Genomic DNA, 109,640 nt, shown 5'->3' with positions numbered 1-109,640 from the left:
TCACAAACTAATATATGACACAAGGACATGTTAAAAGAATAATTTTCACAGTATTGTTGCTTAAAATTATGCCAATATACAATATAAAAACAGTAAGTCGTGTATTTGTAGAGATATTTGAAAAGATATATAAAAAAAAAAAGCTGTTCCCATTAGATTCTTAAGTAAAGTCACTTGGTGTCATGGTCTTACCAGCGTTAGGGATCCAGAGAAGAAAGAAAACCCAGAAGTGAATGTGATCTTTTTATTAACCCTGTCTGAGTCACGTGGTTGACACAGGAAAAGCCACACTCACACATTCACAGAAACTAACATGCAACAAAGTGTATGTCGTCACGTTGTCTGCACACACACTGCCAAGTTAAATCGAGGCAGGAACAGCAGTTGGGCCTGAAGTGAATCTGTCCATTTTATTAAAGTTAATTATATTTTGTAAAATATATGAATTCTTTTATATTTCTCAGATGTAATGTATTGTCAACATGAACTTGCTACTGCCGGTGGTTGAATGTCCAACCACTCCACACACTTTTGATCAGTGTGTCTAACACGGGGCTACATATTTCAGCGTGTTATGAATAAAGTTTCTTAGAAATGCTCGAAGTACCAGAACTTTAGAATTTAACTTCAACTTTAAGATGTGCACTTTTGAAGTGTACACACATACACATGCAAATTCAAAGCCTACGCCCAGAATGCACCACTGCTGCCAAGCATGAGCTCACCCCTTTTAAGGGCATACAGTAAGTTAAAAAGTGACACCTGCTTTTCAAAAAGAAGTCAGACACTAAAGCAGACGCATATTGATCCTACTGATAATTTATGTAGACGAGTACACGTTATCTCTAGATAAAATACTCTACCATGACAGTACTGAATACTTTGACTTGAAAGAGCAACATGAAAAAAGATCAAACGAAAGAATAAACTTATAGATTGGGTGAGCTTATTTTTTTAAGCTGGACCTGTTAAAACCTATGCTAACACAAGGTGCATGGTGTTTGCCATATATAGACTACAGGAAGAGCTTCAGATCTCATTTATATTTCTGAGAATTCATTTATGCCTGCATGTTTCTGACAAGGTGCAGGTGGGGGATGGTGGTGCATAGATCTTCCCTATCCCGGCAGCAAATGTGCAATATGCTTGCAACAACAGAAACTTCACAAATAGAGTAGAGACGGGCCTGTCCTCTGTTGTCACGACAACCCAAACCTCAGAGTCACACCAAATAAGAGGAAGTGGGGGATGGGTGGTGTGCACAAACCGAGAAAAGATGTCCTTATGAGAAAATGAAGAAGATAGTAATGTGACAGAAAACAGGTTGACAATGTAGACTGACAAAAAGTTAACTGTGCCGAAAGGATTCACATCCTAAAAGCCATGTTTTTCTGTCAGGCACTGCATGCATACACACATCACTTCATTCGATGTTTTCTAAGAAAATAAGGAATAAGCTTCTTCAGCAGGTGAAACTGTGAAACTGTGTATCCTGCCGATCACCTTAGCACTGCTGTATTACAGGCTGTGCTTACATCAGACATCTATTCCTGTACATCATGGGATTATATCCAAAGTGATCTCCTTGAGTACTTAGGGTGATATAGATAGCGTTATAGAGCCAAAAACAAGTGCAGCATCTAATGACAGCAGCAGGTATTATCCTCTCAGGTGAGTGCTTAGGAGGACTGATCTAATTATGTTTCACCTATGGTGATTGATCTCAGACAGGGACTCAGTCTTGGGCTGTATAATGGAAGATTCTATATACAATCAGTGTGATTAGAAGAATTACAGTAAGCTGTTTGAACAGTTATGTATTATCATAAACAGCAAATGAAAATGCAGAATGTGTATGTACTGTATGTTTGCATGTGTATGTACTGTTTGTATGTGCATGTACTGCATGTTTGTGTAGCACACCACAAAAAGCCACTCAAATGTCCATTTCTCATTAAATCATGACTAGGGGTTTGTTAGCAAGTCACAAAATAAGAGATGAAACTTCCCCTGCACTCCTATTTATGAACTTTTTAAATACACTATGTAAAGTATACAGCTGCGACCTGAACATCCAGTCGGACATGCTGGTGCTGCCACGTAGTGGATGCTAGTGGAAGTGACACTCACAAAATCCAATAACAGTCTGAAGTTGAGTAAAATTTCAAAATAAATCTATAGGTTAATTTTAGATCCCCATTAGCATCCAGTTTTTACTAAACAAAACAATATAAATAATTATTTGGTTTGATTTAAAATCACAATAATATAAAAAAGACAAAAACAACATATAAAAAGGTTGCTAGTGAAAAAACTACAATGAAATCAACAAAACAAACAAACAAAAAAAAACAAATCAAAATTCAAATAACTAAGAGAAAATTCTGCATAAGATTGATCAATTTTTTTGATTTCATGACTTTTTAAAGGAAAAATTTATTTTGAAATAGATAATCCTGCTAATCCAGTATCGTATCTTACATGTACCACAGTTTGAGTAACACATATGTCTGTGCTGTAGCCAGAGACCTTTGCTTTCTGTTTTATTCACTTTATCACCTACTTTGACTAGCTTCTATTTTCTCAGTTCTGCTAAACCCCATTACATGCCTAGTCTCAGTGTGTGTTTTCAATGTGACTGATCATTTGCTTGGTCATGTAGATACAGAAAAACTCACAATGAGTCAGTCAGCAAGGACTTTAGTAGCAGGACTCTTCAGTAATGACGAAAAAAATTCATCTGGCAAGAGCGTGTACCAACCATAGTAATACTATAGACCTCATGTAATATCGTGCTGCTGATTATGAAATGAATTCACTATGTAATTGAGGACGGCCAAATGCAATGAGTCTTATTCCTAGCTATCAAGCTAGCAGTAATGTTACAGAAAGAAACCTGCCTCCCACCACATATATACTTTACAAAGCAGCAAAACTTAGACTTGATTTACTTTATTAATGAATACTGTTGTACAGCTGAGATTAAACAATGTGTAGAACAGTGTACCAGGTTATCCTACATGGCACCATTACAATCAAATGTAGCGAAAGCAGTGATTAGTGGGTTTTGCTACATAAATGAAAGTCAAAATAGATCAATTACATCCATCTATTATAAATTATGTTGATATGTGATGCCAGCTGACATAACATGAGGAAGTTAGTTACATAATATACTTTCAAATATACAGTACCTTCTATTTCTTGCATTTGATAATAATTAATGGAAAAGAGTGTCTAATCATAAAAGCTGAGCACATGAAATAGAGAGTTCATCCGGTAGTGTGACTGAAGAGTGCACTGGACACCAGTCCTGCCAGGATGAGTAACCCAGGGCTAACCAGATCCACATGCCCTCTGGAGTGATACACCCTCCTCCCATTCAGAGGCTGCACTGGTCTGAAGGTTTTTGTCATTTCTCCTCCATTTGAATACCGAAGCTGTGAGAATGATGCCAGCTGTAACAAAGAATTCACAACAAACAGGTCACACTGTGTCCTGCATGCTAATAATACACATGATGGTAGAAGATGGTAGAACAACTGGACAAATATATTTTAATGCTGGCCCTAAATGGCTAAAAACGTTAATGAACTTAGGTTTAAATTAAAAAAAAAAAACAACAATTGTGAATACAACATTAGACAGTATCATCAACTTTTAAATTGATATGGCAAACTTGTTAGCCGGTATATTCACAGTAATACATATGTTATATTATACTTCATTTCTAGTTGTATTTCTGTAACACATATGGTCAGTCTTTTTTTTAGCTCAATTTTTGGTCTCTACCAACCCCTGAAAGAAACATCAGACTCTTTAGCTGCTAAATGGTTCGAGATGTGAACCTGCTGGTTATGCTGAGCAGGTACTAGAGTGTGGGTTTTACAGACTTTCTCTGAAAATATCTTGCCTGTTGCATTATAAGAGCGGCAAGAGTTAATTGAAACAGTAAAGTTTCTCTGTGAGTTTATCAGTACAAGCAACCTGTTTCACATTGTCATAATGTTTTCATGTAGTCATTTGAAACATTATTTCAAAATGCCAGTTGTAGCTGGATGCTAAGAAAACTGTCTCTGCAAAACTACAGCTGTCAGATACATTTGAGTAAAACTGGTGAGCACCACATCATAAGCATACTGTCCTTGTCTGGGTAGTTGAGTACTGTTTTGTAAAAAAAACAAACAAAAAAAAATATTGTAAAAAAAATAACTACCTGTTTCCTGCTGAGAAAAATTGTGTTTTCAAACAGAGTCCAGACAACAGCTTCAGAACAGTTGGGTGTGGTGAGGGAGCCATTGTAACGAAAGTACTTAGTCAAATTCTCCTGAGGAGGAATGAACATGTCCAGGGACACACTGCTCAGTGTGGTGCTGTTGGCTGGTTTTTAGAAAATATTAACATTAAGACAGAAAAGATAGAAAGAAATATGTTAATAGACAACCAATATGTTCAAGGTGACTATTTCATTGTTCTCATCCATTTGATTTCAAAGTGGAATTAACAATGTTTTATGACACTGTCTCATGTAAGTTCAGCCTAATGCTGTAGCATTTAGACATATAGATCATATAGACAATTTGGCTGCAAGTTAATGAATCACAATTATCTTTTCCCATGTCAGCAGATATGACTTACTGGGGTGTGTGACATTTTTCAGAGCATTTATAAGGGGATCAAATTTCTTATTTGCAGGTGTGGTTTCCTGGAATAAAAAAAAAATGTTCAGGCTCAAATTTACATTTGTATAAAACAGGCAGCTCTGTTCGAACAGATGCTGGTGTGTAACTCTACAGGGCTTTTCATCATCAGGCTGCTGGATGGAAATATGACAATGAAGGTTGTGGATGGCTAAATTGACCCTTTGTGTATACTGCATAGCGATAGAGTTAAGTTGAAGCAATAAAGTTTACTGAAAGATTTATGTTGCCATTCAAAAAACTTCAGCAATAGATTTGGTTTTAAAACCTTGTAAAGGTTTTATTGCTGGGTGTTTCTTCTGAGCTACAAAGGTTTCAAGAATGCCTTTAACAAAGCACTCATTCAGTTTTTCTCAGTTAAAGTTAATGATTAGCTGATAACTACAAAATCCACTGAATGCAATCTAAACCATCTATTTGTTTGCTTTTTAGAATATGACAAAAGTAAAGTCTAACTGAGAAAGTCACTATTTTATGCATCTTTTCTGCTCAAACCTTAATATTCAAAAGAAATACAGAACAACCGATACTCAGCTGGAAGAAAATATCGTTTTTGATTTTTTTTTTTCCCCCAAACATCTTTTAAGATTTGTTGTTTTGTTGTTGATTTGTTGTTTTGACTGGTTTTTTTTGAGATATTTAAATAAAATTACCTCAATGAAAAATCCAAGAACAGCCAACCCTATGGGGTCTTTTTTAGCCTGGGACAAAGAGGTGTATTCTTCTTTTATGTGAACTATATGCATCTGTAAAAAAAAAAAAAAAAGCTTATTTATGTTCTGTTTTGTTCTTTTTTTGTGTATTAGTAATCCATTTTGTATTTACAAACATTACGTGTGCCTCATCACATGTAGAAAAGATTGTTACATACTTTAATGCCTGTATTTCTTACCTCCATTGGGAATTGTTCTCCATCAATTGTGTGTTCAGACCCCAGTCCTCCTTCTTTTCCCCAGTGCATGTGAAGTTGAACTGCCTTGTATGGGACTTCCAGATTTCCTCCTTTGATCTTTATACTGGAGGGCAAATTCAGTTCAACTAGAAAAAGATTTATTTAGTGGTCATTTAAAAAACAACAACAAAGAAACAATGTCCATGGAAATGTCTCTGCTGATTGGTTATGGGCTTTATCCCACCGATTCTAGTTAAAAGCAGGACACTGAAAAAAGCGTAAAACTGTGACTCTGATCATGACCAGTTGATTTGCAACCATATTCAATATTTTTGCATATATTACTTTGCATCTCTCTCTCTTATGATCATTTTGCATAACTTTGTGGTTGTTTTGCATTGCATTTTTTGCATCTTGTTTTGCACATATAATATTGGCATGAGTATTAATATAGGATATCAGGGATTGTAACATCATTCTTTTGCATTATCATCCATTTTAGTGCTTCTTATGCCATGTAAGATCATAATCTCAGTGTTTTACAAATGGGATAATTGCCTTATGGCTATTTTATGACAATTTTGTTTTTAGTCTAGATGATGTAAATCACCTAGAAGTGCATTTATACCAGTTCTTCTTTTCAAAACTCCTGTTACCACAAAGACTCACCAGTGTGCCCATTGTTTATGAGCTGACCATGAAACATGTCTTTATAGCCAATGAACTGGAAAGGTGTGAGGCGCTCATCTGGTAACACTCTTCTCGTAACAATATTAATAGGAGACTGAGATCTGTTATTGCACTGCTGATAAACCTCTCCCCATACTTCTGGACCTGTGGAGGTAAGAGTTAATAAAAACAAGTATAGCAGTATATGTTGTCTCTTATTATTTAAACTGCAATCATCAGAGCTTGGCTTTAGATTTACCTAAGCAGGTGTCATTGCAGGTATTGTGTGGCTGGTAGCACCAACCTGGAACAGTGGGTTGTAAATAAGCCATGTAACAGACAGTAAGAAAACAACAAGGGCAAACACTAGAGAGAGCTATTAGTTATTTTTTTCACTATTAGATGAATAATATTTGATATCAGGTAACATGTTTATATACAAAACACCATCCAAAAAAATATATATATATATATCCATGTAGTGTACTTCTGTCATCTTTATCATTCATTTGTTTTTATTTCTAGGAGAACATACCTGACCCAAGGACAGTCTTCATGGAAGATGCAAACCAAAATAAAACAGGTACAAGCAGCATTGTAAATGTAGTCTGTCTGTAGGAGCCTGCTGCACTGAACGTTTTGGAAGCTGATGCCAGACACAGAGTTTAACCAGCCTGATATAAGACAGAACCTCCTTGCATTCCCGCCCACAATGGTTGCCTTTGGGTTTACGACTTACACATAATATATAACCACTTATATCAGAAGACTTTAATGATTTTTAGAAAACAGAGCCATTGGAAAATGACAGATTATGATTCAGCTACAATGAGTATAACAGTTGGTCTTATTTTCCACTACTATTGCTGTTTTTAAAAGTAAAACTGCTAGGTGGTGGATAGAAAGTACTTCTTGCTAATACTCCTGTACTTTTACTTCTGTAAAAATTCAGAATGTAGTTGTTATTTACTTGTAAGAGACTCATAGTGTGAAAATTTAAAGATTTATTTGTTAATACACATATAATTGATAGATTTCAACTACTTCTTTCTTTCAAAGGTCTTGTTATTGACTCTACTACTTGCACTCTGTTCTGTCTGTACTTTCATCACATTGCTCATGTCATTCTTCATGAAGAGAGGAGAGATTACTACTCAGCTTGGTTACCCATGAACTGTTCAATTGGTAACAGAAAGAAAAAAATCTCTTAATAGGCCATTAGTATTATACCCATATCAAACTTCTTCATCAATATTATTTTTGGTGGACTATAAATATGTAATTGTTCATGTTTAAAATCAAAATCATCTATATGGAACATTTTCAAATTCAGATAGAATAGAATATCTGTCATTGTACAACAAGATTGAATGCAGTTCCTATTTGTGCATAACAGACTAAAACACATAATCCATGTGCACAAGACATTGAGGCAACATTCTACTGATTTATCATATTGCACATAATAAATACTGAAGCAAAAGAGTTCAACTACGGCTCTGGGATAGAACCTGTCTTTGAGTCTGTTTGCACATGATTTTATTGTCCTGTAATGTCTGGACTCATTGCTTTTTTCATAAACACCAGCCTCTCCTCTCCCTCAAAACATGCCATTAACTTGTCATACTGACTGTAACATTTTATTTTCTGCATCATCCATCAATCAATATAGGCAAGTTTGTACCTGGGAGGAGGGGTATCCCAGCTGGGATTGGGTCCAGTTACCCCATGACCTTGGGTATTTCCAGATAAGCGGTAGATGATTGATAAATGACCATTTATCAAAAGCAGTATTCCTCCGTGAAATGTAATGGAGTAGAATTAAAAAGGGAAATGGAAATACTAGCAGAGAAGAATTAAGGCAAAACTGTGCAGCACTTGATCTAGCAGGTTTTTGCATACAGGAGGACCAAAACTTGACGGGCATTTCTTCAGGCTTTTTCCACTAGAGGTCACCAGCATTATAATAAATGCCTCTAGAATATTGATCTCACGGTGGACTGACACAACTGTTTGAGGCAAGCAGATGTGGCAGAACAGAAACTCAGTTTCTTTCTTTAAGCAAAAATCCTCTACCCTGCAGGATGTGCTACTCAAGTCCTACTCAAGAAAAGGTGCACAGGTATTATCAAGAAAATGTACTTGAAGTATCAAATGTAAAAGTATTTTAACTGGGACCACTGGGCATCATACTGAATGTGTTGTAACATAAATTCCTATGAGACAGTATTGCAATACACAGTCAAATTAAAGTAGAATTGTTGTGGTTTCTGGGAATTCAGACTTATCAGACAAAAACAAGCGACAAATTGATAAAGTCTCACCAAGATGCTGAGGCTGAATTTAAAAACTAAGTGTAAAACAGCCTCTGGTTAGTCTCTGATAATGTTATTTCTTTTGCATCACATATTGGTGTGTGGCTTCTCCAGACAGACATTTAAAAGAGTCTCACATGTTGTAAAGACAAAAAAACCCCGAAAACCCATAGGTTAAATGTGCCGGCAGCTTATTACAGTCCACGGTTTCGACCAACTGTTAATATGATGGGAGAAAAGGACAAAGGTGATGCTTAATTATTCAGTTATAATAATTGTTATTTATAATTATTAATATTATTTATAATAATTATAATTATTAACAGTTCTGTTGTATTTTCATGTATTTTGCTAAATCTTATTTCACATTTTTATTTTTTTTCTTTATGTTCAGGCACGTATCCTTTAGCCAATGGTAAGTTGACGTGGTATTGATGTTATGTGTGTTTTACTTTTGTTATCTGGTTTTTATGCTTCAGACCTTCAGAACAAAACAATCAAAGCTTCTCTATAATAAAGTTAAAGATTAATTGCATCTGTAGCTTATTGACTGTACTATCCCAAGACCACTGAATTACACTAGATTAAGAAAGAAAAGCAAAAAAAGCAAGGACTTAAAAAACATCATCCTGTGTATCACGCTTTCTTTTCACAATATCAACTTTAATACAACACAGGCAGAGAGAAAATGAGATTATGCCACAATTTGTTTCCAGATTATTTGAATATATTGATTTTTAGCCTATATCAGTGTCTCCCCACCATCTCCTTCTAGCAAGCCATGGATCGAAAGAGACAAGTTGTTATGGTGTAAGCATTATATTGTGTAGTTCAAACCATTTTGTCTTTTTGTTTGTTTGTTTTACATTTCTGTATGCATTTTGCATTTATTGTATTGATTTTGTGTCTGTCATTTCACATATATTCATATTTATTTTGTGTCTCTATGGTCATGTAGCACCTATCAATCTTGTTTCTCTTTTTGGTAATTGATAATATATTAGTACTTGTTTTGCACCTATAACCCTACCCCGTAACCCTGCAGAAGTGAATGTCTGGCTAGTAGGGACAACATCCTACTAAGGGGGGCAGTCAGCCATTTTGTCTACTCTGTTTTCAGTCCATTGGAAAGGCAGGATTTACTGGGGACTGCCAACCACCACCCACCTGCTTTTTTGATGGTAATGATCATTTGATCAGTGTTTTGGCATATGCAGTGGACATTGTAAAATAACCTATGCACCAGGATGCAGCTCCTAGCACCCAATTAGAAAATGGCATTCTCATTCTCACCAGCCAGAAAAAACAGACCATCATTAGTGGGCTCTTTATAGGGGCTGGGACAGGACAGTGGCCAGGGGTGGCACAGCACAGTCAGAGGCTTGTTTTTATTATACTAAATGTGTTTGAGCCCAATGTCTCTATACTAGAGCCTCTGGATGAAGTGTAATGACTGTTAACATTGTATTGTGGGAAATTAAAACAAGTAAAGGCAAAGGCAAATTTATTTGTATAGCACCTTTCATACACTACGCAATTCAAAGTGCTTTACAAGGCATACAATTACATTAAAAGCATTAAAAGCATTGAAAAGAGCATTTAAAAATAAAGACATTTAACATAAAATAAATTTAAATCAGTAGTGGTGTAAAAAATCACCACAGAATAATATTGACAAAATGCACAGAAATATAGATCTTAATGTCAAGTGAATTTAATTTTGACAAAGGGAAACAGCACATAAAAGAACTGCTTCATCGCTTCCAGTATCAAGTCAACAAACAACAACACAGAGCACTGGCATTTTTAGCTGAGGATAAAAACATGTCAACAAAGGGAGCCCAAATATCACACAGTCCATCTGATGCAGACTTCAGCACATCAGCAGTTCCTGCAATATATGAGGATGTGAACATAAAGGTGAAAGAAGCCATTAAATCAGCTGAAAGAACTGCACTAACTACAGACAGTTGAACTGCCAGTGGACAATAGTGAGTTATGTTCTTCAAACCTTCACAATGTTTGAATCACACACTTTTACACTCTAATCTACAAAATAAGGGAAATTTATGAATTGGAAAAAAAAAACATTTTAGAATAGTTTTAGTCAATTTACATACAGAAATAATAAACTGTGACATTATAGTATCTTTCATCTTTGCTGGGTTAGCTACATTCAGAGTGTATTAGAGGGAAACAAAAAGAGATATCAAGCTGAAAAAGGCACAAAACATGACTGGAGATGCAAAGCAACCTTGATCTTGTCTTTTGACAACTGCATTTTACCTATTTGAATTTCTTTATATTTCTTTACATAATGTCTGCATGTCCAGCTTCCTCCCATAGTCCAAAGGCATAGTTTGGTGGTTCTAAGTTGCCTGTAGGTGTTAATGTGAGTGTTTGTCTTTGTGTTAGTCTGTGACAGACTGATGATCTGTCCATGGTGTACCCCACCTCTCACCCACAGATTGGCTCCAGTTCCCCCATGACCTTGGGTATTTTATGATAAGCGAAACACACACATGACCCTGGGTGTCCCTTGTTAATTGTCCCTGATTATATGTATTGGATGACCTATCTTGTATCTTATTTCAGAAACAAATGCTGTGTATAGCAGAAGCACAACATCAATTTCCACACATTGCAGTCAATATAATCACTACAGGTTGGATTATCTCAATCAATAAAACCTCTTCTGTGTTGGTGAATATAATGGGTTATTGGATTTTTCACCTAATAGGGTTTCACAGAGTGTGTCCTCCTCTACACCACAGACTGTGTGTGGGCTTCTTTGTGCACTTTCTTTTTCAGTCTGATCAGAGCCACTTTCAGTTTTTCAAAGTGATCTCCACAGTAATAGGCTGAGGTCTAACAGCCATGTACTGTGTGGGGACTCACACAGCGAATACACTAGCGAGGAAGCACCAACAGCACCAATTACACTGGGTTGGGGAATGTTCACATTTTGCAGTAGAGCTTTGTTTTTCTGACTATTATTCAGTCAAGTGGAAAGTAATAACACATTTACTCAAGTATTGTGTGTTTTTATTACTTTACCAGATTTCAGCTATCATCTGTCCACTCTGGTTACTAAGTGCTAAATTGTGGATTTATTAAATAAAACATATGAGAAGAATTTTACCTAGCCTGGAAAAAACTGTGAAATAACATACGAAGAAAGTTCTCAGTAAACCCAGAGCTGCATACTATTCATCACTAACTGAAGTAGTAAGAATAACCTTTTTGAAAACATGCAGATTCATCTCATGTATTAAATCGTAATATGTGCAGATATAACATCTGAATTACATATTCTTGCATTACAAAATCTTATTCATGACAGTTACATTTAGGTAATCCTAACTCTTTTGCTTACAAATGAAATATACTTGCATTCCAATCTAGTATGCCTATTTTGGCCCTATGCCATTTCATTATAGAAAAGCATTGCAACAGATCTCAGAGGTAGCAAACAGCTGGAAAACACTTTCCATGCTGTCTGTGTTTAACTCTAAAGGTCCTTTTTTTGGAGACAAGGCGCATTTATGCAAAGCAGAGTTTTCATCGATGCAGTGTGTAGTTAGTCCTCCTCTCCGCTAGAGGCTGCCGGGCGCGCTGTGTCAGCGATTCATGGAAAAAACGGAGTTTTTTCTTCAACCGCACAAACTCTTTAAACGACATCGAATTAAAGTGGAGTAATGTATATACACGTACAAACGTGTATATTGTAACGTCTCTGTAAAAGGAAATTTCATTTTATTTTTCATGTTTCTAGTTTTCTGCCTCTCATTGGACTAAGGCGTGCCACGTGTTCAGGAAGTCACAAAAAAGCTAATTTTCGAAATTATTAGTTTATCGTAAAGACCGCAGCATAAATATTGCCTGATCCCTTCTACACTTTAAATACACATTGTTCCTCTTTTTGTGGTGACTTAAAAAAAAAAAATGTTGTTTAGGTCCCGAACCGTCAGTGAGACCGGCGGTGTCGAGAAAGGCTCGTTTGCCACCGAGAGTTTAGCGGCATCGCTTCTCGGCCTTTTGGCTAAGATCAAGTGTAGTATCTGTTCTTATCAGTTTAATATCTGATACGTCCCCTACCCGGGGACCATATATTAAATGGATTTTTGGAACAGGGAGATGGAATAGGAGCTTGCTTCGTCCACTCCACGTATCGACCTGGTATTGCAGTATTTCCAGGAACGGTACATCCCCAAATGATGTTCAAAGAAATTTCTTATTTCAATATATCTGTGGTGCTTTACGTTCTTTGTTCGGTGTTATTTTACTCTATTTTACTGTGAGCTGCGTCAAGTCTATCTCTACTTCCTCTAAGCACTCTACTGCATAATAAACCGTCTCGTCCTGAAAGGGACTGCTGTTTTTGTTTGTTTAAACTGCTTTGAAGAGCTGCTCATTCAGCTGCACCATTTGGGAGGATGCGGCTGTGTTGCTGAGTTATACTATGTACTATGCAGCCTGTAAAAAAAAAGGGGGGCGGGGGGCAGTAGTAGGAAAGTCCTCTGTCTGCTTCTTTGTCCAGTAAACAAAGAAACAGGAAGTGTCTGTAATGTGAGAAAACCATTGTGTGTTTTCATTCTTTTGTCACAAGTGTGGATCAAAGTAGCTCTGAGTGTAGCAGGATTTTAGCTTTGTCTCCTTTGAACAATTAATTGCAGATATACGGTATACCATTTAGTCTGTCAGTGGCTGAAATGGGTGTGGAAGAAATATAAAATAAACCTTTTTTTAATGATTTTGGTTTATATGAAATTTTCCAGCAACCCCCGTGATCACCCAGCTCAAAAACTTGATTCTGATTAATCTATATTGCTGGAAAATTTTATAAATTGTTGAATAATATATAATATTATTGGAACTAAAACTATAGCAGCTGTTTATTGATTCTTTGAGGCATTCCTCCAAACCAAACTGTCCATTACCTCTCACAAATCGAAAATAAATAGACATGCACATTTTTGATATTTAAGATGTTTATTGATGATTGGTTGTGTCCGGACTGCTAACGTGGCTAGCCGGCCTGATGACACTGACTGTACTGATAATGTTACAGGTCAAATTCTCCATAAAAGATTTCAGTGATAACACTCAGTTGTTACTGTCGTCAAAGTTGCATTTGGAAAGTTGCCAAATGACACATACTGTAATGAATTTACGAATAATCCTACTCTAATCAGGCTTGTTACTGTACCTCCACCAGGGTCCTCATTCTCACTCTGAACTACTTCCTGTTGATTCCCACCATTGTCTCTCACTCTCTCCCTGCTGAATTGTCACTATAATCTCATCTTCCTCATCACTATATGACACCCTTCAGTCTCATCAACTAGCAGTGCCACCTAGGGATGCAAGGATTATAGATTATGTTGGTACAATAATAGTTTGAGGAGTAATCACCGTTTCATGATTATCACAATTATTATGCATTCATTAATTTCACAACACTACTACTGTCTTAATGACATGGACACTCATTAGGTTTCAAAGTGTTATTTATGGCTGCCCTTTGAAACAAGCACCACAGTGACCAAATAATACAGCACAAAAGGCAGTTCTGAAGACAAAGGGGGGGTCCAACCCCATACTAGCAAGGTGTACCTTTATTTGTCCCCCCTTTTCAGGGGCCAAACATAGGCAGTACAAAGATGCAGACTATATGGAGACATTAAGTAGTGTTTCTATGTATGCAGTGTGGCAGAAATGCAACACTAAGATGCAATGTTTTAACTGGGACACAAAAAGTGACATGCATGTAGATTTATACGTGTATCTTTAGTTGCACCCAGAGACACTTCGGTTGTCGTCTGTGGTATTTTCATCACGTTTGTGTATTTGGCTGTTTTCTCTTTGCATCACTTTTATGTATTTGTTTATTTCAATGGTAAAGAACATTTTGACAGGAGGGAAACATTTTTGTCAGGGTTGGTGTTGGGGGGTTAGAAGTCGGACCAAATGAGTGCCCACTCTGGTACTTCGAAGCCGAAAATGAAACTTTATTCAAAAGCACAGGACTCAAAGAAAGCTAAAACATGAACACAGGAAACTAGAGGGACATAGGTATATAAGCAAAGGGTCAAGACAACACGAGTCAAGGGGACAAGACAGGAGGGTCAAGATCACACATATTCGGGGAACACGTCAGACTACAATGGAATGAATTCAGGGGGGCAAACGTCTGGGTCACACACACACACAAACAAGGGTCAAAGGTCTGGGGTCTCACACACCTCAGGGACACACCAGACTCCACACAAACAAGCACACAGACTAAAGGGACCAAGCAAGAGACACACGACAAAACTAAGACATGAACAAGGCAAACCTAAACAAGGGAGACAAAGCATGAACAAGAGGGACTAAACACAGGGACTTTCCGACGGCGGCGACTCCGACGCTGTCGTCGAGGTGGCAGGCCAAGTGGATGCTGTGGCGAGGGGGACTGTAGCAGTGGACGGACTGGATACTGTGGCGAGGGAGACTGCTGTAGCGAGGGAGACTGCTGCAGTGGACGGACGGGATGCTGGCGGCGGTTTCGGCGTCTGTGGCATGGTGTGGGCTGTAGATCCTGAGGTGTCTGGTAGTAAGGGCTTTCTAAAAGATGCCCTCCAAAATGCACAACAGGGACGTAGGAGGACGAGTCATCTGAGGAGTCGGCTGAAGAATATTCACTGTCGAGGGGATCCTCAAAAACAGACCCCACTGCGTATCGTGGGTCATGCGTCCGCACTTGGTCGGTGAACCAGGTGAGGATGTCGACCTGGTCAGAGGCTTGGGCATGATGCTGTGGTGTACATGGCGAGGTAGGAAAGGGACTGGTAAACATAGTTCCCACTCTCAAACAATCCGTGGCTGAGGCTAGGGGGGGTGACAAGAGCGAATGTTCTGTCTCTGGTTTTTGTCGAGAAGACATTGTCTCAAAAAAAAAAAAAAAAAAAAAAAAAAAATCCTGGGTTGTCTGTGGTGAAAGCAGGGGCAAGGCAATACAAAAAACTACTGACTACTGGGCAAGGTTTGTACCAGGGAGGTGGAAAAATGGGCGTGGTCCATTTGCTTCTTTTTTAGTATGGCCAGGTTATACTGTCAGGGTTGGTGCTGGGGGGTTAGAAGTCGGACCAAATGAGTGCCCACTCTGGTACTTCAAATTCGAAACTTTATTCAAAAACACAGGACTCAAAGGAAGCCAAAACATGAACACAGGAAACTAAAGGGACATAGGTATATAAGCAAAGGGTCAAGACAACACGAGTCAAGGGAACGAGACAGGAGGGTCAAGATCACACATATATTCGGGGAACACGTCAGAATACAAGGGAACAAATTTAGGGGGCAAACGTCTGGGTCACACACACACACACACCAGACTCCACACAAACAAGGGGAAACAAACACCAAGGAACGAAGGTCTGGGGTCTCACACACACCTCGGGGACACACCAGACTCCACACAGACAAACAAGGGTCAAAGGTCTGGGGTCACACACATCTTGGGGACGCACCAGACTCCACACAAACAAGCACACAGACTAAAGGGACCAAGCAAGAGACACACGACAAGAATAAAACATGAACAAGGCAAACCTAAACACTAGGGAGACAAAGCATGAACAAGAGGGACTAAACATGAACACCAGGGAGCTAAACAAGAAGACAAGACATGGTGAAAAACACATACAAACAGAGGCAGATAAACTTAACTTAAACCCAGGAGAACAAAAGGCAGTCCAAAATTAAAATCCAAAAATGGGGGAAAAGGCAAGGCAAGGCAGTTCCGAGCAGGAGGCAGTCGGCAGTGATCAGCAGAACAACCGCATGTGAGGCAAATGACCTGGCCAAGAACTGAGACTGAACAAAGCAATATGAAGAAACGAACACAAACGAGGGAGAGGTGAAAACAATCAGCTAATTGGGTCAAAGTAAAGAGGAACAAGACAGAACCAAACCAAATCCTAAAGGAACCTACAAAATAAAAGCATAAAACAGGAACTCAAAACACAGATCCTGACAGTTTTACTGTCACAGACTTCAAAAGAAGACCGGAAGTGTATCTTAGCAACAGTAACATTCTGCAAACTGCATTTGTTAAACCAATATTAAGGTCCCAGGCTCATTAGCTTTAATTAGCTTTATACCACATTTCCCTCCAGTGTTTACCAGCTGTTACACCTATAGACCCATGGGCATTCATATGCTACTATAACATACACTCTTTGTAAAGGCTCTCCACAGGTCCTTGGATGCTGGCTGCACAAATTCACTCCCATTACTCTCACCCAACTAGAAGGGCATTAACAAGGATGGGCACTGGCTTGCAGTTGTGTTTTGGTGCATGTTAATTGTGCCAACTGCGGGTTGAGATCAGCGCTCTGTGGAGGCCAGTCAAGATCTTCCAAACCAAACCACAAAAAATTTGTTTATGGACCTTGCTATGTGCATGGGGCTTTTATTTTGAATAAGTAAAAAAGCCTAAATCAGTACTGGCTCCTAAAACAAAGCTGTATTCTCTCTGTTTGTTTATGTAGTAAGTGATTCCTAACAAATACCAACCAACCTCCATTCCCTCTCAGTGTGGGAGCCAGTGCCAACATTTACTGTGCCAACCGGGTATGTACCTGCATCAAAACAACATGCATTAATGACACATACACATAAAAATACATTTCCAAATTATAACTTGTGTTTTTCTAAATGCAGGTACAGTATAATAAATGAAATATGTGAACATGAAATTGCTGTGGATGCTTGTAAGTTCTACTCTAGTGGGCTATCTGTGTGTACACTGTATAGTACAACTGTGTTCATAAATTTACATACTTTTGAGACAATGGCCAACAATTTGAGAAATGTTGGCCATTTTTCAGAAAACATAACTGAACATGCAGAATCTGTGTCTGACTTTTTAAAATCATAATGACAACTGCTTACCATTTTCCTTATAAAGAGTTGTTTTCTGCATGATCAAAATGGCCAGTATTTCTCAAATGGTGCCAGGCAAGGTTATGTAAATTAATGAGCACAACCATACTTAACAAAGTTGATTTGGACAGAATAAAAGAAGTTATAAGACGTTTTTATTACGTTTTATTTCTTACACATCTCAGTTGTGTATGTATAAGTGTTAGGACCTGGTAGGTGTGGACCCAAGAGCAGAGGAGAGGCAGTGCCAGGAGGTCGGAACAGGAACTTTTATTCTCCGCACAGGGAGGTTGCACACAGTGGTAACACAGATTATTAGCTATACGAAGGTTGGGTATCTAGGTGACTCGTTGGCGCTTCGGCTAGAAGGTCGTCGACCTCCAGTGAGACTGGGAAACTTCTGATGCCTGCCATCAGTCAGGCTGAGGCTTAAGTAGTCCTTGATGACGGGCTGGCAGACGGTTGGCTCCTCAGGCCTCAGGTGTTCCTGGTTGCCTAGATTACAGACACACCAGCACAGCCACACCCACACACACACGCATACCAGGGAAAACAGAGAGAACTAAACAGAAAACCAACCCAGACAGTGTCAGGCCTTAACAAGCTGGATCAAGCTGTAATACATACCCTATACAGCTGTAAAAAATAATATTTAGATTTAGTGCTTTTAATATTTAGATATTTAATAATTAACATCCCAAATGTCATAAATTTGTATATGAAATATAAAATTCTGACTGTCTTCTCTCTTCACTGTAAGAAACTTCTTGATCTCACATCCAGCTCCATTAGCTGCTGTGCCAAGTCAGCTTATTGTTGGATCCAAATGCCAAACTCCTTTGAGTACTTAGGTGTCTTACAAACAAAACTTGGACTTGAGCTGTAGCACGAAAGTCTGCATTGTTACATTGTTTTCTGTCAGGTTCCGGAAAATCAGAGGACCAGAGATGCCACACACTCTAGAATGCAGGTAACGAGTTTATTTTCAAAACAACAAGGGCTGGAGGCTTGAATGGAGACCGAGGAGCATAGCATGTAGATTCCGGGGAAGTCGGTCGTCGTGTGGCTTGCACCTAGGCCCACACCGGGTAAGTCCACGGGGAGTCGAGGTTGATGGAGGAAGAACCGGGGCTGGGTCCGCAGAGCAATATCTGGCGGTGCAGTGTAATCCTGGTCAGGGATCCGGGTAGCGGCAGAACACAAACATAGATTCCTTGGGCATAAAGAAAAACACCTCCAAAACAAAACTCAGGAAAAACGGTGGAGGGCAAAACATTCTAATCAATTCTTCATTAAAGTCTTTCAGGTCAACCCTACATAAATCAGTTCACTCAAGATCCACGCGCTGTTCCACAGAAACCGAAAAAGGGGTAATACTTCACAGATCGTCGCTGACGACCGGTCACGGGAAACACCAGGAGGAGTGGGACGGCGTGAGTCGATCCAAAGCTTAGGACCGGAACATAGCTCCTTAGTGCGGCGGTGAACGGCGAAGTTGGAGAGATGTCTCGGCGTAGTTCTTTGACTGGCGAAGCAGACAATCCCGCACCTGACCGTGGCGACCAGGGAGGATATATACGGGGAATCCTGAAAGAGAGACAGGTGAGAGGAGTAGGCTACTAATCACCGGAAGTTCGGAGAGACCAGACGCACGGGGAGAATTCCAAAACAAGAGACGGCTGGGAATCTATGTTCCCAGTCGTGACAGTACCCCCCCCTTAACGGCCGACCCCCGGCGGCCCCTAGGTTGATCAGGGTGTGAACGATGGAAATCTTCAATGAGTCTAGGGTCCAGGATGCGCCCCCCAGGTACCCAAGCACGCTCCTCCGGACCATAACCCTCCCAGTCCACCAGGTATTGAATGCCCCGGCCCCTGCGCCGGGACTGGAGGAGGCGACGGACCGAGTAGGCCGGCCCGCCGTCGATGAACCGGGGGGGTGGGGGGGGCACGGGGGGGGGCAGGAGGTTGCTGCTATGAACAGGTTTGACACGGGAGACATGAAACGTGGGGTGAATCCTCAGTGCTCTAGGCAGCTGCAGCCTAACTGCCGCCGGGTTTATTACTTTGGAAATGGGAAAAGGACCAATGAATCTAGGGGCCAACTTGGCATGTGATACCTTCAGCGGAACCTCTCGGGCTGACAACCAAACCTTCTGTCCCTCCTTGTAGAGAGGTGCCGGCCGCCGCCTTCTGTTCGCCTGTCGGCAATAGCTGGAGCCAGAGATCAGGAGAGCCCGCCTTGCCCTCCGCCAAGCCAGGTGGCATTGGCGAAAACTTGCGGTGGCCGGTCCAGGCCCCCCTCGGGGTAACGGCAAGTCGAACACAGAAGGCTGGAAACCATACACAATCTGAAAGGGAGAGAGTTTAGTGGAAGAGGACGGCAGAGAGTTATGGGCGAATTCCACCCATGCCAAGTTCTTTACCCAGGACCCTGGATCCTCGGCGCAAAGGATGCGCAGACCCTTCTCCAGTTCCTGGTTCAGTCTCTCGGCCTGCCCATTAGTCTGAGGGTGATAACCGGAAGATAAACTTAGGGTAATTCCCAAAAGGCGGCAGAACTCTCTCCAAGACCTTGCGATGAATTGTGGTCCTCGATCGGACACGATCTCTTGTGGAATCCCGTGCAGGCGTACGACATGGTCAACCAGGGCCTGCGCGGTTCGGAGAGCTGAGGGCAGTCTGGGTAGAGGAACAAAGTGCACCATCTTGGAGAATCAGTCAACGATGGTTAAAATGGTAGTATTACCTAGAGATGGGGGAAGACCGGTTACAAAGTCCATGGCAATGTGGGTCCACGGACGCCGGGGAATTGGAAGAGGTTGGAGGAGCCCCGAGGATGCCTGGTTGGATGCCTTGAAACGTGCACAGGTCGAACAGGCCAGAACATACTGATGGACGTCTCCCCGTAACCCAGGCCACCAGAAGCGTTGTCGTACGACCTGGAGAGTCCGTCTTACTCCGGGATGGACGTGGAGCCGGGACGCGTGGCAGACCTCCAATACTCTGGAACGCAGCTGGGGAGGAACAAAGAGGCAGTGAGAAGGACAACGGGCAGGAGAAGGGTTACCTGCGTTGGCCTGAGAGACCTCCTGTTCCAAGGGAAGACGTGCTGCTCCTAGTCTCGCTGAGGCCGGCAGGATGAACTCAGGCTCTACCTTCGAGTCAGACGGGGAGTGAAGACGAGACAGAGCGTCGGCCTTTGAATTCTTGGCCCCGGGGCGAAAGGACAGGGTGAAATGGAACCTGGAAAAAACCCCTGACCATCGGGCCTGGCGGGGGTTGAGGCGCTTGGCAGTCCGAAAATGCTCCAGGTTCTTATGATCGGTGAGGATAGTAAAGGGGTGCTTGGCTCCCTCCAGCCAATGCCTCCACTCCTCTAAAGCCAGTTTTACTGCAAGCAGCTCCCGGTCCCCGACGTCATAATTTCTCTCGGCCGGAGACAGCTTCTTAGAGAAAAAGGCGCAGGGGTGAGCTTTAGAATCAATGGGATCTACCTGGGAAATAACTGCCCCCACCCCCGTGTCCGAAGCGTCCACCTCCACCAGGAAGGGTAAATCAGGGTTTGGAAGGGTTAAGACTGGGGCAGAGGTGAAACGGGACTTCAGACTCGTAAAGGCCCTTTGGGCCTCGGGAGTCCAGAAGAAGGGAACCTTTACTGAGGTGAGTTGGTGGAGGGAGTGGGCCACAGAGCTATAGTTCCTAATGAACTTACGATAAAAATTGGCAAATCCTAAAAACCCTTGTAGTTGTTTGCGGGACTGGGGAACTGGCCATTCCCTGACTGCCCTCACCTTCTCAGGATCCATAGCGATACTACCCGGTTCTATAACGAAACCCAAGAAGGACGTCTTCTTGGAGTGGAACTCACACTTCTCCACCTTCACAAATAACTGATTCTGAAGAAGACGCTGAAGCACGGCCCGGACATGGTGAATATGTTCGGTCTCAGAACGGGAGAAAATGAGGATGTCGTCGAGATATACAAAGACGAACTTGTTAATCATATCTCCCAACACATCATTGACCAGGTTCTGAAATACCGCGGGGGCGTTGGTCAGCCCAAACGGCATAACCAGATACTCAAAATGGCCGTTAGGTGTGTTAAAGGCCGTCTTCCATTCGTCCCCCTCTCTGATTCTAACTAGGTGATAAGCATTTCGTAGATCTAACTTGGAAAAAATGCTTGCACCCTGAATGAGTTCAAAGGCGGAAGTGAGAAGAGGTAGGGGGTAGGAGTTCCTGACAGTAATGTTATTAAGGCCCCGATAGTCTATACAAGGGCGTAAACCTCCATCTCGCTTCTTTACAAAGAAAAACCCCGCCCCTGCAGGTGACCGTGAAGGACGAATTATGCCAGAGGCCAATGATTCCTGAATGTAGGTTTGCATGGCCTCTCGTTCCTGCCCAGATAAAGGGTATAACCGACCCTTTGGGGGAACTGAGTCAGGCAGCAACCGAATGGCACAGTCATAGTGGCGATGAGGTGGAAGGGAAGTGGCTCTCTCCTTATTAAAAACCTCCTGAAGGTCGTGGTACACAGGGGGAACTTGGGCCAGGTCGGGCTGGTATTGATTCTTGGGGGCTGAAATGGCGGGGTTAAGGGCGGTGCGGAGGCATGTAGCATGACAACTTGGGCTCCATTCCAGAATCTCTCCTGTGGACCAGTCAATCCGGGGATTATGAGCCTGTAACCAAGGGAGGCCTAGAACACTTGAGGACAAGAGGGAGTCAACGAGTAGAAAGGTGATGTACTCATGGTGATTTGCAATAGTTAAAAGAACAGGCTTAGTTCTGACCTTAACTTGATGGAGAGTCTGGTTGTTGAGAGCCTTGACCAGAAGAACCTGTTCCAGGGGCTCCGTGTCCAGCTGGAGTTCCTCTGCCACGGACCGAGAGATGAGATTGGTGTCTGAGCCGGAGTCAATGAGTATCGGAAGCTGTTTCCGATGTGGAGGAACCCCGAAAAGAGCCTTGGTAAGAGGGCGTGAGAGTAACAGTTCAGAGGACGACTGGCTCAGTAAGGACCCCACTCTCCTCACTGAGCCTGGTCTTTTACTGGACATCGGCGAAACTGATGTCCCGACCTGCCACAATAGAAGCAAAGACCCCGGACACGACGTCGGTCTCGTTCCGCCGGAGAAAGCCGGCCCCGACCAAGCTGCATCGGCTCCGGGTTTGGAGGTCGAGGCTGGTCCCTCGTAGGCTGGTAACTCGGGCGATGACTGCTGGGTAGAGGTCCGGACGGGTCCCGCTCCAACTGGCGTTCCAAGTACCGCTCCTCCAGACGAGTGGTAACATCGATCAAGCCCCTTAAATCCTTGGGGCGCGGTTGGTGAGCCAGATCGTCCTTAAGTCTAGCGTTGAGTCCCAAGTAGAAATGGTCATAAAGAGCGGCCGCATTCCAGGTGCTATCCTCTGCCAGGCGTCGAAATTGAACCACGTATTCAGCTAATGGTCTATCCCCCTGCAGGAGCCTGGTGAGGTGGCTCTGGGCCCCTACCTCAGGTCGGACGGGGTCGAAGATGCTGGAGAGTTGGTCGCCGAAGTCCTTTGCTGATCTACAATAATACTCTTGTCTCCTCCATGCAGATGTTCCCCACTGGGCTGCCTCCCCCTCTAGTAGGGAGATGATATAAATGACTTTAGAGTCCTCGGTGGGAAAAGCCGAAGGTTGGAGGGAAAAAACAAAGTCACATTTCGTGAGGAAGGAGCGGCTGCGACCCACCTCCCCGCTGTATGAAGTAGGTGGAGGAAGTCGTGGTTCAGAGACGACGGAGCTCCTGACTGTGGGAGGAGAGGCCGGTAATGGAGTGTTGGAAGCCTCGCGGGATGGGCAGGCGAGGATCACCTGTTGGAGTTGGCCGGAGATGCGTTCCATGGACTGGACGAGACTCAGGAATCGGGCTTCGTGAGACTGAAGGGCCGTCTCGATGCTGGCGCACCATGATGATGTGGTAGGCGTGGCTTGGTCCATTGTGGCGGGATTGTACTGTCAGGTTCCGGAAAATCAGAGGACCAGAGATGCCACACACTCTAGAATGCAGGTAACGAGTTTATTTTCAAAACAACAAGGGCTGGAGGCTTGAATGGAGACCGAGGAGCATAGCATGTAGATTCCGGGGAAGTCGGTCGTCGTGTGGCTTGCACCTAGGCCCACACCGGGTAAGTCCACGGGGAGTCGAGGTTGATGGAGGAAGAACCGGGGCTGGGTCCGCAGAGCAATATCTGGCGGTGCAGTGTAATCCTGGTCAGGGATCCGGGTAGCGGCAGAACACAAACATAGATTCCTTGGGCATAAAGAAAAACACCTCCAAAACAAAACTCAGGAAAAACGGTGGAGGGCAAAACATTCTAATCAATTCTTCATTAAAGTCTTTCAGGTCAACCCTACATAAATCAGTTCACTCAAGATCCACGCGCTGTTCCACAGAAACCGAAAAAGGGGTAATACTTCACAGATCGTCGCTGACGACCGGTCACGGGAAACACCAGGAGGAGTGGGACGGCGTGAGTCGATCCAAAGCTTAGGACCGGAACATAGCTCCTTAGTGCGGCGGTGAACGGCGAAGTTGGAGAGATGTCTCGGCGTAGTTCTTTGACTGGCGAAGCAGACAATCCCGCACCTGACCGTGGCGACCAGGGAGGATATATACGGGGAATCCTGAAAGAGAGACAGGTGAGAGGAGTAGGCTACTAATCACCGGAAGTTCGGAGAGACCAGACGCACGGGGAGAATTCCAAAACAAGAGACGGCTGGGAATCTATGTTCCCAGTCGTGACAGTTTTCACTGTTTGTGAGGCTTTAGGCTACAATCTGATGTTGTACAGTATATCTGCAAAACTTTTCCCAACATGCCAAATTTCATGTTACATTGGTTAGATGTGATAAATGTGTGCATTGACTGTTATTTAGATGCATTTTTCTGAGAATCTGTAAATCTGCAGGAGTTCCAGTAATGTGCAAGTGGGTACCATGTCTGAGTGAAGAATGTACTCTTGCTATAAACCACCACAGGGGGAGGCAAATATTAGACCACAGTCTTTTGTGTTTAAACCGGGTTAAGCAGGTTATGTGTTAAGCCTCTGAAATTTAGACTTCCAGTGATGATAAATATTTCAAAATACTGTTTGTCTTTGTCAGAGTGCATTTCATGTGTCAAATGTGATGGGCATTATTTGAATGTCTTGCTCTTTCAGATAAATTCCTCTTATGCGAGCATGTGAGAGTCAACTGCTCTGGAGGATTTCAGCCTCCACCCTGATTATTACAATCCTTGCTGGCGAGAGGTCAAAGTATAAAGGTGGACAATGTGACCCTCACTGGTCTCTTGGCAACGTTCCTGTGCATGCAAAGAAATAAGTAAAAGTTGGGTTAAGCAAGGTATGTGTTAAGCCTCTTAGATTTAGATGTCCAGTAATGATTAAATATTTCCTGCTGAGATGTGCAGCTCTGGAAGCATGAAAACCTATCTATGTATCTATATATCTATCTATCAGGGGAAACAGCTAGCTCAATAAAGTCCACCCATCAGCACCACTAAAGCTCATTACCTCATGCATCAGACCTAGTTTGTTTTATTTGTGTGAAAAGCAAAGTGTAAAATCAACATGTTTTGTGTGTTTTTTTTTTAACTTGCTGTTTTGGACTTCTTATTTAGCTTACAGGTATGAACTCATCTTACCCTTTGCAAAGAAACAAATAAATGTATTTTCTAAAATACATTTAATAATAATACCTGATACAGTTATAATTTCAAAAAAATTTATTACAGACATGCACAGTATTATAAAACATGATTCCCACATTACAGTCAAATATGATTTCTGTTTGGTCAGTGTCTGATTTAAATGTTGAAACAGAAAAGGTTATACTCTAAAGATTATACTCTCTCTTTAAATCTTTAAGTATTTAAGCCATCCTGAAGCAAGTGTATCTGATCAACAGGAACTATTTTAGTTGCCTTTTTTTTAACCCAACGTGCTGTTTGCACCACATGGCTTATTGTTGTCTAATAGACTGTGCTGCTTTCTTCCTCTTCTTCCTGGTGAATTGTGCTTTGGCTCTCTCAATAGATAACTGAATTGGGCTCATTGTGTGATTTGCTGAGGTGGTCATTTGCTGCCTTCCAGATCTCAGCAGACCGAGCTCCTCAGCAATAGCCACTTTGGATGGCGTGGTTGTGAATGTCGTAAGTGTTTGTTCAGTTTGTTCAATGTCAGAAACTCCACCACTGAGGGCTTTCTTTCCTGGTTTCCTGTGTTGTCTCATTGTCTGCCTGTGTGGTCTTGTTCTTACAGTAGTGGCAGCTGTTGTAAAAAGCCTCCATTCGCTTTGAGTTTCTGGTTTTCCTGTAAGCCTACTAACTGCAGGATTGTTCAGTGCACCTTTTGTGTCTAGTGTTGTGAGATTAGGAAGTGTATCATCAGAGATGTTCTGGATAGGTGGCTTTTCACTTGACACTGGCAAAACAGGTTTCCTCCTCCTGTGTCTCAGTGCTCTCTCTTTTGACCTTTGCCTTTTCAAAACACTAAAGGAAGAGTTCAGTGCTGCAATATGGACAGTCATGTTGCCCGCTTCAAAGTCTGACCTGTGAGAAACCTGACGCTCTGTAGTGGGAGATGATGGCACAGATGTCGCCCTGGTGAGAGGGATCAGATTGTCCTCAGAGGAATTTTTGTGGCTAACAGCCACAATGAGAGCAACTGAACTCATTTTCCTCCTTTTTTTCCTCGCCTTTCTGTCTTCTCTGTCCTTTGACCTGCTGCATTTGGCTCTGGAGATTACAGTGGGGGTGTTGGCAGCAGTGACATTAGGTTGCTCTACAGTGTCCCTCCTAAAGCTTTCTTGCACGGGCTCTGCCGATGGGTTGCTGGGAAAGATACTGGGGGCAGAACATAAATAGCCTGTTGTGTTTGTTGTAAGTGTTTCAGAGGAAGGAAGTGGAGTTTTTTTACTCTTCTTTTTCCTCCCCTTTCTTAGCCTTACTTTTTCTACTTTTTGTGGAATAGCAGTTGTCATACTTATTGAAAAGGTGTTTTTCTCCGTGAGTGCATCTGTGTCTGAGTCTGCAGGCCTCCTCTGGACTGTCGTGGGTGATGTAATGGAAACAGTCTCCTTATCTATCGCTGGTTCATCTTTCATGACTTCATTGTAGGGCTCTTCTTTTCCTCCATGCTCATATTCACCACCATCAACTCTGTTTCGGTTTCCACTGGACTGCTCATGTTTGCGTGACTCATTGATGAAGTTAGTCAGAGCAATGGCTTTTTCTGCTTTGCTGCCGGAGGGTGAAACGGCAGCTCCTTCCTCTATTTTAACACCTGCCTCTGCTTTCTGCTTTCTCTTTCTTCCCTTTCCTTTTCCATTTTCCTTTTTGGTGGTTTTCTTCTTCTTCCCAGCATTCTTCCTCTTCTTTTTCTCTGAGTTTTGTGTCTCATCTTTGCCAGAGTCAGCAGTGGAGCTTTGAGAGGTGGAGACAGTAGCGAGGACCTTGATGAAGTCCTCAGCAGCGGTGACGACATTTGTGAGCGAAGGCTCATCGGGGCCTGACACAGTAGATGGAGTTGTACTCTCTGCTTTCTCTTCATCCTCATTTTTCTTGGAATTCTTCTTCTTGGGAGGAGCTACAGTCAGCTCATCGATGACATCAATACCACCAAAGTCATACGGGACCGCCTCTTTCAGCACAGCAACAGGGAGCTTCTCATATCGTTTACACCTACAATAGGAGGGAAAGAATGAAGGGGAGGTTTTGTGTGGTGATTTCAGAGAGTAATACAGTTCAGTATGTTCCAAAGCTGCTTAAAGGTTTAATAGAATATGCCGATACTTACAGACCATACCAGTGCCGCTCTGCACACTGTTCCTCATAGACAAGCTCAAAGCAAGGCACACCGATAACGTTAAAGAAGGCCTGTCCAACCACCCTGGAAGATGTGTCATTGACTTTCCTCAGACAATCCTTTAACCTGCAGAGGGACAGAACAAGTTTCCTTTCATTTAGAAGGCTATTTAGGGAGATAGATTCTTCTGCAGAAACGCCTCGCTCAGTGTGAATAAACTATATTACACTTCAGGGATTTCTACTTACCTAGTATTTATTACCAGTAGTGGTGGTAAATGTACATGAATGGGCAAATCACTGATAACTGTCTTTTGTTAGAACTCACAAAGGTCATTGCCGACTTTGACATCATACCATCCAGCCATAGAGATTGCAGTGTCTCAGGGTCTGAAGATAGGCTTCTTGTAAACTGTTCTTGCTGGAATTTGTTTTCACAGAAGAGACTAGCTCTGACCTTGTCCTTTCTGCAGTACTTGGTATAATAGACTGGTAATGAAGCAGATTCAGTGATTCTCATGTGCTGAGTCTGTTTCTTTGACCCCAAACAAATTGACTCATTTCACTAACAGCAAAGCCCAAACCACACCAGTAAAAGCCTAAAGGAAAACAAAAATTTAACTACTACAAATATAAAATATCATTTGGTCCTGCTGGGTAGGCAGAAATATCTGTTTTTCAGTGTGGTTTGTTCACACTGAGGATCTGTCTCCGTGCTCTGCCGTTTAACTTGACTAATGAGTCATCTTTCAGAAAACAAAAGGCCTACATTTCTGTTGCGAACACACCCAGCTAGTGCCCACTTCAGTTGATTTCAATTGTATACATTTGCAGGGCGTCTACCAAACCATCATATTATTCCAAAATGATTAATGTTGCATTAAGATTAACCAGTTTATCCTGGCCATCATTCTTGTTCTTTATTGCAGCCTGTCGTGGTTCATTGACCTAATTACCATATGCTGCTCCTGCTTTCTGACAATATTTATTCCCTAGACCTTTTAATACACATCTGCCTTCATGTGTGTCAGAAGCCCAAGTTTCCAGCACAATGTGTTTTTCTAATGGAGAGCAATATATGTTCTGTGATCTCCAGTTAGTTCTGGTGTATTTTAAAAAATATTTTATACTAATAATGCGTTTACATTTTTGACCTAATTTTATGAGCTGTGTTTATTTGTCATGTTCTGATTTCTGTAATTAATTCCAGCGCAGTTCTTTATGTTGATGATGCTTTTTAAGTACAATGGCATCACTTTTATAAAACTAGAATAGATCGTTATGTTTTGATTGTTCCACCTGATGTCAGACTCTACATATGCACTTGATTTCTATCATTTCTTTTACACATAATGTGTACGCATTACGCATAATGGTGCGTATGTGCGTTTTTTCTTTTCAAAAAAGTGTCTTTAACACAGAACTTTTTCAGCATGTGCCAGATCGGAACAATGTTTCAAGTGGTTTGAGATGCAAGTAGAATAAGTATACATTTTTACTCACGCATTATCACAATCACAGTGACAGATGGGGTACCACTTGAAATTAGTGTAACCGTAGTTTGAGGAGAAGGCGTGGATAACATTAGGGCAGTGGTCATGGGTGCGGCAGCAGCTGTCAGTCTCTGCAAAGTTTCCTGAAAACACGAGGTCATAATTACTAAATCCGTTAAACAGTTGGCACACACTCACCTTAATTTGCATGAAAATATTGACTTACCCAGCTGGTCATAGTGATCAGCCATGTTACCGGCTCCACACCACAGGGTCCCAGGATAAGTGAAGCCTCTTTTGGACCTTTTTAAAGCCATGTGCTGCAGCGCAGCGTCATCTCTCTCGTTCTTTTTCACCCTGTCGCTGCGCCCCGACCTTTCTTTAAAGTCTCTGCACATCTCCTTGGCTTCATCCATGCGCGCAAAACGCGTGTCCAGTTGGGGCCCGGCTCTCTGTTCTTTCAGCCCTAACCTGCACTCATGCATGAACGATTTGACCTGCATCTTGTTCACCAAGACAGAACAGTTCACAAGCTTTCCGGGGTGACTGACCACGGAACGCACCACCTCGGCGCCATCTGACACCTGGTAAAGGAAATTTTCCTCCACCTTGGACAATTTTGCGCAAAAGGTGCCGTTAAGCATAGAGAACATCTCTTTGCCCTCTTTCTCTGCGTCCAGAGCGAGGCTCAGGAAGTCGCCTTTGACGAAGTTTCTGTCGAGATAAGACAGAAAGACAAAGAAGACGGACCACATCGTGCGGCGAGTGGTACTTTCAGCACCACATGAAAGGGAGACAGCTCCTCGCGGTTGTCCAGTGCACTGAGTAGCCCTCCCACTTTTAAACTCAAATTATAACGATAAATGGCATCGCTGGGAGGAGTCAGCCGAATTAACCTCAATAGCCGGGCAAGGTGTCTTTATCTGTGCCACAGAGCGCCGATACGCAGTGAGATCAGACCAGTGTAGCTTAATGCCTCCCTGAATTTAAACCCAGAACCAGGGAGGTGAGGGTTAACCTTTGAGTTTGTGGAGCATGAGCCTCCTGCACCTTTTACTGCAGAGAGAGATGACCTCAAGTTACCTCCCAACCCCCTTTGCTCCCACCCTCCCCAGAAAGTGGAGATTTACTTTGGGAACATGCATGGAGGAGGTTCGGTCTTGCTCCGCTTTCCATGGCAACAGGCATGGGGTGATCGTGCCAAACCAGGAGATTGGACATCTTTCAAATGCCACAAAACAGGCAGTGAATTGGTGATGACCTAAATCACGATGTGAGGACAAAACTCTTTGTCATTGTGGAATGTGGAGAAAGGTTGTCACTGTCGCACGCAGAGCGCACTGAAGGGTCCCGGCAGCTCACGACACAGACTAAAATCAATTGTGCTATCATGTGAAGCCAGATCTTATTTTTTCGATCATCATGTTAGAACGTGACAAAACAGCCTAAAGGCTTTAAGTGTAAAATAGATACTTTTCTAATTCATCACATTAAGTCCATGTCTGTCAGATTTCTTCTCTGTCATGGGGAGAAGATGCTGAAACACATATGAATCATATGTTCAGTCACATTTATCCAAAAGCCAAACACCTTCAGCGAGAACTGGCAGGTTCAGGGGAAGAAAGTGGGGAAATGAGTCCTATTTTCTTTTGTATTGTAAGTTTTAATGCATGATGATTTAATTACACGTCACACCAAACCCCTGAAACACTAGTGTGGAAGCAAGAAAGATGCATTTGGACTGTTTTATTTTTATTTAGCGGGATATCCTACTCGTTTTGTTAGTGAAATTACTCAATGTATTCACACTGAGCAGAATAACCTATATATGACACAAAAGCCTTCATTAGTCTAATTATTGTATCAGGAGCTGCAGTGAAGGCTGCACTTTATAATAATAATCGGGGAACATGTTAAATAATACCTGGCATTTCTGTGTCTATGTAAGATCAGTGCCTGCCTGTTCCAGGGGAACCGTCCTGGACAAATTCTCACTAAATTCCTATGTGAATCTGACGCACAGCGAAGTCAGCTGCAGCTGGGAAGAAGTGCCTGTTCCCCGAAGAAAAGAAAAGAAAAGAAAAGAAAAAAGCGTCTTAATGAGGCCAGTGTTTTGTCACATGGCTGGTCTTACTCTCTGGAGGCGGAGATCCGGCCTACTCAAGACACTGAAATCGGATTGTAGGAAGGCGGAGTGAAATGATGTAAAATCACCAGACGCAACATTCGACCAGATCTTGAAGGAAAAAAAAAAAAAAAAAAGAATGAAAGCAGTCAGTATAGGAGGAATTTGAGAGAAAAAAACGAGGTTAATGGCCCCGCTGGTCTCTGCACAGTGAAGCAGAAAAGTGACACTTGGTGAAATGTGTATTGAATTGATTCCTGCGGGCTAAGGATCGTTTTATTTGCTGTGATCCACACACACACACACACACACACACACACACACACACTGAACAGCGCCCCCTAGACGAGCTGAGTAGTCAGTATGACTCTGTGAGCTGGCTGCACTGTGCTGTTTACAGACAATTCTTTCCACCTCATCGACAGAAATGCCGTTTATCTATATGAGGCAACACTTATGTTATAAGCAAATATTTAACAAATAGCTTAGAACACACTGTAATATAGTTGCAAGGAGATATAAGCGTTTATCAATGCACTTGTTAACTGTAACTCCTGTTGATAATAAATGACAATATACTAAAATTAAGTTGTAATTACATCTGGTTTTATATAAGAAATCATACTTGTTGACAGAAATCATCCATTTCTAAACACATTCAGCTACATTATTGTGTGTTAAACATCTGCTAAATGTTGATGCACTATTTATAAACGTAGATAAATGTGACGTCAACAAGAATGAAGTGCAGATGTATAGCTGGTGAACATGGAGCATTTAGCACCAGCATTTCTAAGCTAAACAGAGGGTGAGTTTACATGACTCTAATGGCTCGAACACTAATGTTGCTCCGTAATTAAATGTTGTGTGTGTCAGTCCTGGTTGTCTTTACAGCATGTTTACATTGCCCCCATGTAGGCAAACACATTGTTACTGCAGGGTTAAGCATTTCTCCATAATACACATAATGTAAATCTAGTATGTGTGCAGAAGTGTGAAAAGAAAGTGTGTGAGCATCCCGGTGTAACATTGACTGCAAGTTCATCAGGTTTAAGATACATATTAATCCAAGCTGTGGGAAAGTGGAATTACTGTTGGCAGTAAGCTGAACACTCAGCCTTGAGCTCAGCTTGAACTCTGCTGTACAAAACCAGGATGAAATTTCAGATATGAGTTTATTAAATAAGAATAATAACCATTTTCTAGTCTGAGAAGTGGGAAATACACCGTGAGTACAGTAAGATAACGGACTGTGTTTCTCCTGCAGAGAACACGATCGCCTCTGGTGCTTATTTAGACACCGATCCTGTGGTCACTTTAAACACCAAAACGCAAAAGCCTGAGCAGCATTTAGAATAACAGCTCTAGGAATGGATGAGAAAAAAAAACAACATTTTAAAGGCTCTTGAGTCACACTTCATTCAGCCCGGGGTAGATACTCAGTCATCATTCAGTAACCTTGGATTAGTTTTTGGTGCACAGGCTGCACGTACAAAAAACAAAAAAAAAAAATCAGCTCACACATTCTTGAACATCTGTATCTTATCAGTTGAGAATTTGTTGACAGAAATCCAAACAGACTTATTTGGGATTTGTCATTTATTTGTAATAGTCTGAAGTCACCACCAACAAATTAACCATTAGCAGCAAAATTCTGGTCAGATCACAACAATATTTGTTATAGCCTGTGATGTTTAGGTTATCAGAAAATGTGTCTAAATATTTTATCAGGTAAGTCCGCAACACAGATTATTAAAAAGTCTTAACATTAAACATTTTTTCTTATAAATCCAAGCCTTATTCCAACCCTTTATTTCTGAACTTTGTTGTGTTTCTGTAGTTGCATTTGTAAGACTGCACAGTTGACACTGGTGCAAAGAGAAAAGTACATGAGCTAATGTACATGGAACTGGTATGGTTCTTTAATGGCAAAACTTCCACACATTCCCATGAATCAAGAAGGCGTGGATGCAGACAAAAAAAGAAACAGCTGCAGGGGGTACAAGTTCAGTATTATTAACAGCTCCCTGACACCCACCAGCTCCCCTCTGGAACCTGATACAGACGAATTCCTCATTCACAGTCCAGTTCATTCACCCTAGTTTCTCCTTCTAACAGCTCAGATCGCTGTTATATGTCAAATGGATGTCTTGGCTGCTCCTTCAGACAGGCATAAAGGATGGTATCTCTCTCTGATGACCCCCAACACAAAAGGACCGACGTTCCCCTGGCTCGACCCATCCAGGATCTACTGCAACCCTAAGGTATGATGGGAAAACTTTCCAGTTGCGCAGCAGGCTGTTGATCTTTTAAAGAACACTGAGTAAAACTAATTTCTAACTGCAGAAATATTCGTGTTTTGCATGTTTATCGTGCAAACTCGTGAGTTTGTGCATTTACTCTCTTGATTCAGGCTCTTGCAGACTGTGTTAAAGACCTTCTCATTCCATTTCATAATGACACCATTGATTTGGTTGGTGGGATCGATGCCATGGGATTCATTCTTGGTAAGAAAGAAAACAAATTTATTTGAAGAAGCAGAATTAGTAGTAGGTTATTCACACTTGTGCATCACGTTAGTTTTATTTTTAGAGGCAGTTACTTTTCTAGGAAATCTGATCCCTGTGGCTAGAATACCTAGTTTAGCTATTCTCACTCCTGCAAACCCTGCCACTCGGTTTAGGGCAAGACAAAGTGCAAAAAAAAGTTCTGTACTTTTTTGTTCATGTCAACACATGTTTTTGATATGTTTTTAAGGGGCATCTGTTGCCACAATTCTTGGAAAAGGTTTTCTGGCTTTCCGGAAAGCAGGACACCTGTGTGTAGATACTCAAAACCAAAACTATACAGACTACACAGGCAAAGAAAAGACTATGGAAGTAAGACTGGATGTGCTAAAACCAGGTCAGTTTCCTTGAGTGTATAGTTTCATTCAAACTTCTCTTGAGAGCATCAGTGTTTAACCACCTTGTAATGTTTGGACGTATCAGGTTCTAGAAAACTATGCTGGAATTGATAGAGGATTAAAAAAAGGACCACATTTTATTTTGGCTGTATTTTTTTTTGCTTTTTCTTTTTCCTTTGCATTAAAAGAGTTGCTTTAGTGTACATTGGAAAAGCTTCAGTGTCTTTATATTAAAAATGTGCACATTGAATATATCATATATATATATATATATGATATATATATATATATATATATATCATATATATATATATATATATATATATATATCATATATATATATATGTTTTTATGTATTAAATTATGTATGTATTATGTATGTATGTATGTATGTATGTATGTATGTATGTAAATTATGTATTAAATTATGTATTAAAACCCCACCAAAAAATCAGATAGGGCTTTCATTCATTCATCAGTGAATCTTTTGGTTATTTTCTTTAGTAAAAATGTCAGAAAATATCAAGAAATTTTCCATAATAAGCACAAGTTGATACTCTCACATTTAACCCACATGGCAAAATGCCAAAGATGTTCAGTTTATTGAATGCTGTCACATCTGAGACAATGGTACCAGAAAAAGTTTAACATTAAAATAATTACTGGGCAACTCTTAGTAAATCAAAGCCTCAAACAGAACAATACATGACCTATGTTATGCTGTGTCCCGTATGTTAATGTAGTCTCTGTGATACATCACCCCCTAGTGTTGGAAAAGGCAAATTACATCTAAATTTGTTTCCTACTAAAGAAATTGTAGGACATCTGTGCTCATAAATTTACAAACCCTGGCACATTTTCAGCATTGGCCATTTCTTGGAATTATAACTGAGCATGGAGAACCTGTGTCTGCCTTTTAAAACCATAATGACAACTGCAATTACTAAAGTTACTATCTGACCATTTTCCTTATAAAAATGTCTGTGTAATCATCTCTATCTTTTAAAAATGACCAGTCTTTTAAATTGTCAGAGGTGCCAGGAGTATGTGCATTTATGAGGACAACTGTATGTCATTTGTGAATCAAAGGCCCTGTAGATGTTGTTATAAGAGTCAGGTTTGTGTAATAGTAACTTTCACAACAAATCAGTTGGCCTTTTTATATAACAAACATTCAGTATTATCTTCAGTCCAGGTCATTATTTCCATATTTCACAATCCTCTTTCAAATCATTTTAGGAAACTATTATTACAGATATTTTTTTCCCTGGTTCTGATGTTTTTGTTGATTTTAGAGTTAGGAAAAGGCAATAGGTGGAGGATTTGATAAATCATTTGTAATTATTAGCTTCTTTCTCTTTTGTGTACAATCACATTTGTATGTCTGTCCAAGTATCAATGGTGGAAAGAAACTAAGTACATTTACTGAAGTACTGCACCTAAACAGTTTTTAGGTACTGTGCCTAACTTGGCATACATTTTTCTTCCACTACAGTTCGAAGGACAGCGTTTTACTTTTACATCTGTGCTTCAAAGGAATGATCAAGTATTTGGCAATAAAAGTTTTAAATCCACTGAAGGGCCCCAATCCCTAGACTGAGAACCACTAGACCCAACTACCCTTCTATTTGTTATCTCTCTTAACCTTGAAACTTCCAGGGTGGGCTGGAGCCAATCCCAGCTGACACTGGGTGAGAGGTGGGGTACACCCTGGACAGATCACTACTCTGTCACCAGAAGTGACTAAATTGCAGTAAATTGCTGCTTACACACTGATGCATTTATATTGACACTCTAATGATTTTACTATAGAGTTCCTCTACTGTGTGATAATAGTTCTGCACTTTTAGATTTTTGAATACAGGATTTTTATTTATAATGGAGTACAGTATTTTTACACTGTGATATTGGTGCTTTTATTTAAGGATCGAAATACTTCTTCTACCACTGTATCATTTTATGTAACTATGTATAATTTGTGTTGCTGGATTTGTATTTTGCACTTTATATAACAAGGTAATCGTTCTCTTTCTGAAATAAATATTTCTCTGATTTTACTTTTACTTAAAGTAAAACTTAAATTAAGTTATATTCATCATTTGTTATATCATCATTGCTTACAAATATAAGGGAGCTGGAGCGTTTTTTAAATTCTAGACTATGCAAACACTTAAAAGTGCAGTCTCTTCCTCTTACAGGTATGCAGGTGCTGTTGGTTGACCAATGGATAGAGACCGGAGGCACTATGAAGGCTGCTATCCAGCTGGTAGAGAGTCTGGGAGCCACTGTTGTCGGTCAGTCACCGTGTTTCTATTTGTATGCCATATATATTTATTTAAAGATGAACACTTAAATATAAAGCTCTCGCCATGTCTCCTGCAGGTGTAGCAGCAGTGGCCATTGAGAACACAGAGGGTGGAAAGTGGATAAAAGAAAATTACAAATTCTCGCACTGCATCCCCGAAGAACTGCAGAGCCAAGTCGATGAGAAATACTTCAGCTTCAAGTGATTCAGCAACTGAACAAATAAACCGGATTTCTTATAAGTTCAGTAACGAAGAACAGGAGGACAGTGCTTCTCTAAGACTGAGACAGACAGCTGTTTTCTCTGCAAAGATACTTTGTAGTTTTTTGTTTGATTTTTTTTAAAGGAAATTATTTTTTTTGTAACACAACATACCATGATTTTTAACAAAATTACTGTTCCTTCACTTTGTTTTGTTTTTTTTATAGTACCTACCATGAGACATTTTAAAGAAAATACATAATCAAACAGATGCCATCATTTCAGTTTTTGATATAAATCAAAATTCAGCCATTTATTTTTTTGTAAACAAAAAAACAAAAAGTACCTTCGAAGCATACACTAAATAATAACGTCTAAGGCTAAACTGAGATTACAGCAATGATTCTCAAACTGGACGCCCTATGTGGGGCCAGGAGATGATTAACAGGATTGGAAAGCTGAAAAAAACAAAAAAAAACAAAAAAAAGCATTAATGCAGCAAAAAGTGTTTACTTTTCAGAAATTCCTCAAATATTTGTTGTTTTCTTTGGAAAACAAGATGCATAACCTTGTTATCACTGAGCCTCTAAAATATCTCAAATAAAAGTGAGGAAAACATTCTGCTTAAATGGGTCTTAAATGGGTCTCAACTTGTGGGTCTCAACAAGCCAAAAAGGTTGGGAAAAACTTGTTTAAAATACTTTAAAAAGAGGCAAAGTATTAAGTAAAAACAGTCACATGAAACAAACAATAGATAAAGTAAACCAGAGTGTTATTTTGAGTAAAAACTTGATTATAAAACAAACTACAGCAGCCAAACTAAGGAGTTAATACAAGGTCTATAAGCATCGGCACATACACCATGTTAAAAATATGCACAGTGACTCTTTGGCATCTCGGCAGTACCAGGACAGTCATTTTTATGTAATTGCTGTAGCACTCTGTAACTCCAAACAAGTTAATCTGAGCAACACCACAAGAATCCATGTCCCCAGGAGGAAGATTCATTACAGGCCAGGAAAATCTGAACATGTCAGCAAGTCAAACTCCAGTTTCTTTCCTCCTGCTCAGACCACAGAACTCCTTCCCATGAGCTCAGCTGCAGTCTTTTTCCACTGGGGGAAAAAAAAAAAAAATTCTCAGTCTGTACCTTTGACTTTAAACTCCTGCCTCCATCCCTAGTGACAGCAGTTGGGCTGTTTCTTCTTTGACGTAGTGTACAGGTTGTTGGAAGTGCTGTTAATTCCTGAAACGAAATGAACGGCTTGTTGTTAACTACGTGACAAAACGCGATGGTTTTGATGATTACAGAGAGATTGTTCGGACACTCACTGATGACATCTCCGATTTGCCTCGAGCCACTTTTCTCCAACTCGGCAAGAACGTTGGTCTCAAATGCCAGTGACGCAACACGGAAGAAAAACTCTTTGACATTTTCTCCTGCAGCATGGGGGAGAAACAGATCACTGAAGGACTGTAGCAAATTTACTGGGGTGGTGATGGCGGCGCTCGGGTTTATTTACTGCCTTTAAATCCAAACGCTCACCTGTCAGCGATGAAACAGCCCAGTACTCTGCTCTGATCTCTTGTGCCAGTTTGAGGGCATCTTGTTCAATCCGAGAGTACTGAGCAGGAGACTGCCAATGGAAACCAAAGAGACTGGATTACTAATGCACTAATCTAATAATAGAACAATTATTTTTGCATTGAATTAATAATGAGTTTGGTCTATAAAATGCAAAGAACAGTAAAAATGCCCATTACGATTTCCTACAGTCCAGGTTGAGGCCTTCAAAGTGCATAGAAATGTGCAAACCCAAATGGATGAAAACTAATTATTACATCTCATAGTGCACTGCATATTCACACCATCTTTTTTAAAAATAGCACTGATGTAAAAAAGAGATCTTAGTTTCATCATCTATTAATGTGGCTTTTTTTGTTTTATATCATGATAAATTTAACATTCATGAGTTTTAGGCTGTTTGTCATACAAATGAGTAATAATTATACCATCTTCAGCTCTGGAAAATTCATAAATTATTGTTTTTGTGATTACAAAATCCACAATCCAAAACTGAGACTTCCGAAAGGCAGGAGAAAGGCAGCCCAAATAACCACTATGACCAAGTATGTTTCTTATTTTCCAGCACTGCTTAAATCAGTTAGCAACCTTTACGATCTCTATCGGAACGGCTTCGGTGTGTACTACGTTCCTGAGGTTTTAAACCAATTACATTTAACTCCAGCAACAACAGAAACATTCACAGGCATTGTCCACTTTAAAAGAGTAAAACCCGCACACTCAGATCCTTCTTTGTGCCAACAAGGAACAGCTGAACACTGGTGGGGTCATTCTCTTTCAAGGCGTCTTCAAGCCACTGCCTGAAAAAAAAAAAAAAAAAACACGTGAAACACAACTTTAAATTGCAGAGCTGAGACACGAAGAATCAAAACAGTTTTGCTCACAAGACAATTAAGCTTACCTTGCGTGGCCCAGAGAGGCAATATCATTTACATCAAACACGATAATCACAACTGGAGAAAAAGAAAATACCGCATCAGTGAACGTCCCCTAACAGTTTCAAGTGTGTTTTAGCAGTTTCACAACTGGATGCAGCTGTGACACAAGTTCCAGTAATTTAAACACAGCTTTTCTCCCCTTTGACATTTAGTTCTTTGTTAAACTGCAAACATATAAGTCTTTAGTACATTTCTTATTAGTTTGCTGCCCTAAAAATCAAACTAATCTCTCACCCTGGGCTCCTCTGTAGTATGTTGAGGCAATGCACTTAAACCTCTCTTGGCCTGCAGTGTCCCACCTGTATGGCAAAGAGTGACTGGTGAGTGATAGTACGTCAGGCTCAGTTTGTTTTCTTTGCTGTATGAAAAAGTACATCCTATAAACTTACAGCTGCAGGCTGAAAGGAACACCCAGCACTTCAAACCGCTCCATCTCAAAGTCGACACCGATCGTTGCCTTGTAGTTCTTATCAAAGGCGTCCTTGCAAAATCTAAAACAAAAAAACTGCCAAATCACTCAACAGTTCTAGATTGTACTGCGTGTGTGTTCAGCTTTACTTTAGTTTTTCTAATTTAAATGTTATCACTGTTTTTCCATCAAACAAAGGATATCAGGGTCTATAATACATACATAGACTTAAAGGTGCAAAGTGTAAAATTTGAAAGATTTAGCAGCAACTAGGGAGACAAGGAAGAGTACGGTGGCCGTCACCTTCAAAATAAAATATGGGAAGAGAAGGGAATGTGTTAAAATCTGAACAAACCTTGTTTCTTTTTATTTTGCATGAACTTTCCCTTTAAAAGGGAGGCATTTTGAGAACTATTCATACTTACACAATATTCAGACTGCTGCATTTATCTGAGATCAATTGTTTATTTTTTATGTGCATTTTAATAATAATCTGGATCCAGATGCAGAACTAGAATCTCTTTAATGATAAAATCACACACCCGTGATGCCTTGAAGGAAACACGGGAACTCTCAGTTGTTTTCTCTAAGTTATTTATTTCCTAGAAGTTTCCTAGAAGTTTACCTCACCCTGCTTTCACATACCAAGTGCCCATGCTTGAGCTTACCTATTAATCAGGCAGGTTTTCCCCACAGCCAGATCACCAACAACAATGACCTTGGAGATTTTAAATCTGCTGGAAAGAATAAAAGAAAAAGAAATAAATAACTGCCCCAACAATAAGGCCCAAGCTCCTGGTATCTGTACATACCCCACAGTGCCAGTACGCTGCTCCTGGCAGGCAGTCTTCACTTTATTGTTAAAATCATTTTCAGTGTGGAGAGCTGCCTCTTTCCTGAAATACTGCAGGAGAGGAAGAAGGCTCTGTGAGGCATTTCACAGATGTGGTAACAGCAGAAGCTATAATGGTGATTGTTTTTACCTGAGGGAGCTGAGCGATGATTCTGTCCCTGCGAACAGGAGGAAGAACGCTCATGGCTGAAACCCGGACAGACATGTAGGCTCAGGGGTAAATGATCTGGAAAGAGACAAGAGAACTTTCTTTAGAAAATCTGAGCGATTTTAAAACCCAACCATCAGGCCACTGGCTTATTCATGTTCGTTGATTCAAAAAGACCAGGACTTCAATCTGTGATTAATTTTGATGCCACTGTGGATTGTTTTTACAATCCATTTCATAATTGTCTAGTGTATAAAATGATGGAAAGAGTGAGAGAAGATGTTTCCAATAGGCCAAAAGATATTAAATACACACTGATAAGGAGATGAATCCATTATGAAACCCACAGCCTGGCAGTTTGTGCTTAATGGACTTTGTGATTTTGTCATTTCAGCTGCAGATAATAGGTCCATTTCTCCTGGGTGCTGTGTGTTACAGAGCTGGGCTGCAGCTCCATAGAAATACAGAGGCAGCCAGGCAGGCACAGACCCAAGTCAAACAGCACCGTAATGACGGTAAATATTTGTTGCCCACTGTGCGTAACTACATGGCCACATACAGAGACAGAGCAGACAATCAGCGTTGATCCACTTACTGTGCAGATCTGTTTTAATCCCACTGTTCTTCAAAGAAAAGAAGTCGCGTTTACTTGATTTGGTTTCAACCACAAAACTGAAATGACGTGACTTTGAAACTCCTTTTTATCTCCCAAACTGTTCGCGGAATATTCGTATGACTCGGTAAAGAAAACCCACTGCGCGTTACATACGCACGAGCCCCGATGAGTACTGTAAAAATACAACATGTATGGGCTGCCAAAAAAAAAAAAAAAAGGTGGAGATGTTACCTCAACGAGATGATCCGATCGCGTTTTCTTCCTCTGTCTTCTGCTGTTTGGGCTAGTTTTACTCCCACAGGTGCTCCTTACTGGGCTCCGGACCCATGGGTGCTCATTGTAAAGCGGTAAAGAGCTGGTTTACAGTGGACACAGCTGAAATCCTCGCCACGGAAGTTGAGGGGGAAGAGCGAACACCGGAGCCGCTGCACACTCAGCTCCCTGGATTTGTCTCTTTCCTCCCACATTTTCTCTGCTCGGGCCCCTGCTGGAGGAAATGACGAACTGTCGGAAATTATCGATCCATCATCATATCATCATCATCATCATCATCATCATCATCATCATCGTCCATAATGCATTATATTTACCATCAGCCTAATATTTGACGTACTTTTCACAATATACTGTACTAGTATAAATTATTTTCTACACTTCGTTGTTGTAGATTACCGGATCTTAAAAATATCTTCTGAAAAAATACGATATAGCTTCTTTCTTCCACACACCCTCACAGTTTTACTCTGTTTCTATATAGGATTTAATCAGTAATATAATCATGTTTGTCTGTAGCCTATGTCTTTGTTTACGCAATAAAAGCAAAGTGAAAAAGCTGAAGACTTTTTGCTTCCTGTCCCCTCAGTTAAATATATAACCTACAGAGGGCGCCAAAACATCTGTCCTGAACAATCAGCCTGCTGCACAAAATCAGCCTCTGATGGACATCAAACTGAATCGGAACACGTAATTTAGTAAAAAGCTGTATTTACTGACCGAAAAAGAGACTCTGGCAGCATGGTAGATGAGTGGTTAGCACTGTTGCCTCACAGCAAGAAGGTCGCAGGTTCGTATCCCGGCGAATACGAATGTGGAGTTTGTATGTTCTCCCTGTGCTTGCGTGGGTTTACTCCGGGTTCCGGGTTTACTCCGGTTTCCTCCCACAGTCCAAAAACATGTATGTCAGGTTGATTGGTGACTCTAAATTGCCCATAGGAGTGAGTGTGAGTGTGTGTGTGAGGTTGTTTGTCTTTGTGTGTCTATATGTGGCCCTGTGATGGACTGGTGACCTGTCCAGGGTGTACCCCTGCCTTTCACCCAAAGAGAGCTGGGATAGGCTCCAGCAGATCCCCGTGACCCTGAGCCAGGAAAAGCGGGTATAGAAAATGGATGGATGGATGGAAAAACAGAATCTTTTTATGCTATTCTGTTAATTATTGAATTGGTCAGAGTCTAAATGTTGTGACAAAATAAATGGTGAGTAAAACTCAGCTTACCAATGCTATTCCCTAAGTGAAAAATTAATGTGATGTGTAATTCATTTGTTAGAATTCAAAGATAATAATAGTCTGTTGTAAACATGAGGAATCAACATTTGGTGTTTCTAATTTTACTGCTGAATCTGCAAACACTAATAATGTCAACAGCCCTTTAATAGTATAATAAGACTAATACGTTGATACATTCGTGTCAAAATCCTGTTTTAAAACATCTTTGAATGACACTATTGAACTAGATTAAACTATCACTGTTAGACCCAAACAGTTTCCTGCCCCCTGCAGTTTGCAGCCTGTCAGCTGACTCCTGAGCTGGTTCTAAATTGTCTTGTTTATTCTCTTCACTGTTGCAGCTTGATTGTCACCCTCTCCTCTTCATCTCTCCATTCACTCTGAACATATACAAAGCCTGTTTACTGAAGACATAAATAACTGTTACACTTGCTCTGTGTTGATACAGTAGTTGTGGAGTAACAAATGTGGTGTGATCAGTTATCAGTAATCAGTTTTATAATTTGCTAACAATAAAAACATTGATGAATGTATACGTTAGTTGGATGTGGTACTGCAATACACACCTTCAACCCTGCGATTTGACATACTTTTTTATTCATGGTATCACTCAACAATCCAAAATACAAGGCTCCTAAAAAAACAGTTGAACACTTTAATACAAGATACATTTACATTATTGTGGTCATGGTCAGATGAATTTACTGTATGTTTGTCTCAAAAATCTCTCTACTGGGCCCGGTTTTTACAAAAACATTTACAGATATCGATCTACACTACATCAATACGTTTTTATCTAGCCATTACTTTCATCTCCACTTTGTTCTCAGTTTGGAAAGGCACTGTGGTAAAGGCACTGTAGCACTGGTCAGACACGTGTCAGCTCCGTAGATGTCTGTTTGGAATTTCTTGGCGTTGGCTGAAATAGAAATCTAAAAAGTACTGCTAGTTTTTAAATGATACTGTCAGCACAAATGGTTTTTAGCATGATTAGGAAATTAGTCTATAAAGTCCACCAAGGGTTGACTATGTGTACTTCAAATACCGTTCAAAATATATCAAAAAGGAATGCGCCAGTTGGAGGAAGAGGAGAAAGAGGAAACACATCTTTACAAGACGGTTCAATAGATTAAAAAACAGGATCTACTCTGTTAAAGTACTATTATTTTGCAAACAATCAAATAAGATACACACTGTGAGGATACTCTTCTATTACTTTACATTGGATCTATTTAATTGTGATGCAGTATCAATACTGATTGTGCTGCAACACTCATTATGAAAGTTTTATCATGGCACCCACATCCTAATGAGGAAAATGATCAGGCTTTTTGTTGGTAGGAAGATCCAGCATCAGCCCTACTGTCCCAAATACGAATGTGTTTAATATCATAAATCATCAATATCATAAATTGTCCTGCAGTCTTGAGCATTACTAGTGCAGCTGGTCCTTGACAACATTATGTACCAGTGCAGTAACCACCCAGCATCTCTTCAGCCACAAATGGCTTCATAGAGACAGATGAGAGGATGTGCTGTATATACAAATATTATTTCAATCGAAAAGATTAAAATCCTTCTCAGAAAATCCCAGCTGGTGGGTTTCTCAAATAACCAGGGAGAGAAAAATGCACAAGATTCAAACACTCTCTATATAAAAACACTGCTTCCCATGCAAATAGTAAAAATGCAACATACAGTATAGCTATGTTGTCAGCCAACAACATTACCAACTGTTAAATGCAATTCCACAATTTAAATATATATTTTTTGATGAATTATATAGTAGCTGGACATTTTGGGAAATACACAATCACTTTTTTTTTTTTTTTTTTGCAGAGTTATAGATTGCTCCCACTGTTGTATCTGTATCTGTAACTGTACAGTAATGCCACAATCATGTCATATCAGAGTTACTGAAATTGCCAGTTTCCCACTGATAAGCTGCATTCATATCAGCATCCAGGATGTCATTCAACTAGGGAAGTCAATTTTTCTCCTCCTCTTGTATAAAGTGAAACACTGAAATGTAATAGCTTCTGTGCTATACTGAAGTATGACATTTTAACCCTCACAAATCCAACTCTGCAGTAAAACATTAAAACTCTCACTCTACGTTATTACTGCTAAATGCAGTAATGGTAGTAAATTCAAACTTGGACAGAGGCTATTAATAGAGTTAGTGATTAGTGATTAATACAGAAGAACCTCTAAAGCTCACTAATAAATTCATTATACTGTATCTTGTAGGTTTAATGGTTTTCAAACCCAAAGGCTGATTATGTTTCTTTCAAACAGATCTAGACTCCTTGTCTTTATGCTCAACTAAGCTCAGATAATCTAGGCTGCTGACTGCCAGTTGTAGCCTTTATTGTATGGATAAGACAGTGGGTTCAATCTTTTCACTTAAATCACAGTACGAACTTTCCAAAATGTAGATTGCTTACACAATGCTGAAATTTTAATGTTAAATCATTAGTTCAACAGTTTGGGAGAGTTAAGTTAAAATACTGACACCAATTTTTACTATAATTTACCATAATAAAAGTGGTATCAATCCTTTCACCTGACTGAGGCCACAAAAGCTGTTACCTGACACTAAAAATCTATTTCAAATATACTAAAAAAACATAACATACAACACTTCAAGGGTTTAATTGCCAGAGTTCAACCCTGTATTTTGGCTTTAAATAAAGTTGTGTTTTACTGTGAAAAGCCTATGTTCTTATTTTCCAACATTTCTGGAAAGCAGCACCTAAACAAGGCTGCACCTGGCTCCACCAATATTTATTATATAGAGGGGGTTGTTATTTGGCAGTGAGACAACAGGGGAACCTGTCGTCACAAGGAATGGTACCATTTACGATTTGGAATAGACAAAATATGTAAACACTCACCCTAAATAAAAACCTAACATAGTTTCATACACCTTCAGTCAACGAGAAACTTTTTAGAATTGTTGTTATGCACCCCGTTCTGTCCGACATAGCTATTACTCCGGGGAAAGAAGTCGGCACGGAGCAGGCGGTAGAAATAAGTCAGGATCATAATATTCATCACCATCAGGGAGATGAGAAAGTATCCACCGTGGTCCAGCCAGGAGTAATTGTGGATGATGTACCAGGTGAGGTAGAACTGGGTGCTTAGACGAAACGTGATGTAGGTGAAGAGGTTGGCGAGTTTGTTGATGTGGTACACCGAGGACAACTGAGCACCCGCCAGCTTCAGCATCAGCCTTAGGTGCAAGGTGACACTGTTGACCTCCACAAAGAGAGCAATTACAGCCCCAGCTACATACAGCTGAGTGTAGAGGACATACAGGAAACACCAGATCACCTGAGAAGGAGATGGATACACATGAAGTGGTGGTGTTCACACAGCAAACATCTCCTGTTGTACTCTTTATTTGTTAGGAAAGGTGCATCTCTTCCCTGATCTGAGACTGACACTGCTAGGTTGTGCTATCACTCAGCTTGCAATGTGCCCCAGAAGCTACAGTACATACCTTACCACCAAGTGGCAGAAGCCCCCTGTGAACTCTACGACATTTATGGGCCGTAGTGGTGGTGATCACCAGTAGCAGCTTTCTACTGTGGTGACATCAAATTCTATTTAATTGTGATAAGGATCATAAGGCAGTATGAGCATATCCTTCTCTACACACTTTACTAGATATAAGGCAAGACAGGAGGGGTCTTAGTCAGATGTCTGTGGAGATTCTCAATTGTCCAGGTGAAGCCTGATGAAGCTACTTGGATAAATAGTGAAACGTTTTGACTTTGAAACTAGAAGTCCAGTTGCCAGGACTCAACCTCTAGATTAGGTGAACTATGTAAATCAGGTGAGAGTCATTAGACCCACACTCCTGAGTTGGTTTCACTTCACACCTGGCCTGAATAGGCTTGTTAGGTGAACTAAAGAAGTGAGCCCAGGTGAGGGATGTTAGGATCTAGTGGAGGACTCATGTGACCCCTCAGATTTGCCAATTAGTTGCAGAGTGTGTCCTCCCTGGAAGACATTTGATGTGCTCCAGGGAGGAACCTGTTCCTGGGAACAGATGAGGGGCAGCTGGGTTTTTCCACCTGAACATGTATGGATTCTCTAACTCCTCTCTCAAACCACCTATTTTCTCTGTCCAAAATATGTACATCACTGTCTTCAAATGAGTGTCCTGTGTCCTTTAAAAGGAGGTGCAGAGCTGACTGTGGCCCTGAGGAGCTGCTCCTCCTGGTCAACAAGGTGGAAATGGAGCATGATATTGTTTTTCTGCACTTGTAGTGAAAAACTAAAATAATCATTCTGAATAAAAGGATTTTCCATATTTGAGTACATACATTTGTAAATCTGCATACATATGTATATGTAAATCTTATTCACATTTATAGATTTGTGTTTTACACTGAAACGTGGACTGAGGTGGCATATATTAAATTATTAACTGGCAAATTAAGCTAATGTAGGTAAAATGTGGGAAGAGTTTAGAGCAGTGAAAAATGGCATCCACAATGTCTAAGTTACTCTGGTTGATCCACAAACCTCACGCAGTGGCAGTTTTCATGGTGACCATTTCCTAAAAATGGAAAATCAGTGTTCCAATGGAAACCTGCAAGCTCTGTGAATGATTCTCACTAACTGGAACACAGTTTTTGGCAGTACAGGTTGCTGCTGAGCTGTTTTATTTTTGTGAGCACTATAACTTACATTCCTCTGTACTGGGCTGCTGGTAGATATCTTGGACAAATAAAACCAAACCCACATCTATGGCTACATACCAGAAAAATTAAATGGGAAAATATGTTTTTTTGTTTATTTTGTTGTTTGTAATTTGGGTGAACAAACCTTTAAAGCAGTTAAAGAGAAAGATTTCAACCTGCAAGTGTTGGCCATTCAAGGACATCGAAAACAAGTGAAACACATTGTGTTCTGATCGATTTTGACTATTTTCTGCTTGTTATTGTTCTGCATACTTGCAGATGATCTCAATAACATTTAATCATGTCTTAAAGATTTCATAAGACATCTAGTTCAATACAGTTTAATGTAATGTGTCCACCACAAACACCCAAGGGACTTGGGTTTAATAAAGATGCAATAAAGATACAGTATATTGTCATAGTGTTGACCTCACAATTACTCAAAGGGAACACTGAATTAAACTGGATCTTGTAGGGATGAACACAGAACAAAACACATTTAAATAAGATGACAAGTCTGAAAGTGGATCTCACAATTATCCTTTGCTCAGTGGCACCATGTACTGCACTGAGCCCATTGCAGTCTGTGCAGACAATCTGCAATTATTTTCTTGTAAATTATTCCGTTGCTCTAAATACTTGATTAATAATTAAACACTGTCCAGTAAAAATCAACAACACCATATTCAACAAATCTCTAAGCCTTGAAACACAGGGAATTTAGCAGGGTGAGACTTGGGAAATATTTATGATGACATAACCAGATATATTACATTTTTTGTTTTTATTTCCCCTCTCTCTCCTTCACTTTCACGCTTTCAAACGCAGATGAAGCCGTTTACCTGTTCAGGCCACGCTGATATTAAACTTCCTTTTGCTGAGTTGATGAACTTAATATGGTGACTCCAATGTCAGAATAAGCAATGCAACCTCAAAAAACAAAAACAAAATCAGTCATGGGCACATTCTCTTACCAGTGCATGATGGAGCAAGAATTCCCATGATCCTCTTGCATGGCCTGTCATGATGATATCGCCTGCATCTTGCACAAAGTATCCTGAGTGAAAAGAAAGTCTCTGATCAGCTAAATATAAATTTTATTTGTACATTCCAGTGTTGATAATCAAGCTAGTATTAGGTAACCACTAATAAAATGTGTGCAGATTCTGTTACTGGTGTGCTGGGGAAATGTCATCAGTCAACCAGCTAATGCTGTCGTAGATGTCACATTAGCTCGTGTGATGTTAGATGCCCTGAAACATGTGACTGGACATAGTTGAGAAATCTGTGGCTTCCAACCACAACAAGTGTGTTGTTTTAATGGTTTGCCTCTCTCAACAAGCAGTTCTTTGTAAACAGTGGAAATTTCTGCTTTAGGAACCAAAACATGGATGAAATAAATAATATTGTAAAAATGAGAATTGTCAATATGTTATATGTATATTGTTATATGTATATGTATATTGTTACTGCAGTTTAATGTCATTGAAATATTATTCAGTTTGACAGTATCAGCAAATGTTTTGTTTATGCTATTTACTTGATAAAACTGTCACTACCAGCAGGATGTTTTATAGTGTTGCATCTATTGTACATTGCAATTTAAGATTTCCCTTGTCTCACTTGTTAATCAGATGGCTTCATTTAGCTGGAGGTATTCAAGAGTCCTTTTGTACCTCGGTATGAATGGCACGGCATGGCCAGTGAGACGCACAATCTGCCCCTATGTTAAAGAGCATGACCTCCAGGGTCTGGCGTGGTTGGCCTTCAGTTGAGCTACAGTAAATCTTAGGGCAGTTCTGCTCACAGTAACACAACGATCCGTGTAAGACCCAGTCACATACAGCTCAATCACACCACTGAGTCCTAATCAGTGGGATGCACTTCTGTATCTACAGGAGTGAGAGGAGCTGCCCAGTTGTCTGTTGTGAGAATCACATGAAAGGGGCTGGTCTTTGTTGCTTCTGCGAAAAGCAGCAACTAGAAAAGCAGCAATTTTACTCCCCCACAGCTAAGGAGGCTTCATGTTAATACAAGGACGGAAGTGAAAGGACCTCTCCCACATTTTTCTGTCAGCATTAAATTAGATTAGTCTATCGTTTGATAAAAATGTATCTGCATTTGATAATTGAATAATTCTTTCTGTAAATTTTAATGAAAAAAACACCCCAAAAATATTTTTTTCAGCTTTTTAATTATTAAGATGTTGTCTTAATAAACCTTCTTTGCCATACACAGAAGGTTTGGACTTTTAGTCAGACAAAACATTTCAGGGTGTCCCTTGGGTTTGTAAAATTAAAACAGCCCTTTTTAACAATTTTCTGTCATTTTATGAAGAAAAGATTAATCAATTAGTCAAGACATTGGTATATTAAATCATAATGAATATATATATATATATATATATATATATATATATATATATATATATATATATATATTTTGCAGCCCTAGGAAATCTCTCTATAGACTGCAGGCTGATCACATATATAGCCACTCATGCAGCCAATCATTCTGACTGATTTTTTTTTTTTTTTTTTTGAAACACATACAAATCTCTGTGAACTAAATCACAGTTTATAATCATTTAGAACCCAAAACTTGACATTGTAGTTGTCTTCATGAATGTTTTCTTCAATGTTCTTTTTCACAATGTGTTTACTTACCTGTCGAGACGCAGATGAGCAGGTAGGACAAGGGCGTGTGGTACGAGTAGATGTTGCTCAGTGTCTCTGGCCAAACCACCACACTGGAGAGGGACACATGTAATGAAGAGATGGGTCTGTATTCGCCTCACTCAGACATACATGGGCTCACTCCTGGAGAGAAAAGCCTGACTAAGCAGAGACATTAATATCAGGTATTATGTTGTTTTGTTTTGTTTTGTTTTTTTGCCCACTGACCAATAGATATCCCTCCTTTTAGCACAAACAGCACTAATAATGTCTTGAGATTAATAATCAGATTAACTTTATTTACAGTCCAGTTCCTCTTTATGTCTATGCATCCAATTATACCACTGTCTTGAATTGACACGCTTTTGTTTATCTTGAATTACATTGCATTAGCTTTATTATTATTCTTTGTCACTTCTTTTTGCTAATAGAAAAAAATGGGAACACCTCTGAAAGCAATTATTTTTCTTTGTGTTCCCTCCTTGTGTAAACTCACCGTGACATGTGTTAATAAATAACCCATAGTCCTTATTAGATATGTAAAACAGCATACTATTAGAAAATTTCTTTGGTGTTCCACCATTAACTCACGGTGTCACACAATACATTCAGCAATAGTGAGATTAAAGACAGTTTAAACACTTGCCCTTGAGTCACTAACGTAGTGCATGGAACACTCCCTACAAAAGATTGTTTCTCTTTATGGTTTCCTAACAGTCACTTCACCAACAGGTTTTTCCAGATGATAAACTGTTAACTTCAGTAAACTGGAAAGCTGGCTGTGAGACTGAAAAGATTTTAGATACCTCTGACTTCTAGATGAATTCAGCAGTACCAGCCGACAGCAATAAGAGCTTTGTGTGGCACATACTGTGGCATTCCCCCACCCCGACTTAAAAATGCCATTGTCTCCCCCGTCCCTCACCCTGTCTGAACATGCCCTTCTTCCCTGGCTGCCACAGACTGTCACTGCTGTGCACACACACACATACACACACACACACTGCTACACACAACACATTATGTGGACCGTGAATAGACAATAGTGACCTAATGTGTATGGATGGAAGGACGGGACGGACGGATGGATGGAGACTTACCATATCACGGCCCACGTCCCAGTCAGCAGGGAGTGCACCATTGACACAGAAAGGTTCCTCCACTTCCAGGAGCGGAGGTCATCCTGCTTCACTACCTTGGGCAAAGGCAGCCTTTGCAGGAGCCGGTGTGCGACCCTGAAAAACAGTGAGAACGCCAGCACTGATGGGCCTGGGTGTCTCTTCAGCACAGGAAGCAGGGCCTCCATCCTCTCTCCTCCCCACCTCCGCTCTCCCTCTGTATCTTGGCGCTCGTTCTTATCCTGTATACCTCCCTCTCTCGGTCCTACCACTCTGCTGGCTTTTTCTCCTGTCCTCTTTACCCCGTGATGGACGGATACGCTCGGTATGTGAATGAGAAATGTTCTCCAGGACTGAGCTCTGCAGAGAGAGAGAGAGAGAGGAGACGCCGCTGCAGCTGCAGGAGATGATCCTCTGGTTTTATTTATTTTATTAAATTTTTTCTGATCTTCTTCCCTCAGGGTCGATGTCCGACGGATATAGGCAGCCGTGTTCTTCTCACATTCTCAGCCTGAAGAGGAAGGCTTGGAGGCGACCCTGTAACAGCTCATTGCAGTGCGACGGTGTTTGTCTTCGCGTAGCGCCTTTTTTACGTTTCGATTCGCCGCTCTCAGCCCGCCTGTCTGTGCAGAATAAAGGGTTTAGTGGTGGGGAGGGAGCGGGGGTGGGTGGTGCTGTTGCTGCTCCCTTTACCCACAAAAACAAGGCGGGGCAGAGAGCTGCGATTATGTTATGCAAGGGACATTATCACAGAGCAGGGCTGCTGAGACGTGATTTTTGAGGTTAGTATGTTGAAAAAGACCCATGGAGCAGCTTCAAATAGCAGCTTCTTAATTATGGCTACCAGCGCCATCCTAAACGTGCGTCTTTACGCGTAAAGGCGTAAATAACAACAATGTTGATAACAAATGTATCTCTAATAGTTATTCCCAGCATCGCGTGTGTTTTTCGTTTTTCACTTAAAGGCTACAAAGGACTAAAATAATAAATATTTATCCAAAGTCCGCTGATAGTATTACGGTATCAATAACAAAATGTAACATAACATATGCAGTTCACTGAAGACAAACACCGATCCGTTTATGAGGTATGTGTTTGTTTTAGTTGTGACTGACAAGAAATAAGTAGGCTATCCCTTTAAGTCCCATGAGGCCTAAATGGTTTCAGTCTAATCGTGGGTTTGTATTAAGAATAAAAGTCTTGATTGGTTTTGTTAAGTTGGGTATGGAGGCCTGTGGTGTACCTCAAGGGTCACTCATTGGTCACCTTTAATTTTTCACTTGTGTGCTGTAAGCTGGGCCACTTCACAAATGTGGCATAAGTGGCAATGTTAATGCTGATGATACATAAATGTATTTAAACCGACCAGTTTCTGTACTTAGACTTTTGAGCTCTTTTTTTTTTTTTTTTTTTTTTTACATGCAAGAGTCCAGGGTACTACAAGAATTCCCCCTTTAGCAGATGACAGTGTTTAATTTAATAATTTTAAACTGTTGGTCTTGGTAGTCTATTTTTTTTTATCTTGTCTGACTTGGAAATCTTCTGCACATATCATCTCTTGCTATTGCCAGGATGTTAACTAAATAATACAATTTATTTAAGATCATGTCATACTCAGCTGATCAGATGCACTTCCCCAAGGTCATAATATTTTAGGAACTTCCCTAAAATATAGAGTATTATCATTAAGATCCTGGCTTCAGTACATTACACATATATGTAAATTGTTGTATAACTTTGTTATATTTGGGGCATAACAATATACATCTAGTATGTTAAATAGGAGACTTAACAGTAACTCCCTCTCTCCTTGGTCATAGCTCTTTCCATAAACACAGCATACCTCTCATTCCTCACAGCAGGCCCCTCTGCAGCCTGGTGGGGAAAAAAGGAAGTGATCTAAGAGTAAAATTCAAAAAGCCCTAAAGCCCTTAAGACACATTAACACCTGCACCACAGATGTGTGTGTGTGAAATTTGAATCCTTATACATCCTCACACATTTTTTTCATTTTATTAAATTTATGAATTTCTTCAGAAATTTCAGTGTTTATCCGAATCACATTTGTGGGTGTTTTGCTTAATTTTACTATTTAATTTCACAAAATATAAAAAAAATGCAAATAAAATACTTTACCTACTGGTATATCAAAATGGACAATGTATACGATAGATGTTTTGACCAAGAGGATTTTTTTTAGTACTTAAACAGTTGCAGTTATATGATTTATATTAATTTAAATTGTGGTTTCGGAGGGTAAATGTGATGCATTTGTGATGTGGGTTGTAACACATCTTACAGCCATCCCTTTACATACAACTAACACAACTTTTTTCATTGTAATTATTTTACAGAATGCCTAGGCAGTGGAAGAGAAAGACTGAGCGAGATGTGCCTGCCAATGTTTTAAAAATAGCATCTGATGAGGTCACAGGGAAGGGCAAGTCAGTCAGCACTGAGCACTGAGCAGATACTGCAAACCACTGCAGAGGCTGAGAGACCAGGAATCCAGTGATCTTCCCAGTGTAGGTTACCGGAGCAGCAACAAAGTTGTCTCTGAGATGCAGAGTTGGCAGTGTTGGAGACCTGTATTATGGACTGACTCCATGTGAGGTAAGCATATGACAGGTTAGCCACTAGAGACTAGAGTAGACTTGAACACTAGCATAGGTGTCAGACAAAAAAAAATGTTTGTGTCTTTGTACTCAGATTTTCTATTCCACTTTCAAGTTTGCATATTAACTGGTAACATGTAACATCGAACACCCACAAACATGGGATGAGAATCAGATGGCAGGATCTGACTGGTTTGCTTAGTTTAGACTGTCTAAGAGCAGTCCAGATGCAATCAGCCTTTTAAACAGGCCACAACTTTTTAACTGTACAAACGTGAAACGTTTCCTCATCAGCCTTGGACGGGTCATTGAGAGTTACAAATTTGATGAAAGCGACATATGGAATGTAAACGAAACTGGTGTAAGAACAATCCAGACAGCAGACTGTGTTGGTGCACGTCATAGGACCAGGAGGAAGAGGGAATCTGAAATATCCACTGATACAACAGTGAAACAAGCATTGAGGTAAGAAGAGCAGAGAAGAGGAACCAAAAATGTAAGATAGATTATCTCAGGAAAAAGTAAAGGAAGGCAAAAAAAAAAAAAAAAAAAAGGAGAGAAAGGCCACAAAGAAAATTTTGAAAGCCAACGCTGAGGATTCTGAGACCTCAGATGATGAAAACTTTTGTGCTGTCTGTATGGAGTCATTAGGCAACTCAAAGCCAAAAGAAGTATGGGTAAAATGTGCCCAGTGCAGTCTCTGGCCTCACCAAGCCTGCACTCCAGGGTTACCAGCACTTATTTTCACCATTGTGACTCTGATTAAGAACAGACACGTAATGACACACAAACACGCAATGCATTGTTTCTCATTTAGTGTTCTTTGCACAGGTGTATTGAAGTAGAGTGTTCATTAAGCATACATACTGTTAAGGAAGTTTGTTCTAGTAGACAAAGTTACACCCACAGACAAACATTCACATGCTCTCTCTCATTCTCATGCACACACTTTCCTGAGTCAAACAGAAAGTGGATTTGCGTTATGGTCAGTCAGAAAGAGACAGGCATTGACATTCTGGATTGTTTGTTGATTTCAATAAACCCCATTTTGAAGACAATCACATTGTGTGGCCTCTGTTTTTTCTTATTTTTTCTTTTTTTCTTACTTTTTTTTTCTTCTTTTGCCTACTGTTACAACTTACCCACCATATGTTATACCCTGGTAGTGGGGTAGGTTGTAAGAAAGGAACACCATGTATTTGACAGCAGCACCTGGTGTTTTAATGTATTTTCTCAGAAAATGCAATAATGTAAAGCCCTTTTTAGTTAATAATGAATATGTGTACTATTATCTTTGAGGTTGAGAAGTAATAACCTTTGCCCTAACCCTAACTAGTTATGTCTTACCCTAAACCTAAGCAGGTACAGTTTTTTCAGAAAGTATTCAGTATTTTTGTAGACTTTATTCCAATTGTTTTGCTTTCAGTTTTTGATTTTAATATAAATCTGCAAAAAAATATAAAAACAGCCTTTCACTTTGTAAATGCACAATGCAAAAGGTGAAGTTCTGAATACCTACTGAAACAACTGTACCACTGCCTACTCTTGAGACTTGGGATGTGTCATTCATTGTCACTAAACTCTGGCTCTTTTCTTACTTCCTGTTACTGCTCAACCTCTCCCCTGCTGTAAATAATTCTAAGCTGGTTGAAATCTTACGTTTCTCTGTGAGTTAGCTATTACAGTAAGATTGGTTTCCATTTCCATTTTCTCATCTTAAATTTGACCACAAATATCCACCTCTATTTTCAGAAATATACCACACAGATCACAGGCTGCAGTATAAAACCCTCACCGTCAGATGGCAGCAACACCTCAAGAACAAGCATTTCACATAAACAGATTCTGGGTTTCAGCTCAGTTCCTCATGTTTCTTTATCAAGCCATTAGGGGCATCTAAGATTTAATACCTACAGGAAGCACTACAGTTTTGAGGCTGCGATTTTTTAATTGTTGTGGAATATTCCCTGTGATGTATAATATGGTTTCCATAAGGTGATTCTCAATTACACTGCTCTCAGTAATTAATAAAAATGTAGTTAATTATATGAGATCAACTGAATGTGTGGGATCTTCCTGTTTGTATTGAGTGCATCAGGGTCAATCAAATGCTGCTTTTATCTTTCGCTAAAGTATGGAACTTGAAACAAGAAAGATGAACCATATAATTGATCTAATTATATCCTTTGAATGCAGGGCCTTCTATAACAAAACACCCTGCGGCTAGAAAGAGAAAGGTAATTTAATACCGTGGCTCATGTTTCCTGGTTGACTTGCCATGGTTAGTTTGTTGTGGTGTAAGAGAATGGGAGCTCTCATATAAAACCAACAATTCCTCAGAGGCTCTGTTTTCCAAAAAAAGATCTGACAGAAGGTGCAACGGTCCATTAAAAAGGTTTCATGCACTAGTAGCTGTTGTTGTGAACCCAGGTCACAGTGAACACAGCGCAAAGCGTTTGTTGAGTTCTTGAGTAGATGTCCTAGTGTCATGTGATCTTTATGCCCCATTCAGCCCCATATTTATCTTGTGGTTATTTTTCTTTCCCCTGAGGGCTTCAGTGGAGGCTCTGCCAGCAGCCAACAGAGACAAAATGCTGAGAGTAATTGATTTCCAGCAAGCACATTGTAAATAGCCAAACAAAAATAGGTCTGTCTTGGCCACTGAAGATTCATTTTTGGTCTTGGGCAGTAAAGTGACAATTTTCCACTGTAGATTTAAAAAAAAAAAGTGGATTTATAGTAAATTATACCTGTTTTTTTTCCTTATTTATTATTAAATAAAGTAATTGTGAAGTTTTTTTTTTCTTTTAAAGAAAAAAGAATTTCTGTCAATTAAAGGACATTTTATTATTAAGATTAAAAGCCATTTAGTTGGTTTCTTTATTTAGCACTTAGCAACTATTATTATAACTAACACAAGTCAACTATTTTAAGGTGATTTTACAAAAACCAAACCTTGTAAAATAACAGAAAAAAACATGGGTTATTTCATAAACAGTGAAAAACAGCATAAATACAGTAGGCCTACAGTTTTTTCACAGCAGCCATTTCGACTTGTCTTAGCAGAAGAAGAAGCGCAGTTGCAGGTAACATTAATCATTCAGCCCTCATTCATTTTATTATTTGCACCCATGCTTTTCATACCATCATGTCATTATATCAAAGAACAATGACAACGGTGAAACCATCACTATAATTAAACAACCTCTCCCACAACTTCCTGTGAAGCGTCTTGAGTAATCTCCAAAAGTTCAGGCACAGCTTCGTACCAGTTTCGCATCAATTTCACTATCCTCCACAGTACATTCCTGGACACTGACTAGCATGTCTAGCAACAGATCTACTGCTGACAGCAGACAGCAGCACAAGGCCAAATATGTCACTAAGCTGGTCTGAGATGTCCCATGTATATGACAAGGCTCTTTTAGGTATTCTCTGTTGAGATATTATATCCCTGAGACTGACAAACTATTGCTTGTGAAACCACCTACTCATCTGTTTTCCCACACACAAATCTTTATTTGAACAACTGCAAATTGTATGAATACATAAAATAAAAAATTGAAATTAAAAAATGAAAAAAAATGTACATCAGCACAACACAGAGCAGACTTTGTCACAGCACATCTATTATCCCCATCATTGCATAGAGGGGAAGAAGTGATTGTGCAGTCCGCTTTCCGTTCATCTCAGACATAGGAAAGTGCTTTATAATCACCCGGCGTCAGGATGTAAGATTGCACACTGAGGTTCAAGCTCAAAACGCTAATCATCTGTCTCACTGTTTCTCCTAACTGCCTCACTGTCTCCATTTCAGTTTTCACTGCCAGTGATTTGTTTCCTGTCAGACAGCATACAACTGAATCAAGGTAACAAAATGCAAGATCTCTCTTCCGTAGTTGTAACTTTTAACAGTCTGATAGAGTTTGACTGGCAGATTATGGCTACATGTACAGTATTTGAATTTTTTCTCATTTTTACAATTTCATTAACGACCAGAAAAATGATTTCAAAGGTTTAGTGAACATACGACCATTGTTTGCCTGAAGTTTGTAACTTTTATATTTTTGCCACAATATCTTTGCTATTTTTTTTTCAAAAGTGCCAAAACTGATTGCAAAGTTTTGTTAACCAAAGCGCCTACATTTCTGGAAACACATACAGATCCCTATAGAACAATTTAATACAAAGTCAGGGCTCTTGATGTCACCACACATCTTCTCTATGGATACCTTGAGCTAATGACACTAAGAAGAGGTTGTATATTTCCTGAATGCCAAATTAAATGAAGCTTAGTTTTTTTATAGAAGAGATTAGACTGAAAATGAATGGTTTATGAGTACTTTTGTTTGAAAAATTGCCTTATCTTCTCCCTTAAGGGACATTAAAGTACTTTAAAATTCAATTTAAAAATCTATTTGAACCCTGTTTCTTTTTTGGGATCCTGATGAATAAAAATCTACTAACTTTTTAATGAATAATCAAAAATATTTATTGGCAATATATTTTATGAACATTGTTTCATAAAGCATACATGCCTATTATACATTTATACTAGAATTCATATGTTATGGATATAACAGCAGGCTATTTCTGCTTTGGTAGGACGTGTAGCTTACTGTAGTAGAGAACAGAAAAAGTGTTTGCTTGCTACCGTTTCTTTTCTAAATCGCTTCCTATATTATTGATACATTTTATGTTTTTTTATTTTAATTATTTTAATTTATTTTTAATATTTAGCAATTTGTGTCGCCAGTGTATTCATCACTGTAACTCCTGAGCATCCTCATCGTGTTTGCCATGTGTGTCTACCTCTTGCACAGCAGTCGAGGGTCTCTTCGCCTTTTTGTCCTTCGCTGTTTGCTGTAGTTGTGGGGTTGCCTGGAGACGGCGGAAACGTTTACCAGCGGCGATGGAGAAGTATGAGAAAATTAAAGTTGTTGGAAGAGGAGCTTTCGGGTAAACTCTGGCTTTACTTAACTACCCTTTTTTGCTGGCATGTGTTATACACGTCTGTCTGTTGGGAATTACGGCGTTGTCAGGCGTGAACTACGAAAGACAGGACTCTGTAAGGCCTCGGTTTTCCCTCAAAACCGCAGCCAGTGTGTGCCACCCTCAGAGGAAGACTAGTCTGGAAAAGTGACGGAGCCTCCGGCACAGTGTATTATAAACTAGTTAAATACATGAGCAAGCTTTGCGCTAGTTTGTGTGACGTTAGGCATTTAACAAGTTTCAAAATGTAGTTATACACTTTAGCTAGGCTAGTAACATTAGTGAGGTTGGTGATAACTCAAATCCCTTGATGTATAAAGTAAAACATTTTATAACGTTAGCGTTAAACTAAAGTTTGTGTGCTCCCTTATAAGAAATAGCTCCCGGTTAATGTAACGTTACTAACAAAATGCTGTTGGCATTCAAATGATACAGTAACGTTAGCTAAATACAGATATAGCGGTCACCAATGCCAGTACCTTTTTTATGGTTAAAAAGTGAAGGGAGATGAATTGTACGTCAAAGATTTGGGCAGAGCACATGTTTAGAAGTGAAAGTAAATAAAGTAAATATAACCTCTGGCAAACAGACATTAAAACTTGTGCATGTGTGAATCTTTGGCCCAGAGGAATGTGAGTTTATGAGCATAGCTGTAGTTATATAAAGAAGATGGTAGCTCACTGGTTCATGTATTTTGGCCTATTTAGTGATGAAAAACTGAGCAGAAGTGAGTCACAAATTGCGTTCACAATCACAAAGTATGGTTCTGTACAACCATACTTTCACAACTGGTACTTCACTTGAGCATTTCCATTTTCACAAACAATGTATATATAATCTGCAACCTTTTAAAGGCTGATCTTGTACTTCAGGACCTGCATGTATGTATGTAACTTGCAAGTTAATAGTTTACATGGATAACATCCCTACTGACAGCACATAAAGTGCCATAATCTTTTTAAAGGCCCCACATGGCAGTTTGATGAAAACATTTAGGGTCTGTTTTAACAAGGTGTGTTTTGTCTCACATACACATTAAGTTAACATGTAGTACATAATGTAAATCTGTATTTTTTCTCAATTTGCTTTGGATTATTGTCTGACTGTTAATGTCTTGGCCTTCCAGAGGGGAAACATAAATTACCTGTTATCACAAATAATGAGCTGAAGCAAGGAAGTTATTATACCAGCAGTGAATTGATAAATTATGAACATATAGATATGACACGAAACATTTTTCAAAATATATGCTTTTACTTTTAATATTTTTAGCAGATTTTATCTAAAAAATATTTAATGAAGGACTTAAGTACTTTTACACTGGTGATTCACCATCACAAGCACAGAAAAGACAAGTGGAATATTCTACTGTTTTTTCTGTGCTTGTCAGTAACAGAACCAGTTATCACGTGACATTTGTCAATATAAACTTGCACAATTCATCCCACTATATTGTTTATGGAACAAAATCTAAATCTAATTTTCCATCTCCATACATCTCCATTTTCCTACTGTGTCAGGATTGTTCACCTGTGCCGCAGGCGCAGCGACGGGGCTTTTGTCATCTTGAAGGAGATTCCAGTGGAGCAGATGTCACGAGATGAACGCCTCGCAGCTCAGAACGAGTGTCAGGTGCTGAAGCTGCTCAACCATCCAAATATCATAGAATATTATGAGAACTTCCTGGAGGACAAGGCCCTTATGATTGCTATGGAATATGCACCAGGTAGGCTTATTGTAATATCTTATTACATGACCCGCTTTTGTTCATTGTATAACTCTTCACTTTTCCCATGTTTTTTTTGCTGCAGGGCTTCATACTAAGTTTAGTTCCCATGTAAGGCCTGGGAAGACTAAAAGATAACACCTAATATCAGTATGCATGGTGGTGTTTTAAAGGAATAATGTGATGAGGTAACATTTCTGTTACAGTACATAACTGTTACTGTTTGAGTGAATAAAGACATGAAAGATCAGGACTGTTAGCATTTCATCAGTTTAGAAATATTGTGTTGATATCTATGACTGTAAAGATCATATCACATTTCATGAACAATTTATGCAGAAAACCAGTAAATTGCAAACAATACCATTACTTCTTCTTGCAACTGTATTTTCATAGATAAATTGCTATTTTGTGGATCTTTGTTGACATTTCACTTGGCAAAAATTGCACCTATTGTAATCTTAAAGCCTGTTAAATTAGTTGCTTTGTGGCTTTCATGTTTCCATTTCACTGCCATTCACTCAATCCAGTAATTTGAATAAACCAAAAGCATTTTTATTATTTATTTTTCTTTTTTGTTTTCTTCTTGTAGGTGGGACCTTGGCTGAATATATACAGAAGCGCTGCAATTCTCTGCTGGATGAGGACACCATCCTTCACTTCTTTGTACAGATCTTACTTGCCTTGTATCATGTCCACAATAAACTCATCCTGCACAGAGACCTCAAGACACAGAATATTCTACTTGATAAGCACCAAATGATTGTCAAAATTGGTGACTTTGGCATCTCCAAAATCCTTGTTAGCAAGAGCAAAGCCTACACTGTGAGTTATTCCTCTGGCACTGTACATATCTTGATATGTTCAATTATAACATATGACAGCATAAATTAATGCCTCATGTTTTCACTTTGCAGGTGGTTGGGACTCCCTGCTACATTTCCCCAGAGCTGTGTGAAGGAAAGCCATATAACCAGAAGAGTGACATCTGGGCTCTGGGCTGTGTCCTCTATGAGCTTGCCAGTCTTAAGAGAGCATTCGAAGCCGCTGTACTGAATTCATTTTTAAAATAATCCCTTGCTTATGTGGATGTAATGATATCAATAATTTTTATTGTGTTATTGTTACTCTGTACATAAAAGATAGCTGAGTGTAGACAATGCAGCAATCATAACAACCACAAGAGCTACAGCTACAGGTTGTCTCATGATAAATGTGTGTGTATTTTATGCATTGTTTAGTATTTTGGGTAAAAGATTGGGATTTTTAGGCTCTAGCAGATCCCCGTGACCCTGGTTAGGAATAAGCGGGTATAGATGATGGATGGATGGATGGATGGATGGATGGATGGATGGATGGATTGGAATTTTTTCACATATTTATAGTGCATTTTGTAATTCTGTGATGCTCTTTAATGTTGCTTTCAGAATCTACCCGCTCTCGTTCTGAAGATTATGAGTGGCACATTTGCTCCAATTTCAGACCGGTACAGCCCAGAACTCAGACAGCTCATCCTCAACATGCTAAATCTGGATCCATCCAAACGACCTCAACTCAATGAAATAATGGCTCTCCCCATATGCATCAGGCCTCTGCTTAATCTTTACACGGACATAGGCAATGTCAAAATGCGCAGGTTCGACCTTAATGCATAAGTAATAAATAGACTTTTTTAAGAGAACTGTGCATTTAGGCTAAAATGTAGTTCTGTAGTTCATTTATATGCAAAACAAAAATCACCTCTGAAATGTTTCAGGATTGAAAAACCACTATCTACTGTGCAAAGCGGTCCTCAAGGTCGACCAGGAGGGAGAATTCCTACCAACAGGTCAAGAGGTGAGGCCCATTATACTATTTTTTGACACACGAACTAGCTGCAAAATTTATTACTTTAGTTTCACATTTGACTGTTATGTCTTGGGCTGAAACGGCAGGATCAGTTGGTATAGGATCAGGAAAGGTGCATTCCCTCCCCCTGTCTTCAGTGTATACGTGGGGTAGTGGCATCTCAGCGCCTCTCCGCCTGCCAATGCTCAACACTGAAGTGCTTCAGGTGTCTCTGGGCCGTACTCAAAAGATGGGAGTCACCAGGTCAGGACGTCTGATTACTTGGGAGGTCTGTGTAAACCTTTATGTTTTAACATATTTCAGTTAAAAATATGTTACAAAGCTGCTTTTTTAATTGTCTGCCATAATGCATTATGAAGGAATGATGACCCAAAAACCAGCCAAATATAGTTGACAGCTTTTATGTAAATGTACAATACCTGGCCACTTAAGTAGTTTTTTTTTTTTACATAGTAGTCATCAGTTGTTGACAGTGTCACATGTGAGGTGTTACTTAAACTAAATATCTGTTATTGAGGTCATAGTGGTGTTGTTGTAATGGACTGTGTTTTATTGAAATGTGTTTTTAATGTTCATCCCCTCTGATGGTTGCAAATCGGGTGGATAATGTGTTAGAAACACCTCTTAATATAATGCAGTCCAATTCAACAGCACTACAAGCTACAACCTCAATAATAAACACAGACAGCAATTGAATTATTACACATAACACAGCATTATTTTTTTTTTGTATTAGATCAGTCGTATTATATTGCCTTTGATTTTGCAAATATATCCAGTAAAGTGGCCATTGAGTGTATTTTTGTTAAAAAAGACAATACAGTACATCCTTTTTTTAGCCATGAGGTAGGGTGGCACCCATGTCTAGGGTGCCTAATAATAAAATAACTACTTAAAGGACCTCAACATCACAGATTGATGATATATAATGGTGGACAACTGGATTTTCATCTTAAAATTTGTAGTGACTTATGTTTTCCAGGGAACAGTTGCATTGTCACCCTAGTGCTACCATAAAATGTAAGTATCGTGTGCACCCCAGACTACTAATGATTTATTGTCACAGACTCCGTCAGTCGGATGTGGGGAGGCCAGTCTGCCCGGTGTGGTGGAGCAGATGCAGCCCCTGTTCATTTCTCGCTTCCTGGAGGGTCAGTCTGGAGTAACTATCAAGTCCGTGTCCTGTGGTGATCTCTTCACCACCTGCATGACAGGTTTGTTGGCCATTTGTGTTTGGGTAGCCATCAGAGAGATCACAGCTATTCCCAGTTAGCCTATCAGGGAGCTCTGCTATAGGAAATCAATGTTAATTCTCTGCCTTCTGCACTCACACATACTGCACCACATGGCTGGACACACTGAGGCAGCATTTGAGTGTAAGTACTCTATAAAAGAGTGGCTACAGTCAGCTCTTTTTATAGACTTGATCAGATTGTGTGAACCCACGTGTACAATAAACCTCTCCATGCCTCCTAAGCGATATGGAAGTAAGTTTTCTTGAGCACAAATTGTCAGTGTTTTAAGAGGCTGCTGTCATTCTCTGTATTTAATCTCATTGCAAAGCGGATAACACAGGATTTAAGAGCCTTTCTCTCAGCCCAGGTGCTTCTCCTTCATCACTTTTCACTGTAGTGACACAGATTAGTGTTACCTAGATAGGGAATTAGAAGTATTCTGTGGGTCCATATAAGAATACACCTACACTAGCCTACTAAAAGTACCTTTAATCACTACTCCTTATTTTCTATTTGCAGACAGGGGCATTATCATGACGTTTGGAAGTGGAAGCAATGGCTGTCTAGGACATGGTAACTTCAATGATGTAACACAGGTACATCTTCCCCCTTTAAAGGAAAACGTCACACTCATATTGAATCTATAGTCAGTTGCCAATTGCCTATGAAGATCTAATGCAATCTAATACAACAGTCCTGAAAGTATAATATTAGAAATATCTCTGTATAACACAATACAATTAAATAGCACCACAAACAACATCCTGCAAAATCAGCAAGGATGTTGTACATCTATTGGACACTGGGCTACAAGAATACCTTGTCCCTACAGATTTTTGATAAAAGTCTGTCACATGAACATTACAATGTCACTCTGTTCTTGTACTCAGCCCAAGATTGTTGAGGCCCTCCTCGGCTATGAGCTGGTTCAGGTTTCATGTGGAGCTTCCCATGTTCTTGCTGTGACCAATGAAAGAGAAGTATTCGCCTGGGGCAGAGGGGACAATGGTATAGTAAATGAGTGTTTGTTTTTTTTAAACCCAGTCTATCTTGGTATTCTGCTTTTAGTGTTAGATATTATGTGACTTATTTATGACAGCATCGTCCCAGCACACAGCTTGGTTTAAGGTCTCTGTGTTTGTGTTCCTCTGTGTTGAAGGTCGACTTGGGCTAGGCACTCAAGACACCCACAACTCTCCACAGCAGGTGTGCTTACCTGTGGAATTTGAGGCCCAGAGGGTGGTATGTGGAGTTGACTGCTCTATGATAATCAGCACCCAGTACAGCATTGTGGCATGTGGAAGCAACAGGTAATTATTCAATTTGTTCAGAAACACTGTGGCTATTAGTCTCGGTTAACACTGTTAATAATCAGTAATAAAACATGTTATTATGAGAAGAGAAAGGCACTGCATGTTTTCTGTGAAGGATACTTTTTCTCCTGCATTTTGTGAAAATGATCCTAGATTTTTAACACCCAACAAAAGGACACCTCCTGTCATCTTACTGTATGCTATAAACCTATTCATATGCAATGAGGGCAGGAGGGAGATTAAAGGTGAAAGAGAGATACTTTCCTGGAGCGCAACCTGTGAGACAGCATTCTCCCTAAATGACAAATACTTTGTTTTCTCACACTGTTAATCCCTCTCATAGAGAGGTTTAGCACAAGATGTAGAGCTGAGTACGAGTGTGAATTCAAAAGCTGCGGCTCAGCAGCAATGAAATAGAAATAAAACATATTACAGCATTTGTCTCAAACATATATTTAAATTAAAATTTTATTTAAAAGAATTGAATAAGTACTGTTGGTTTATGTCAGCACACAGCTATTTCTGTTATAAATAATTAGATTTTGTTTTCTTCTCATGGTCAGGTTCAACAAGCTTGGTCTGGATAAGATAACTACAGGAGATGAACCAAATCCTTCTAACCAAATCGAAGAAGTTCACTTTTACACTCCTGTTCAATCAGCCCCACTTAACAGTGAGAAGATTGTTTACATTGACATTGGAACGGCCCATTCTGTTGCTGTTACAGGTACAGAAATTCATCCTTATGTGATGGTGCGAAGTGTGAATGTGAAACTTTTTCAGTGAAGCTAAAGTGCTAAAGCTAAACAAATATGCAAAAAATAGAAGTGCCTTTCTTATAACATCTTTTGTATAAAGTGAAGCTGCTAACAATGAAATATGATCCTATAAAATTTTAAAATCAAACACCACTTTTACCCACATTTTATTTCTTCAGAGAGGGGTCAGTGTTTCACCTTTGGCAGCAACCAGCATGGCCAGATGGGTTGTAGTTCCCGTCGCAGCAGCCGTGTACCCTACCTGGTCCCTAGACTGCGGGGTATCACTATGGCTGCCTGTGGTGATGCTTTCACCTTGGCTATTGGATCTGGTGAGTAGAAGTAACTCTATGCAATATCTTGACCTTGTCTTTCATTAAAGGCCATAAACATCTCTGCAGGTGGTTTCAGTTATTTTGACTGCTGAGACACCTGCTCAGCTTGAAGATGGGCTGTACAATACACAAGGTCACTGGATTACCTAAACTATAATGATAATGATCACAAAGTTGTGATTTGCCCCATGGTTAGCTTATGCAAGCTAACAAGAGAGACTGAAATCCACCTGGCAAAATGTACTCATGTGATATGTCCAAAAGCAGGGGGGACATAAAATAGTGTGGCTATGGCTGTAAACAAACTGTGCGAGCTACTGTGGCTGGTTCACATAGCTGAATTTTATCAGATATTTAATGTGATTAGCCTCTGCCTAACAACAATTGTTATAAGGTCTTTTTCTGGTCACAATCAGGTATGTATTGAACATTCTAACCTTTTTTTCTAATCGGATTCATGTGTACAAATGAAACAGAAATAGCTTTACATGTAAGTATAAAACTACATGTTTGTAGTTTTGATTTCAGCAGTTAACAACAGTGTGTTATTTCCTGAATTAGAGGTTAATCCCACCCTGTCTCTTCAAGTGGCTGGACAGTGGAGAGCCTCTGGTGTCAAAGTTCAGAAAGACTGAACTCTGCATGAAGTAAATGGAGGCATTCATGACTAGACACCAATATTTTTTGCTCCACTCTGCACTGAAATGAATGGGAAGCTAAGTGCACTCTGAATTTACCATTAGAAGATGTGTAATGGGTTAAATATGGTTGTACCTTAGTTGTGCAGGGTCTTTATAAGTGGTGAGTTTTGTTACTTATTCAAAACTCTTCCTTTGCATTATAGAAAATCATGATGTCTGAAACCTAACAGCCAGCTGATGAAAAGCATACCCATACATACCTATACCCTACTGTCTTTCAGTTATACTTTGAGGACAAATAATCATGCAGATATATTTGAAAGACAGATGATTCCGTTTAACTTGTGGTTTTACATTAAAATAGTTGCTGTTATGCAGCATGAAAGAAAATGACAGTCTCTTTTGTTTACTAAAAAAAGGTTGTTTGGAGGAGTGCATTAGTAGGACTTGCACCACTAAACACAAAAGGTTTCATCTCATTTATGAATTGAGACAGCATTTCTGAGATATTTGTGGTTTAACTGTTTTGGAAGAAAAGAGGAGGACTCTTGGACACTGAAGACAGTGAAGCTTAATGAGAATCACAGCGCTCTAAACACCAGCCACATGGCAGATAGCAGCTATATAACTCAAAAACAAAGCTGAGTAAACTTTCATTGTGATGATTGTTTTATTCTAACAACTTTCAAGTCTCTTCGAGTTCATTTTTATGTCAAACTGAAAGTGTGAAGCAGATAGTTACATGGAACATATGGTGTTTAAGAAACAGCTAGCAGTAATACAACTTACATAGAGGTTTTAGCTAGTGTGCTAAACATACAAAACCATTTCTATTTTGTTAAAGGCATGGGTTAACAGATAGCAAATGTGTGACTGTGTGTCTGTCTGTGTGTGTGTGTGTGTGTGTGTGTGTGTGTGTGTGTGTGTGTGTGTGTGTGTGTGTGTGTGTGTGTGTGTGTGTATCCATGTGTGTTTTGTTCTTTGAGCTGATGGTAAAATGTCATATTGTGCCAGTGACTGGCTTCCTGGGGAGAAATCCAGCAGTGCTAGCCATGCCTGTAGGTTTTCTTTGTTAGCAAAAGGCTTTGTTCAGCTTTGACTTCCTACAGATATAGCCATTATACTGCCACTGCAGGACAGACAGAACTGTCAGTTCAATGTTGTGTGGATTAATGCATCCTGGGGGTCTGACTCTGAATTCTAAGAAAGACTGACCAGCTCCTTCTCCTCCTTTTTTCTGCAGAAGGGGAGGTTTACACCTGGGGAAAGGGGGCCCGTGGACGGCTTGGCAGAAAAGAGGAGGATTCTGGGATACCAAAGGCAGTGCAGCTTGACGAGAGTCACCCATTCACGGTGACATCAGTGGCTTGTTGTCATGGCAACACTCTGCTGGCAGTGAAACGTAATATTTTGCTTATTACCCTTTGTTAACAAATACTGTGAGATGTTGGAATGTGGTGATATCCAGTAGCATACTAATCCTCACATGACAGACAAGCTGAACTTGAGACAAGCGTAATTTTGACAGAGATGTATGTAGAGTTGTTAGAGGACTTATTGTAAGTTTAAATTGTCACTCACCAAAGAATATAGCTTTGTTTATCACACAGTGTAAGATTTGTCCAGTCACAGCTGGTGTGTTCAGGCTGTTTATGCACATTAACCAACTAGTTGAGAATCTGCATGTGTAACATAATAGTTCAATCCAGTTTTGTGGTTATGGATTTTTACTGAACTCAATAATATAGCCATAGACTGATAGTACAACAGAAAACAACAATTTGTAATCCCAACATTGACAAAAGGCAGATATTTTAAATAAAATGAACCACATTGAAGGTGGAGTTAAAACGTCCCACAGTCCAAATTGAAAATAGCTGCAGATTTAGAGAAGATTAAACTGTATCACATTGTAATAAGTAACAGAGATGTTGGTAATCCTTGCTGCAGGCTACATGGAGACCAACATGGACTAACACTGAGGGTGCACACTAAGGACGTTTTTGTTACTGCTGTTGGTAACCAAAGAAAAAATTTTATCTAGAAGAGGAATTGTCCAGAAACAGGCATACAACCACCTAAAGAAACATACATCGGTATATTATATTTCATAATATTTATATATGTTTATTATTTTAAAAGTTTATTATTAATACATCAGAATACATAGCAAAGAAAAGAATGACATTCTCTCAAGTGAGATGCTTGGACAGTACAGGCTTTTTTCTTACTAAACATGACTGCAGACTGATTATCAAGAGTCTCCAATTCATTTTCTTCAACTAATTGATTGATTGAGTAATAGTTCTAGCTCTGCTGACATTTTACCTTTGCCCCTTGCTGTTGCTGTTTCAGCTTTGCTTGAGGAGCCTGTCCCAAGATGATTTTGTCCTGAAAACAAACTCGGTGGTCATCATGAGGTCTGGTGGTGGTGTGAGGTAAAGGACAAATAATTCCTAAATAAATAATAATTTAGGAATTATTTAAATTAAATAATGGAATAAAGGAATTATTTAAATTAAATAATTCCTCCCAGTGGCCCATCTGTGCTGCAGTTGAAAGATTCCCTTTCAAACTGCAGCTGTGGCCTCAGATTTCCACTTGATCTTACTCCCTATCTATTTTTTTTTTCTCCAGGAATGTAAGTTTGTTTCCGTCAGTGCCTTGATATCATGGAGCAAAGCAGAGAAAAGGTCGACTTGGCTGTCACAGCAGGCATATCTTATAAGAGTCTGGTTAAAGGAAGATTGCAACTATTACTGAAGCTGGATTGTAGCAACCCATTAGACAGCTTTCATGTGGTGAGCTTTTGTCCTCTTTCACATGCATAGTTAGCATGAATAACCATGAAAAGCTAGTAAACATCAAACTGGTTTGAGCTCTAGTGAATAAGATGATACAATGCTCAAAAATGTAAAGAATGAAGTCAAATGAACCAAACACAATTCTTGTGTCATCAGTGGTCACATTGTGCATTATTGGATTAGTCCTCCAACTCGTCAACAGTGATTGAACCAGATAACGACATGTTTTTTAGTTGCTGTTTAGTTGACTGTCACTGCTTTGTTCACTTACTCATTATTCCCTATATAATAAACACAGTAGTTTAGTTTAGAGTGAGCAATATATCAAGATTTCCAACATATATAAATGATATGCATTTTGCTATTTCTCTTTCTCTGGTAAATGTGACCAATTACATTGTGAGATTGTTAGTAGAAATTAGTCTACATGCAATAGACAGTACTTTTATCAATCCATTCATTCTTTGATGGCACCTTGTAATGCATACATTTCAGTAAATACTGTGCACTATATAGTTAATGTGGAGTGAGATGTGTATGTTCCACAAATAGTACTGTATTTAAAATTAGATAGAATTAAATATCATGATTGGCAAGGTTGACCCTAAATTAATCACTATCATAGAGTGAACAGCTGGATTTCTCATTGAGAGTCTGAATACCTTTGCTTTACACTGCCTCCACTGTGCCTTTTATTATCATTTTATTTATTTCCCTTTGTAATTTATGCAGATCAATCAGCAATTGGCACGATGAGTATGCGTTGTATTGCATATTCAATTATTTATTGAGATTACAGTAGCTGTTGCTTTTGTTTTTAAAACGTCATCACATTTTTTCAATAGTTATTGCTTTTTTAAGATGTGTTCACACCTTTTCTGGACACAGGGGTCTTTTACCATTGTTGTCTTGTATGATGATGTAATGATGATGTAATCTGGTGGCAATACAGCAGATAAAAAAAATGATCTAAATATGTGGATGTGCTCTTTATTTCCACTGTCAGAAAATGATATCCAGTTGTTTGTTTTATCAGTTTTGTAATTTAAATCAGATGTTATCTATTGTTGTACAAAGACAATATTTTAAGGTGAAATACAGACATATTATATTGCTTTAGTTTGTGTGCTTGCTTTGCCACCAGAGGGCATCTGACATCTTTGACAGAGGCTTCTACATGAGCCTAATTAGACATTTTTCTCTTTATTGACTTAAACCCCAACGGCAAAACCTTTCACCTCTGACTATGTTAATTAGACACAGACGTATTTTATTTTTCATTTCATGATCAGTAATAATATTTTTTATATATGTATATAAATAATTAACATTAGACAAAGGCACTGAAAGCAAGCCATCACTGAAGCCCATTGCAGTCAGACAAAAGCCCAATTAAAGATCCATAAGGCGAGATCAGAGGGATAAAATGGTGTGAACAGCGTGTTTCAGCTTCGTGGCTCCTCCTGCGTGGAGGAGTAGGCGGGGCTCGGTGCACCTAAACAGACGGAGAGGTTATGCATTGTGCTCAGTGTCAGTACTGCATCCTCAGAGGACAGAAGCACCCACAGGAGCGCTGCTGGCCAAAAATAAACCCTGAAGTTGCAGAGAGAAGCCTTTGAGGACGAGCCGTCATTTCTGCAGGACTGTGCGGTATTGCGCTGTTATTGCCGTCAGTCTCCGGGCTGCAGGGCGAAAAGCTGGAGAGGACTCGCCTCCTGAAAGACCGATCGGTCGGTGGCGGAAGGGACGTGATATGAACCCGTCATCGGTTTAAACGGCGGTGCAGCTGAAAATCCCCGTTTTCCGGAGGGGTTAGCAGAGGACCAAAAAGGACGTTTATACCTTTTAACCTGCAGCTGAAGGCCCCAGAAATATTGACAGTCATGCCAGGCTTTGACTACAAGTTTCTGGAAAAACCAAAGAGACGCTTCCAGTGTCCGCTCTGCAGCAAGGCGATGCGGGAGCCCGTCCAAGTGTCTACCTGTGGACACCGCTTCTGTGACACCTGCCTGCAAGAATTTCTAAGGTATAATGTGTATGTGTTGTTTGGGTATACAAACAGAGAAAGAGCCACCTCTCTCTGCAGTCGATACCGGAGACTACAGCCTTGTCTAGTTTCGGCCAAACAACAGTAAATACAGGATGTGCAGGTGTGTCGCCCTCACCTTTCCTCAGCGGGCTTTTACATTAATGCTAGTCTTTTATGGCACGGTGACACACTGCACTAACAGAGTACGAAGCCTGCTAAGTAGAGACTGATCTTGTAGTTTCTGGTGTGTTTTCTCCTACACATCCACTCCACATGTGCTGAAAAACAGGACTGGAGAGCCTTATTTTCAGTCAGTCATGCAGGCATGTTTTTACAGGTAGATAATGTTTTTATTGTTCAGGAGGGGGTTTGTTGTGGCCAAATAACGTAACGTGGCATGCAGTGATGGAGATGATCATTTAGTTTGCGATTTTGCAGATGTTGTCTTTTTCTGCCATTTCATAGTGTTAATATGTTTCATGTTGTGGTGTTTGTGTCCTGCAGAGGGCCCCTGCCTTCTCATCTTGTGTTTTTCCCCAGCAGCAACTGACTCTGCATGAATTGTGTGCTGGTGTGCTGGGGGTGGCAGGGTGTTTGTGTGTGTGTGTGTGTGTGTGTGTGTGTGTGTGGATCTTTCATTCTGAGGTCAGCAGTCTGACAGACCCCCAGTTCACCTCCTCACCTCATAATCTGGTCAATACTGATGTCTGAAAGAAGCATTGAATTGTAGAAAGGAAGGCTTTGTTTTGACCTTTGGAAGATGACACCACCAATAACATGGATAATCATGGGAGGCTTAAATCTCATTTGTAATACCAGTGACAATTTACCTGCAACAGGCGCCAAAAAACTCTTGAGTAATCACTTATGTGTTAGAAGCAGCACAGATGAGGAAAAAAATGTTTTTTTATAGAGCTGCAATGATTGGTTGATTAGTCCTTTTGTCAAATTTAAGTGATTTTTCAGGTATACCAAAATATACCAAAAACGCAGCTTAAATATAAAGATTTCCTATTTTTTCATGTGACCAATGGTTGGCATTTTTTGAGCAAATGATCAGCTGACTAAGAACAATGAAAATATGATGTGACCACCATATGCCTGTGACTTGTGACTCTTGTTGTAGACAGTCTTAAGACTTTATTGTGAAAGTTGTTTGTTTTGTTGTTGTTGTTTATTTGTGTACCTTTTGTAGTATTTCTGGGTATGGCTCTCAGTTCAGGGAGTCTTATTAACAAAACTAATAATAAGAACTTGAATTATTTATCTGAGTGGTTAGAACTGTTGCCTCACAGCAAGAAGGTTGTGGGTTCACAACCCGGCCTTTCTGTGTGGAGTTTGCATGTTCTCCCTGTGCTTGTGTGGGTTTTCTCCAGGTACTCTGGTTTCCTCCCACAGTCCAAAAACATGCATGTCAGGTTGATTGGTGACTCTAAATTGCCCATAGGAGTGAGTGTGAGTGTGTGAGGTTGTTTGTCTCTATGTGGCCCTGTGATGGACTGGTGACCTGTCCAGGGTGTACCCCTGCCTTTCACCCAAAGAGAGCTGGGATAGGCTCCAGCAGCTCCCCGTGACCCTGGTTAAGGAATAAGTGGGTATAGAAATGGATGGATGAATTATTTATTCATTCATTTATATGCTGTGAATGAAAGTGGATATTATTTATTGGCTCGCAGGGAAAGCACAGTGTTGTTTTTATAGTGATGGAGTCATATCCAGATGATTTACAGTAGAATACCAGCCCCTGTGTTGTTGACATCTGAGTTTCAGTGATTATATAGAAAGATAGAAAGACAAGAGAAGCTGCTGTTTTCTTCTGTTTGAGAGACAATCAGCAGAGGAACTGGCTCTTTGCAGTGTCTGAAAAACTTTATAACCATACTACTTAACCTCAAAGCCTTCAATATGGTTAAATATAGCATTACATTGTTAAATTCAGCATTATAGACAATAAAATGCCTGTGGGTTCTTGGTGTGGGGAATCTGCTCAGTCTGACTGGTTTGCAGCTGTTGGAGCTTTATTTCAGTTACTGTTCTTTTACTCTAACTATAAAAAGATCACTTAAATGTGTTCAACTTTACCTGATGAAACTTGAAGAGAAAAAAATTCATGAGTAAATTTTTGAAAACAAGTATGTAAAGAAAGAGGATTACGAGATGATAAAGCATCTAATATCAACTAGTTATGCATTTCATGACGTTCTTATGGCAGAAAAACAGGCAAGAGAGAGGTGGGGATGTGGAGTAATGCTGTGAATATGTTAACTGCTAAGTCGTGAGTTCCTGGTTTGTACCTTGAGTCATCATGAAGCCTCCTCTGGCTTACTAAACAGCAGCAAATTGCATCTGGTTGAAAAGCAGAAATTCAGAACAAAGAGAGCGAGGGAGGAACAGTGTTCACCGCTGATCAATGAGTTTGGCCCGACGCTTTGTCTGCCTCATCCTGCCCGCCTCCGTGTTCATCATCTAGTTGATGTTCTTTTTTTTTTTTTTTTTTTTTTTTTTTTTGACTCCCACAGGCTGACTGAATTTAGCAAAGTTTCCAAACTTTAGAAAGTTTTTAGTTTGGTTGGGATGTCGGTGCAGACATAATGATTCCTCCCTTTTAGACATTCTTGGCCTAAAGGTTTAACAGTTGGGGCAATATCTGTAAGATTGAGGAGCTGTACACCTTGAATACAGCAAGTGTACTTATTCACAATTAGGACTGCAGACTTGAGCATTTACAGCATTATTACCAAAAGATAAATAACAGCCAATCGAAGTTTTCATGTGCTGGCAGTCCAAAGGTTGTTGTTATTAGTTATAACAACGACGTCTAAAACATTATCAAATGATTTATTAACCACCACCATTAGTTACTTTTGGTAAAGGACGCCTAGGCAGAAGGTGGTGTCTGAGTATCTTTTACAGATAGTAGTGCTGAATCTCTAAAAATAGTTTTAATTATTTCAGGGAACCAAGTTGTTATTGTTTCTCAATATAAAAGATGACAACATGTCCTAAACTAGATTTCAGGTAGAATGAAGCTTAAATAAACATGTATATCAATAACATGTGATGTCTGAGCAGCTCCTACACCCTTGCTGATTCTGACATGCAGAAACAAAGCAGTAGCTGAGTGGATTGCATGCACTGTCACCTCTTTATTAACAAAGTGTGCCAATTGACACCAGTGTTGTCTCTCCTGGCCATCGAGCAACTTTTGTGAAGAAATTTCAGCTTTATTGAGGCCGACAGACACCGGTTAGCTAATGCGCCGCCCATTGTGCAACTAGGTCGATGCTTTTCTTATAATTATTGAAGATTGTGTAACATCCAGTCTGGGCTTGCCAGCTGATTTCTGCCCACTTTCACACGGATGCCTCTGTCTCCAGAGCCCATAACTGTGCTGCAGTGAGCCTCCTAAGAAGGTTAATGCATGGCGTTGTTTCAGTGCTGAACATCTTTTCTTAAAATGTAGGCATTACTGAAATAAGAGTTACTTTACCTCCCCCATTTAGCATGTATATGCAGCATATTAACAAATGATAGTATAATAATAAATAACACACTATAATGTGGTTGTAAGCAGATGTAACGGTAATTTAATGTAACACCTATAATGCCTCTTGTGGGCATCCATAAGTGCAGGCTGGTGTATAAATGTATAATGAATGACAATATTGTAAACCATAGTTATAATAATATAACATTAAAAATGTCTCATAAAGTCATTAATAAAGAGTTTTTCTTGTTATTGATGTAAAGTATTTGTGGGCACATTTTATGCTATTACATTACACACAAGCACTTATATCTGCATAGAACTAGATCATAGTGTGTTAGAAACCATTTCTTACATATTCATTGGCTGCTTAGAAATGCTAAATAGCAGGCGTTTAACACAGATGTTTGAAAAAGGGTTAATCCAGTCTTTTCACTTCCAAGTAAGTCAAAGTAAAGTGAAATGTCCCTGAGAGACACTTGAGGAAACAAATGAATTGCTCTTATTTCACCGTGATTGAGCGCTGAAAAGTGCCTCTGTGTCCACAGGCATGTTAGCATGTGATGCTAATGGGCTGTGTTTCCACCCTGGCAGGAATGTGTAAATACACTGCAGCAGCAACAGCAGTCCTGGAGGCTGTACCTACTCTGAGGGAGTGTGATGGTGTACAGCCCTGCAGCTTTAACACTGTGCAATCAAATATGAGTCATATGCTTCAACAATTCAGTATGTGCTGACCAGGGGAAGCTTTTGTTTAAGCAATGGTGTCTCTAATAAACAGGAATAGTCTCTTATTGGTATGTAACACAATTTCCTCTGCTCTGTGAGGGCTAGGTAGGTCATATGGCCATGCCACACATGCCAGGCCTCATGGCTCATCAGTCCTGGGCCTGCTGAGCCAGAGTAATGCCATGCAGTGTGACAGTGGTATCTGTAGGGATGATGCAGTGCTCTGCCACAGCCTTGACAAGGGTGTAATTGGTTTGTTCGGCTTGAGAGCTTCTTCCTACAGGCCTCCATGTAGTAGTATATTGCAGCTGCTGATTTACCCAGAGTCACGAGGAGCTGCAAAATGGGCTAATATGAGAATTTTTCACAGCTCGATTATTCACTGTTCAAAAGCCAGGGGAGTGTTTTTTCGCAATGGGTAGTGATTCATTTTAACTTTGACACATGGTCTATGTGTTGTGCAGTTTTTCCCCTCACTGATGTAGGTGATACTCATTTCTTCTTCTGCGCTCCCCTACGCTTTTATAGTCTAAACACCCTGATACACAGTCATCACAATTAATGAAGTACTACAGCTGAACACGTCTTCCCTCTTATGCTCTTCTTCCACCAGCAACCGTCATCCTTATCGGAGTATGTGGTTAGAGTTTAGTGGAAGACAATTCAGTACCACTTTCTAAAAAGTCAGCTTTTATGAAGGGTTCATAAAGGGCAACTAATGGTTGGGGCTGCAGCTAATAATTAGTATCATTAATTATCAGTCTGCTGATTGGGTTGCAACTAACAAACATTTTTATTGTAATTTAATTAAAACTGTTTAGTCCATAAAATGTAATTGTTTTGCTTTTTCAATACCTCTTCTTTAATAAATACTTGCAGGGTTGTTGAAAAAAATAAGCCTTAAAGTCAGCAGTTATTAAATTTAATAACTTATTAATAAATGGATTTTGGTCAAAATTCTCAATATGGTTTTGGTCTATTAGAGGGACATTCAAGGCATAGTCTGCAATATTTTGGAAATATGCTTATTGCTTGGCTTAGTGCAAAGTGCACAGTGGAAACAGAGATGTCCAAAGCTAACAAAGCCTAGTACCTCTAAAGCACACTGACATGTTATATCTTGATATATTATGATTTTTTTCAGTGTGTCATAAGCCAAATGCTTTCATGTGTAACGACATCTGGAGGTTCTGCTGGATGTTCGGAAACCTCGTAGTCGCGACAAGATTTGATACAAGATGAGATGCGTGTTAGTCAGTGAGTTTTAGAGGTGCTGGGTGGTGGCTTTTGTTGACAAGGTACAAAGCTTGGGGCTGTAGTTGTTTCCAGTCTTTATACTAAGCTGAGCTCCTTTCAAATATGTATTTAACAGACTGACACACTGAGCGTTTCATCAAACTCTTGGCAAAAAAGCAAATAAAGCACATTACCCCAAAAAAACTATTCTTTTAATATACTGAAATAACAAAATGTCACCTGGAGAGGAATTTTCTACAACTTGGCAACCCAAAGTTGTTTTGATGATGTTTGAAGGATTAGTTCACTATTTATTTACCAAAAAAAGTGCATCAAATCTTACAAACATTTTTCTAAAAGACGATTTATTAGAAATTGGTACCAGAAATTGAAATACAGAGATGATCAGATGTGTATGTTTGCTTTTAGGACATAGCTATCTGCATTAGCATACTGTCCTTCAAACACATGATGAATCCACTGCTGTCCATTGTGTGCATGAGGGATGTATAAAGAGGGACTTTGGCCACTGTGACAGGGTGGTTCTTAAAGAGCTAAATGAAACTCTGTTGCATTGGTGCCCAATGTTGTGTGTCAGTCTGGCACTTGAGGCAGCTGGGGCTTTGTCTCTCAGTGGGTATCTGTATCTGAATGGGACCGATGCCATGGATGGCTGATGAATGACTGTGTGTTCATTACCATCTCCGTCCCTCATTCCCATCACAGAGACATTCACAGTCCCCCGCAGGTGTCCAAAGGCTGCACAGGCATCCTCAGTCCAGATCCGGTGAGTTCAGGGGCCTGTAGTGTCCCATCCTTCTCTGATGACAACGGTGGTCAGTGAGCTGCACATAAAGTGATGTAGTGTTCAGCTGACTGAAAGCCCTTAGGCCTCCGCTCTGCCCTTTGGGCTCTGTGAAGGCCTCTTAAAGACGTGCACCGAGGCTGCTGTCAGCTGATGTACTTGGGGTGACGGAGCTGGAAACAGCCCAGTAAATTTGAACACATCAATGCATAGAAGGACCCACTCACCCAGAGAAGAGCAACAAAAAAATACTCTGAGATAAAGCAGTGTTCGTGTGAGAGGACGACAAGTCAGTACATTCAGCACCTGTGCAGTCAAGATGCAAACACCAGCTACTGTGAAGTTGTGCCACCCAATCTTTTCTCTTATTCTAGCTGTAGTGACTGAATGTTCTCGAACTTTACATGTCATCACACTCTTTGGACTTTGGAACTAATGACATGTATATGAGAAGTCAGTTTGATGTTTAACATGGGTGTTTACTTCCTGCTACTCTTTGAATTAGAAATAGGGTTAAAAAATAGAGTTCCTGCAGCAAACTTCACTTCAAACATGCCTGGAGTGATTTATTCAAAATATGGGCTTTGACTCATGTATTTGGTTCAGTTGGAGCATGGCCAACAGCTTCTGAGTTTACTGTCATGAAAAACTAAAGGAAGCAGAAGCTATCCACACTATAGGAGTTGGATTTAGGAATTTTTTGCAATTTGTGCTTAAAAATGATTAATGGATTAGTCAAAAAAAAATGTAACTGTAAAGAAAATCAACTGAGTATACAGAGCAATGTCAAAAAAGTTATTATGAACTAGTTTTACTATTAACCTGCTGATTGCTTGTTTAGTCAACTGATAATTTTGTATAATTAGATGTCAGAAAAACTTTTAAGATTATTATGAAAAATTCCACCAAAGGTAACACATTCTGTTTTTATCTAAAACCCAACTACATTTAGTTTGCAATGATATAAAAGAGAAAAGCAGCAGATTATTACATTCAAGAAACTCCAAACGGTACATAGAAAACCCATTTCAGCTGTTTATATTTACCATCTCGTTGTTTCAGTCACTACCAAAACGTCATGTCCATAGGTCAGGGTTAGAATGTACTGGTAATCATGACTCGTAATTTGAATGCTTTGCCTTACGGCTCAGCTCTGTCTTCACCCCACTGGTCTAATACAATTGTGCCAGTTCACCTGTCAGTCTCTCATTTTACCTTCACTCATGGACATGATCCCAAGTTACTTAAACTCCATTGCATGGAGCAGCATATCACTCCCAACCTGGAGGGAACAATCCACTGTTTTCCAGCCATGGCCTCAAACTTCTAGGTGTCAATCCAGTCACTTTACAGTCAGCTGCAAACCTCTCAAATGCATGATGGGTCACATTTTAATGAAGCTAACAGAACCATATCATCTGCAAAAAACAAAGAAGCCATTCAGAGGTCTCCTACTTCCAGCCGTGTTTTGATTCCCTGTCCATGAAAATCACCAATACCCTCTGGAAATGTGTTTGACTTGCACTAATCGATCAATTTAAGTTGCACAATTTCCTGTCATTACTGTCATTGGAAAGCACGCTAAAAAGAAAGGGGCCCCAAGCTGAAAATGAAAGCCTGAGAGTATAAACAAACAACAGGAAATGACCCCTAATTGCAGTATTTTATGGTTGTAAGGAAATGGATGTTGACATCCTACAGCCACTAACTATCCATATTTGGAAGTGCTAGCATGTAGGAATTTACTGTATGTGCATATTTGACCAACAACCTTGTTTTAAAAGTAGTTTATTCGCACTAAAACATCAGATAAATCATTACAGATACTTAAATTATTCAGTTTCTCTGATCAACACCTTGCCAACTTCCACATCAGCTTGTGTGACTTCTGTTACCCCAGAAACAGATAGTGTTAGCCAGCCTGTGCCAGCATAAGGTAAGTGTGGCACGTCTCCTGGGAGGAAGCTGAGAGGCCTCAAAGATGCAGCTGTGATGATGATATCGCTGAGAGAAAGTGCCCTGGCCATTTCACACAGCTACAGAGGTCCCCTAACACTGAAAACATGTTATCATGGGACTTGTAGTGTCAATGTTTGCATGAATGTAGAAAATTGAAGGCTGAAAGAAACACTGAGAAGATGGAGTATTTATTTATTTTTGTACATAAGTATGAATGCGATGTAAATATACCATCATGGTTCCAGCTTTTCAAATGTGAAGTTTTACTGTTTTTTTTTTTTTCAATATAATGTTTAAGTTTGTACTGTTTGGACCAAACAAGTACTGTGAAAGTTTCACTTATGGCTTTAGGTAATGAGGATGGAAATTTATGACTATTTTCTGAATTCAAACCAACCAATCATCTGATTTGTCAGTAGTCAGAACATTAACCAATAGAAAAAAAAAATCACTAGTCACAGCCCATTTATAATAGTTAAAATCAGTTAAGGGTAATTGCTTTACTATGAAATTAGTATAATAATACTTTTACTTCATTAAAAGATTGGAGTACCTCTTCCACCACTTACTTTCTCATTGAGCTGTTTAGTATCTTGTGTCAGGGCTGCTCTCAGAGCATCATCTGTAGGTCACATCATCTGTTGGCTGTGAAGAAGTTTATTAGTGACTCAGTAGTGCCAGCTCAGTCATACAGTAACTCAGTGCTTTTGAAAGACTCCTGAAAGTGACTGGTTATGTTTGACTGAAAAAAAAACAACAGCCTTGAGGGTTCAGTCAGCTGCAACCTCAGACAAAAACACATCCTAAATGCTCTAAGCTGCTCAGTTTTGTGTGCTCATAGTATAACGAACTCTGGTTGAGCCATGAAGGTTTGTCCAAATCTGTGACCACACATGGTGTATTTTCTCTGCAGTGTGGTCGACAGCAGTGTAGAAGTATAGACAAAGGCAATTTGTGGTTTAGAGAAAGTCTTTAAACCATGAGTCAGCTTTCACACACCTGAGAACGACTGACTGCAGTTACTGTTTGACTGCATGTTACTTTGTGGCATTTTACAAATATAGATTTGGCTTCAGGTCTTCATGATGAGGAGTTTAAGCTTGATTTTGACAATTATGTGTAGCTACGATTTAACCCATCCAGGAAAGTTATGGTTTATTACAACTTAGTTCTCCTTTTTGTAGCATTTGTATTGGTTCTGGCAGCAATGTATTTAACATCTTTGTTGTGAAGATCCAGTGGTGGAGAGTAACTAAGAGGATTTACTCAAGCACTGTACTTAAGCACATTGTTGTTGTTTTTTTGCCAAGATTTTTCTGGCTTTGACATTTTAAATGAATATTTACTGGGTTTCTTAGTCCTCTATGATACTAAATTCTATCTATCAATCTTTGGGTTTTAGACTGTTGGTCCAACAAAACATGCAATTCAAAAATGTCAGCTACCACAAGTACTGTATAATGGGTAAAAGTTGAGCCAAGAAGTCAGTGTGGGTAACCATTCTCCAAATTAGTTTGGCTAACCAGGGGATTTGTTTAATTCCTATGATCATCTGACCGCTGCCTTTTAGAAATGTCCCTTCATACCCAGATCTAACAAAATGGCTGAGTACAGAGAAATGATGTGTAAAAAGACTCTAGTTGAATGGGATTTGTTTTGTTTGGTTTTTTAAAAAAACTTTAAAAACAATTAGTTATTGGATTTGTTACTTGACAGAAAATGAACGAGTAAAATTCTGATAATCACATTTAAGTCATTTATAAGCAAATATACAAATCAGACATTTGTTCAAGCCTCTAAAACAATATTTGCTAATTTATTTTTTTCTGTTACAGTAAATTGAATGGCTTTTTGACTGTTGATTAGACAAAACAAGACATTTAAAAGCAGTATGCCACATAGGGCTCTTATTTTGAAATATGTCGAAATATAATGACTACTAAACATTAATCCAGTAGTACAGCAGCATTAACCTCATATAAGAGTTGATTATATACATGCCTCAACTTGCCCTCCCCTATAAGGGTTCCTTTTAAAATGAATCTCCCACATTTTAGGTCAGACAAAGATGGAAAACATTTTAGCTAGGCAACAAAGCACAGTGCCACTCACTGCACAGTGAGCATGCTGGGACCAAACCCAGCCCTGCTGCTGGACCACAGCCAGCTGGCCCAGTTCTGAACAGCATGGCTAGTGCTTACACGTGCCTGGGTATGCATGCTATGCGAAACAGCTTATAAAAAGGTATGTTTATCATGGCACATACAGTGCATGCCGCTGCTGCACCAACTCATGAGCACCTCTGCAGGTTTGTAATGAAGGCTTCAGTTGGGTTGTTAATGGCTGTTTTAGCAGCAGTTATTTTGAGGTATGAAGCACATGTCAAAATCATTTCCCTGCTCAGTCTGGCTATGTCTGCGCTCGGCTCACTACTGTACTATTGCACCCTCCCCCAATCTTGTTTGTCTTGTGCACAGGTCAGTGAGCGGGCGGGAGAGAAACAGACTCAACACAGTACAGCAACACACATGCATGAAATCCCACAGAAATTATTCCAGCAGGATGCTTGTTGTTTTTCAGATTTTTGTCTGACTGAAGCCCCAAAACAGGGTGATCATCCGTACAGCAGCAGATTAGTCAATTAGCGGGAAATTCTTACAACTATTCTGGTAATCAGTTTGTCATTTTTAAGCAATAATATAGAAATATTCTATTCTTTCAGCTTCTGAGGTCTTTCCCCATTTCTGTGTCTTATGTGACAGTAAATTGTATGAGTTGTTGGCTCTTAGTCAGTGTAGTCTGTTTGAAGACATCAGTGTTTTTTTTTTGTTTTTGTTTTTTTTTTACACTTTTCAGACATTTTTAGACCAAACTAGAGCTTCAGTAGTGAATTTACAGTTGTCATATCAGAATAACTAATTGCTAGCAAAACTAACAAACACTTGATTTTTCCACCTTCTCTAACCTGAGGATTTTCAGATTTTCTTTGTCATCTATGGTAGCAACCTGAATATATTTGGACTGCTGGTCACACCAAACAAGCTAATTGAAGACGTTTTTGAGAAATGTCCCTGCTGATGCAGCAGGGTCATTTCTCTTGAATTTGAGTCAAACTGATGATCCTAACAGTAATGATGTCATACTATTATTCACACAGGAAGTAAAGTTTAAAGATATGTTTAGGGAACTTGTCTGTCTTGTAGAGTAGAATGAGAAAAGGCCTCTAATATCCGACACATATACTTATTTAACAGTAAAACCTCTGATCCAGCTTTCAACTTGGTATTAACTTATTGTGTGATGCTTCTGTGATGCCCTGACAGTGGCCTTGTTTGCAATAGGGAGCTGTGTTTAGGAGCAGGCAGCTGAGTGACCGCTACAGCGTTTGCTGAGCAGACAGGAAGGCATGTGAAGAATCTGTGTCTGAGGGCTGAAAGGAGAGCAGCTGGGAACGAGGCAGAGGGAGGGCAAGTGAGCGGCTCTCTGCCGAAGCACCTGTCCTCAGTGAAAGGCTCTTCTGTAGAGCTGAACAGGTGTGGGCAGAGCAGTTAAGCTCTTCACTTGTAGCTAACACACTCTGAATTATAGTCATTTATCCACCGGGCCCCATCAGTGTTAAGGTCATTGCCCAGTTGCCCCATAGCCTTTCCGCCCTTTTTTTCTTTTTTTTTTTTTTTTCCCACAGATGAAGGCTTCCTTCCTGCCAAGACTCTTCCATCTTCCTCTCATCAGCTGGTGTGTGTTTACTGTGGTGGTGCTTTATTCAAACAGTTCAATGACTCTGTCAAACACACCAACTCCCTTGTGCTGCGTCTCAGGGTCTTGGTCGTAGCTCTTTTTCAGACAGTGTTGCACAGGCCAACGATTGAGCCAGTTAAAGGAAGTCACTCTGTCAGGTGCACGTTCAGAGGGATCATTCAGTCAGCATTCTTTTTTTTCATTCACAGCTCACCAAGCTTGGAGAGGGCGTAGGATTGGCTGATTTTGGTGGGTGATTAACAAATGTAACACCTCACTTGGCAGCTAATGTTTTATCGGCTGATGACGTGCTGAATTTATTGTTTAATTAGTGGGCCTATGAAATGTCAGATAAAATACAACCCAAAACTAAAAGGTATTGAGTTTCAGTAGAAGGTCAGACATTATTCGCAGTTCAGAAGCTGGAAGTGACTGGTTGTCATACCCGAGCAAAACTTACGATTAAACTGACAAAAAAATGAGAAAACTGCATTTCCAACAAGAATTCAAGTGATTTATTCTTACGAGGAAAGGATGACATCTCTATTTGTTGTTAATTCCTCTTTTAATTTCCTTCTTTTCTTCCCCTCTTCTCTTTTGTGTGCTGATTGAAAAATCTTGTCATTTATCTCATTGTTGCTCCCAGCAACAGGGACAGGTTGAAGAATTCATGCTAGATGAACAATGCAGCTAAGGCGTTTTGAAACAAAGGAGGCGAATTGACGTCAGCGCCTCGCCTCACTGAACAAAGAAATTGCATCCACAAAGCAGAGAAGTGTACAAATGCAGGAGGAGCTGCTAGGTGGGCACGTACAGGCCAGGGGGCGGTTCCTGCATTGTTTGAAATTTTGGTGGCCTGTACTCTTTACTGTACATACTGATAAGAAAAAAAACAGGAGCCGCAGCATGTTTGAGATGTGATTATAGCAGCTGATAATAGGAGCAGCAAGCACTGATTTATTTTTTTTGTGAATTACTGCATGTCTGTGTTCACCATCTGCCAACTGCTCCCCCTGTCTCACTCTCCCTCACACACACACACACACACACACACACACACCTAAAAAGCCCTCACCTTCACTCCCAGTTACCATGGACACAGAAGCACAGGACCTAAAATTGGCCCTGTCAGCGATGAGCACACCTCACAGACCTGAAACAGCTTATTAACAAATCAGGAAAAGGAGTTTTCCCACTCACAGTTCAGTGAAAATGCAAATGAGCCAGAAGCAGAAGTTCACATTATATAACACTGTTTTCTTTTTCATATAAATATATATACACCTCAAAGAAAAGTGATGCATCAATTTGAAATTTTTTTTTAATGTAAGCAGCGTCTAGGGAGAAAGTTAAGATGAGACAGAAGAAAAAGTTTTGGGTTTTTCTGCCTGAGAGGACTCACGAAACAGACTCATGGCTGTGCTTCCAGCACTGCTGTGATAACAGTGAATCACAGTGAAGCAGGTCACAGACTTTGACAAGAGAAACTCCAAATCATTATCCTCCCTCCATTATGCACCATCCTCAGTTCAGCACGACCTCAGAAACTCTGGCAAATTTTTATGTTGACATATCAGAACTGGTTTAACAGTTTTGCTCTTAATGATCCTGCAGGCCTGGACTCCACCTCTTGCCAATTAATGAATGTGTCACTGGGGGAACTGCATATTTTTCCAAAGGTGTTCTGGTGGGATCAGACCAAAATAACTCCCTCACACAGCAAAAGTGATAATGGTTTACCCACACCTACTACCTGACGCACACATATTGTAGCAGGTTAGCTCAAGAGGTGTGTGTGTGTGTGTGTGTGTGTGTGTGTGTGGATTGGAGAGGAGTACTTATCTCTGAAGGACAGGAAAGAAAAGACAGCTGGTTAATGACAGCAGAGCTCTTCTTCCTCGTGTTACTGGCAATTTGATAGAGTTTGTGTTCAAAGCGTCAAACCGGGGCACTGAATCATCAGTGACCTGCTGAAACGTAACAATGGTGGGTCATTCTTTTTCCTGCATTACATACTGTAGAAAACGGACACAAATAAGGTTTCCATCCAAATGTACCACAAAATCCTAAAAAAAATATTGATGCATAACTTTTTGCCGATATCACACACCCCTAGATGGAGACTTGGACAGCTTACAGTACAGGATAAAACAGTCCTGCAATGGAAGGGTGTTGTAGACACTTTTGAAACTGGATAATTAAATCAGATTTATTTATTTTTTTATCATGTAACAATCAAGAGTGCCCCCATGAAATATTTTTCAACACATTAAAACAAGTAAATTGCAGTCATGATTGCAGATTGCTGTGTCTCATTTCCCTTTCTGGTGCACAGGGTGAACAGGTGCAGGTTAATTAAAAGCTCCCTTGTCCCTATGAGGTTTGTGGTTGGTGGTATTATCTGCACCAGCCACCTGCTGCTGTTGGTTGGAGCGGAGGCGATGCAGAAATGAGGTGAGATAATGTGCTCATCGGTCACTTGCTTCCTGGACATGATGTAAGAAGTTATTTTCAAGAGAACGGCAAGAATATTTTTAATTGAAGGCTGAAGTTATGTTTTTCTAAGGCTCTTTCCCCACAGGCGTACAAAGGATCTGCATCTTCTTTAGTCTCGTATGGGATTTAAGTGCAGACTCCATAAAAAAGTGAAACAAAGTATTTTGTTTACCAGTCGCTATAGGATGTGTTCCTTCCCTCTCCTGGCACCATGAACTCATGTATCTTTAGGGGCCAAATGATGAGACTTTATTTGTAAGTGGCCTGTGATTCACGTCTTAGCTGTGGTGGTGGTGTGGTGCGAAGCAAATACTCTACAGAGAAACTGTCGCTCTTGGCTTCTGGGCTGGGTGAAACAGATCTTGGCAGTTTTGAAAGTCATAAAATCAACCCCACAGAGAGCAGAATGAGGTCGTTACACAGGAATAATGTGCCGTTTGGACAAGCTAATGAGCCACTGGAATATTCCTCTACATTCTTCCACAGGAGCTAAGACTGTCTTGAGAAGAAAGGCATCTCGACGCTTAATTCATGCCAAAACCACCCTGCTTAATTCAGGCAACAGTCTGTGAATTATCCTACTATGGGATGACCTCATACATGGCAGCGTAATTGGTTAAAGGAGCATAAAACCTCTTTTAAATTTAATGGCTTTTTAATACAAGTGCCTTGTGGGATTTTGTCAGGGTTGATTTTTTTTTAACCTTTATTACTGTGAGGGAGAAACGCTCCATTAAAGCTCGATCCAGTCATGACTGATGAAGTTTTCGTGTTTCAGGATCACACCTCAGTGTGAAGCTTTTCTGGAGTTTAAATCTCGTGTGGACGGAAGACTGATTACACAGTCTACTAACTAATCAAAGAAGTGTGTTAAAAGTGGGGTAAAAACATGCTTTATGACGCATATCTCTGGATTTACAGGGCATTAACCTCAATATTAATCAGCTGTCAGATATTCTAGCCATCAACTTTAGAAATTTAGAAGAAGTAATAAGATATAAAGCCCCTGCTGAGGAACCAGTTTACATTTTGGGAATATGCTTTGGTGCAAGGGGGCTTTGATAAGACTGATGTCCCTTTTGTATTTGTCTGCCAGATATGAAGCTGGTTGGTTTAAAGTAACAGCTAAAACAACAACGCCTATTTCTGTATGTTTTTGTACAGAATAAACACTAGGACATATATCGGTAAAGCACGCTGCGATTTTTAATAGTCCTTCACGATTGTTGCTTGTCAGATGAACATGATCTCTGTCAGGCTGTAGGATCTCAGTTGTCATTATGTCAGACTATGACAGTCAAGACATGTCAAAAATGCACTCGCCTGGAGTTTTGCATCATCAATCTGTGACACGTTTACAAAAACAATCTCTAGAGTTAATTTAGCTCATAATAAAACAGAAAACAAATCAAAGACGACGTTTATGGAGCATGGCTGGGCTGGACTTCCAATTCTGCATAGCAAGCTTTAGGCAATTTTGTGTCTAGTTGAAACATCCTGCCCCTTAATAAATAAACTTTAAGTAAACTTTGCTTTGTTCATATTTAGTTTTTAAACTAATGGCATCAAAAGTGTCTCTATATGAACGCTTTGTTATTTTTAAGGTGAATGTGTGAATAGGTTCATTCACTCACTCACAAGGCAATATCTACACTATTGTGTCATCAGGCTCGCCGTTCCTATTGGTTCTTGGTTTGACATCATTGTATGAGAAGCTAAGCTAACTCCAGACTGTTTGAAATTTAGCATCATGTGGTATCAATCCTCTGATCTCAGACACTCAGCAAGAAAGCAAATAAATGCCAGACTAAGTTTTAATAAAGATGCAGCTATCATTCCTGGTTATAAAAAACCAAATGGCAAAGAATTGTGTGAATTCTGAACTGAGGTAAACTGGAAATTTAGGTATAACATTTATTTCTCTAATTTTGATAGCTCAAATGTACAATATCCTGAAGCTCTGTAGAGCTTCCACACTGAATCTGTATTAGTGCTGTGATTTCCTGCTGGGCTTCTTGACAACTGTGACTTCAATAGCTGATTCATTAATGTTGTTTGAAGTAAAAATGAGGCGACTTGTGTCTAGTTCTGCTTTTCCACTGCCATATGCATACAGTTGGCAGACAGCTCTCCTTTTAATAGGCCAGGCAATTGCTTGGCAGTCTCAGAGTCCCTCTGTCCAGTGCAGCCATTCAGCAGGATTAGTGTGGCAGAACCGCAGCTCCTCGAAGCCACCGCTGTCGCTGCAGATCACCCTGCCCTCTGAAGCTGAGCTAAAATTAGACCAGCCATCTGTGATTAAAACAGCCAAAATTCACACGTGTCTGCAGAAATTTATAGCATGCAACTGCACCCATTTTGGCTACGTTTCGGAGTGGTTGAGTCTTTGCAAATGTGTGACAGTGGGTAGTAAAATTGTGAGTGGGATGTTTCACACCCACAGCAGCCTTGATGGAAGCTTTTAGCACCAGTAGTTTTTTTTTTTTTTTTTCCTCCCCACATGTGTCACATATTAAAGCTCAGGACTTTTATTGATCTCTGGGCTCAAGCCTTCACCCAGCCTGCCCCTCCACAAACCCCCATTCAACCAGATCAAACCCAAAGAATCTTTCCTTTTATGAATGCAGCACAGGCCCTTGTGTGTGTGTGTGCGTGTGTGTGTGGTGTAGTGTTTTTTTTTTTTTTTTTGCTGCGTACTGCATGGGTGAGGGTGACGGCACTCATGCGTGCATAAGCTTAGCTCCGGGTACAATTGATGGGACAGACCTCTGTCTCAACCCCCCACCCTGCGTCCAGATCAGCAGCAGTTAATGAAAGTGGATTGATTTTCCTGTACCTCCTGCAAACAGTGTATATTCAGGGGGATGAAATCGACTTGGAAAGCAGAAGCTCCTTCTACATTCTATTACATTTGCTGTTTGATTTATTTGCTTACCTGCTGCACAAAAAGCAGTCTCTGTAGTACATTTGAAACTTTGAAACAGAGAATGAAGCCAAGACGTCTAAGACTGATTAATGAGCGTCTTGTTTGTCTGACCTCTTCATAGAGCTAGACTGGCAGTTTCCAGTCTTTATTTATGTTTAACAGACAGTCATGAGTGGAATCAATCTTGTCTTCTAATTCTCAGGAACAAAGCAGATAACCATACGCCCATCCTGCCGAACTATTCCTCTGAAGTCATATTATCATAGGTGTGAGTTAGCAGGAAGTCCTAAATACCTTAAAATAGTAGCTATAAATTCATAAATTCAAGAGAAACAACTGAAGAAAAAGTGGTTAAGCATTTCGTGTTATAACCCTCCCTCTCTCTGATAAAAGCTTGATGTCAAACCCTGATCACGCTGATGGAAGGAGACCGTGCAAGGGATTATAAATACTTGTAAGTGCCGTGTCCCCTCCTCTCACACTTAAGAAGGATGGATTATAGCATCTCACAAGCTTGCAGATGGCTGCTCCACCTCCCTCTGACCCTCCTTTCATCTATCCATCCATCCTTCCTTTCTTCCCTTCCCCTCCTCTCGCTCTGTTTTTGCAGCCAGCTTGTCCTCTGCTAGGTGGCCCTTTCCTTTATGGTTTGATATTATGGTATGGTGTGTCTAAGCTGCACCTCTGGCAGTTTGAACGGTCACCATCTAATTGCTCGCAAAGTCAAACAAACCGATTTTATTCATGCGAGCAAAATGTTTCTGTCCAGGAAAATGTAAATCAGCTTTCAGAAAAGAAAATCCAGTATCATAAAATCAAAGAGGTGTAATCATTCTGCTCTATCAAGCTGTCATTATTTAACTGAGATTATTACGCCATTAACTCCAAACTATGTTGATCGTAAAATCCTCTATAAACAGATGTATGCTGTATGTCATATTTTAAGTTTGTATTTTATTTTGCAGAAAATACTTTCTCTTACCATTATGAAAAGTAAAGAAGTTTAGAAAGCATTGGATCATTGTTTGGTCAGAATATAATTCAGCTCAATCAGAGCATTAAGGCAATACACAGCAATATAGAATATACAGAGCCTTTTTATGAGGGGAAGGAGAATATCATTACGGAAGTGATGACACTACAAGCAGGGATGACCTCAGGTGTCCTGACAGTCGTACACTTACGTCTATGTAGGAAACTTACAAAAGAGACAGCAAAAAATCCAAGTAGGATCAAAGTCTGCTTTATTTTGTGCAGGTTTTTTGTAGGTAGTATCAGTGTAGCTCATGTAGTAAAACCATCTTTTAATGTTTTTTCTATCTTGGTCCACAGCTGAGTGTGTTACATAGGGTGCTAGAGATGAAGCCAGGGAAAAAAGCCAGACATTCACCCACACACTCTCTCTAGTAGTAGTGCCTTTCTTTGTCTTGCATCAGTTCATGTGTGCTTTGGCAAAGCAACACAACAAAAATAGCATTTTCTTCATAAGTAGGCATAAAATAGTGATTTTAAACCATAATTTAAAGTTTATCTGTGCTTGATTTATGTATGTGAAATCATTTGAAGTGGTTTAATTTTCTGCCTGTCTTTTTAGAGTTGTCCAACACTGTGTCGAATGTAATTTATTTCTGTTTTGTTGATGACTGTGACCTGCAGACTGTCAGCCATTGTTACTTAAAATTAAACAGCTGCCAGTGGCTGTTCGTGACCAGCAGAGGAAGTCCGTTAGGATTTTACAGGTGTCATATTCTGGAGGGGTGTGCACCTCAGAGGATTCCTCCTGAAAATCATAATTGAAAGTATCACTGTAGAAGTAATTTCAATTTTTTAACTTAAACTTTTACATTTAATTTAATGCCCTGCTTCCACTGGCTAGAAATAGCATGTGTTTTAGGAATGTTGCTTGTTTTGTGCTTTTTGGAGCTGTCATCTATTAAAGAAACTCAAATTTATGGAATTTTTGTGGTAACTCAATTAACTGCTTGTGAAAATCCCTAAATTACTGAAATACTACAGTAAACATAAAGCTACATCTAGCAGCTTAACTTAGCACAAAGAAAATAGGTTCTGTCAGAATTTAAATAAAAGAACGTTTGGACGTTTCACACAAAGGCCAAGGTAGCTTGGCTTGGATATTAGTATTACTTTCTTATTAAAAGTGACAAGAAAATGTCACTACAACCATCAGAAGGTGGGTGGAGAAGATTATCAATAACAGAACACAGGTATGGACCGCTTCTGTTGTAGTAAGTCGTACACAAAGAGCTGTCACGGCACTTTTCTTTTTGGGAGTCTCACTGAAAGCCTGAAAAGCAGCAGTTGATCCACCTGTGGGCTGGTGTGTCATCACAACTGTGAAAGTTGATGCTGTTTTTCAGACAAATGAGAAGGCTGCAGTGAGCTAGGCTGAAAGCCAAATCTGCCGTGGGCTCTTCGCTCACGGTGTATCAGGTTCCACAGGTAAAACACCACCCAGCTTCAGCACTGTCACTCAACCTCAGTCAGGGACCTCTGTAGTCAGCACTGACTGCTTACATGAGGCCCAGCGCCTTGTGTTGCTTTATTGTCCCGTGGGTGATGCTGGTGAGATTAGTTTGTTTTTAGGATGGTTTGCTAGTTGGATGGTTGGTCAGTTCAAACCAAGTTTAATTAAAGTACTAGTACAGTCTATAAGGGCCATTGGCAAAGGTTTGTTGTAGTTTTTAGAAATATGTTATATAAACTAAATATGAGTCTTCTATTGATCCTATTGTTTCAAAAATGCTGTGCAGAGCAGAAATGGGGGAGCTGCTTGCAGACAGCTTCTCCATTTTTCATTTTAAGACAAATTGTGGGTTCTGGTCAGACAGCTCCAGAGACAGCTGGAAAAACATTAAACCATTAAATCTTTGGAAAAACATTTAGCTTTCATTTTGTGAAGTTTCCATAATTAAAGTGGCCATAGCTGTTCAAAATCACACCATAATCCTAACAAAAACAGCTAAATGCACTGATTTCTTCTTCTAAATGCCTGTATATATATGAGCCTATATATACTGTCATACATATACAGTTGTCTATTATGACTGATAAGTCAGGTTTCATACAGATTTCTCATAGTTGCCAGTTTGGAAATGAAGTTTCCTAAAGCTCTTTTTTGAAGTGATATCAACTGTGTTTCGATTCTTACTGCAAACATGGCTGTGCATAAGCGCACTAGTTGATCCACACAGACCCTTGCAGATAAATGGACACAGAAAGAGAGAATTGAGCTCTATGAAATGTGAAGACAATTCCTGGAAGATACTCGACATCACAGAGTGAAGCATGAAATACCTGGAGGAATATCAGTCACACGCTGTCTATATAATACCTGTACTCATTACTGTTCAAAGAACGAGGCTCAGAAAAAGGAAGTCATGACTGCGCACAGTCTTCAACACCTTAACCCAAAACCAGATGGATTTGGGGGATTATAGTATCTCTAGCCGAGATAAAACAAAATTCTTGTTTTCCCCCAACTTCCTGAGAGGAAATGGAGGGACTTTGCTTTCTGCTGTGAGACCTGCATACAGGGCACTGGAGGAATGTTAAGGTTTTGTTTGTGTATATAAAAGATAATCCTAGTTATAACTTAAAAACACAAAAGGGGTTTAGCATGGGGATGAACATAAAAGCTGTTTGTGAGCTTCAGTGGGAGACAAGTGGGCAGTTCAGTCAAGTCTCTCGATGCTGTCTGAGTCAATGAGAAAACACATGGTGTGACAGAGGTCTGTCGAGTGCGTTAATGTGCCACAGACTTGTATTCTCTGAAGACCTCATGCTTTTGATTTGGTTTGTTTAGTGTGTCTCCACAGCCCTGCCCACTACAATGGCAAACACTGGGAGGTTTGTTTAGGAGTCTGTCTGCAAGGTTTCAAGGTTACTCTGTGGTCCTGCTTTGCGAGTAGACAGCCTGTCACCAGCGCGTCTGCTCAGTGTGGCCTGCAGGCTGGTCGCTGTCACTTGAAAAAAAAAAAAAAACACCCCTCCACTCTGCTCCGGTGAGATTAAACCTGAGGGATTTGTACTTCTCACAGTCTGCCTGTCAGGAGCCGTGTGCAGACTGACGAAGCATGTTGTGACGGCTGTCGACGTGGTATCAGCTGGATGAATGGATGGCTGTTTAATCTGCACCAGAAAAGAAGATTTGAAGACAGGGAAGAGAGGGGGCAATTAGATGGGGAGAGGGATTTATGGCCCTTGGCAATAATGGGTTTAACTGATGGGTGCATTTCACCTGCACAGGGCTGAATGCATTATGAATGAATGTGCTGCTGGAGCAACAGTAATGTGTGTACCTTTGTATGACAGTGAATTTGAGATGTGTTAAACTTGACGATCTCTTCAGCTGAGCAGCTGTAGAGCCTCCTCTGCTGTCCTGGTATGAGTGGACAGAAGGAGACAATGAAAATTTAATGAGGTGATTGTATTATACTGGCTTAAGCTGCTCCCCCGTGACATCCCAATACCGAAACACTTGTTTTTCAGCCTCTCACCCTGGATAATAATTCACTAAGGTGTCAAATGTGGACAGAAAATTGTAGTAGGCAAAAGATTTGTATGAAACTTGTTTAAAGACATGCTGGTGGCTGTTTGTGTGGTTGCAAGTTCACACTTGTAAGAATGTACACAAAGAGGCTTTTGCCTTTGGGCTTTTCAAACAGTTATGTTTATCCTTTAATAGTTCAAATGAGGTAGCAGCTAATGATGCCTAGAGTGATAATAGTTATGTTCATGAATCACTTAATACAGAAAACGTCTAATAGTGGTTATTGTACCCCAAAATATAGTAACAATGGTTTTTAATAGGCCAAAATCAGGTACAAGAACAAATTCTGAGAAGCTGCATAATAAATTGCTTAGAAATTGACTCACACATCAGTGTTGTTTCTGTTGTTTAGCTAATGTATTCATCAGGTAATGCATTAGCTAATTTAAAGCCAGTCCAAGGGTATGCTGACCTGCTGACACTGAAAAGCTGACATGCTCTTTGTTTAGTAGATATAATGTTAACCATTTTAGTGTTGTGTGTTAACATGCCACACCGTTTAAACAACGTTTGCACATCAGTCTCAACTTGTAATTTAAGAGTATGAGAGGCAAGAAAATGCATTAATAACAATAATACAATCGAGTCAGCTCATTTGAAGTGTTATACCCTGTTTATATCTGGTGTCAGTCTGCTACAAAAACAAAAAACCCAACAAAAGTAGTTAATTAGGTCATTTACCTGGTGTGCCTACAAGGCTAGTCCCTGGGCTGTTTTTCCCGTTCAACCTATTCTTGCATGAACTCATCATGTATGTGCTGTTTTTCTGTTGTTTTCTGTTTTTGTCACGGTCATCTCATATTCAGTTATTATAGAAAGCCCTCAGCAGTCAGAGGCATTATTATTCACTGAAGACGCATGGAATTAAACTGGATCCGTGGTCCACATCAGCTGTACCTTTCACTGCTAATGTGCTGTCACAAAGCGCCAGCGAATTGGACCAGAGAGTCGAACGGTATTATCAGCAGTGGGTCCAGACACATGAATCTGTGCCCGGGAAACAAATTATCTTGACAATCTGTGACTAGGCTCTTTTCGCCTGTCTGCCTCTCTGTGCATCAGATATGGAGCCTGAGCTGGACGGGGCCTCTGGCTGTCCCCTGTCCTGAGCTGAAGCCCTGTCGCTTCCCATCTCCTCGCACTGTGCACAATGCTTTCTACTGTATACGTCTGCCTCCGCGGTGTGAGATGTTTTCTTCGTGATGGTGATGAGTACAGTAAATGATATCACACTACACATGAGATGCTGACCAGGCACTTCGAGCCTCTAATCGATTGACCCTCTTTTACAACCCGTTGTGGCTTGTTAATTGGTCTCCAGCTCCCTGCTGACACAGAGACCATAATGAAGGAGAATTACTGCTGTCTCCTCCTGCATTAACCTCCCTCCTCCACCACCCTTTCATCAACCCTCCCTCCCTCTCCGACCTCTTCTCCCACCCCCACCCCTCTTCAGCACACTCCCTGGTTTCACAGCAGCTGGGCAGACAGGGCGAAGTGCACATGCACTCCCCTCTTGTCACATGCCCCTGTGCCTCTGGGAGGTGCTGGTCAGGTGACACTACAGCCAACCAAATTAAAGCACCAAGAGGCAAACACTTACTGTTTGCAGACTGCTGTTCTGTAATTAATTAAAACTTAATTTAGGCATGGTCGGGGTGATGAGGCCTCATTGTGCGGGAGGTCAGATCAAGGCTTCAGGGCTTGTGACTTTAAAACAAAACACATCTCAGTGTGTCTTTGACATCTGTAGTTTCATTAGATTTCAAATGAAAACAAACCAAATTATATAAAATTTATTCATGTTATTAATCAATGTGAGCCCATTTTGCACAGGTTTATTAATCGCCACGTTTTTAATCCCTGCAAGGGTATTGTAATTCATTTTAAGTGTTTTAGGAGCCGTGGTTGGTGATTACAATAGTAAAGGCTCCCTGTCAAGATAGCCAAAAAAAAATTTAAGTCCATTTTGTTCAACAAACTTTCAAAAAATGAACTTAAACAGTTATCAAAATAGTACACCTGGAAATGAAGTGAAGACCGTGCGTTATCTGCGACAACAAGACAGTTATGACATTGCTGACATCTCAAGAGATCTGCCACTGATTGCCTTTTCCCTTTTCTTAAACAACCTTTGTCTGTCTGGATATTTTTGCTGTGCAGCTGCAAACTCAGATTCAGCAGCTCTCTCCTAACAGCTGCTGACTCCATTATTTACAAATGTGAATATTTCATGATGACATTGGGGTAGGGACGTTGGGAGAGGGCTGTCCTAATGAGCCTCGGCGCTTGCTTATTTGGTCCTAAAACACACCAGTGAGCGCTCCCCTGTGGCACCACAAAAGCTGCGTGGGGAGACTGTGGTAAAATAAGGTTTCAGATTTTATTCTGGGTTAAACTACTGTAAGAAAAAAAAGTAAGGAAAAAAAAAAAACTTCCCTCACTTCTGCACTAACAGCCTGTTGAAACTAGTACATTGTTATCTACACTGTGAAATAAGGGCCAAAAATGAATCACTCTAAACAGTATGAGAAATAATAACAGTAGCTGGAGTCCAAACTAATCTCTTTATCTAGTGTAGATAAACAGATCAGGCTTCAACTTGTGGTTTTATCATCCATACTAAGAGAAATCTGTGTAGACATGTCCTTTCAGGGAAGAGGATGAAAGAGCCAATGTCATTAAAGCCACTGGCTCAAAGATCTGACTACATTGTGCGGTGCATGTATATGTTGTGATGAGCCAGAGAACTTTTCAGATTAAGAGTGCATAAGGGCAGTGCAATGCTGCGCTTACAGAAAAGTCAAAGAAGACGCTTTTAGCTCTAGTTGCACACAGTCAGCATCAGAGTTAGTAAGGTGTGATTTAAACATGGCTGATCATTATGTCTGCATTTTTTTTTTTTTGTATTCTGAATAAACACTAACAAAACCTTTCTGCTGTTTTGCTGCAGTGAGGGTGTCTTCAAGTGTCCAGAGGACCAGCTGCCATTGGACTATGCTAAGGTAAGGTAACACTCGGCACACTTTCTTTGTTCCTCACCCTCAACTGATGGCTAAACGAATGACAGAATAGAAGAGTTTTACAATTCAATAATTTTCTTCCCAAATATGATGATAATAATAATAATAATAATGTGCTTTTATGACCATTGTTGTTAGACTCAACATGTGATCACCATATTAGTTTAACATTTTAGCTTGCAAACCTTTACCTGGCTGACACTAGGTACAGCTGAGGCTGGTGGATACGTCATTAGGTTTGCAGGTATTAGGAAATGTTGGTCTGATTTATTCAAAGGGAGACATATATTTATGTACTAAATTTTATGACAGCCTGGCCGGTCCAACCAACACTGCAGCATTACCATCTCCAGAGTAGAGCTATGAGCTAAAAATGTAAAGAGGAGATCTGAGATGCAATTTGTCATCCATCAAGAGGAAAAAATGTAAGATGGCGACTTTAAATTGTTACAATAAAAAAACTGAACAGTCAGATGCTGTGTTTCATTTCATTACAGTGGGAAAGCTGATGTGATAGAAATATGGATGGTAATTTATTAAACCCACCAAATTTCTTAGTCTTCAGAAAGAAAACCGTATCCAAATTTCAACTGAACTCTTTTCTCTTTGTGTTTTAAACACAGTTAATCAGATTGTGCTTAGGGAGGGAAACATAATGACTGTCTTTATTCAGAGTCAGAGGCTCTCTCTCACACATGATCTCCCTGTTGTAAAGTGAGAGACTGCTGCACAAAGATAAGGGCTTTATTTTCTGAACTATGTATGAGAAACTTGAAAACCTATTAAAGGACCAATGGGTAGTAAATGATCATCTGTGTTTCAGAGCTGCTTTTGGCATTGATTGAAACCAGTCTGCATGCAGTTTGTTAGTATTAGGCTGAATTAGCCAGAGCTGCAGTAGGAGGGCAGCAGTGCAGGTCTGCATGCCATGCTGCGAGCAATGACGGCGCCTATAATAGCAGGGACTCTCCATGGGAAGGATGTGCACATGGCACACCTGTCAGACGTTGTTATTTACCTAGGCCCTCATAGGCTTCCAGTCGCCTGCAAATTACCCCTCGCTGGTGGTCTCTTGTCAGGGTTATTGTAATGCTTGTTGCACACTGTCCTTCGAAAATGTGCACAAACCCAACCTTGCTCCTGTGTTGCAGTTATTAAAGGCTTTTGCTGCCGCTGTAGTAGTAGTAGTAGTAGTAGTAGTAGTAGTAGTATGGGACTAACAACGGCTAAAGCCCACAGAATAAACCCCCAAGTTAGGGCTCCAAAGAGCTTAACCACCCTGATCTGACTGGGACTAAGTTATTAAAAGGTCATTATTGCGTCTCCCGGCAGATTCCAAGACTGGAACAATGAGAGTGTGTTTCAGCTTCAGAGGATTTTTTTTTTTTCCCCTTTTTGCTTCTCCTCAAAGAATGTGATTATGGTAGCAAAATGTGGAGTGCAGCAAATCAGGCTTTTATTGTGGTGTTTTAACATTATATGAAGACCATGTGATACAGACCATGTTTTACATTACATAGAAGATGATACTTCAGTACACTTAGTCTGACAAACACTGTCTTGGTCTTTTAACACAACAGTTAGGAAAAATGATAAGTGGAAGTGTTTTGTTGTGGATGATTCTCCAAATGAACTTTTAATTTTACAGTCATGCCTCCAGTGTTGTGATACAGAGGCATATGAGCAGTGAGTAGTCAGGCTGTTACTGAGCTCTTATTTGTTTAGAGGGCTGTTGCGACATTTTGAGGAAGTGGTTTTTCTTGTTTGACCAGTGCTTTGCTAGTGTGACAGCGGTGGGGGGTGGAGATGCAGAGCAGAATTGTAAATCCTCAGGAGAGTACTCTAGGGGAAGATTGGGGTGTTTAGGCGGAAAACTGATTCATCCCAGTTGTTCAGTGACTGAGGACAAAAACATATTTTCCTCTCTCTCACTGTGTCACTCTTTCAAAGGTCCCATAAACCCAGAAACTAACTCATTATCACCTCAGAGGCTGGCGCAGAGGCTTCACTGCAGACTGACTCTACCATGTACACAACTTATAAACCACTGTGAGGTGATGTGAATAACCCTGATTATCTTGTTACTCAGATGTTGGGTTCTATGAGGCAGCAAGTGAAGAGTCAGTTGTTGAAGTCATTGTGTTGAAAGCAGGAAAAATGGGCAAGAGTAAAAATATAAGTGACTTTGACAAGCGCCAAATTGTGATTGGCCAGAATTGGATCAGAGTATCTCCTAAACTGCGAGCGTTGTATGCGGTGTGGTTGTATGAGTGGTGAGTACCTACAAAAGTGGTCCTAGGGAGGACAACCGCTGAATCAGTGACAGGGTCGTGAGTGCCCAAAGGTCCATTTATGCATGTAGGGACTAAAGGCCTGTCTGGTCTGATCCCACGGTTGAGCAGCTCTAATACAAATTGCTGAAAAAACTAATGCTGGCTTGGATAGACAGATGTCAGAGCACAGTGTATCAGCTTACCATGTGGATAAGATGGATAAATAGACTTGACTTATTTGTATAATATGGGCTTGTGTAGTTACAGATTGTTCAGTAGTGCCCATACTACTTGTCACAACCAAAAGCACCTACAACGGGCATGTGAGATTCAGAACTGGACCATGGGGCAATGGAAGACGCTTAACCTGGAATCATGCTTTCTTTTACACCACATGGAGTAGATGGGTTGAGCTGGAAAGCCACGTTTGATCCATTGCGAAACATTTACCCTGCTACAGGACAGTGTAAAAAAACTGTTTTAAGAAATTCATCTTTGTATGTAACATTAGCATAACATGATGACACAGCTGACACTATTCATTCAATATCACATTCAGACTGACGCAGTGATGCTGGTTAAACAGCTGACCTCCTCCCAACCAGGACTGAAGTTTCTTCTAAAATTGCTGTTTTCATGGAATTTCATGACATTAGAGAAATAGAGAATAATGAAAAAATTTTTGAATAACTTTATTTGGTGTAGATACGGATATACTGGGATTTTTGCTGTTCTCGGATCATCAGCTACAATGACCTCATCCTGCTCTCCTTCTTTAGATCTATCCAGATCCAGAGCTGGAGCAGCAGATCCTGGCACTGCCCATCCGCTGCATCCACAGTGAGGAAGGCTGCCGCTGGACTGGCCAGATGAAGCAGCTGCAGGTATCCTCTCTTACTTTCTCTTCATCTGTTTCTCCTCCATCTATCTTCTCTGATAGCTGCTGCTTCCTCCCTCTTGTCCCCTGTAGTTTTCTGGCAGCCACCTGGCTCAGTGCCCAACATGAGGCTGTGTGTGTGTGAGTCTGATGACACATTCTCTCTCTCTCTCTCTTGTTGTGTCTCTCTCAGGGCCACTTCTCCACCTGCGCCTTCAATGTGATACCCTGCCCAAATCGTTGCTCCGTCAAGCTGACACGCCGTGACTTGCCCGACCACCTGCAGCACGACTGCCCCAAGCGCAAGGTGAAGTGCGAGTTTTGTGGCAGTGAGTTCACTGGTGAAGCCTACGAGGTAAACACGAACTCCTGTTAAAAACCTGTCTTTCAGTTTTGTTTTTTTTTTTCTCCCAGCAAGAGCTTGACGTAAACAACCCAGAGTCACTCCACATAATTTCCATAGCTATATGAAAACTGTCTTTGTGAAAGGCAGCAGGAAATCCACGCGTGTCCCTGCCTTCAGAGCGTGTTGCTCTATTTTGAAATAACTTGTGTGTTGGCAGAAGGAAAGAAGCTTTAACTGGGCCTTTTATACAGAATGTGTTTTAGTTAGACTCTCCTCACTAACACCTCTTTCATTTCAACCAGCCTGCCCCTGCTCTGTTTACCTTGGCCCACATGGTCTACCCTCTGCACACAGCCACATGGGTGTTAACCCACCTTTTGGCTCCCATGCTGGAACTACACAGTCATGTGTAGTTCCAGTCAAAACCAGAACCATACTTCAGTGAGGCAGTAACAAAGGATTATTATCATTATTGATTAATCTGCAGATCATTTTTATATTCAGTTCATTACCCTAACAAGACTAAAGCAGCAAATCCTCACATTAGAGAATGTAATGTAATGATTATTCTGTTTTGTTTTTCTTTCTTTTTGATCATTAACAAAATAATTCTTATTGTTTAACAGTTTGTTAAACAAAAACTAAATTGATGCACAAGCCCACATTTTATTATAAATTCATAACAGACTCAGACTCAGATTCATCACAGACTCTTTTTTTTCCCCATCCATTATCTATACCCTAACCAGGGTCACAGGGATCTGCTGGAGCCTATCCCAGCTCTCTTTGGGTGGAAGGCAGGGGTACACCCTGGACAGGTCACCAGTCCATCACAGGGCCATATATAGACAAACAACCACACACACTCACACTCACTCCTATGGGCAATTTAGAGTCACCAATCAACCTGACATACATGTTTTTGGACCGTGGGAGGAGTAAGCACCTCATCATTAGACATCATACACGTTATTTTCCCATGTTGCCATTACTTTATCTTTGCAAATGTGTTCTTTCTTACAATATATAATCATATTTATTATAGATGACCTCAGGTTTCCATTTCACCTTCAGCCTCAGTACTCTCAGAAAACCTGCATATAGTGAAAACTCCAGCTCTGTATTGCATTCATATAAACAGTAACACCTACTGTATTTACAGTATTTGTGGTTTGGAGTGACTTTATGACCCTGGCGTAAATTGTAATCCCTTGTTTCTTTTCCGTCCCAGAACCACCAGGGTGTGTGTCCTCAGGAGAGTGTTTACTGTGAGAACAAGTGTGGGGCGAGGATGATGCGCCGTCTCCTGTCCCAACACAGCATGGCTGAGTGTCCCAAACGCACACAGCCCTGCAAGTACTGTGGCAAGGAGTTTGTCTTTGATACAATCCAGGTTAGTTCCACAAAATGTACAGTCTGACTATCTCATTTTAGCCAAACGATTACTTAAATTCTTTATTAGTGAAATGAAGAACTTGGCATAACGTTAGCACATCTTAGCACACAAGAAAAAGATTTTAACAATTACTTACCCTTTCTGCGTTAATTTATTACTTAAACAGTACACCTAATAACACTGTCCCTGATGCCTCCCCAGAACCACCAGTACCATTGCCCTCGGTTTCCTGTCCAGTGCCCTAACCAGTGCGGCACACCCAACATTGCCCGAGAGGACCTGGCTAACCATGTGAAGGACAACTGTGGCAGTGCACTCGTTCTGTGCCCCTTCAAAGACGCTGGCTGCAAACACAGGGTAAGATTGACCTACATCATTTAACCTAATTATGTCTGCCTCTGGAGGAATTTACCTGTTAACTCCACCGCTGATATATCCTAATAAAATGCTTGTTTGTTGTTTTTTTGTTGTTGTTGTTGTTGTTGTTGTTGTTGATTAGACGCCTTTTTCTCTTCACATTCCCTTCACACCTTTACTCACTATGTCCAGAGTACTGACATTATCCTGTTCATTGTTTGACAGACTCACAAACAGAAGCTAATCTGTGAATGCAATATTCAGCTGTTGACTGTATATTAGACATGTAAATGGATGCACTCTGAACTGAAGAGAAGCAGTATACAAGGTTCACACCACATCTTCTCAAATCCAAAGCACGCAGACATCATTTCATACACACAGTGCTACACACAAAACAGCATGACTTCCAATTGCCATGCAAAATAGCCAAGCCACTTTAAAGCAACCTTATTTTCATATTTTTATCTGGTCCTTCTCTCACTGAGTGCAACCTTAGTCATGCTCTTACTGTGGCCCCTTGATTTTTCAGTCACTTTCTTAATTTTTATTACAAGCAATTCAGACCAACCCTACATTCATTCTGTTAAAACCTTCATCTCCACTTTATTTCCTTACTGACCTTTAACTGTGCTGTAGTTTGTTTTGTTTTTTTTCCAACTAGGGTTAAACACAAATCATTCGTTATTTGGTTGATTTAGGTCCATAGTTAAAATGTGATATTTTTCTATCACATGTGAGAAATAAAAATAGGAGATATTTAACACAATTATTTAACACAAAAAAAGTTCATGCAGGAGCTTCTTCATAATCCATCTCTCTGGTCTCTCTCTGCAGTGCCCCAAATTGGCCATTGGTCGTCACCTGGAAGACACCACCAAATCTCACCTGACTATGATGTGCAACCTTGTGGGTCGTCAGCGGCAGGAGATCCTGGAGCTGCGGAGGGAGATGGAGGAGCTGTCCGTCAGCCACGATGGCGTCCTTATCTGGAAACTCAGTGACTACTCTCGTAAACTCCAAGAGGCCAAACTGCGCAGCAACCATGAGTTCTTCAGCCCACCATTCTACACCCACCGCTATGGCTACAAGCTGCAGGTGTCGGCCTTCCTGAACGGTAATGGCAGTGGCGAGGGCTCCCACCTTTCAGTCTACATCCGCGTGCTGCCTGGAGAGTACGACAACCTGCTGGAGTGGCCCTTCTCCTACAAGGTGACGTTCTCCATCCTGGACCAGAGTGACCCGTCGCTTTCCAAACCGCAGCACATCACAGAGACCTTCAACCCCGACCCCAACTGGAAGAACTTCCAGAAGCCCTGCAGCAACCGCAACTCGCTGGACGAGAGCACCCTGGGCTTCGGCTACCCCAAGTTCATCTCGCACGAGGAGATCAAGAAGAGGAACTACATCCGAGACAACTGCATCTTCATCAAGGCTTCTATAGAGATTCCTCAGAAAATAATGGCTTAAGTTCTGATTTTTGTTCTCTTTTTATGAAGGATGAAGATGGGTTAAAGACTGGAACTGATGCTTAACCTTGGAAACGTCTACACACCCTTTAGATACTTTCTGCCCTTACAGCCTCTCCACCACAGAGCTTGAAGCTAGTCTGTTTAGCTGTGTGAGCTGACTCGGAGGACATTGATATATCACAGAGGAGAAAGTGTTTGGTCTGCAGAACCATCACTCTCTGGTCTTTCTTTTTATTATGTTTTTTTTTTTTTTAAATCTGTTTGCTGAACTTTTTATCACAGTGTACAACAAAAAGCCTTGGAAATCAAACAGTGCCTGGAGAGTTTATCTTAAGTTATATTTTTGTTGTTGTTTCCACAGTACAGATGGTGAAAATTATGGAGAAGATATAGAAGAAAATAAGTCTCTGCACTTGCAGTAGAGCAAAACTAGATGTTGGTTAGAGACATCCCGTTTTATCTGGGGTGATCTCAAGAAGAGAGAGCTCAGCAGACTCAAGCTCAAGCCCAACTGCCTTTTGTTTACATGTTTGTACGGTATACTTACTCCCACTGATCCCTTAGCAAACACATAACCCTTGATCAGAGACTATTTGTGTGGTTTATGTACATACAAACAAATAAATCAATGTTTTCGGGTGAGAGATTTGAAGCTCCAATCTTCTGAACTTGTGATTTTTGTTCTTTAAAAGGAATGATTCGACATTTGGGGAAATGTGCTTTTTCACTTCATTGCTAAGAACCAAATGAGAAGATCAACACCACTTCCATATGTGTGTGTTTAATAAGCTGTTAAGCTACAGCCAGCAGTCAGTTTTGAAAAAGCTAGTCTCAGTGCCTGCCTCTGGTAAGCTTTTAAATTTCTGTCTCAAAACAGTCTGGTTCTATCTGAAGGTCATACAGGTGAGCACGACATACGATGTTAATTGAGTCGATGTGCTGACAGGCTGATTTTGTTAGTCAGAGAAAATAAGACTAGCTGTTTCCCCACATTTCCAGTCTTTATCCTAAGATAGGCATCACTGATTGCCAGCTGGAGCTTAACATTTAAAAGTATAGTTTATATTTTTTGAAACATACCTCTTTGCTTTTTTTTTTTTTTTTTAACCAAGAGTTAAATGAGAAGATGATCCTGTCCAGACTTTTTTTTATATGAATGAAACAAATATGATATAATGTGTTTAATTAGTGAGGACCTCTACTGTAGTTTTGGATAGATTTACTTTGTCAGCTAACCAGCTGCTGGTTGTAGCCTCATACTGAGTGGAAAGAGTCACATCGATCTATTCATCTAGCTCTGGTATTCATTGACCAAAATGTTGAACTATTCCTTTAGATAAAATTAAACATGCTTCTCCTACTGTGATTGCTTCCAAAATAAATGCAATTGTAAAGTTAAACAAAGGTAGATTTTTATAAAAGAGATGGCAAAATTTTCACCCGAAAACACTGACGTTACAGATGTGTCTCTTTAAGTTAACCGCTCCCATCACAGCAACTGTTTGTCTTGTGTTTGTAGGTTGTTCGAAACACACACTTCGTAGTTACCTTATGATGCTTTGTATCTATAGTGGAGTCAGCCAATAGCATTAAAAAAAAAGCACCTTTCTTCTGTCTTCAGTTGAGCAGAGCAGACAAAGAGGCCAGTTGTCAGAGTACACATGCATTTAATAGTGAAGGAAAAGCCATGTGGCCTTTTTATATAGTATGTCTGCGCATGAGGTTTTTAGGGGTGAGCAGGGCAACATAAACACATGCATGCTTATGTGCTACCACCTGGACCACATTTTTGTACTGTAACCTGTATTCTTGAAATCCTCTTCCGTTATTGGCTAGTTTGTCTCTTTTTTTTGTGAATTTCTCCATTTGTGGGACAAATATAGGTTCCTCTTATCTTACGTTCTGGACCATTTGAAAGAAAGTTGACAAACTGCCAAAAGGAATATGGCTTTTAAGTTTGTTTTTGGTTGTTTTATATACAGAAAATGTGAATGCTGTTGGTAATATGACCTATAAAGACAATGAACACTTGGCTGTGAGGTGTATTGCTTTACATACCCCGGTGCACAGAGTCTGTTTGAAAAGTTGGCTAACGACATGGTCTCTGCAAATATGTGGGTGACTAGGGACTGCACCTTTGTTGTTACCATGGTCACGGCGTCTGTCTTCAGCTCGGCACACTGTGTGGTGATGATGAACGGTTGGAGGGAAGTGGACCTGTGCAGTACGTCTAGCTCCGTCACAGCACCATCAGAGGGATGGAGGACTTTGATGATACAGTACACTCATTATGTATGTGAATACTAATGTAAAAATGCAGAAGCACATTCTGTCTTTTTATTAATGTACATGGCAAAATTCTTGATTTCTTGTCATAATACCAGCCGATATTTTACAGTGATTTAAAAGAAGTGAGATGATAAAAACTTTTTTGTAAGATTCTGTATTTTTAAATATACCTAGCTGTTTTATACAAAACACATTTTTTGTTGGAGAGTCGGGGTTGACTTGGGGAATTTTCTGACCCTTTCGTGTCTTGGACAATTGGATAATTTTGTTTGTCCATGAGGTTTGAGCCTCATATATTCTGTTTGTATTATTTCCTCTTTAAAGTATTTATTTTAAGGAGCCGCCATGTGAGTTTGCACAGATGGCGCCAATGGTTTAATATGTTGTTTGATGAGTGCTTGTCATTTCTTAATTGAAATAAAACACTATATTATAGTTGCTTTCAATCTCAGTGTTTTGTACAGCAGGAACTCTGAAGAAAGAAAAACTAAATCTGCACTGTTGATCACTATTGTTTACATGTTCAAAACCTTATAAATTTTATAAATCATTTTTCAAACATTTCTCAGAACAGTTAACATAAGAGAAACGTTTATATATTAGGCTATAACTAAGACAGAACCACGTGAGTGTGTGTGCAGGTAAAGAGGAGAGTGGCTCTGGGATGGTGGGACACACATTGTTGAGGCTTCTGTTGCGGGACCAACCCAACAAAACACATTGAGGAGTTAGCATCTGATGACCCTGCTGATTTACCTGTGCCCTCATTCTCACACACTAATCCAATGTGACACCATTTACGTTAGCTGGCCAGACAGGTCAAGGGCCATAACTCATTCAGAGGAGCAGTTAAGGGGGTTGTAAGTGAAGGTTATTTGGGAGATTAGTGGGAAAACACAGTGAGTGTGATTGGACCTGCAACTGTAGCAACTGCGGGAACTCGTAACTACTAGTAGGACCGGCAAAAACAAGTGGGATTTTTAGGTAGTGGCTTGCGGCATTCAGTGGAATCAGTACAGGATGACATTTGTTTCATATTTTTAAAGCATAAATTTTAAATCCAGAATGGTGAAAACATTATAATAATCAGGTGCAACCAAACCAGTTGTTAATAACTGAGAGGGCAGATGGCTAAAGACAGTCAGTTAGGCCCCACAGCTTCACCCACCGGCTAACGTAATATCTCTAAGTATACTTATTAAAAGCATGGCTGGAAAGCTCAGAGAAAAAAAGTTAAAAGCAGAACAAGCCATATGCCTCAAATAGTTGTGCACAGCATTTAAAGTTCAGGGAAGCCAGGGGGCCCAGAAGACACCTGAGCTCCCCGCTGATAGCAACAACAATTCAAGTTTTGATCATAATCATAAATAATCAGAATCGATTTTATTATATCAGCTCTAATCATAAATATATATAGAACTTAAAATGAAGAAGAATAAAAGTTTACCCTCTGTTGTCTTTTTATGTCATTCACTTCTACTCCAAGGTGCAGGGGGCACAGGTTTAACTGTGCTACTTATGGGAGCAGTTTGCCATTAGAATTAAGAAAAAGAAGAAAAGGAAGATGAGGAGGAGGAGAAAGAAGAAGAAGAAGAAGAAGAGGAGCAGGAAATGAGGCAAAGAAGAGCAAATCTTAGGCACTTTCAATGAAGGCTAAACATGATAGTGCCTGTGAGACAAACAAGAAATCTACCAGCACCCAGAGGTGCATAATTCTTGTTAACACTGGCATTGATTGTTGTTGTTGTTAGCATTAGTCAAACATCTGCTCAGGAATCAGCCTCATTTCCTGCTGTTTGTGGAAAAACTCAACTTGACACTAGAGGTCAACATTCTCTGACACCTGTTTGGTCTCTGCTGTTTGCTTAAAGGTAGGATTTCTTTCTCTTTATTGTGTTCAAACTTGATGTTCTCTGTTGTTGTTATTTGTTCTTTAACAGCTGTTGGCACAGAGCGTGTGTAGAGATGTGTGTTAAGGCAGCGCTTATAAGTTTGTATGTCAGTGTGCTCCTCTTGTGTAATGTGTATTTCAGTGTCTATTTCAGTGAAAGTTTAGTGTTTCCATGCCCCTCTGGGAGCTGCAGTTTAATTGAATCCTGTTGTGTAGAGAGTAATTTTGCAGACAGAGGATTCAGGACCACAGCTCCTAGTGAGTCCAGTACACAAACAATATGTTTCCCATGATGCAACTTGTAAGTCTTTTGTTAAATGCTCCCTGTTTGGTGTATAGTCAGATCTTCCAAATTCTACGCCCTAGTATTGTAACACAAAATGTTCATTAAATGGTTGTGCTTTTCAAGACAAACCAAAGATCGCTCAAGTCAGACTTGACAAAGCTCCTCTGCAGGCACAGAGGCCATCACACAGTTATTCAGAGGATGAGTACAAATCCTCATGGCTGGTAAAATGACTTTGACAGTTAAATCCCAAAATGTGTCTAAGTATATGCTTTAATTTAAAAAAAAAAGAAAGAAGGAAAGCATTTCAGACTTCTGACAGAAGACTTTAGGATAATTACACCTGACTCAGAATGTGGTGAGTCTGAGCCAACCTGCAGTTCAAAACAGTTCAAAGGTCCAGTTGAATCCACTCAGGTGTTGTAATGTTTGACAAAAAAAAAAAAAGAAAGAAAGAAATACACCCCAAGTGAATATAATTGGCCCAACTTGGGTCCTGGTTGGATCTAGTGTGTAAAGTATTGTTTTAAATTGCATACTGTACTGAGTGCATTTTTTTAATGAGCACCAAAGAATCATTGATGAAATATGTTCTAAATATTAATTATTAACCATTGTGTCAAATGATGCTGGGTGGAAATAAACGCATTCTGATCGCAACAAAAGTCAGTTGGCGAGTTGGAGTTTGAGAAGCTCAGAAAAATCTATTCACTGTTTTTTTTCTCAAGTGTTTATGGGGTTCTCTGCTTCATGTCACTACCACGGAAGTTACAGTACTGCCTTTTGTATTTCCAACATAGTGTATTTTATTGCTGCTCCTTGACTAGTGGTGTTAAATTGTGTATCAGCAGAAAAGTTCATGAAAAGGCATATTTTTGATTCATGTATTAATTAATTAACCACCTCAAGCTACATTTAAATGCTGGTTGCTAAGACCCATTGAATAATTGTGCGATTCATAATCAGAATTTATTTGTTTAAATTGACAGATTATTTACAATAAAAATATGTGTTGCCATAGTTTTGTTACATACTCTGTTTGTTAGAACAAACCTTGGCTTTCCTTCTAACGCCTTCTTTTCTGGACTGGCTATCTGATGAATCCACAGTAGCTAAGATCTTTTATTTTGTACTTCTTCACCCACTCAGTGATGTAGGTCAGAGGTGAAAGCAGTTTCAGTTCGGTCTTTCTTAGAGTCTCCGCTGTTACTCTGCTCAAGATGCAGAGCAGCGAAGGAGCAGAGGAAAGGGGGCAGAGGAAGTCAGGCAGACACCAGCCCAGCTTTGAAGCCATGCCAGGAGTTTGCATTAACTTACAGTTTGGATCATGTTCAATGTGGCAGGATTTAGGGAAGAGGAAAATGGGCTTTTAATGTCAGAGTCAATGAGAGGTCCCTGAGGGTGCAGTCTTGTCTTTTACTTACTGTCCGATAACCGGCCAAGTTTTTCTAAAACATATACTCAACTTTCTCAGTCTACTCCTTCCTCCCTTTAAAACGAGAGCAACATCTGTTTTAAGGGTACAGAGGGATTTTTCTTTGCTGCTGATTAACATATTGTTTAAGATATTGCCAATATCCATGAATAATGCTACTTGAGTGACCTTAATGGTTTTTTACAGGATAGCTCATTTTTAGTTTCCTCATAGAGACAGAGAGAGATCATTCATTTCAGGGAGGGGGTACTCTGTCCAGCCTGTCCTCTCCGTCTCTCCGCAGACCAATACAGAAGGTTAATAGCTGAAGAATACAAGACTCAGAAACCATACTGACAGCCTCAAATTTTCCTGGCACATTGTGTACAACCAACAGTGCTCTGCTGCTTCAGGGCAGTGCAAAATGAAAATAGTAACAACTAATTACATGTTAGCAAGCTCTAAGTTTCCCATGCAGAGTAGAGCGGAGTCACGTGCAGCTCCATGTACAGTGCTAACCTTTGGGTTTGCTCTCTTTCAAATGACCCTATGCTTGCTCTGTAAATAATTTGCAGGTACAGTCACAATGTCATACACACTGTGCACACATTAATGGCATGCCTACTTTGTGAGCTCACCTGACCTTTGGTTGGCATACACTGAGAGTCAGATGCCAGCTGGGCTAAAAGAGGAGGAGGTGGTGGTGGTGGTGAAGTCGACGAAGAGCCCTACCCATGAGGCTTCCCTCACCCATAAAAAAACAACACATCAAAGAGGAGCTGTGGTTTATGAGGCGGTGCCACGCTGTCTTCCCTCACACTGAAGTAACAATTCTGTCTCACAGTTCAGGGAC

The 109,640-nt window shown here is 40.1% G+C and overlaps 7 protein-coding genes and 1 non-coding gene across 15 annotated transcripts; 4 read left to right on the top strand and 4 right to left on the bottom strand.

Annotated features, from left to right (window-relative positions):
* Positions 1 to 3,272: 3,272 nt before the first annotated feature.
* ca4b (carbonic anhydrase IV b) lies at positions 3,273 to 15,417 on the bottom strand. The gene is made up of 7 exons (XM_026313980.1): positions 14,988 to 15,417; positions 6,262 to 6,426; positions 5,593 to 5,738; positions 5,354 to 5,446; positions 4,639 to 4,705; positions 4,217 to 4,380; positions 3,273 to 3,458 (listed from the first exon to the last, which is right to left on the bottom strand). Exons 1-7 carry the CDS (start codon positions 15,415 to 15,417, stop codon positions 3,273 to 3,275), a joined length of 1,251 nt encoding a protein of 416 aa, XP_026169765.1.
* On the top strand, positions 12,599 to 12,789 carry LOC113125787 (U2 spliceosomal RNA). The gene has a single exon (XR_003295201.1). It is a non-coding gene; the product is annotated as a U2 spliceosomal RNA (small nuclear RNA).
* Positions 15,418 to 25,257: 9,840 nt separating the features above from the next.
* Positions 25,258 to 29,779, bottom strand: proca1 (protein interacting with cyclin A1). The gene is made up of 4 exons (XM_026295716.2): positions 29,071 to 29,779; positions 28,855 to 28,987; positions 27,344 to 27,478; positions 25,258 to 27,228 (listed from the first exon to the last, which is right to left on the bottom strand). The coding sequence occupies exons 1-4, from the start codon at positions 29,597 to 29,599 to the stop codon at positions 25,509 to 25,511; spliced, it is 2,517 nt and encodes an 838-aa protein (XP_026151501.1). The 5' UTR covers positions 29,600 to 29,779; the 3' UTR covers positions 25,258 to 25,508.
* A 3,175-nt stretch (positions 29,780 to 32,954) lies between these two features.
* LOC113125502 (adenine phosphoribosyltransferase) lies at positions 32,955 to 36,998 on the top strand. Its single transcript, XM_026299003.1, has 5 exons — positions 32,955 to 33,233; positions 33,383 to 33,476; positions 33,727 to 33,873; positions 36,073 to 36,168; positions 36,257 to 36,998. Exons 1-5 carry the CDS (start codon positions 33,111 to 33,113, stop codon positions 36,382 to 36,384), a joined length of 588 nt encoding a protein of 195 aa, XP_026154788.1. The 5' UTR covers positions 32,955 to 33,110; the 3' UTR covers positions 36,385 to 36,998.
* Positions 36,775 to 41,431, bottom strand: rab34a (RAB34, member RAS oncogene family a). Of its 4 annotated transcripts, XM_026299000.2 has the most exons (12): positions 40,909 to 41,431; positions 40,296 to 40,391; positions 40,125 to 40,216; positions 39,981 to 40,049; positions 39,293 to 39,394; positions 39,138 to 39,202; positions 38,867 to 38,918; positions 38,684 to 38,765; positions 37,927 to 38,017; positions 37,713 to 37,820; positions 37,531 to 37,626; positions 36,775 to 36,838 (listed from the first exon to the last, which is right to left on the bottom strand). In XM_026299000.2, exons 2-11 carry the CDS (start codon positions 40,368 to 40,370, stop codon positions 37,559 to 37,561), a joined length of 804 nt encoding a protein of 267 aa, XP_026154785.1. In that variant the 5' UTR covers positions 40,371 to 40,391; positions 40,909 to 41,431; the 3' UTR covers positions 36,775 to 36,838; positions 37,531 to 37,558. The 4 variants fall into 4 exon arrangements, with proteins under 4 accessions (XP_026154785.1, XP_026154783.1, XP_026154786.1 ...); XM_026298998.2 differs by lacking the exon at positions 36,775 to 36,838 and having other exon boundaries at positions 37,490 to 37,626; positions 40,909 to 41,430; XM_026299001.2 differs by lacking the exon at positions 36,775 to 36,838 and having other exon boundaries at positions 37,490 to 37,626; positions 39,981 to 40,046; positions 40,909 to 41,430.
* Positions 41,432 to 43,009: 1,578 nt separating this feature from the next.
* tlcd1 (TLC domain containing 1) lies at positions 43,010 to 51,540 on the bottom strand. The gene is made up of 4 exons (XM_026299247.2): positions 50,904 to 51,540; positions 49,795 to 49,877; positions 48,103 to 48,185; positions 43,010 to 45,770 (listed from the first exon to the last, which is right to left on the bottom strand). The coding sequence occupies exons 1-4, from the start codon at positions 51,107 to 51,109 to the stop codon at positions 45,366 to 45,368; spliced, it is 777 nt and encodes a 258-aa protein (XP_026155032.1). The 5' UTR covers positions 51,110 to 51,540; the 3' UTR covers positions 43,010 to 45,365.
* A 6,877-nt stretch (positions 51,541 to 58,417) lies between these two features.
* nek8 (NIMA-related kinase 8) lies at positions 58,418 to 69,691 on the top strand. Of its 5 annotated transcripts, XM_026291953.1 has the most exons (17): positions 58,418 to 58,495; positions 60,049 to 60,254; positions 60,847 to 61,079; positions 61,172 to 61,303; positions 61,682 to 61,890; positions 62,011 to 62,090; positions 62,186 to 62,370; positions 63,169 to 63,316; positions 63,857 to 63,933; positions 64,228 to 64,345; positions 64,497 to 64,647; positions 65,214 to 65,377; positions 65,588 to 65,740; positions 67,628 to 67,786; positions 68,335 to 68,480; positions 68,740 to 68,822; positions 69,022 to 69,691. In XM_026291953.1, exons 1-15 carry the CDS (start codon positions 58,449 to 58,451, stop codon positions 68,358 to 68,360), a joined length of 2,088 nt encoding a protein of 695 aa, XP_026147738.1. In that variant the 5' UTR covers positions 58,418 to 58,448; the 3' UTR covers positions 68,361 to 68,480; positions 68,740 to 68,822; positions 69,022 to 69,691. The 5 variants fall into 5 exon arrangements, with proteins under 5 accessions (XP_026147738.1, XP_026147747.1, XP_026147729.1 ...); XM_026291962.1 differs by lacking the exon at positions 68,335 to 68,480 and having other exon boundaries at positions 62,041 to 62,090; XM_026291944.1 differs by lacking the exon at positions 68,335 to 68,480 and having other exon boundaries at positions 62,189 to 62,370.
* Positions 69,692 to 70,728: 1,037 nt separating this feature from the next.
* Positions 70,729 to 105,208, top strand: traf4a (tnf receptor-associated factor 4a). Its single transcript, XM_026299055.1, has 7 exons — positions 70,729 to 71,214; positions 96,117 to 96,168; positions 99,239 to 99,343; positions 99,530 to 99,691; positions 100,914 to 101,075; positions 101,280 to 101,435; positions 102,273 to 105,208. The coding sequence occupies exons 1-7, from the start codon at positions 71,072 to 71,074 to the stop codon at positions 102,903 to 102,905; spliced, it is 1,413 nt and encodes a 470-aa protein (XP_026154840.1). The 5' UTR covers positions 70,729 to 71,071; the 3' UTR covers positions 102,906 to 105,208.
* Positions 105,209 to 109,640: the final 4,432 nt, after the last annotated feature.

This window comes from Mastacembelus armatus, chromosome 13 (genome assembly GCF_900324485.2).
Source record: "Mastacembelus armatus chromosome 13, fMasArm1.2, whole genome shotgun sequence".
Lineage (NCBI taxonomy): Eukaryota > Metazoa > Chordata > Actinopteri > Synbranchiformes > Mastacembelidae > Mastacembelus > Mastacembelus armatus.
This window is presented reverse-complemented; position numbering and strand designations above follow the sequence as displayed.

Excerpts from the sequence above, each read along its gene's own strand:
- ca4b (XM_026313980.1), bottom strand. The coding sequence starts at position 15,417 with ATGTTTACCAGTCCCTTTCCTACCTCGCCATGTACACCACAGCATCAT. Across the intron at positions 5,739-6,261 it reads CATAAACAATGGGCACACTG|TTGAACTGAATTTGCCCTCC; the intron begins GTGAGTCTTTGT and ends ATCTTTTTCTAG. Across the intron at positions 4,706-5,353 it reads TTCTTGGATTTTTCATTGAG|GAAACCACACCTGCAAATAA; the intron begins GTAATTTTATTT and ends TTTTTATTCCAG.
- proca1 (XM_026295716.2), bottom strand. The coding sequence starts at position 29,599 with ATGTGGTCCGTCTTCTTTGTCTTTCTGTCTTATCTCGACAGAAACTTC. Across the intron at positions 27,479-28,854 it reads CACTGTGATTGTGATAATGC|GTTAAAGGATTGTCTGAGGA; the intron begins GTGAGTAAAAAT and ends GTCCCTCTGCAG. Across the intron at positions 27,229-27,343 it reads GAGCGGCACTGGTATGGTCT|GTGTAAACGATATGAGAAGC; the intron begins GTAAGTATCGGC and ends CTCCTATTGTAG.
- LOC113125502 (XM_026299003.1), top strand. The coding sequence starts at position 33,111 with ATGGATGTCTTGGCTGCTCCTTCAGACAGGCATAAAGGATGGTATCTC. Across the intron at positions 33,234-33,382 it reads GGATCTACTGCAACCCTAAG|GCTCTTGCAGACTGTGTTAA; the intron begins GTATGATGGGAA and ends CTCTTGATTCAG. Across the intron at positions 33,874-36,072 it reads ACTGGATGTGCTAAAACCAG|GTATGCAGGTGCTGTTGGTT; the intron begins GTCAGTTTCCTT and ends TTCCTCTTACAG.
- rab34a (XM_026299000.2), bottom strand. The coding sequence starts at position 40,370 with ATGTCTGTCCGGGTTTCAGCCATGAGCGTTCTTCCTCCTGTTCGCAGG. Across the intron at positions 38,919-39,137 it reads ATACTACAGAGGAGCCCAGG|TTGTGATTATCGTGTTTGAT; the intron begins GTGAGAGATTAG and ends CTTTTTCTCCAG. Across the intron at positions 38,018-38,683 it reads GCACAAAGAAGGATCTGAGT|TCTCCTGCTCAGTACTCTCG; the intron begins GTGCGGGTTTTA and ends TTCCATTGGCAG.
- tlcd1 (XM_026299247.2), bottom strand. The coding sequence starts at position 51,109 with ATGGAGGCCCTGCTTCCTGTGCTGAAGAGACACCCAGGCCCATCAGTG. Across the intron at positions 49,878-50,903 it reads GGGACGTGGGCCGTGATATG|TGTGGTGGTTTGGCCAGAGA; the intron begins GTAAGTCTCCAT and ends GTCCCTCTCCAG. Across the intron at positions 45,771-48,102 it reads TCTTGCTCCATCATGCACTG|GTGATCTGGTGTTTCCTGTA; the intron begins GTAAGAGAATGT and ends TCTCCTTCTCAG.
- nek8 (XM_026291935.1), top strand. The coding sequence starts at position 58,449 with ATGGAGAAGTATGAGAAAATTAAAGTTGTTGGAAGAGGAGCTTTCGG. Across the intron at positions 61,080-61,171 it reads GCAAGAGCAAAGCCTACACT|GTGGTTGGGACTCCCTGCTA; the intron begins GTGAGTTATTCC and ends TTCACTTTGCAG. Across the intron at positions 67,787-68,739 it reads CACTCTGCTGGCAGTGAAAC|CTTTGCTTGAGGAGCCTGTC; the intron begins GTAATATTTTGC and ends TTGCTGTTTCAG.
- traf4a (XM_026299055.1), top strand. The coding sequence starts at position 71,072 with ATGCCAGGCTTTGACTACAAGTTTCTGGAAAAACCAAAGAGACGCTTC. Across the intron at positions 71,215-96,116 it reads TGCCTGCAAGAATTTCTAAG|TGAGGGTGTCTTCAAGTGTC; the intron begins GTATAATGTGTA and ends GTTTTGCTGCAG. Across the intron at positions 99,692-100,913 it reads TCACTGGTGAAGCCTACGAG|AACCACCAGGGTGTGTGTCC; the intron begins GTAAACACGAAC and ends TTTCCGTCCCAG.